The sequence below is a fragment of the Hippoglossus stenolepis genome, chromosome 15 (assembly GCF_022539355.2).
Source record: "Hippoglossus stenolepis isolate QCI-W04-F060 chromosome 15, HSTE1.2, whole genome shotgun sequence".
Taxonomy (NCBI): Eukaryota; Metazoa; Chordata; class Actinopteri; order Pleuronectiformes; family Pleuronectidae; genus Hippoglossus; species Hippoglossus stenolepis.
This window is the reverse complement of record NC_061497.1, coordinates 18,475,085-18,619,263: the sequence shown is the minus strand read 5'-3', so window position 1 is coordinate 18,619,263 and position 144,179 is coordinate 18,475,085. Positions and strand designations below refer to the sequence as shown.

The window sequence follows — 144,179 nt, the reverse complement described above, 5'->3', positions numbered from 1 at the left end:
GTGACGATTCAAACTGATTCTTAGGTGTTTAAAATGTCTACAAGGCCCATAATCTAACCTATGATAGAAGACAACTGCTGGAACTCTCCACAGACGACCATGTGTCTTGGAGTTTTCTTTCTCGACACACAGACCGGAAACAAAGTGAGGGAGGTGAGTATGACATGTATAAAAGGTTATATAAAAGGAGCTTGGAGAGAAATGCCGGGTGTTGTGCAACACTATGTCCCCTGGTTCTCCATGAAGCGCGTTCAGGTGAAAGAGCAGACGCTGATGTAAAGGAGAAGAGATCGCGACCACTGTTTGTTTTCTAATGGTGGATATGAAATCCCTGTTGTTTGATCTTTTCCCTGAGATCCATATATTACAGATATTTGGATCTGAAATCTCCACAGGTCATGAGGCCCAATGATAGTGACCTTAATAAACTTAAGAAACAGAGAGAGAGGGAGAAAAAGTAAGAGTGGTGATGAAGGAGGAAGACTATCTGTCCATCTGTTTATGAGGAGTTACTTCAAATTCACAAACTGAAACTGTGTGAATGTTACTTTATCCTCTCACAGGGTGTATCTTCCCTTTACATGTGCAGAAAAGGGCTTTTAGTTTGTCTTGTCGGTGGAAAGTTCATACATGTTAAAAGTTGAGAAACTAACTGTAATACTAACTGGGCTATTTATTCACATTTGAAGTATTACAAATTAAGAGTTGGAGAGAAAAGAGTGATTCCACAAAATCACCAAACCTTAAATACGGCGTTCCACAACTTTGGTGCCATGTTGTCTGAAAAGCCCTTGAACCACAGGTCTTTAGATGGCTGTGTGGGATATGTAATATATTGAACTTGTCAGATCAGAACATTAAACTGCTGTTTGCACATTAAAACATCATTGATAACAGTCTGCTATATCAAATAAAGAAAATAATTTTACTTTGGATGCTCAAACTTCCAGCTAAAATGTACAATACTGAACATTTTAATTGAAAAAGCACAAAACTTAGTAATAGTTTTTGATCAGATTTAATTCTGCATTTGCTGTCGTGAGTGTGAACCTTCACCTGACAGCTGCCTGACAGAAAGAGAAGCACGACAGGAGCTTTCTTGCAGTGGATGATTTAGAACTTAACTTTAAATTGAGCGTTGAATCATATTTGAAGAGACTTTTCTTTTGAAATCAGTTGGTGTGAGAGGTAAGTCATCTCGATTGTATTGAGTAGTTTGTGGATGAAGGTGGTTTCGTGTAGGTGGAGGTGGGCGCGCCATCCCAAAGTGTTCGGGGGCACGAAAGGCCATTTAAGTTACTATAACTCCCCTTGTTGTGTGACGTGCTTCCTCCGCACAACAGCAGCGCACCTTAGAACGGTGTAAATTATACGTGCCTCTCGCTGCACACACGCCTACGTATGTCTGACACTCTTCTTTACGCACGAGGGTCTCCCCCAAATCTCGCCACGTTCAACAGCGTGGATGTGCGCACGACTCCCGTCACGTCGCCCCTGAGGTTTGCAGAGATTATAGGTGGAATACTGAGTAGATATCTGGATCAATTTTTCATGTGTAAGATGTAAAAAAAAAAACTCAGTGCGGTGCAGCAAACATTTTTAGTCATTCCGAGCAGACAGCTGCTTAAAAATGACTGCAGTGATTCATCGGCCAGTTTTAACATCACGATGCTCACGATCACTTGGGTAAACAGTTGTTGGGCACGCTGGACTTTGAAGTGTCAGCTTCAGGTGTTTGCTTTCACACAAGCTTTGTCCAAAACAGCGCCGAGAGAGAAGTGGAGCTGTAACATGCAGTTTAGGAGGATTTTTATCAACTTTGAACACTCACATTATTATGATGCCTTGAAGTGCTATCCACTAAAACTGAATAAAATAGTATCACATAAAGGGAGCGACTGGGTGAGACGGCAGCACCATATTTTGAAAAATAGACTCTGAAATACCTCCCTTGCGAAATTTAACAACACACGATGAGTAAAAAATGGAATATGTGGAGGTGGAAGTTTGATTTAACTCACTGATCGATACCTCAGAGACTCCAAATGTCTTTAGAATACACATCGTTAGAGAATAATATTTTTAGCTTTAGGTTTTATTAGGCTTTTTTCGCAATTTCTCGGTGCGCGTGCACAACGAAACACGCTATTTTCATCCTTCTCGATAAAGACCCGCACAATGATTCAGGCTATACTTTTCCTCCCCTTTATAAATAGCCGTGCTCCGTGACGTGGTATACGCACGTACATGTGTAGGTGAATCTTTGAATGAGCTCTCCCTCTCCTCCTTCCTTCCTCCCTCTCTCTCTCTCCCCCTCCTCCCCCGTTCCCCTCTACTAGTTACTACGGGATCTCTATAAAAAGCCTACGGTTGATGGGAGAGCCCGGTCTGTATGGGAAGCGACTTTGGAGGAGAGGGACAACGCGCGTCTTGTGCGCGAAGACAGCGTGGCACAGATTTTGGCGCAAACAGTTTGGTGGTGGTGATGAAGGCTGAGTTTAGAGATAGGACAGACATGACTCCACAGCAGCCGTGGCCACACTGCGTGGGAACTTTGACTGAGGTAAGTTCAACTCCTGTTTCTACAAACTACATCTGTGTTATTTAATCACAATTCCTGGCGGGAGATTTGGGTAAAGTGCAGCCTATAGGAGAAGATGAGTTGGACGGTTTCATCCTCTCCAGCCTGCTTTGATTCTCATTTTCTCTCGGTGGTTGGAAGTTGCTGCAGTGTGACTCATGTTCTCTCCCATGTGGGCAGCATTCAGCCTGAGTCCTGAGGAGAATGTCTCAGAAAATACAAACTGCGGATAAAACTCGCTTTTCAAATCAGAATCTGGTTCGACCGGTTCCAATTACGCGCGACGCACACAGGCGACGTATGTCACCACGTATGACGGTTCTGATGCGTTGTGTTCACCTGCCACACTTTCACAATTAGACCTGGTTTTTTGGTGTGACTCTCGAGCGGCGCTGTCTCTGGAGACGATCCGCTGCTGCCCACATCAGATGTGCGGATTGTGCACACAGACACAGAAGCGCGCACACTCCGATGTGTCTGTGTGAGTGCACATGCAGGTTTCTGAACAAGTGTGTGCGTGTTGAGGGGGTGGCAGCTCCTCATCAAATCCTGTACATCCTCGGGAGCGCGTGGCACTGGGAGGTTTCCGGTGATAGTGAAGACATTATAGCCATCACTTTCTTCCAGTGTGTCACCACCCCTCCTCCTCCTCCCTCCCTGGCACCCCCTCCCCCCTCCGTGCACTTCCGGTCGGCGCTTCCTCTCTTCCAACGCTTCCCCCCCCTTCCTTCTTCTTCACTCTCGGCTCTGTGACGTCGCCCGGCGGTGAAGTCAGTCCTGCGTCATTCTTGCGCACTTTGCAGAGGGATACGCAGTCGCTTACTATAATCCTTTTAAAGGCATCATGGGCACGCTTGTACGCACGCGCACACTGCGGAGTATGATCCTCCGGCGTGCGTGGGTGCGTATGCGCACGATTTGAGAGGCTCGTGCACGGACAACGCGAGGGAGGAGTGCGTGGAGCGAGTCAATGAAAGACCCCTGTTCATTCACAATTCTTTGTTGAGGCTTCTGTTCTGTCTTCAACTAGACAATGTTAATTATAGGTTTGTAAAACATTGTGATATTAGACTATATCACTATCATTATATATATTTCGGGTATAGATTAAACAGCTGTTATGACATCTTCAGAAGTTGTACAAGTGTATGTAGGCAACTGGACTTCCAAGAGTCTTCTTCAGTTCAGTTCAGCCTCTTGGAGGTGAAACGTCTTCAAGAAACACAAGCAAGTCCAGTTGAATACTTGTCCAACTTCTGAAGATACCACGACTGACTGAGAATCTTCACAGACATGACAGAATATTCATCATCTTTTAGTTTCAACTTTACGTCGTGTATTTCTAGGAGCCAAATGCATAAATCTTGAGAAGCAATTGCAACTCTCTCTTCCTTTTGGAGGGTGAGAGTCCAGGTTCAGGCTCAAACTGTTTAGGATTCCGTGCGTATTGCGCTGGAGGGTCCGCATGCTCGTCAACACAGCCCACACACAGTCGAGGCGGTTTCTCCCCGGTGCCACGGAGACCGAGCCAGACCAAGCCGCTGCCCACGCGCTCTGATAAGCCAGACAGCAGAATGGGACGAGAGGCGATTGGTTCTCTCGCGAAGTGACGTCAGACGCCCTTACCCGCGGGCATGTGACTTCACGAGCACCGAGACGCGTGACTTCAGCATCTATTCGGTGTTGGAGGCAGGGACCGCAGAGGCAGCGCTCCGGTCCAGCTCCGACAGGTTCAGCTGCAGAGAGCAGGGCGATGCAATAACGAGGGATGGACGTTAAGAGTTTCAACTTATAGATTCACGATCAATGACAATGAGATGAAACACACGTCATCACCATTTGAAAGATTCTAACAACATCTGCTGCCTCAGTTTCCGCTGTTTGTCCAGTTCAGCACCGCGGACAGCTCCGAGACTCCGAGGCGCTGTGACGCTGTCCCAGCGGTGTGGTGCTGAAACGCATGAGAGGGAACCTGTTGTAGACAAACCACCAGTAACACGACCCGTCTCGCTTTAGCGAATCATTACATCTTTTAATAAAGCATATTTTAGTTGATAACACATATTTAAAAGGTGAAAACAAAGATTTTTCTCTAACCAGTTAGATGTTTGAATGGTGTTAAAGTCTTAAATCCACTGCACCATGAGTGAATGTCCCCTGTCATGTAAACGGTCAGTGAACTACTGAGCAGCACAGGTTAAAGACTCTAAAACACGGCAGTTTAAAAGTGTTGAGAAAGAGGCAAGAGAAAGCAATTAAAAAAAAATTGTTTCATGTTATATAGTTCCCAATATTCATAAAATCTTATTCGGCTATGGACTGTTTTGGGCTTCTTGAAGATGTCCATGTTAAATCATCCAAATATTCAATATATTCCCAACCTGATCAAATGACCCAATAAAAACATTTAAAAAAATGCCATTCTTCTACATTTCATGTTAAAAAATAATCAAACCAAGTTCACTGGCAGTCTCTCTCTCTCCTTCTCTCTTGTTGCTGTCTCAGTCACTCTCCTACACTCTCTCTCTCTCGCTCTCTCACACGCGCGTGCACACAAACACAAACTAGGTCAGAGTCAGGAAAACAGTGGGTGGATGACGCCTAATGCCAAACTTTCCAACAGTTTTTCAACAAATGTTTATAAAGTTTTCTAGGCTATTATATAAAAAAAAAGATATATCTGACTGAGTTTACTGCAAAGTTTTTACCTTTGACTTGACTGGCTGATCCGTAGAATATGTAAAAGTAGTTGATCATTAATTGATACGTTTCTCTGTAATATTAAGAAATATGAATATGAAGTAGTTTCTGAACTTTGCAGTTGAAATCCTCATTTGTCATCACAGTCCCTGAGAAACCATGGTTAAAATTCAATGTGTTTCCATAGCTTCAGAATAGCTTAGGACTGAAAATCGAACACGGTGATGTTTCAAGGGCCTAAGAACGTCCCTACCCCAGTTTCTACTTGTTTCACACTTAAATCCAGTGTAGAATATTGTTCATTTTGAATGGTATTCCCCTCAAGTTTTAGTTGAGGGGAATTAATGAATTATACAGGGTTGAGAATAATGATGCAGAGATGGTGCTTTAACAACTCCCAAAGCTCTAACATGGAGAAAATGAGGCAGCTGTAGTTTTCAGCATCTTACAGACTCCCTGTCTTCCCTCGACATCTATTTAGGTCACTGAGATGCCCCTGATCACGAGGAACTGTATTGATTATCATTCACGTCTTGTCAGGATTGATCCCGGTAACATTATATCTATATCCTCTCCTCTCTTTTTGTTTATTCAGGAATCCACAAAGCGGAGTGTTTGTCCTCGTTTACAATCTCTTCCCCGTCTTCCTAACTTGGCCAGAGCATCAGCACCTTGGCTTTAGACTGCTTACTGCTTATACAGTGTCACAGTACAGTAACAGTCTACAGTCATGGCTACTGAAGCCTGGCAATGCACCAGTCACCAGGCTGAAGACAACATGGACATGCAGAGACTAGGCCACGGTGATGTCTTGACCCGACAGCTGCAGTTCTCTACGTATGTTGAAGTTTTCTCTCTGTGTGTTTCTCCTGCTCCGTCTCTTCCCTCCGGCTCGGAGAGGAAACCTGTGTGGGTTTGCATTGGGGGAGTCCTACAACGTACAAGTGCGTAATATCCAAGCTCAAACCAATGAGACCTCGCAGTTTCCAGTTTCCATGCCAACTCCAGCTCGTCCTCCACCCTGCTGTCTCCATGGCAACCGTGGCTTTAGATTGTTACTCTAGCAACAGCACCATGGTAACAGTCTACAGCCATGGTCGTTAGGGACAGTTGCCATCAGGAAAGACAAAAAGAGAAAAGTTAGAGCTAATAATTAAGTTTGGATTTGATGTGTTTCCTCTCATTTAGGTCACAGTTCATTCACTCCTCGTGCACCACTGACTTTTTATGGCTGTAAGTTTCTGCCCAATTAAGCCCTTTGATAAAATACTGGAGCTCCACTTTAATTTGATTTAACATGTAGCCTTGTAATTATATGTGATATCACCAAACACACATAATGCAATCCATCTGATTCACTAGGGACTGTTTAACAATCAAGTACGCAATGACACACAAGACACATATTGTTTCACTTTCATTTTTATTAGATGTAATGAGTTTCTTCAAGGTTTGATCCTTGAGTACAGTAATAAATGCAGCGAGCGCATGCTGAACGGATGAGTCAGCCGGCCCCAACACCTGCTCCGCTCTCTGTTTGTCAGACAAGAGCAGCCTCACTTCAAAGCAGCACAGACAGGAAATCCCAGTGGGCAGCGCAGTAACCTGCAGGCAGACATAAACCACACACTGGATCCACACAGGTGGGACAACCAACATGCTCACATGCAGATATAAACACATGCAACTTGTTCACAGACACACAAAGAATAGACTCGTCCTTCATCCCCTCTTCTTCAGGCACCACTGATATCCAGAGTTATTCTGCCATCTACAGGTCAGAATTTGTCTGTGTGTAAATCAACAGTTTTTTCCGAGCTGAAACATCTTGGAGCAAAACATGCGCTTGATTCAATAAAGTCAAATAAAAAATGAAGAACATGTTCCAGTGTTTTGTGGATACGAGGGTAGATGCTTTCAATGTTCTCTGGTGTTTTCACAGTTTGTAACTGAGACACAGGGTGAAAAGAGCAGAACAAATACTCTTTGAGCGATTGCTGATTCCAGCATGAAACAGACATTGATTTTTAAATCAAATTATTTGTGGCAGCTGTCTTAACTCACAGGCATCCTGAAGAGCCCGAGTTTTTCAAAGTTAGTGATAAATACTGAAAATAAATGGAGGACTGAGCCTTTCAGTGTGTTTTCAACATTAGTCTGGAGCTGCGAGTAAAACATATACGTAAATAGAGCAAGGCTGAAATTAGAGTTTCACTGTAAACATAGAAAAATGTGTTTTAACAGCATTACTGTGCAGAATAAAGACCTTTTTAATCACCAATGTGAAAAAAACAATTAAAACAATAAACACAATTACACATCCACTCACTACTTATCACAAAGTACATTAACTGAAGATTATGGAGAGAAATGCATCTTTAGCCATCACAATTGTGCCACTTATCATTTCCTTTGTCCATTATTTCTTTATTGGCGGCACAAGAAAAGGAAAGAATGAGAAGTTGTTTATCCTCGGCCTCCCTGCACCGTAAAAGCTCATGTGCTGACAGATAAACAACAGCACATAAACTCTTACTGTTCAAGGCTGATAGGTAAAGTGTTCTGACACTGACACACACACACACACACACACACACCCACGCACACAGCCACGCACACACACACACTGCTGTCGGTCACATCACATTAAAAGGAGCATTCCTCTGATTAACCACTGTAGACGACTGCTGTTTAACATTCTTTTAGAGTTATCAGTCCTGTCATCCTGAAATTTATTTCTTCATTATGGCCCGAAATGCTCCTGAAATAAAGTTATATATATAATTATTATAAATGACGACACCTAAAACCCTTTTATATCTAATAAATATCTGTATAGGTCAGGATTGAATCCCAATACGAGTCTGAGAAAGTTTCACTTCACTGAGTATCCGTTGAGATTTTATGACTTTTATTATGGTCATTACCACAGCGGCTATTTTATTGTTATTGTTTATTAAGTTTTGAAAGTTGCAAACATTACCGTTAGTATTCCTCTACACAGCAATGGCTCCTCATGACATTATTATAATGTCTCTTCTCAGTCTTTTCAGTCTTTTCAGCCTCTAATTGCCTGAAACAAAACAAGATTGAGCAACAGCGCTCACATTTTTTGGAGCCAGGACGTGACTCTCTCTCTCCCTCTGGGTTTAATGCGGACACCACCACAGTCCTCCTCCATGGTTGTGATGACTAATATCTACCCCTGTAGTGTCAGTTAGGCACCTATGAGGACGGCCAAACCACAACTCTCCTCGCCAGGGCCCAGCCGCGGCCTCTAAAACAGTCCTGCAAAGCACACAGGCAGACAAATGACTGCGGATGACATCATAGATCAAACGGCGTTAGAAGGCCTCAGCCGCGTCCTCAGTTCACCTCAGAACCTCCTCAGTCAACATCACCATGACCTCTGGACACATTTACATCTGGTGTTAAAGTGTCACGTCTTACAAGACGCAGCCAAATTGAACAGATTGACCCGTCAGTCAGAAACACGATGATGCAGGGGATCAAATCTGTGGCTGTGTCCAGGTGACAGGACGGTCAGACATGTCAGACGTCGGAATCAGTTGGGAGGGAGAGATGAAGCGAATGCTGTGACTGGACGTGGACAACAACCACAGAAGTTTTGGCCTCAGCCAAAGTACACTTCGTCCACACAAACAGGAAATCCACAAAGCAGAAGAAAAACCAGAAGCGTGCGGGAATGCAAGCAATGGAATAAGAATTGACCAGATCACGCCCATACGGAGGAAAAAATGAAAAATACAGACCGACACCCACACACACGTGAACAACCACTGCCTGCCGTCAGGGCCGAGATATCACATGAATAATACTGTGAAGTTCCCCGTGTAGTTTCATGTTGTTCACTCACATCAATTGACTTTCCTCTGCCCTCTCTGTTCTTTAAATAGAATTTTGACTGATAACTCTAAATATACTCGCCCTGCTCCCTCTTTCATGAGTCATCACACACCTCAAACACACGTCGCTATCTAACAAGCTCTCGCGTCATGAGGTGTGTGTGTGTGTGTGTGTGTTTATCTTGTAAACTATCTGCTTAGTTTACAAAAGGAACACACACACCCTATCAGACACGCACACAAACACAGGAAGCTGAGAGGCTAAATCCCATGTGATGCTGGACGCAGGCCATACCTCTGGAAAGAATCCAGGGTGATGTTACATCACATCCATCTGCAGCAGCATACCAGTTTAACAATGCAGGCACACACACAGACACATGCAGACATGCGTAGACTTAAACTCATTGATAATCGGATCAATTCAACGTCCAGTCTTTTTACAGAGGTATGAAAACTCAGGTTAAAAATCCGAACTACACAATGGTCCCTCTTTTTTCAGCATCTTCTCTTTGTTGGGGTCAGAAAATTGTAGATAGCAATGCAGACAAAAATAGTGGAAAAGTGTGTAAATCCAGGAGTTGTGGGCCTGGTGATTAAATCTCCAGGCGTCAGCGGAGCATCTTGGAATCGGAGGTTATTCCAGTGAGAGCTGTCAGTAGTGGGAGCTGTAGTAACAAGTTGTTCAGCTTTGGCATGCTCTGGATGAGCCTGGTCCATGGGATGACCAGGCTCTTTGGAGTTTAAGTGCAAGTCTTATATAGACACACACACACAATGTCGCCCCTCCCCTCCTTCCGTCTCCCATAACAACAAACGCTCCATAATCAAAATAGAGCCCATCTGTGCCCTGACGCACCCTCCTGCCCCCAGCTCCATCCCCAGAGTGCCACTGGGGGAAGAGGGGAAAAAGTGATCCTTCGGTCGCAATGAAAACTTCAATGTGCCCTTACTCTCCCCCCTTTTTTTTATTTCAAACTGCAACAGCCAGAGAGGGAGAGTCAAAGGGAGAGTGGGAGGCAGACGGGGAGGAAGGGAGGATAACTCCACCCTCATCTGTCTCTGTCTCTCATTCCATTATTTCCCGGTTGTTGTGCAACAGGGAGAACGGATTCCTGAGGAGAGAGTCACGGCTCTGTTGTAAAACTTACTGGCAAGAGTGACCCTCTGTGTTTTTCTTTTACCGTTTCCCTCACTCACTCACTCCGTTCGTCTCTTACTTGTTATCAAAACCATGTGTACTAGTGTGTGTGTGTGAGTGTGTGTGTGCTGTGAGGTCTTGGAGGGACACAAGGACCACAGGGGAGCACAGGAGAGAACAAATATCAGGGCTGCGATGGAGAAACGAGACCACGTAGCCATGATGTGTGTGTGTGTGAGTGCGTGAGGCAGCAAAAGCTCATTAGATGTTGAAACAGGTGACATGTTATAAACATAAGACAGAGAGCAAGGGTGTGTGTTTACTAGAGAGGAACCTGATGCTGTTTTACTGTGAAAAATACATCTCAGCAAGATAATTAACCACCAACAAGAGCAGATTACTGAGATATCCAGACAAAACTATTTTGGGCCACGTCATAAATATGGCAGGCATGTGATGGGGTATGTTGTGCCCAATGCTGGTGACACACAGCGAGTGTGGGAGGGAGGAGGATGTGAAGAAGAGTTGGGAGTGAGGTAGAGGTGGGAGATGAAGGCAAAAGGGAAGGGGAGGGAGAGAGAGAGAGAGCAGGGAGAGCACACATCTGGAAACAATCGAAGGAGCGCAGTCTGACATGCACATGCTCCAGCTACAAAAGAACAACATGTCCTCGAACCCTGCGTATTGCAGCATGCTCATAAAACATAGTCAGACATCCCGATAAGTAAAACACCTAAAGAAATCATCTGGACTCAGTTTGGAAGAAACTCCTCATGTCACAGTTGTTCCTCCCACGCTCAACTATGTAACTTCTGAATGGCTGAAAATGGCTCAGTAATCATGTAATGATGTGTGAAAATTTTGTCCAACAACTGTTTTTATTGTGCTCACACGTGAAATATTAGAATCATTTTTTGTTACAGTATGATTTCATATTGTTATAAAACTGACAGCCCTACAGAAAACATTGTAAAATATTGTTACTGAAACTTATTGAATAACATTTTCCACTCTGGTTCTTCTGAAGCTTAAAAATTCTTGACATAACTTTCCAGTTATGTTGGTATGGAAGAATATTAGGGCCAGGCATGAGGGGAAAAAAGGGTTAGGGCTCCTCTAACTGGATTTGATGAACCACAGGAGTTAACTTTACTGTCAACATTTCAATTTGGCAGTTTGACTTTATTCACGAAACACAAGAAAAATCTTCTTCCTGATTTAGTTTTTTTTTTAAATCCTCAAAATGTTAAACGAAAGAAATCTACCTACTCTCATTATTTTCTAACGCTTGGCCCTGACACTCTTCTTTGTGGTTGAGTGTCCCCAGCACCTGAAAGTGTCAGTCCTCCTCTACTCTAGTGTTACTTTTGTAAGGACATTTTAGTTTCTGCGACTGAGAAGACTGTAAATAAGTTGTGTATAATATCCCTTGATTTTCCTCTAGCTCCCAGATCAATTAAACAAATTACCAGACTGACCCATGTAGCAGTCTGCTGAGGACCTCAGTAAACGTCAAACAAAACAAAGTTGGATTCTCTTACAGCCTCTGAAAACGTCCTTTCTGAAGCTGGAACAATAGGGTCTCCATGTCTGCATCCAACAATTTTAAAACTTTCCAAAATCGCCAATCCTGCAATTACACAGCAGCTGACCAGGGTCGAGGAGGTGTGAACTTCTTTCAAGGCTCGACTTTCATTTGTCACTGTTTTTGAAACCACCACGAACACATTTATCTCATCTCAATCTATTCTCCTTCACCAGACTCAGCAGGAAAAGCACGTGTAATTAACGCCACTTCTCCGAAACACAGCCATAATGAAGGTCATTAATTACACCAGTGTTGATCTATGATCCATTAAAATCCATTCCATAAATATTTTGTCTACATTGAATAGATTATAATCACATTTTAGCAATGAATTACAATAAATGATCAGTACAAGGCCATAAAGGTATCACACACAAGAAAAGACAGTCAGAAGAGATAAAATAAACAGCTGTCGTCTTATTTATTGCCTGTTACAGGACATCTTCCCTGAGAAGGACAGTAGGTATCTAAAGGTCATGATGTTGAACCCAAATTGTCCTTTGATCAATTATGTTCCCATGAGTCGTCTTATTAAATATGAAATAAACCACATTCACTGTGGATATGCAAGTGCTGCCATCTCATTCCTACATTGGAGTTTTTCTCACTGGAAACTCTTGAGAAAGTCCTGGTACGTTTGTCTGTGAGCAGAAGCAGCAGGAACAAAATGGCCACCGGGATGCGTCAGGACCTGAGGCTGCTGGAAGGAGGGGAGGAGCTCCCTGCTCATATTGTCAGGGATGACTCGGTCCTCCAGTCCAAACACATGCAGGGACGGGATCTGAAGGGGAGCGCTGTAGAACTTCTGGTGCTCCTTGCATGCGCTGGGGAAACCAGCAACGAGGACGGCGAAGCGGAAGTTGAACTCCGGCTCCAGTTTTTGCTCCTGAAGAGAACACAGCATGGCCACGAAAGCGGCTCCCTGACTGAAGCCCAGGATGCCGTCAAACGGACCCTGGACTTTCACAGCTTCTCTCACAACCGTCACACTCTCGTTGAGCCCGAGGCTTTCCTCACACTGCTGCTGAGCACTGAAGCTCCGAGCCTGGACGTCAGAAAACCACCAACCCCTGGGGTCCTCGTCACCTCCGGGGGCCGGGCCTGAACCACTCTCCTTCTCTGGAGCTTCTGAAAGGAACAAAGGTTATTGTGCTGTGTTTGAATTCAAAGAGAGGCACCACAGTTGACAAATCCATGAGCACAGTGTGTGACAGATGAATGTAATATCTCATTATGTCCTTGTTTTCATTAAAGGTCGATTAAACTAATGATTCTTTTCATCGTGGACTAATCTGCAAAGCATTTTCTTAATCAAATCAATCTTGATAAAGTCAAGAAATCATGAGAAATCCTCTACACATCCTCCTGGAGTCTTCATTCTTTCCAAAGTTCAAATTCCAAAGATTACTAATCGACAATGTTATAGTTATAGATAACCAGCTGCACCCAGACATAGACCATTACATGAACGCAGATAGGTTTTCTTTTAGTTTGACTAATCATTGCAGCTCTGGAGGCAGATGAACTTCAATTGTTCAGTCATTTAAAAAAAAATCTATCCAAATAAACTAAATACTGTCCATTTAATAATTCAAAACTTTTTCCAGCCTGAACTGTGAATGTTTGAATTATATGATTAATATGGACAAGAACACTACCATGATTTGTTTGCTCTAAATGGAAATATACTGTCCATAATTATAACATGTAAACAAAGACATGTTCTCATATTATCATTTAGTTGTTAGTAACTTTAGTGACTTTACTCCATCTAAGGATTAACTGCGTCCACCTGAAGTTGAATCTTTCCCTGACACGAACTTCTAAAGTGTGAGCTCTTGGGAACAGATGATGATGATGATGATGATGACGACGACGACGACGACCATGACGACCCACCTTCACTTCTGACCTGATGGAGACTGTGAGGCGCGCTCACATAAACCAGCTCCACGTGTTTCTTCAGCAGCTTCCGCAGAGCTCCCGTCTTCTCCCGGAACGAGCCGCCGTTCTGTCGGTAACCGTGAACACACAGGACCCGGAGAGGGGCCATGGAGAGCTTAGCCTAGTTTTAGCAGAGTTTAGCCTAGCCTAGCTTAGTCGAGCTAGCAGGAGAACGTCGGTTCCCAATGATGCGTTTAAAAAAATAATTTACAGGATAGAAAGTCGTTGTCAACTTTAACTGAGGAGTTCAAACCCACAGCGGGATGTTTGAGTGATGAGAACAACTACGTATCTTTTTTTAATTTATCACATTTAAGAAGTTTCTGCACAAGTTGGTGTGACAGCCGCTTCCGGTGCTGTACCGGAAATATTCGAAAGCGCTTCCTTTGATCCTTTTCAGAGTAAAAACATTTTCTGGTTATTACATTGTCGTTCCATAGTGAAACTCAGTGATGGAGGTCTTGTCAGTTCTTTAACTTTATTCAAAATATAGTCAATGTACTAAATGTCATAAAACACATGATGCAGAATGTTCTGCTTCAGATCCACACACTATTAGGCAGTTCCAGCTAAAACTAATGCACTTTAATACAATAAATGCTCCTTCATGAAGATTTCAATGTCCACTTTGCGATGTAACTGTTTTAAAGGGATGTTAATTTGTATTCATAACATTTTGTTCGATGTGTAAAGAGTCTGCTTTGATTTAAGAAATCAAAGGTTTGGTTTGTAACATACACAAATTAAATGTGTGGTGGGACAGTACTACGGTGCAATGAATGAGAGGGATTGGATTACAGGTAAAAAGAAAAGATTGAGGAAAAGATGTGTGAATAATGAAAATTCAAAGTAAAAAAAATTATATTTTAAGTATTGAAATTTGTACACAATTTTTTATTCAGAATATAAAAGTGTAAAATGTACACGTGTAGCAATTTTAAGGCAACGTATGCAATTAAATTTACACAAACTTGAGTGCACATATACAAGTAGGTATGCCCATCTCCAAAGCAAATACAGAGATCAATGTACCAGATGGGGTTGAGGATGTACAGAGGTCAAAGACAACACATATTGATATAATAGGCACAAATATATCTTACACTATTTAGTGTATCCTACACACGTCTAGTTTAATCACACTTTAAATATGGTAAAATGATGCATCTATTACAGGGATAATAGTCATTTTTCATCAGATGAACTTGCAGCGACTGCAGCAGATCAAAGTGTCTAAAGTTTTGACAGCCCTTCACATCAAACTTCTTCCTCGAACATCACTGGCTGCCTGCGCTGCTTTCCCTCTCCAGTAACTCTGATTAACAGCCTGTAGGCTGTATGGCTCATACTGATGATGCTGCAGCAGCCTTTACTCCAGCTACACGACAAGCTGCCAGCTTGTACTGACATTAGGCTTGAGGAGTTAAAAAACGACTGTGTCGAGCGTGAGAAACAGTATGATCTTGTCATTTTACCACATATAGAATTAGTTTTGTCAATAAATGGTGCAGCGTCTGGCAGTTGAAAGCAAAGCGATGTTCTCAGAGTCAAATCTATGACTTTGACAAGAGAAGAAACTGTGTTCTTTCTGTTCTGGTTTGAATTATTCAACACCAGACATTCTTCTTCACAGTGTCTGCTACTTCTCAAGTGACTGGTTGAGCATTTGACTGACGGAAAGTTAATGAATTCCAATTTCAATAAATTATTTGTGTGGCTATTGCACATAGACTGTATAGAAAGATGGATAACACGTCTCCACTTGCTCCCACTATCCAGAGATGAAATAAAAATATCTCGGATTTGATAGCTGCCATCTTGCACCCGTGATAAGGGGAATACACACACTTGACCATCAGTCTCAGCTGTAAACCATGTGTGGTAAGAACTACCTAAAATCGCAGAAACCATCTTTGAAAAAAACTTGTTTGACGTGTAAAAAGAACGTAGATCTGTCATGGACACCTTAGTTTAATGAGAGGTGGGAAACAATTCTTTCTTCCATCTACTCCCATTCATACAGATTTGTTTTTCTGCCTGACTGATGCTCTCCTTATGGATCCAGTGTGTGGTATATTGCACGTGGTGGGAGGCTGACCCCTAAAGACACTGGAGAAAGTCTCTTGCTGTGACAGCTCAGACGAGCTACAGTATAGGTGTGTAAACAAAGCGAAACCATGAAATCTTTGAGTGCTTAAATCTTTCATCTCTCTAAAACAAAATGCAACTTTATTTCCAGCACAGAAAAGTGAAATTGTAATTCTAGTCCACACAAACTCACTTATCACACTCCCTTTCAACTTCCGCGGCAGAACAGTTCTCCCAAAGGACCCTGACAAAAATACAGGCATTGTCTTTGATCTAGATTCTCTTTGTCGAACGCATGAAGGCATATCCCAAAATCCAAACTCTTTCTTCACAATGATACTCAGAAGTTGGCATTTAGGTAGACCTCCTATGGGTTTGGGGGTGGCCCATGGCGGTGACAGCCATTACAGCCTCAAAAGGGGAAAATTAAGAATGAAGTAAAACTTAAAAGAAATGTAAAAAGTTAAGTTGTGTTTTCCCCACATGGATGCATTATACACCTTTCTATATAATGGCTACACATCCTTTTTAATGTAATATTGTTGAGTCTATGCTACTTCTCACTCGTAAAAATTAAATAAAATAGTTCATGTAGCTCCAGGGAACACAAACTGAGATGTTTACTAAGATGTATTTTGAGAAAGTGTGTTTTCACTGTTTCTGTCTCTGGGGTCAGGGTCTTGGTCAACAACAGATTATTGGGGTTTTTTGTGGTCTCATATTTAGTCTCTGCCAACTAGATTCAGTATAGATAAATGTGTTCTTTTGCAGAGGAAATGCATGTTTTGACACACACACACACCCTCACACACACAAACTCGACTTCACATTGACTTATATTTATTTCCTGGAGACTTACTCCAACCTGAACCATAGTTACTAATTGCCTAACCCTTAGCCAAACCTAAACCTAAACCTAAACTTAACTTAAAGCTAACCCTAAAATATGTCTTCACCAAATTTACTGGTTTGCTTACAGGGACTTGCTTTTCTTCCCAAGGAAGACAAGCCGCTATAATGTGACATTGTAGACAGATTTAGGTCCCCACAACAGTAATACTTGGACACCACACACACGCACACGCACACATGCACGCCCCTAAGCCAAGGCTGCTGTTCATGTTCCCCAGCACATGTTCACGTGTTGACAGCCCCAGAGTGAGAGACCTTTGCTGGACTTGCAGACAAACTGATCCCCCAGTTTTATTTTTTAATTCCTTCCAGAACTGGCTGCTGCTGCTGCAACACACAGTATTACTGGCTGTCCCAGCCCCACACTTAAAGATTATTTCCTGTTATTAAAAATCCTGATCCTGAACACTCCTGAGCATCACAAAGTATGACAATATCATAACCTGCAGCACCACATCATCATCATCATATAAAAGAAAGTAGAATGATGCTTAGAGAGTACATACTTCTGCCAAGGGAAAATACCCATCTCTCCATGTTGAAGAAAGTGAAAAGCTGCATACAAAATGTAATGGTTCCTCCTTGGTCATAACCGACCCCTCGACAAAATTTGATCAAAATCGGTTCAGCAGTTTGTGACGGCCCTGGCCTTATGTGTTTCCCTGGCTGTGTTGTCTGTTGCAGGTGGTTTGCTGCTTTGTTTTGCCTGACTTCCTGGTTACTGGGAGGCTCCCCCTACTCTTGATTGCTGACTCACTGCACCTGCAACAGAATTAAGACCTTAAATCCGAGCTGAAGCGAAGAAGTTTGGACACTTCGGGTTTGAAGAGCGTTCTTCTAGCGAGGCTGAAACAGGCTGTCGAGGATGAAGGTGTGTCCCCGAAAAGATGCAGCTTTCAGGTGATGCGATACCTCGGAAAGTTGGAAAAGCTAAAGTGAAAAAAACGGATTCAGACGCCGACACCACCGTGGAAGAAGATGTCCTTTACAAGGAAACTGAAGAGTATTGTTGTGTTTACAGACAAATTAATGCTTGGTTGCTGTTACAGCAGTTACTCCTCCCCACCAGTAGGAGGTGAGGAGAGGCAGTGAAGAGTGAAAGAGGGAGCAGAGAGTGAGAAAATGTGCTGTACGCTGTGAGCAAGGTACAACTTATGAGGACGCCATGGCCACGCTAGTGAAGCACTTCATCCCAAAAGTGAATGTGCTAGCATGCAGACACATTCAGACGGCGTCTGCAGAGGGTTGATGAAACTGTTACACAGTATGTGGCGGATTTGAGAGCTTTGGCTGCGCCGTGTGGTTTTGGACAAGATGCTACTAGAAGAGGATCTCACGCTGGACAAAGCCCCGACCATTTCATGCCAAGTGGAGGCAGCGGCCAAAAATGCCACGCTGTTTTCTCCCACCAGCCGGTTCCGGTTGCGCCAGTACAGAAACACCATCATCTGACCGTCACAAGCAGGCAAGTGATAATCAGAATCAAGGTAACATCTGACTGCAATTGCGGAAGCTCCTGCACTGAAAGACATGGCAGCACTACGTTCCTTCTTGGGCTTGACTTCGTGGTTCAGCAAGTTCCTGTCAAACTATGTGACAGTGGTGGAACCACTGAGACAACTGCTCCTCACGAATACACAAGCTGAATTCCAGTGGACTGCTGCAGACGATAAAAGCTTCATTAAACTCAAAACGATGCTTCTGAAGAGCCCAGTGCTCTCCATCTACAACCCCAAACTGCCAACATTCATCATCACAGATGCCTCAGATTATGGGTTGGGTGCTGTCCTGACGCAGTTGCACTCAGACAATGTAGAGCGCATTGTTGCCTTCGCTACCCGCACCCTATCAGCTGCTGAGAGGAAGTACTCCACAGTAGAAAAGGAGGCACTCGCCTGTGTGTGGGCAGTTGAAAAATGGAGAACTTATGTGTGGGGACACAGATTGACACTCAGAACTGATCACAAAGCCCTCCCAACGCTACTCAGCACCAGAGGCATGAACAGAGCTGGCATGAGAGTTGCACGTTGGTCATCTAGACTGATGTGTTTCCAGTACGACATGCAGTATCGTGCAGGTAGCCAGAACATCATGGCAGACTGCCTCTCACGTGTTCCACTCAGCAACTCCTGTACTGCTGCAGATCCTGAACAGGACTTAGTCTCAGAGATAGCCGAGATTTTACCTCTACTGACTGCACTGCCGCTCGCAGATTTCAAAGCCGAATGTAAGGACTGCTCTTTACACAACTACGACAAGTCCTTCACTCAGGGTGGCCCAAGTTGAAAAAGTCACTCCCAGACGAGATACAGCCGTACTTCCTGGTACGTCATGAGCTTGCAGTTGAGTCACCGCTGGTCTTCCGTGGAAACCGCCTGGTTGTTCCCAAGTCTGTACGAAAGAGAACAATACACCTAGCTCACGAATCTCTCTACCCAGAGGGATCTCAGGAAGCACCAAGGGCTGACACAGATGAGGAAAACTGCAGCCCAACAGAGACTAACACTGTGCTTCACAGAGAGAGACAACCACCAGCTCGGACTAAAGACTGTGATGAACTAGATCTACGTCCAAGATAAGAAGACATGCAAAGGTTGCATCCTTAAAAAAAAACAAGACAACAGCAGTAACGTGAATTTGAGTAAGTTATGAATGTGAAGTTCAACAAGTATGAATCAGAGAAGGATGTAACTGATACAGATGATGGTACTGATGTTGGTCCCCAAATCTGATGCTTCTGATAGGTTCTGTACAGATTTCAGAAGAGTCAGTGCTATCACTAAGCCGGATTGTTACCCAATGCCATGGATTGTGTGGATGAGGTAAGGAGTGCAATATTTGTGACAAAGCTGGATCTTTTGAAGGGCTATTGGCAAGTACCACTGACACAAAGGGCAAAAGACATCTGTGCTTTTATTACACCTGGGGGACTGTTCATACCACATCATGCCATTTGGGTTGCGGAACACTCCAGCGCCTAATGAATAAGGTTTTGCAAGGGCTTTCTGGATGTAATGGGTATTTAGATGATGTTGTTGTGTTCAATGACTCTTGGGACGGTCATGTTCAATGTCTCAAGGCTGTGTTTGATCATCTGGTTGAGGCCAATCTGACAATTAACTTGTCAAAATGTGAGTTTGCTAAGGCCACAGTAACTTATCTGGGTAAGGTTGTGGGCCAAGGGGAAGTACGACCCGTCAGGGCCAAAGTTGAGGCTATGGAAAAGTACCCAGTGCCAACAACAAAGAAAGAGCTGGGGAGGTTTTTGGGTTTGGTTGGGTATTACTGGTGTTTTTGTCTAAGTTTTTCCTCTGTGGTGGCCCTACTGACAAACCTTCTTGGTAGAAAGGCTGTATTTGTGTGGTCTCCCCAATGTCAAGCTGCTTTTGTTGCTGTGAAAAGCCTGCTCTGTTGCTCTCCTGTGCTTGCAGCTCCAAACTTTGAGAAGTCTTTTAAAATTCAGGTGGATGCCAGTGGAGTTGGTGCCTGAGCCGTACTGTCGCAAGAAGGGGGAGGGGGCATTGACCACCCAGTCTGTTTCTTCTCACGTAAGTTAAAGCGTCACCAATTGAATTATTCAGTTGTGGAGACAGAAGCACTGGCCCTGATCTGGTCCCTACAGTTTTTTTAAGTGTATGTGGACTCTGGGTCAACACCAGTCACAGTATTCACTGACTATAATCCTCTGACTTTTCTATCTGACATGCAAAACAGCAACCAAAGGTTCTCTGTTGCAGGTGGTTTGCTGCTTTGTTTTGCCTGACTTCCTGGTTACTGGGAGGCTCCGCCTTCCCTTGATTGCTGACTCACTGCACCTGCAAGGCCGAGTATAAAGGCCAGGCTGCATTCGACTGATCTCGCTCTCTCCCTGGACAGCCGAGCTCCTGCTCCTTGGTTGTACTGTTGCTCTCTGCCATACAACACAAGCTACATACACACGGTTTTCACTACATTCCACACCTCCACCACACACTGACAACTGACTTGACATTCATACATGTTGTTATTCTGTTGATTATATTAAAATATGTTGCTTTGATTCAAGCTATCTGTGTAGACCTCCCTTAATTGTTGTGGCCTAAAATGAGCTGGTCAGAACAAGTTTTTAAGTAAACCTGCTGAAAGTCAAACCAACAAAGAAAAAAAAAAATAGCTTCCTTAGCAGAGGTAATAAATATCGACATGTCAAAATACACAATCAACCACAAACCAATGATATAAAAATACTAATTATACTAATTAGAGTCTTGTGTAATATACCTTCCTTTGACACAACTATTTCTTCATGATCACAATATCTTAATTAGTGTATAAATATAACATGAGGCCATACTGTGCGTCAAGATACTGGAAGTGGAGCAACTGAAACCAGGAGTCAACTAGAGACATAAATACTGAATCTTGGACATTTCTAAATTACTGTTTTGCATAACTTCATATGTTATCATACGTAATTTATGACTGAATAGTCTTTTAATAAGTTTACTGTGCCTGACTTAACAAATACAATTAAACAAATCAATCCTGACAAGCAGATTGGTGAAGCCTGTGATTTAGTCCATGTTGGAATGGAGGAAAAATTGCATAAACATTAAAACAATCAAAATGGGAAAATGATTCCTATTATAGATACAAAGATTGTGTGGTTAAAAAAAAAAAAATAGATTCTTTAAAGGTGTTTGTGATTTACAGGGAAAGTAGACACATCAGCCATATTTAAAGAGGTCAACTATTGTAGCTGTGAGATGCTTTTAGGTCTCCCTTCATATTTTACTGTCGTCCACATGGAGGCAGTGGTGCACCACAGGTTCAGGGTGTAGCGGACCTCCCACCTCCCTGGCTTCAAAATACCACCAGCAAGCAGAGCCTCTCTGAATATACATGGAAACAAACCAACAGCATGTCATTGCACAAACTAACGAGCAGGAGTTGAGTCATGCATAGTGTAGAAATTAGGGAAATGCAGAAAAATGCTGTGGTACTAATTAAAACCTTTCAAATGAAAAGAAACAGCAGATCCACTCCACCGTGTGTCCTCGTGAAACACGGATCATGAGGACACTCGGACAGGAAAGAGCAGAGGGGAGCAGTCGCAGTCAGAGCAGTGGAGACAGCAACAGTATTAGATCAATAAGCTGTGAATCTGTGTGCGATCTGTGTGAGGAGTGCGTGCACAGAAAGGAGGACAGAGAAGAGTATGACAAATGTCCCGTCTGCTCCAGATCCTCACCAGAGTGGCTGCTGTTAATGTAGGCCATGCACAATGTGAGCGTCCTCGTATAAAAACAGATCGATGATCCAGGAGAGCAGCTTTACGCTTATTCACCGTGTTTATCTTCAAGTCGTACATTCTGCTCACACCGTGATGGTTCCTATCAAGACAAGTGCAGTGCAAACATAAAAAAAGTGCCAGTGGGATAAAAGACGGGTTTTGTTGTTGTGTCGTAGACGGCTGACAGATGTTATCACGAGGTGGGACAGAGGTGACAGGTGAGATGGAAGAAGGTGGAGATATGTCCTATGCAAACGTCAGAGTTATTCAACGTGCGACACCATTATCATTCTTTTGTTAAATAATACAATCTGTAAACGAATCTGTCACTTCGTCTTATGCAATCATCTGTGTGTTATGAAACATTATGTCAATATTGTACACGTTTCGATCCACGTGTTTTAACGCATGAAATCACATTTTGTCAAAATGCTGGTGTCAGGGATATCGTGATGCTGCACTTCCCCATTAGGCTGATCAGACTGCTGTTTTGGCAAAATGCAAGTAAACAGATCAGTACAAAAAGGTCCATCACATGAAACTAGGGCAGCAGCAGTCACAGAGGATGTGTGTTTAAGAAGAGTCGAATGCTGCACCTTGAACGTCCTCGCCAATCTGCATCACTATCATGACCCAGCCACACAATCCTCCCTCACCTGGCGCCAGACCTCTCACCTGACACATCAGCAGCGGCTGATTGAGTCCACCCTCCCCTCCCGTGTCGGATGATCATGAGCAGGGACCACGTGCTCTACGAGAATCGGGCGACACGGGAGAGGCTTCAGATTTTGCACCAGCAGCGGTCAGACTCGAGTTGGCCGAGTTAGTCTGACCTCACAAAAATGTGCAGTAGAGATTGGGGAACACTGAGGTGCAGCCAGGCCAGGTCCACCATCTGTGGGCAGAAATGGAAAGACAGGAAAGAGAGAAAGAACAGCACAGGTTATGAAGATGTCCAGGGCGCCGACAAGCAGGAACGGGATCAGTGACAAGTGATTGGAATGAAAGTTAAGTCTGATCGACCTGGACCCAAAAAACATTCTGCGTTGGGGCCTACAAAGCTTAGACCTAACCCCTGATTCATCAGTGCATCCATGATCCATACCACTGGTCCTTTGAGGATTGCAGGAGGAGCTGGAGTCAAGCCAGCTGATATTTGATATTGGGCGAGAGGAGGGGTACATCCAGCGTATCTAAGGAACCAACACAGAGAGACAAACAACCACACAGGGACACATACACCTGCGGTAAAATTCAATTAACCTCATCCCCAATGTGCATGTCTTTGGACTGTGGGGGGAAGTGGAAGTACCCAGAAAAAACCCACACAGACACAGGGAGAACATGTTAACTCGAAAAACACCCTGGACGAACCTTCTTACTATGAGGCAACAGTAACTAACCACTGCACCACCTTACCACCCTGATCGTCACCCGGGATCTCTAACTTCAACAATGAAGCAGTTTCCTTGGTTTCCTTTGCATTGGATGTTGCTCTTAGCTAAACTGAGTCACGGTGCAATCTGCTACGAAGCCTCTTATTCGCTCCTTCAGAAGATTCTGTGAATGAGCAGGCTCACACCTTGCTCACACTAGATTATGCTTGAGTATTTTCATTTACTCGCCGACTGTTTCTTCTTAACAGCCTTGAAATCGAAGAGTTACTAATATTTATTTTCAGCACCGACTGGGTTTCTGACTGACTCATATAAGAGGAACTCCTCGTGATCTCAGCTGCTCATTTTTGCGACCGAACCATACGATGTGATTGGTTAGGCTCGTGACTCGTCATATTAACTAGTAACAGGGAGAGAGCTGGTCAAGTTAAATGATGAGTTTGAGATAAAGCTCCAAATGTGAACTATAATCAATACTTTAAATTTTATATTGATTAATTATCAAAAAGCAAATGGAGTTGCCTAACTTGTACGTTTATTTATATGCATTTCCTGAGTTTAGCTTGATGTGTAGTCTGCTTAAACAACATATAGATAATATTATTTGTTACTCTGCCAAACATTTTTTCTTCTCATTTGACTGAACATTGAGGGTCTAATATACTAAATACATTCACTTCAGTAAGATTTGGTGCAATTTTAGAGTTTCCTATGGTTTTATGCTTCTTTACACGTACTACACATACTCCACCACTGTTCTTATATTATTTCAAATCTGTTCTCTTATATGAATTATATTTGAACATGTTTTCTTTTTTTTATTAAAATGTTCATTAAATATTGTGTCGTTAATAGATGAAACCAACCAAGGTTTATATTTTCTTCATATTAACTGAATATGCAGTAAAATGCTGCTTATAAAATAATGAATCATTTTACATAAAATTAAAATACAATACTGCAAAGAGACTGTCTGATTTATCAGTTGGCCGATAAAAATCTGCACATATGAGCCATTCACCGACACATCAGTATCAACGTTTATGTTTGCTGATATGAAACATTTAATTTAGAAAATAATGGGTTTATTGTCTTTGTTCAAGTTCTATATATTTGTTTGTATTTGTGTTTTCTTTTTATTTCTAGTAATTCATGATAAATATAATGGTTAAACTGTAAAATATCAAGCCTCAATCATATTTTCTGGTAACAGGGGTTTGATAAGAACATCTTAGGAATCATTTTTGTAATATATAATGGCTGATGTATAGGTAACAGTAAGTATATTTACAGTGTCTTGTCTTTTGTCTTTTGCCATCTTTTACTCTTCACAGCCAGTGAGCGAATCACAAAAGAAAAAGGAACCATCTCAGTGTGCACATGAGCATGTGGGTATTGCAGTAAGACTTGAAAGATGTGAACCAATCCCTTAAGATAATCAGAAAAGAGAAATTGTGCTCATGACTTACAGCGTCTTTTCTCCGAAGCGGGAAGGAGAAAATCTCTGTAGTGGCAGTCAAGGTCTTTTTCATTGTAGGAATCTGTCCAACACTACTCTCTGGTGAGTATTTCAAAAATGATGCACTGATGCATCGCTGTTCAAATTCACAGTCCAATGGCTGCGGCAGAGCTCGCACAACTTCAATGGTTTGCAAGCGATCCTGATGCTTTTGGCTCCAGGCTTTCATTAAAAAATAGATCAAAGAGATCAAATTGATAAAAGTGTAGAGGGGAGGGTAAACCATGTCGCCAACAGAAATTAAATTTTATGATCAGACACATGGGAATCAAGCACTGAACATGGGATATCCCGCTCTTTACCCCCAACCCATCGTCTGCTTCGCATGCTGCTCAATTATTCAATTTTATGTTACAGATGTTTCAAGATAAAGTCATTGAAGTCCAACCACTGCATATGTTATAAATCATTAAGTCAGCAGAAAGCTCCAGCATGAGGTGGCTGAGCTTCTTGAAGACGCAGTTTTCTTTGGACACAGGCCCACGACTCTGAGAGACAAATGACCCTGAACTTCAGCAGAATAATATATTAGGGCGTTTGGGTCGTAGGGAAGTTTCATTGGTTCATAACAGGGGGGGGGCTGCAGCAGGGCGAGTGTCCGCAGGGAGGGAGAACGGACGCTGAAGATGAAGATGGAAGAGGCAGAGGGAGAGGTACTGTATCAGTGCTCTCAGGGAGACAATGGAGAAAGACGTCCATGTCTAATGTGTAGTGAAAGGTCTGCTATTTCAATCGCCTTGAGCCGATGGGAAACCTAATGGGGGTTCACAGAGGAGGCGCATACAAAGTTATATACCATACTTTCTCACATTTTCCAGGAACCTCAAAAGCTCCTGAACTCCACAGGGTTTCAACTTCAGCTGCTCGAAAATGAATTGAATTCCACTCGTCGATTCTCAGAATAAGATTACCTGTGATATTACATGTTACAGCCTCTTAACTACTTACTGAACTGCTGCGTTTTCCCCTTGATGATGAAATGATCTTTTCATGCAAACGGCCTCATTTCTTTTTAGTCCTTTTCTTTTCAGATTGTCCACTTGAGACATCTGAACAACATTGTGTTCACATGTGTTCTTTATGATGTGTCTCAAAAAAATGAATTTTCTAAACCTTTTTCAATGTTAGTTGTGATTAACTGTGGTGTTTCCTTTTAAAACCTGACGACGTGCAGATTTGTCAGCTGCACATTCATGCCGCATATCTCCTCTTATACCACATCGTAAAGCTGTTCTATTTGATTCGGATCTGGCAGCTGTGGGAGCCAGTGAAGTTTCGCTGAACTCATTATCGTGTTCATGCTGTAGGTATAGAAGATGGTAAATTGTGGCCATAAAGGGATGCACATGGTCAGCAACAACACTCTGCTGCATTCACATTATGATTTATTGTTATTAAGGGGTGCAATGTGCTCTAGGAAAACATTCCCCACACCATTACACCACCAGCACCAGCCTGGACTTATGACACACGCAGGCTGGGTCCATGGATTCTTTCTGTTGATGCCAACTATCTGCAGCCTCAGCAGGAATTAAGATTACTTCCAACCAGTCTTCAACTGTCCAGTGTTGTTGAGCCTGTGTCCACTGCAGCCTCAGATTTGTGTTACTGGCTGACAGGAGTGGAGCCTGACGAGGTCGTGGCCGGTCCGCCTCGAGGTTTTCACCTATTTCAGATAAACTCATCCCAGCACCAACGATAACACCACAGCCAAAGTCATTTAGATCACATTTTACCCCCATTCTCATGTATGTGATGGGTTTATAACAACAGGCTGCATGTGAGAGTTGCCTTGAGAAAGACCATTGGTAGCTGACAGATCACCTGCTGCATCAATTGAATTCCAAGTCTTTGCAAGATGATATTTGTGCTGTAGAAAAAAACCTGTGGACGCCAATGGCTGTGATTTGGATTATTGTCGGTGTTGCATGGTTTATTCCCAGACGGAAAAATACAGATGCGACACCAAGGCTTCACCAGGCTTTAAATGGTAAGAGCAGGATATGGGAGGAAGCTGTAGAATGCAGGTAGTCAGAGTCTTGTGTGAGTCTATTTGCTATTAAAGAGCCCAGCTGGGACCTGGTAGTTAGGCAGCGGTGGCACCAACTGTGTGATGGGTGTGGTCTCTGGACCTGCTCCATGTCAAGGCAGCTCCCACATGAGCGTGTGTTTCCTGTCGCCTCTCAGACTCTCTGTGACTGTTCTACTTTTTTCTACTAATTCATTTCAAGGATGTACCACTAGTTTTGGATAGGTGTCACATAGAGGCTGCGCTCGTTAGTTTTACTAAATGTCTTTTGTTGCAGAGAGAAGCACACACGGGCCCACTGTTGTGTCATGATGCACATGCCAATTAGGGAGAGTTAAGAAACACACCCGGGGGACAAGGCTGCTGTTGACGTTCTCCCGCGCTGATGAGAAGCCATGTGTCGATCCCTGAGGGAGGCGCAGGGAGGGAGAAAGAGAGCGCAAATATCAGACAGATAAAAAGGTACGGAGGAAGAAAGAAAGTGAGGGAGTTCCTATACTCGGGTGTAACGTGGCCCTTCCCTGTCACGGTGATTTATGAGGAACAGAAATATTATAATATTTCAGCCGCAAATCAGAGAAGGGGGAGAGAAGAGTAAGTAGGTTTAAACTGTGTGTGTGTGTGTGTGTGTGTGTGTGTGTGTGTGTGTGTGTGTGTGTGTGTGTGTGTCTGAGACAAGTCGATCAGAAGGGAAAATACATTTAAGAGCCAAAACCAGACAGCAAACTATATCTAAACAATAAGCGGACATGGCACTTAGCAAAACACATCTCCAAGCTGCACCTACACACCACTTCTGTATGCATTTGTTATTTATGTGCATACAATACACTTGCACAAATAAAGTAGTGATGCACAGCTGATTGCATGTGATGCCTCCGCTCTGCTCCTGTAAAGGTGGGAGTCGTCCTAATGGAGTTTTTGCAGCGATGACTCAACTCAGCGCTCCTTTGCATTTGTGCACAACTTATTTTATAGGTCAGATGTAGAAAGAAAAAAAATAACAGAAACTATATTTAAATGTCTTGTCGTGACTTTTCGCTCATTTGTGAATTTGAGGGCTGCAACTCTGGCAGCTCTCGACTCTCAACTCTCACATTTGCAGCTTTTGACAAGTTCATCCAGCGGAAAAGGCTTCAGGTCCAATTTGTGCTTTACATTCATCAGTGCAGTTGTGTGTACATGTGTCCACGGCTCTTAATGTGGCTTAATTCATCGTTATCATGGCTCAACATGCACAGACACAAAAGGAAGAGCGTGTGGAAAGAGTGATAACCTTGAGAGAAGGTTTCTCCGTGTGACACTCCAGGCTTTTCCTCTTTGAAGTATTGCTCTGAATCCCTTCTATCTCTCACTCTTATCACATTCATTACTGCGCCAACAAATATCTGCACCTGACACCTCAACCCCCCCCCAACGAACACACACACACACACACACAATGTACCGACCCCTTCGCTATATGGCTTTTAACACAAAACTCTCATACACATTCAGCTTCAAGCATTTCCACAATTTTGATGAACACAAAATAAAATTGATTATATTTCAAAGAGAAATATTGGTATGGGTATACACAGATGGGACTTGCCTGCTGATCTCAATTAATGAGAATAGCAAGAACTACGTGATCGATCGATCTTCCACTGGCAGGAAATCTACATTTTTTGTTGTTGTGTGTAAATAACTATAGAAATTAATCCACTCCAGCTGCTCTGGGGACTGAGAGTCAGCAACACCTTTTAACCTTCGTTTTGAAAACCTCGACGAAAAACTTCACAGAAGAAAATGTTAATATCGTGATTTCGACTCCCCCGTCAAAAGAAAAGAAAAAGTAAAGACAGACAGAATTCTCACGTTTGATGAAAAGTGGCAATGTTCAAAAGACAAATTCTCATTTACAGGTCAGTCAGTCAAACGATTCCAACAGAACTCAACAGCAAAACATCAAAACACACCGCAACTAATTGTTCTTCATTGCCAACTGTCATCAGTGATGGATAATTGGGGATGAGGAGGGGTGGGTGGGGGTTCAGGGGCCACACGTTTAGTAACAGTGGCATGCAAAGTCAAAAAGATGAGAGATGTGTGGAGTGAGATGAAATGAAAGGGGCAGAGGGGGGATTAGCTACAGCTATTAGCAGCTTCTAGAGTAATCACACTCATTAGTTGCTATCAGATTGAGTTAGATGGTTATAAAATACAAGAGAGGGAGAGAGAGAGAGAGAGAGAGAGAGAGAGAGAGAGAGAGAGAGAGACCTAGAGCACATTTCCTACTCTTTCTCTCTCTCTCTCTATTACAGAAACAGCATTTCGTAAAAATGAATAAAATAAAAATGACAGATTTATCATCACCTTCTAATTTGATCTGGCAACTTTTTAAGAAAACGACAGTGGCCGAGACGTCTCACACGAGCGCATTAACAGAAACTACAGAAACATAACCACAATGGAAGTGAGCGACAACGGGTGTGGACGATGCAAAGAGCAGATTCAGACAAAATCAGATTCTCTTTGGAGGTGAAATCAAAAGTGAGCGCACACGAAAATGTCTGCAACGCCTCAGAACACAGGATCACATGGAAAAACTGCATGTCCTGAATTTTTAATTGAGTTTGCTATGTTCTACGAATCAACATGAACACACTGTTGTTAAAGGAAATCAACAAAAGTAACCAACACAGCTGCAGTTACAGTAAATGGATGAATAAGTGATGCAGTTACTTAATTATACAGTCCCCGAAAAACGTGTTGAAATGATATTTATATTAAATAATTAATACAGGTCGGCCGATTTTTCAGAGAAATGTTCTGAATATTTAATCGACCTCAGTTACCAGACAGGATCCTAACAAGTTCTCTGCGTTTCACAAGTTACCGTTACTATCAGTTATTTTCTATTTTCAAACGGACGAGGCATGAAGACTCAACGCCCCAGTGGACTGACTGGCTGACTGACTCCCAGACGCTGGAACAGGCATGTACGATATAAAACTTGTAGCTTCTTCTATTCCATCAGACGTCGAGCTGATTCCCTTTGGAAATGAGTAAGAAGTCTGGATGTATTTTATTCATGTGACAAGGTAGATTGTCAGTGACATGATTTATATCGTTTCTGGTTCCTGTGATGACAGGAACGTGTCTCGGCTCTGAAGATAAGACGAACGATCACCGTGTCGGTCACTAGTATTTTCTGTCTCGCTCCTGTGAAGGGGGAGGAGGAGGAGGAGGAGGAGGAGGAGGAGGAGGAGGAGGATTCCAGAGACGCTGCTGCAGGAAAGTTTGAGAGCTGCCGTGCATTTTACCGTACGAGTGCCTACAATAGAGATGTTGCCGACTTGGTTTTCATGAATAATTTTCACATTATCCAACGGTGCAGAAAACCTATTGAGACAAGGAGACAGAGGCCGGGACGAGGAGAAGAAAGACGAGAAGGGAGTAAATTATAAAGAAATATGAGCGTATGGCTTTTATTTTATTTATTGTTTAAGCTACACTTTTCTTTTTCATTATTCAAGTCGCCTGCTTTGGCTTCCAATCACATGAATGAATAAAGTTGGCCTAACTGTCGCAGTTTGGCTCAATCGGTGTTGATATTGACGAGTTGCCTGAATTCATTACTGGACAGTGTTGTCAGTGATGATGACTAATTAGTGCAATAATATGTAATCAGAAGGATTTAGAGATATGTGACGTGTTTACAGCATCATTTAGATATAATAACTAACTGTAACAATACAATTCATATTGTATCACATGTACAATTCTTGTTTTGTAGACTTGATTCTGTCAGAATTACATTAAACATATGAAGATGTGAGACTTAACTTGTATTTAAAACTGCACAGATCAATATTCTTATATCAGCAATGGGAAAAATCCCAGATTAAGTATAGTTGTTGCCATCTTGCACATTTGCACATCTTGCAAGATTCTGAGCAGTGGTGATCAGGAGGTCTAAGTATTGAACCAATCACAAGTCAGTCTCAGCTGTCAATCAGGATGTTTCACCCCATTTTTTAAGCATCAAATAAAATTTGAGAAAGAGGTATTTCACGTGTAATTTTTAGTTTGGTCAATGTCCCCATCCATCAACATGGAGGAGGCAGATTTCCTAGCATCATTTCTGGATAATGGGAGCAAGTGGAGAAGCGTTGTCCATCTTTATGGTTTCCAGTCCTGGCTGTATGTGGAATTTGCACGTCTCCTCCACCTCTTTGTAAGAAATCATTTTAAAAACATCTAACTATTGGAGCTCTCTCTGGCTGAGGAGAACATAACGTCTCCAGTCCGGAGCGTTTTAATGAATAACTCCACGGCAGCTTGTGTATCACTATCAGATCTCTAATGACTTCACAACAACTATCCCATCAAATCCTATTTAAAACCCCTAAATGAAAAATAAGGATCAAAGATGGAACTAAACTCTGCTTAATACAACAAAAACAGAGCAGGGGAGATTTTAACAGCTTAGGGCAATTTAAAATTCACAAGGTGATATGTAAATTAGATTTCCTTGTTTTTGTACCAAAACATATTTGGTGCACCTCAAAAAGATTTTTAGCCAAATTGGGAAAGCAGATTTTTTCTTTTTTATTATTATTTATGTATATTTTTGTTTATCAAAAGCAGCAGTTCAGAAGTTTATTGGATTCTTCAGCTGAGACAAGATAAAAACAGAGTGTACAGTGGAAACAGAGAGGTTATCAGGGAGGTTACCATCATGTGCTTTGTTTGGTAATGCTGGCTTGTAATTTCCCTCTGGTATTTAATAAACATTATTTATATATTTCTCGACTCTTGAATCATTCATGAAGCTTATTATTGCTGAAATGTTTGACTGAAGACTATTATTGTATTGTTTTACATCTGAAAACGCTAAATATTAAGGATGAGTTACACGTTTTAAAACCATTTTTTCTGAGCCGGCGATACATCCTGTAAATATGAAGGAGAAGAGGGAATGGTGGGCGAGGCTAATGAGTGGAGGGAGATGGGAGTTTAGTGAATTATAGATATTCGCTCTGGTCAGTGATATTTATCTATCTATGCATAGAATAAACTTCTGCAGCGGCGAGAGGCGGTCTCTTGGCAAAGAAAACAATGCGCTCAGCTTCCTCTTTAATGGAGACACTGTTTTCTGTGCAGTGTGTTTACCAAGTGCTGCAGGACGGATAAAACCAATGTAGACTATTTGTCCACATAAGAGAGGACGGTGGTGATATTACGAACATAAACTCAGAGTGCGTCTGCAAGAGCTTCAACTTTGCTTCGGAAGTTGCCACAGTGCACATGCCGAGTTGCAAACATGGATCCGCAAAAGACACAGCCACTTAAACAAAGGAGTCTCTAATACTCTTGATAAAATATTAAAGTGATAAAACTATTTTCAACCAATCAGCATATCACTGAGGGATAGAATCCTTCATCACAATGTTCAGAGACACTGTAGTTTACTTGGAGTCATTCCTACGGAGAAGTCTGATGCTAGAAGTGATCATGAAGCACCGAATGTGGATGAATTTCAGAGTGTATACTTTAAAGAGAATTGGGTTTCACTACAGTCCCTGCAGCCAAGAGGAAGAAGAATTATATAAACCAAGACAACAACATAGAAGATTTGTAAAAATATGTGTATTATAATACAATGTATAAATGAAAAGTATAATTTACGGCTGAATTAGTCCCAAATAAATTCAGCATTTACTTGAGTGACAAGATAGAAAATATATGTTTTATTTAATGAAATCATATATTTGTGGCACATTCTAAAGACTAATATCTCAAATATGAATGGATGGCAAACTAATGCATTGTTGGTCTGTTATTTTTTTGGGGTCTACGTAATAAAAAAAATTTAATAAACAGCCAGCTGCACCCTGTAAATCATATTAACGTTCACTTGGAATAAGATACAATAAACTCCACCAATCCTGGAGGGAAAGCATTAGAATATAAATAGTTTTGTATCTTATATAATTGACGGCAGATGAAAATAAAACTTAGGGGCCTAGTTATCATACACAAAGCAGCACTGGGCATGACACAAGGTTCTTTGCCTCATTCATACCAACACACAGTTTTAAATGCCCATGTGTCTAAAAATGATCAGGCACATTGTTGGTGCTTTGCCATCCGGGGGGAAGTTAATGCACGATTCACCGACAAAAACCTGCTCTGGAGTCAGCGATGGTGTACATCACTGTTATATTCAGGGCAGAGTATCAACATAACAAAATGCATAATACATAGACGAGTATAAAATGTTCATGTGGGAACCAAAACTGTTTCCTCTACTAAATCCACCATTATAAGAGCAACCTGCCAAGCTGCAAGCACATCTGGACTTTAAAGGGAAAGGGAGATGACACTCTGATTGGTTTATTGCAGGTTACACCCAAAATGGGATGAAACCCATGATTACGAGACTGTGTGGATTTGAACACGCTCTGAATACACTTGCTCCACAGCTTGAGATTTGTGTTTTTAGATGAATAAAATACAGCCCACACAGTTAAAAAAAGGCAATAGCTGATATTTTGGGGGCAGCGTGAACTGGCTGTGAATGACATTAAGGTAAATTCAGTTTATGTGGTAGCTTGTTTACACATCCAGCAGATATGAACATTCATGTTTCTGTCCAGCTGATGGATTTAAGTCCAGTATAAATTCTCTTCTGACTCAGTTTTTGGTCTGAGCATAATATCTGGGATTATTTGAGCCTTTTCACATTAAACAGCTGCCTGCTAAAGGAGCGATGAGCGCGCTGACACTGAACCAAAACAGAAAAGTTGGTGCTGGACAACTAATCAATGAGCTGAAACTCTAAAACTTGGCGAAGCTGAAGGGACCCGAACATTTTGGTGATAATTCTTTGCAGCTTCCTCTCTACGAACAAACCCCTTTAAATTATTTTCCGTAGTCATTTGTTCGTTATTATATGAAAAGTATCGACTGTGGCCTCAGAGTTAATTACAGGAATAATAACTGACTTTTATAGCCCTTTAAGATTTAGCGTTTACAATGTGTACGCTGCCATTTGGCTTCCACAACCACTTAAAATCACTTATGCCTGTTTCAGTGTGCGAGCAGGGGCATGTTTATCTGTACGTGCACACCTCAAGGTGAAGGCCAGCGGGTTCTCCCACAGGGACCGACAGACGCTGTGAAGCTGCACAGTAAACACGCCACCTTGTCTCTCTCTCTCTCTACCTCCCCCTCTCTCTCGCTCTCTCTTTCTCTCTCTCTCTGTATCTCATTTCCCCAAAGCCTGTAAAACAAGATAGACAGCGATAAAATACAACAGGGAGAGAAAGATAAATGATAGGACAAGTGAAAGATATGGATTGGGGGAGATAAAATAACTCCTTCATTTTGGGTGTCTCAGAGGAATAGATGCAGTGTGTGGGCACTGCTGACGGTTTACAATCCGGCCTATAGAAACTGCTTTATATAATATATTGAACATTTCCATCGGCAGCTGCGGCGTTGTTCCCTACTGCTGTTGAGTCCAACTGAGCTGTTGAGTGACCGCTGGGGACAAAGCTGCATCCTGAGCTCTGTCTGTGCTCATGTTGTCCGACCATCTCTTTATTTTCATGCATGTTTTCATTTCCCCCTTCGCTCACGGTGAATTTGTGGTTCGTGCAATTACGATATAGCTGAAGTGGCGGGTTTCAAACAAGTATGGACATTAGCTCCTGTAAAATGATAGAAATAAGGAGGGTGAAGGAGTTTGAAAGAAGAAAGGACAGCGGCCGCAGTTAGTGAAGAGTAATCGAAGAACACAGAGTCTATTGTGAGGACAGAGTGAAATGTAGGAGGAACGCAAGTACAAATTTGCTGCGGTTAACAACACGGTGGTCGATTGGCCTCATCATTTTACCCTTCAGAAGCAAAAAGAGGAGACGGGAGAAGGGATTCTTGAGCGTGTTGGACTCTGTGCATGTGTGTGTGTGTGTGTGTGTGTGTTTGAGCACTGGTGCAAATGAAGTCGGTGGAACAGAAGTACGAGTGTATGAGAAGGGAAAGCAGAACAGGGAGCGGACCTTTCACTTGAAAAGGTCGTCCAAATAGCTCCGGTTTTGAGGCTAATCAGAGGGAGATGGCGCGGGCGCTAATCAGCTGGTCAGAAAGTCGCAAAAGGTCACGCAAAGGTTGTGGAGGTCACCGCGGCCTGGCACAGATCACCTGTCCATCATCTCTGCGGGTGACCTATCCTTGCAAAGTGAGCGAGAGAGCGAGACGGAGAGGAGTTATTAACATCGCTCCGTGTTGCACGCTATTTGCTTAGGTGAGGTCTAATGCAGCTTTTACCGAAAATAGGCAAAGCTCATCTGGTCAAGACAGAAATTAGCCTCACAAGAGCAGATAACACGGAGGGAAGCAAGTCATTTATAGCAGAGATGCAGGGGAAGCTGGGATGACGGATCGGAGGGCAAAGGGAAAAACAGGTTTGCAATTAAAGGAAAATAAAAAAGAAAGTGTGGACTCAGATTAGATGCCAGAAAAAAGGTGTGAGCCAGGAGCATTATATCATATTAACTATAAATATATATGAAACAAACTGCCTTTTAGGAGGACCAGTAGAGTGGCAGTTCTAAACCTGCCTGTTTGGAGCTACTTCAAAATAAACTGTCACTTTTTATTGTACGTGTGCTGGACGTTTTATAAACAGTCTATAACGAAAACTGTGTGTTCATTCTACCTGGTTTATCTGCAATCAAGGTTTTTTGCTATAGTCACTGTTTGCATGTGTGGCTCATGTATAAGTTTGAATGAGATACTTAACTGGTATTTTTTCACATTGCATGTCGCTATACCAGTGGTTCGTTCAAAACCAAGCTCCCAACTTTTCAAAATAAGAGCTGCTGTAGCTTATCCGACATGTTGAACTCGGTCAACAGACTGAAGGGACCCTGCCCCCCCCCCACTGACTGCAACACAGCGCTGGATTACTCAATCTTTAATAACATTGACCGTATCACATGTTCAAATCCCACCGACATCAACACTGCACCTTCCTGGGCCATTAATAATTCACATGTCAAGTGTGAAGCCGATTCTGCGAGATATGCGATTTACAGACAGGAAGACAGAAAGGTGTTTGTGGAATTAGTAGGTGGATATTTATATAAGAAATAAACTGACTAAAACTAACAAACTGCCTTTGAGGAGAATGAGATGCGAGATAAAGGAAAGCTATACGGGAGACGGATGGGTTGAGAGAACTGTTGACATTGATTGAACTCTGAAACAGGATCTCTCTGATGATACCGTACTTCATCAATACAAGGAACTGCTGCAGTTTGGGGAGCTAAAGGTCACATTTCTCTCCCAGAGAATACACTCGGCCAACTGGTGCGATCAGGGCGTCTCACTGACTCTGACATTTCCTGGTATTCACTGGCGATTTTGTTTATTTTAACCACCGGCCGGTTTTAATCATGGAATACAATCCCCAAACAATGGTTGGTCACCTGCCAGAGTTGCCGGTAAGTAGATAATAACAAACAGCGTTTGGCAGATGAGTGACTGGCTCGACAGATGGTGGGTGACCGGTGCTGACACCACAACCAGGAAAAAATGACCATACGTGGCCAGAAGATTTCACACACAGGAGTCAAACCTGTTCCGGGGATAATTTATTCGCTTTACGTGTTGCTTAACTGCAGATCTTATTTTAGTAGAAAATAGCAAACATCAGGAGGTGTGGATGTTATGAATAAATGGATGAGATGATCTGTTTGTTTTTATGTGAGAAGTATTTCTTCTTTTCACTGGCTGATGCTCAGCTGTCAGGTAACAAGGAGTTGGATGTTTAAAGAATGCCTCCAGGCATGTTTTAAGACATTTAAACAAACTCCGTTTGGAATAACAATTAGTTTCTAGAACGTCCCTTTTTAAATAAAAAATTAAGAATCAACTTCCAGACTTATTTCTTCACTGCTTTAGTGTCACATCTGCATCGTGTAAACTGCATTTTGTCTCAGGACTGACTTCAACACTCTTGTGATGTTCAACGCAGACTTTAAGGCGAGCACAGACAAACTTTTACCCTTCCGCTGAAGATTAATGTTGAAAACTTATTCTGCGTCCGATGTACATCATTCTGCAGAGTGAAGCTCCAACAGTCAAACTGATCATTAAAACAAACACATGCTCATTTGCCTGTTTGGTGCAAATTGTGCAGCAAATACCCCAAAAATGGGGAAGTGTAAATACTCAAGTCCTCCAACCTAAATGAGCATATATGTCATTTGTCTTAGTATATTTTTAAATTATGTCTCCCATAATGGGAATAAATCTACAGCCTTGTTTGTTGATTGGCATCTTTGGAACCCTGGATCATTCGAGCCAATTAAATTCAGTGCAAAATAAAATGATTACTTTACTCACATCTTATCAAGCCAAAAGTCTCTTTCTCCGAGAAATCCCCTGATGCTCCCCCTGTTATTTTTCTCAAACTTGAGAGAATTAGATGTGGGGATAAGTTTTGTCACAGTTACTTTATCTTTACCACTTATCCTGCGAGGGGCGGGAGGGAGGGGGAGCTGGAGCCAATCCTAGCTGTTGATGGCCGAGAGGTGGGGTACACTCATTAGTTATACTACACATAATTATCTCTAATTATTACGTTTTTATTGCTGATTTAATCATCTGAGATGTAAATATAAGTCGTACAAGTCATAGCTCAGACAAAATTTATGAAAATAAGAAATCTGGCCAGATCCCACACATCCATTAACAGCGTTTTCCTTTGCTATACAATTAACATACTTTTAATTCAGTGTTACAGTATCAGGACGGGACTACAGGCGAACAGTCCAGTCAGTGTGTGATGGCCCAGCCTGAATAAGAGGCATTAGAGGTTTCATTACTCAAGTAAATCTTCAAATCTGTCATCATCTTAATTTCATAAAAATATGCAGATTTATTCTAATAGGGCCCAAAGCACATTACTTTCAAGTATAAAACTGATGTATTAAGCCAAGTGCCCAGTGCTCATACAAATCACTTTCCCCTCCCCACTTGTTCACGAGGAGCTGCTGAACTTGTTAAACATTATAACCTGGACACATGAGACTTGCTCTTTTTTATGGCCTTATAATGCTGAAAATTATTCCAGAGATGTATTATAATTATGGAGCCACACAGCGTATTTCATTAGGCCTCTCATACAATCGACAAACATATTTGTCTCACTGCAGCTTGATCAGTAGAAATGTAATATGTGGATCTATGCTTCACACCGGCCCAGATTTTATACAATAATACCCCTTTCACACATTCATCAGACGCTGTGACCTGCCACTTACAATAGTTTTAAATCTAAAATGTTCAAAGAGACAACAAATCACGGCAGCTACAAAACAAACAGAGTCACGGGCTTAATGAGATTTGAGAATTGACTGCAGCACTGGAGAATTGACTGCAGCACTAGACAAAAATTTGATATATTCCTCCACTCGTGTGCGATATTTCTGGCTCAGAAAATATGAAAAAACGAGGGTCTCTTGACCTGGAGTCCAGATTAATCTTCATCAAGTGAAAACATTTCATTCTGCATCGCAAAAAAAACCAAACAGAACTCGGTTGAGCTCCGGAGCAGCAAATCTGTCAGGATGATTTTCTCTTTTTCTACGTGACAATGATGTTTTGTTGGTCGGAGGATCTTTTCACCACTCTGAGCTGATGTGGCTTTGTGATGGACTAACACAAGCCCTGCTGAAGTGTTCGGTTTTTTAAAATCTCAGAGTGGAATGAACACCCGTGACTCGCATTCAGGGGCAGATATTACTCCAGTGCCAGTTCATTCTGACTTAATAAAGATGTATTTTTACAATCCGCAACAGTGTCTTTCAAATGTAATATTCATGTATTATATTGCTGTTTGTGGAAACTTCACATCCACTGCGGACAAATCACTCTGCAGGAAGCTTATTTTGAAGATTGAATATGAAGTAAAGGCCCCCAACTGCTATTACCAACAAAGCTCAACTCTTCATATGCAGAAAAATGATTTCTGAGTCGAGAAAGGTCTGTGAGAGTGGAAGAGGAGAATTGGGATAGAGAGATTTGGGGAATCAGATGAAATACAAATGAATAGAAATAGATATTTAAAGAAAGTGAGCAACGCGGGAGGGGGAGAAAAGAAGAGAGAGTGTTGGGCTCTGACACATCTTGAACTGGGGAAGGAACGTGTCAGTCAGAGTTGACAAACATCCCACTATTCCCAGATGAACTTTAATAATCCATGTTTAATCTCTGAGCTCCAGTCAACCTCCAGGACAGGAGGACTAATCGGCCGGGGGAACTGAGGACACTTTCTGTGGACGGCTTTAAAGACAGACAGAAAAAGCACCAGGAAATCATTTTACAATAGAGATGATTTTGATAATAATGTTTTTTTTTGCATCCTGAACAATTTATTTTAAACAATTCGAAACAGTTGATTGGAAGTGAATAGATTTCCTCAGTGTAAAGGTTTGTAATCAACTTCTCTTTTGTCTTTCTTAGTTTATTGTTTTGTTTGGCAAAGACTTTTTTTCCATAATTTTGATTCAGTGCGTCGTTGCCATTAGTGTTATTACGTGAGAAGCATTTCTAGTGTTTTTACTGTATTTATATTGAGATATATCAGCAGATGTCCTGGAAAAAGTTTAACATTATTACCTCTGCCAAGGAGGTTATGTTTCATAAGGGCATCTTTTGACAATTTCATTGATTTCCCAAGGATATAATTCATGGTCTTAACAAAAAGAATATCTCACATCGGATATCTCTGAGTGGGATTGAATTTAAAGGGAATGTTTGGCCTTGGCTATCAACTATTCAATCATTAACCAAAGTGTTGGACAAACTGATGAAGGTTTGACCTGATTACGGGATCACAACAATTACTACAATTCTTCCTGAGGGGATAATATGCACCATTCAGTAGTTGCTGAACATTTCACTCACTGGATCTAACCTGAACCTCCAGGTCTTACATTAGCTGTCTGTTGGTCAACTCAGGATGAAAGAGGTTTCAGAAGCACTGACGACTTCAGCAGGAGCTTTTATTGAGGCTTGATCGTTCAACGAGAGCTGAACAGTTTAATGCTCAGCTCTCCTCCAACATGTGATGCCACCAGCTTGTGCTGACTTTGTGTTTAACCCAAATAGGCTCACGTGCACGAACGCTTCACATGACACTCAACACATGTTCATCACCATCAGCCTCATACATGTGTGAAGATGTGACATCTGTGTGTGTGGGAACATATCACCTCATGTTTTACATGACTCATGTTGCACGTTCCCTTTTTTCCAAGTTAAGAAAACTTGGGAAACCGACTACTCATGAGACTTCAAGGTGCTCGTAGGACTTGACTGCTTACCTCCTTCTGCCTATAGTCTCATCTCTTGAGCCTGTACTGTAGCCTTGGTTGCTATGGTTACTGCTGATGGGAACTGAACAGATGCGTTGTTACAGCGATGCTGAAGATGAACCACGGTGTGAAGTTGGTGAAATGTCAGCGTGCGTGACCTGTATGTGACCTGTTGGCAGGAAAAAAAGAGACATAGTGATTAAACACATTTGATGTGAGAATATGTCTTCACATTGTGACATCAGTTTACGAGACATTTTCTTCTCACTTAGACGAGGAACCATGGAGACCTCAAGGTCAAGGTCCAGGTCGACCAGTGAATATCTGCTCGATTACATGCAAACTGCGGTTAGTTTTAGCTCAGACCTGTAAGAAGACAGTGCTCTAAAGCTGCACTAATCAATGGTTTTATATTGACAATAAATCAAATTCCTGTGTGTGATGTCCAGCGGGGTCACTTTGCCACCACTCACAGGGAGTGGATAACTTATCTGCCCAAAGCCAGACAACAGAAGATGTGAGCAACTGGCTGGTGAACATAGAAGAGAATCTAGCAGCTGAAAAGCCAGATATTTTTACCTGGAGACCAATATGTGCACAGAGCAGAGTTAATATTGGCTGAGGTAACTAGAACTCTAACTGTATATAAAGATGGACGACATGTCTCCACTTCCTCCCTCTGTGCAAAAATGAAGCCCAAATATTCCACATGCGGATGCCGCCATCTTCAGATTTTTGTTTTATGTTTGAGCCAGTCTGCGCAGTCGTGATCATGTGGTGGAGCCGCAGTATCAAGGTCCTGCAGATACACACACTCAACCAATCACGAGTCAGTCTCAGCTGTCAATCACAATGTTTCACCCAAACATCATTGTGATAAGAAAAACCTCAAAGGACAGAATCCATATTTGGAAAAGAAAATTATTGGATGTACAGGCTACTTTGACTTTTGAGGGTTTTTTTGTTTTTAGGAGGCAGGATTTATGATTTATACTACAGCCAGCCACCAGGGGGTGATACAGATGTTTTGGTTTCACTTTTGGGGAGCAGTCATGTCGTCCAGCTTTATATACAATCTATGGTGACGGCTAAGCTATAAGATGACTAAGCACAGACACATGCTTTGTGTGTGTGTGTGTGTGTGTGTTTGGCCACTTATACGAGAGAAAGTTAATAAGAGATTGGAAGATTGCTTTTTGGCATTGAGGATACAGATTCTATCTGTCGAGGGGACAATTTTATCACAGGTAGTGACCACCAGTGAGAATTTCTCTGAGCCCACACACACACACACACACACACACACACACACACACACACACACACACACACACACACACACACACACACACACACACACACACACACACACACACACACACACACACACACACACACACACACACACACACACACACACACACACAGAGAGAGAGAGAGGAGGCAGACAGGAGGTATAAAACTGGACAACACAAAGACGAACCTGGCAGCAGAGAGAAAGTAGGACGCCCTCAAGATTGTTGACAAAAAATTTAAATTAGATCTGATTAGAGTTATATCTCCTCTGACCAAATCCAAATACAACGCCTCTCTGTAGAGAAAACCTCCCTGGAGACAGCTAAATATATCAACACATGACATAATCAAATGAAAAACAATTTCAGAAACACACGAAAGCTGTTATTGTTCTCATCGAAACATTAGTTTTCCATTTTGCTATGCTGTTCTGTTGTGATAAAAGACACACAGATCCACATGCAAGGTGTCAACGCTATTCGGATTTACATCATCTGTGGGTAATTGCTTTGTTAGTGAGTTCAACAAATTGAAAGTCAAATATGACAACTGGGAGAAAAACATGGGAAAGATAGTGGATGTGATACGCTGAGAGAACACAGGCCTCACTCAATCTGGAGCGAACAAATTATAGCCATAGATAAAAAGAAAAGTGTATCAGCCGTTGGACTGCAAAAAGTCAGGAGGAACTTCAGTGCTGAGCACACAACACAGAGAGTGGCAGTGACACGACCATCTGGGCACCGCGAGTGACCAAAAACTGACAAAGAAGTAGATTCCGGGAAAAACAACTTGGCCAAGACTTGTGGACACAAACAATCCTGGTAAGCCATCAAAACACTGTCAGTTCTGGAAATAGAAACTTTCACCTTTCATAACAAAAAAAGTTTGTTGACAGGAAAACAACTTACAATATAACTAACTGATGAACTAATATTAATTTGGGGAAAACTGGCAAAGAAACAATAAATACATTTGGCGTTGGTTGGAGAAATACGCACAACTTCAACACTTCAGATGACCCCTTGACTTTTTGCATACTATGCTGTGTTGTGGATTTAGTTTGAAATTGATTAAAATTGCATATCTCTAATTCAGCACTTTGTAAAACCCACATTTGGCAGCAATTACAGCTTCGGTGTCTTCTTGGGTAAATCTCTACGAGCTTTGCACACCTAGATTTGGGCCGTTTATCCCTTTCTCCCTGGCAGATCCTCTGAGGCTCAGTCAGACTGGATGATGGGGTTTTCAGGTCTCACCACAGATGTTCTCTGGGGGTTGAATCGGGGCTTTGGCCGGGTCACTCAAGGACAGTTTAGACTCTTTGCTTTGGTTCATTGTCCTGCTGAAATGTGAACCATTACCCCAGTTGCAGCTTTAGTTTTTGGGGGTATTTGGCTGCATTTTTTCTTCCCTTCACTCTGACCAGTGTCCCTGTTCCAGTAACTGACAATCAACTCCATAGCATGTTGCTGCCACCACTACGCTTCACCGTAGGATCAGTATCAGCCATGCAGGTGATGAGCAGTGCCTGGTGTTCACCGGACAAAGTGCTTGATGCTCTGCCCGAAGAATTCAACTGGTCTCATCCGATGAGAGAATCTTCATCCTCATTCTCTCAGAGTCCTAAAATCCTGTTTGGCAAACTGCAAGCAGGCTGTCATGTGCCAACAAGAAGAGTCCTGGTGGTTCCAAAACTTCTTTCATTTAACGATTAATGAGGACATTGTGCTCCTGGCAGAACTCTAAATCTTGAAATGATCTTATACCTTTGCCAGGTGTGTGCTTTAATCATTTCAGTTTGCCACAGGTAGGGCTGTGATGGTAACCGCATTACGGTGGCCGTGTGATGCCTACCGCGGGACTGAGATCATTACCGTCATCACCGCAGGGTGTACCAAGCCCGGGGCAGACACCCAGGGAGCCATGCACAGCTCCACCAAGTCCACTTACAGTGTTCATTCTGGGTCTTTTCATACATGTCTGTACTGTTTGAGTTTTTACCAGCTCCATCAGTAATTTACGGCTCGTCTCTGTGTCTCTATCATTAGCGCTGCAAACTGCACCAACCGAATGGGATGGTAAAACCTTTATGTATATTTTCAGGGTCCACTGGTCAGCAGGTGCATGGATGTGGCTGATTTGTCAAAATACTCCTGATGGTTTCTACGGCTAAGAAAAGGTCTCTGGGACTTGATTGATATTTAGTGGTTATTTTTTCCTGTTGAATAATTGGTTCATGTTTTAAATAATAGCCTCGTTAATAGACGTGGCCAGGTTCCTTACACTAGCACCAAGAAACAAAAACTTCAATGACTCACTGTCCAATTCATAATGTAAAAAAAAGAACACGTTCTGTTCCTTTCTCAAATAAGCATTCAATTAAATTCTATTACAATCCAGGCATTGATCAAATGGAAAAGGAGCCAGTCTTTGCCACTAGGTGGGAAAATGTGTCTACTGCCACTTTAATTTGCAAAGTAAATAGAAACGACAGCTATAATGTTGCCTTCAAATTGGTTCACATTGACAGTGTTCACAAGTAGAGTCCATATGGACGTCGCCCTCTTGTGGTATTCGTGACCTTGGACCTCAGAATTGTGTAAAATCTTTGCATTAGCATTTACCACGTTACCTGACTCCTCGCTTGCTAAACTTTTACCCTCAGAGGCTTTGATGCAGACAATGATAATAAGTGGTAACATTAGCACCAATGCTCCTATTGTTCTCACGGTTTAACAACTTAGATCCCAAAGCGCATCATGCACAAGGTCATGATTCTCTTTTTTCAGTTTCACATCTTTTATCCCTTCTTTACACTACAACATTACATCCAATTATTGATGTCTATTTTATATCATAACATCCTGCTGTATGTATATCTTCCTTTCAAATCATTACTTTACACCGTTAACCTCGACCAACATGCTTTTACAATGCTGTTCTCAATTTGATTGTGTTGCCACCATGGCAGAGTGAGACAGGGAGGGATCAGAAGAAGAGGAGAGAGAGAATAAATTAATTGTAGCTGACAGTAAGCTGTGGTGATTATGCAGCATGCACGCCCATAAAGCAAAAAACAAAATGAATTTAGGGCGATAAAGGAGGAAGTGGAGACTTGGACATAAAGAGGTAGAAGAATTGTAACATGGGAGGATAACTGCTTCATCAACATGGTTTTTTCCACTGTCATGCCAATAAAGCTTATCTTGAGAGAGAGGGGGAGAGAGAGAGGGGAGAGAGAGGGAGAGGGAAAGAGAGAGAGAGAGAGAGAGAGGGGAGAGAGAGAGAGAGAGAGAGAGAGAGAGAGAGAGAGAGAGAGAGAGAGAGAGAGAGAGAGAGAGAGATGCTCTGGCTCTCATCAGTCACATCTTGCTGTGGGAGGGGGATTGAAGCGGCTGCCTCGGAGCTCTTCAGTAACAGAGACAGTGGACTCACTCACTCACTCACTCACACACACACACACACACACACTCACACACACAGCCCGTTTGAGACTCTACACCTGACCTGCGTGCAGCCTGACAGACCGACAGCAGCAGGACGATGAAGACATAAGAAGGAACTTTCCTCTGCTTCTTCTTCTTTTTGGTTTTTCCAGCTGCTCTGGACATCACCCATCCTCTCTAATAAAGTCAGAACGCACGTCACTGGTTCCTGAACAACGGATGAGATGGCGGTGGGTTGAGAGAGGACAAGCTTTCTTTTTCCACCTCAAAAAAAAACTGCGGACGAGACAACTTCGCTCGCACAGATCTGCTGCTTTCATCCCTCCTCCTCTTCCTCTTCCTCTTCCAACCATCTTCACCTGATACAAACAAGACGCACCGAGGAGACCGGGGCACAGGCTGCTGCGTGCACCAGCGGTCACAGGGAATCAAACTAACACTTTTACCCGACAGCAGCATCAGCAGCAGAGGACTGGACTCGTTCTCAAGGATGCTACTCCAGCACCGACACCAGTAGACGGTCCAAACAGCCGCTGCCAACATGTTCAGCAGAGGTAAGAGAGACGCGCGTGTTTCTGCTGCTGCTGGTACGTAAAGTGTGTGCATGCGTGTTGGTGCAAATTCAGCTTTATTTCTGATGATAATTTTACACTAAATGGAGTCGCACATGATGAGGAGGATGCGCGCGCGTGTTTGTGTGTGTGTGTGTATGTGTGTGCGCGCTGCCTCCAACAACTTCTCAGCTCCGTCGGCCGGGACCGGAGAGCAGAGAATTAAATATTTATCCACTTCATGCAAAAATGATTCTTAAAATAGCGAAGCGCGCTGCCGCACTGCAGTTTGAGGACTTGACTGCACGAGGGGTGGCTGCGTGGGGCTGCCTCTGCGCGTGCGAGGGTGCGTGCGTGAGAGAGAGAGAGAAAGAGAGTGCGTGAGGATGAGGGGAAATAAGGAAGACAAAGAAAACAAAAAAGTTCACGATTTTGATATTGTCATAAAAGTTTCATCCGTTTGCGCACTTTTCCTCTGCGTGCGCATTCGTGGTTTGGGTGCTCGCGTGTGGTTAAATTGGCGTGACAGAATGAGGCGCACGGCCAAACAACAGCAGGGTGTTTTGACTTGTGTGCGCACCCACAGGAGAGGGTGGCTCTCCCACTGGGTGCAGACCAGGGAGAATAAATACAAAAAACGAACGTGCATGCGCCCAGCACCTGGATGTTTACGCTCACACGCGCAGTTTTGTGGTGAGAACATGTGGCCGTAAGGTTGTTGTTTTTTTTAAACCACGATGACCTTGCCTGTGGATGTGCTGGTGGGGAAGCTCCAAACACACACACACACACACACACACACACACACACACACACACACACACACACACACACACACACACACACACACACACACACACACACACACACACACACACACACACACACACACACACACACACACAGCCTCCTGTCTTTCTGCACTGGCACGCATGCGCACATTAACATGCACACATTAACATGCACTTGTGTAGGTCCAGTTAAACATAACTTTTGACAGATACTAGAAAGCTATGGTGTTCCATTAAAAAAAAGAAAACACAGCTTACTCAGTTGTAGTTGAAATCATGATGAATAGTATGAAACAACACCACACACACGTACTTCTATCTTAAGGCTGCTGTGCGAGCTGGTGGTGAGTTGGAAATGTATTGTTTTTAGTCACAGCTGTACAAGAACACAACATCTGGATGGTAAAGCCCCGGTCAGCTCTCTCTCGTTGGCTATTGTTGGTTTCTGGTGAAGCCGATTATTGACTGAGATTGTTGAGGCTACGACTCAAGATTATTTTGTAAACCCAAAACACTTCAGGATTATTTGGGCCAATAATCGGCACCGACTGACCTCCGGTCGGGAACCCCCCCCCGATTGTCAGAAGGTGCAAATCAGGTCCTAAATCGGCCGGATTATCCTCTAGTGTGCAGCAGCCTTTAGTGGTGAGGACACTCAATACTCTCCAGAGCCCCTGACCTGAACCATCACAACTAAACTTACCTAACCTAAACCTAATGTAATCCTAACCCTCAACTAATGTTACCTTCAAACAGCCCATTTATAATGTAAGGACCATCCAAAATGTCCACACTCATTCGTAAGTTAAAGAACGGTCCTCACAAAGATATCTGTACAAGTGAACACACACACATGCACGCGCACACACACACACACAACTGGGACATTTCAAAAAGAAGTAGCTATTTGTGAAGTAGTGACTCATCTGCCAATCCCCCCCCCCGCCCCACCCCCACCCCCACATGAAAATGTATAAATACAGAGGGGCTCCAGTGAAAGGCAGATTGTCAGGGTGCTGGTTTTTTTGTGATGAGTGTCGTGCACGGCTGAGTCCTGAGAACAAAATAGAAAAAAAACAAAAAGATTCTTTAATAGAGACGCATGGAAGATTTTCATTTGTCATTTCAACGCGGCCCTGCAACGTGGAGGAGGGAAACAACGTGCACACGTGCATGCACATCATTATGTATTAGCTCACTTGGATCGGCTCAATCGGGGCACAAGCTGGGCCACCTCCTCATTAAGGGTGGGGACCTAATGGGCTTGACAGAGGGCTGATTAGTGCCGTCACTGTATGACAGAGCCGGAGAGGAGACAAAGAGAACTCGCTGGCTGGAGGGAGACAAGCTTTAATTTTAATCTTCCTGTAATTTCAGATGGAGAGCACCGCGCCCACCCACGTACACACACACACACACACACACACACACACACACACACACACACACACACACACACACACACACACACACACACACACACACACACACACACACACACACACACACACACACACACACACACACACACACACAGCGCTGCTTTCTATACCCTCCTACAAGTACTGTATGTGACTGTCAGCAGCAATACTAAAATTCAGAGTAATTGTGCGGTCTGCCCGAGATACAAGTTATCTACGGCTGTCACCTTTACCCACACTATCTCTCTGTGGTGGGATAAAACAAAGGAGAGAGGGGGAGCGGAGAAGGAGGATAAGTGTTTCTGTGTAATGAAAACTCCCTCTCTCTTTCCCTCCTTGTCCATCTCTCCTTCTCTCTCTATCTCTCTGCTTGGCCAGTTCCTGCTGCCAGCCTCCGTCAGAGAGGAGCGAGGAGCTGGCAGGCTGATTGGCTGCTCGCTGGCTGCTTTGGGTTGCTGCCGGAGCTTTGTTTTCCAGCTTGTTTGAAGCTGGATTTGTTTCCCTTCCTTGACTTTGCCTCTGTCTCCCAACTTTTCACTTGTCTCTATTTATCTCCAGATTTTTTTACGGTCACATAAACACTGACACTGTGAAAGTAAAGTTCTGCTGTGGAGAGACGAATTGTCTTTGTGTTATTAATAGCATTCACCCCGGCTTGTGACTAAGAATTGTTTGTTATTTGTCAATCTGGCTCGTATTTAAGCGATCAATCAGTTTCAAAAATATAAGAACATTTAGAAAAAAGTTAATTATAATGGGTATTAATGGACATATAATTGGCCTATAATCAAATGATCACATTTAAGAAGCTGGAACCAGCAAACATTTTAAACATTTTAGCCTGAAATATTATAAACTTATTATCAAAAGGGCTGCAAATGAATTGAGTAACAGTTGCATCCGTACTTTCTGCATATATCAAGCAACAGACCAAACATTAATTATTCATATTTTCTTAATTATTGATGTAGAATTTTCAATAGCAACAAGCAAATTAAGGCAGGACGCTGCTCAGACATATAGGTCACACTCATTCAGTTCGGATTTGGCCCAGATTCTTTACACTTCTGTAAGAAAACATCTCAAAGCTAAAAACCTTGTCGATTGAGGGTCCGTGGTCCAACCTGTGTCAGTCTGGAGCTCCTCGAGTTTGAGAATCACTTATAAGAGTCAAATTTCTTTAGCTTATTTTATACTCAACTATCTTTTGTTTATTCCTGATTTCCTGATTGCAGTTTAGCCAAACCAAGAAAATTCCAATTGAGTTATTTTGATAGGGAAAAGAAAAGAAAAAATAAACAAACGAAAAATATGACAAGTCTCAGGGAGCTTCTGTCAAGTTATAATGACGATCTGTGGTTTTGTCTGTGATTTCAAAGCAGATTTATTCACAATGGACAACCAGAGATAATGATGTCCTCAGGAAGTGTAAGTCACACTGAATCCCAAAATATGTTTATCATGTCTCAGAGAAGGAGTTTTGACGTTCCAGTCCCTTTCACCTCACTTTACCTCCCGTCTCTCCCGTCTCTCCCTCCTCCATCCTCCCATCTGCACATTTCAAGAGGACGAGAGCAGCTGAGTTGTGCATTAGAATTGTTAATCGTTTGTTATTTGGGGACTGACGTCATGAAATATGTGTAAACACGTTAATCATTACTACTTCTTGAGTTGTGAACTCGAACACTGTCTCCTTTTCTTATCATTCTGTCCTAATATGATTTCATCCTCTCGCCGCCGCTCTGCGTTCCTCCAGCGATTCTACTGTAATCCATGAAAATTCGCCCATTTCTGAAGTGCTGAAATGTTCTGGGATATCACCTTCGGCCATGCTAATCTATAACTAACTTCAGCTCTGTACTGAAATTCACTGATCAATATCAATATGTGATGGCGAAATTGCAAGTCACTGTTCATTCAGACTGAAGCATCAACCTCGCTCGAGGGCCCCTGGCTTTCTCGGGGCCTGAATGTGAATAAAGTCTGGCCTGATTATGAAACTTTCCGGCGCCGTTACAGAGTTCCTGCTCGACTTGAGCTTAAACAAACCAGAACTCTGTCCTCATTCCATCCAAACACTTACCAACTGTATGTTTATGCAGAAGTGTTGACCAGCGTAATTCAGAGTAATAAGTAATTCATGCTAATTAGGTGGGAATTATTCATCATCTCCCAAATTGAGTTGTCAGAGGGTGGATTTCATTTCATCCGTTTGTTTTTAAACGTACACAGCCATCAGATGGCATCATGGAAAATGTCACATGCTTCCTCTCTCTGATGTGACTGTGGAGCTCACCCGTAATATAGGTGGTGAAACAATGTTATCTCCTCCTGTAGAAGCCACAAGCCTGTATGATGTTAACTGCATTTTAGGAAAAAGGACAAATACCAGACTACGCCCATCCCTCAGGTCAAAGGGAAAAGGCCAAATCATGTCGGCTACGATCGGATGATTCAGCCTTACGTTACAATGGTTTATGGGATGTGTGGTTCCTTCACTCTTAAAATAATCATGTACACGGTCTTGTACTTTTGTCATTTTCTTTTTTCCGATATTTTTTGTTGCTAAATCAAATGTTTTATTGTCAGGATTCACCTCGTTGCTGGTCGGTGTGGCTCCACGCTTGAAAATCTTTTTTAAAGGATTTTCTGAAACGTCAATGGAGAAAATTGAATACGAATTTTACAGTGTCGTTTTCTCAAAGTGGGCCCTCACTGTTACTACTGTTATTGGCACGTACGCTTCGCCTGCAGGCCGTCGTCAAGTCAACAAACAATTAGAGGTTGCTGTTGCTCTTTCTGTGTGGCTGTGTGTATACTTGTGTCTATGAAAGCCTCAGTGGATGATAATAACATATGGATTAGTGACAAAATGGTTATTCGGGTCAGGGGGCACCAAATGGGGGGTGGGGGGTGGGGGGGTAATTGAGTGCTGAGATTGATCCAAATTTCCTCTTGCAGCACTGACGTCCTGTGGCAGTGGCCAGATTTCAGAGATCAGGCAGAGAGACTCTATTTAGGGAAAGTGGTGTTTCATGCAGATTCTGTAGATGTATCATATTAGAGAACTAAATCACCCTGGGATTTGATGACCGGAATTGAATTCATATGGTAATCAATTACATCTCTAATGCAAGTCACAGCGGAGAACAGGATGAAACGCATCAGCACACACACCGCCACACACAGTGGGCGTCCGTGCGATGGCTGTGCATATCAATGACCTTTGCAGCCGCTCCCGCTGCCTGATCTCAAGGTCACTCACAGACTCCCTCTTTCTTCTGCTGCCTCTGAGCTCGCCTGCTGAATTCTATTTCATCGGCAAGTTGCACAACAATTTTTTTCTGGTCCTTGTGCAGCATTCGTTATCCATGCACTGTGTCTAAACACGTTAAAATAATCAGAGGCACTGATGTTCCACCAAGCTCCGAGCTTCAAAACCGGTGAACTCATACAAACGCAATGCAAAAAAAAAGAAAAAGGGAAAGACTTAATGAGCAGGGATCGTTTTGATGCTAAATACACAAACAGCTACAAATTATGCTGTGCAGAGAATGGCACTGCTGTGTTCTACTCCAACTTTCTTGCCACACACACTTATCCTATGTTTCGCACTTTCATATTTTTTCTCGAGGTTTTAAAGAGCAACTTAACAGAGCCTGCCGCAGCAAAGTCAATATTACTCAGCACAATTTTTACATTGTTCATTTTTCCATGCTCGCCTTTTTTCCCCCTGGTTTTGGTGTGAACAAAGTGGGAATGGTTTATGCCTCAGTTCTCTGTAATTAGACTCATACTACTTGTTAAATTGCCGCCGCAGTGAAGTCGCTGCTGAAGTCTTTGTAAATACGGCGCAGTAATTTGCTTATGAATCTCTGCGGTTCACCTGGAGAGTCGGCTGCACACACAGCAGCAGATGAGATATAACTCCCTATCAGGGGCCCTGTGGAGGCCTCTGATTGCAGGTCCACTTGGCAACACCTAGATGTGTGTGTGTGTGTGTGTGTGTGTGTGTGTGTGTGTGTGTGTGTGTGTCTCAGGAATTACTCTAAACCTCAGAGCTGGAACAGATGTTGATGCAGACATGCAGAAAGACAGCGAAGTCAGGGAGAAAGTTTGAGACGGAGACAAAAAGATGATAATAAGCTAACAGCCTAAATGGTTAGTTGGATACAGACATTGAAAATGGAGTAGACTGGAGCAGATTTCCACTGTGCCCAGGAATAGGCCGTCTGGGAACCTAATGCACCAACATCAGGTTCATATTGATGCTTTTACCTCGTTCTCAAAAAGAAACCAGCGAGGCCACTGACATCAACCTGCACACAAACGTAAACTCTCTCACACAAGCCCTTAAAGTCCCATATTTGTTCACTGTGGCTGAGGTGTTTTAAAAAAAGAGATGGCTGCATTATCGATGAGCACACACACACACACACACACACACACACACACACACACACACACACACACACACACACCATTTCTGAACACATTGACAAGCAGGGGAAAAAGAAATTCAAATCCTTTGTGTATAACTCCCGCGCAGGATATATCTCCTCTATCCCCGCTCTCCCTTCAAATCTCCTCTCCTCCCATGTCTTCTCCTCTGTAGCTGGTTCGCTCTGTACCTGTTGAATAATTGATGGCTGTTTTGGTTTCCGATAAGGCGTTTGGGGTCCACAGCTCTCAGCAGTAAGGCCTTGCTGCTTTCCTCATGGCAGATCACACGGCTCAGTCCATCCTTTCTCTCGCTCGCTCGCTCCCTCCTCCTTTCTTTTCCCAAATCTTGTTTTGCACTAATCCACACGTATCCATTCTGACATGTGCCACTCACATTCTCTGTAACATGTGTTTACTGTATTCTCGTCCTATTCCAGGTTTTGTTCCACACAAACTCTCGATATTCATCTTATTCTCGTGATTACAAACAGCCCTGCAAACATAAATAAATTGAATATGCTGGATATTACCATGGAAACAGAACTTGCATAGGCAGAAAAAAAAGTAATAAATAAATACGGCTACGGTATCTTAACATGCCTACATAAACTGGCTCAGCCCTGCAGGTTGTTACATGGGATCTGAGAGAGGATCTCAGCCAGCAGCTGGTATCTATAGGGGGTGGACAAAATACCAGAAACACTCCATGAGAAAAACCTTATCACTTAGAAGTGGTTGAGTCATCGTGGGAAACTTGATAGAGGTTGCATTTCCCAACTTCCTGTATTCTGTCCTTTAAATCCACGTTTTGTTAGCTTTACTCATTCGTTAGAGATGAGACACAGCATGTCCTAAAACACGGAATGGGGTGTGAGCAGTGGAACGTTGATCATTCCGGATGCTCAACCTGGCGACTTTTGCCAGATTGCGACACAAAGTGATCCGGCAAGGTGCCGCGTTGGCACATTCTGTGTTGGCAGGTGCAAGCTGAACATTGCTGTAGATGACTTTGTCAGATAAATTCTGAATGCAGCCGTGTCTCTGTGAAAACTGAGCAACTAAACTACTGCAGCAAAAAACGTATTTGTAAGCAATAAAACCAACTGGATTATGTTTTCTCTAAATTTATTGAGGGAATGTTGTTATAAGATGCATTTGGCGAATCACAAGTACATTCATGCTGAAGATATCAGTAATTTGTTTTGACAAAACAGCGTTCCCTACAGAATCAAGTCAATCTATGGCTGTAGATGCACATGTAGCAACATGAAGGTCACTCTCTTGTGCAGCAGATTCCGAGTGACAGGCACACACACGAAGGGCATGGGCACACGTGAATGTTCCAGGGGACCTTTCCCTTTCGTTCACTACAAATCTGTCAGAGCGAGGAGGGGAGTTAAACAGGTCTACAGCGTGGCTTTGCATGGACTTTGGATGTGAACATTCGCGTATGTGTGACTGTGCCCTAAGACATGTGGTCTAACTGCGTGGAAGGTAAAAACATTAAGTACTATATCAAAAACACGCGGGACGGTATGGCACAATAATGCTGCACACAGCTTTATAATGGAACAATGGAGCAAATCAACAAGTTATTGACCATTTATGTTGTTGTGAGAAATAAATGTGGGTTCATTGTGAAACTGTGGCGGCACAAAGTAGAATATGGCGGGAAAATACAGTCCAGAGAATTAACAGTAAACTATTGACAACATGTTCAGTTCCCGCTAAAACAGCCGACCTTGCTGTACAACATTGATTTGTAGTGACTTTTAGACTCTCACAGCACTTGGTTGAGGTTAGAGAAATACAGGGATCTGGTTTCGTGTAGGGAAAAGTTCACATTTACTTAAGATGCAATGTTCTTTTTTGTAAATTAAACAAAAAAACAATTCCCATACAACATTAACCGGAGAGCATGTGTTGCCTTAAACTAACTAAACCCAGGTGGCTGGTGTCACTTAACTCATCTACCAACCACCCTGAGACATCACTTCTGTTCATAAACGTGATTCACTCAATCAACAACTATGTTTCCCCTGAATATAATCCAGCCTGTGTTGCTGTATGTTTCCTGCTGTGACCAGGGGCAGGGCACTGCTTTCCTATCAAGGGCAATTTGAGTTTTTACAACATCCTTCGAGGGCTATAGGCCGACTATACTTCTGAATACATGCAGTATATCACTCTGATCCCTCTAATACGATGGGTGGAAAGTGCTTCTCTTTCTGCCAGGCTGCTTTTCCAGGTTTGGCTCAGCCTGTCTCAAGTCTTTGTCGCAGGACTCAGCGTTGGAAGAGAACACAGCAGCAGGTTGTCCAAAAGACAAGCTTCAGTGCACGTCTCCTCAGAATGTGAAAAAATCCTCAGGATGTGCACACAGCTTTGAACTCGTCATTGTTCTGCACCTCAGTGATTTCCTACTGTAAATTGTCAGGCACATCAGCAGGTTCCACATTAAACAGCTTAAAAAATATGTTAATTTCCTTTTGTTCACTTTTCATGTCCGCAAACCTCTCGCCAAATGCCTGAAGGATGTTCGTACGCTCATCAGAATATTCAGATGTCGGAGCAGCCTTTTGTTCTTGGAGAGTAAGAAAACACAGTGTTTAGCAACCGGTGCACAATTTGACTTTTTCGGGTTCCTGCGGCTCCACGGCAGCAACAAAACACTCCATCACAAGTTATCCCTCTGAATGAGGTTTCGGCTTCAGCTCACCACTAAACTTGCCAGTGTGACACGGCCTCTGTCAGTGTGTGGTCTTGTGAAAGCTGCTTGCTGAGCACATTAACTCCGCCAAAGAGCGTTGACTTTATCCAGGCATGTTTGTTTTTGCATCTCATCCAGTTTAGCTTTGTGTTTCCAGCTGTAACGATGCTTGACATTGGCCTGGTGAACACTATGAACGTGTCTTGACGGGGTACTTGTGTTAATACACAACAGTTTTGAATGAGTTTCCTTCGACACGACCGCAACCTTGACAGATATAAAGCTGGAGGAGATCACCCAGAAGAATGTTAATGTTACCTTCATTTACTGCTGAAAGAAAATAATTAATTGCTGTCATGATAATTGTTTTGTATTTCTGAATGGTATCTATATTGCTACTTGGTTTGAGTTTTGTCAGAACATGTGGTCAAAGAAGTTTAGGGAAAACTGTCTCTGAGATCTGATCATCTCCTCAGATCTATTTGTCTCTAGACTAAAGTTGATCTTTTGGTGGAAGAAGCCCGGCTAGCTCAGTTCGGCAGAGCATGAGACTCTTAATCTCAGGGTCGTGGGTTCGAGCCCCACGTTGGGCGATGGAGCTTTTAAGAGGAGGAATTAAGCACCGGAATGTTCATCAAAGTATTAGTTCTCCTCAAGCTTAACATGATTCCTGATGTGAGGAAACATCGGAGCATATAAATTCCACAGTTTTCATTCAGACCCATAATACACTACAGTAGCTGATCAGTCCTTCTGTTTTTGTCTTGATGCTATAGATAAGCAAAGAGCGGTAACCGCAATGAATTGGATCTCTTTCCAAAGCATGGTATGGATTTCCTTAATCTTGTGGAGAAAGAGTTATGTGACATGGTTCTGGCTTAGTTCACGGAACATGTGGTCAAAGAAGTTTACAGCAAAACTGTCTCTGAGATCTGATCATCTCCTCAGACCTAAGATGTCTTTATACTAAAGCTTTTTACTTGTCATGAAACATGTGTCTTGTAAGATTAGGTTTCTGTTTGACGGAAGAAGCCCGGCTAGCTCAGTTCGGTAGAGCATGAGACTCTTAATCTCAGGGTCGTGGGTTCGAGCCCCACGTTGGGCGATGGACATTTTTAAGAGGAGGAATTGATCTAAGGAATGCATATCCAGGAACATGATTCCTGACACAAGGAAATCAACCATGTGAATCGTGAGTTGTTGTCTATCAGATGAAAGACAGTGCAGCACCTTATCAGCAGAAGGTCGGGGTGCATGGCTCATTCCCAGTGTATTTTAATCATGGACACAATAGTTTAATGAGAAAAGAAAATTCTTCTTTTACTTCAACTAAATTGTTGTTACTGTGATCTCTATATAAACACAGCTCACATACATTTTGTGGACATCATTAATTTTTCAGGACGTGTTGGTCTCTCCATTTGCCTGATGCTTTTCTTTGACAGTTTCCACTAATAAACAGTATAAAAAAAATCTAGCAAAGTTATATTTGGATCTGCTGCTGTTTAGCTTGCCTCATTTTGCATTAAAAGTGCTCATATGAATTCCCAGACATCTTAATGAACGCTGCAGACTGACGTTCAAGCTCACGTAATCCATTCATACTGAAGCAGTGTTTGTACTTTAGTAGCTACATAGTTAAAAGGCATTTTCCATTCATTATTCATGTTGTTTTGTCTACTCCCTGCAACAAATCTCAGATGGAGCGCTTGAGTATCCAGCAATGTATTGGTGTGTTCATATGCATGTTCGGAAACTGTCTTATGATTATTTATTTTATTTGCTCCCATGGCTTGTGAGGCTCATCTCCTCTCTTCCTCTTTTATTCCCCGCTACCTCTGTATTAAAGTGTTTAGAGGCTGGATTGGCCGTAACCCAGCGTGTGGGGATTTGAAGGAGACGGGATAAAGAGGGAGAGAAAAGTTCATCAAACCCACGACAACAAGTCAATTCCCCTTGATTTACCACATCAATCCCCATCTGTCCCACCGTATTCCCATACACACGCACGCACGCACACCAAAACACTGCACATATGCACACACATAATCGCTCAAACAGACACCTGAAAACACACACACACGGACTAACACACAGGCCTCTCTCCCTCTCTCTCTCTCGCTGTACTGCAGTATAGACAGGAGCGGCAGCAGTAGCAGGTCTTACATAACAACATCACTGCATTAACGAGCCCATCTGCCTCCGACTGGTGCTTACAGTTACAGCTCTATTAAAACGATACTCTCTGAATACAAGAGGACCAAACATAAGACCACCTCAGCTGTCCTCACGCGCAGGCTGAGCGACCAGGTGACAACAGATTAATCTGCGTGGAACAGTTTCATTCTTTAAAACTTGTAACGAGTGGACACATGTTTCTGTAGCCTGCACATAAATGAAAAGGTCAATGTAGTTTTATTGCAAATATTTGACCTGAAAGCAAAACGCAAAAATGTTTCCAGAAATAATCATTCAATTAATCAATTAACTGATTAATCAATCAATACATGAAGGCTATAAAAAGCTGGATAGTTTTTAATTATTTCCATCATCTATTAATCTGCTGATTATTTTATTGATTAACTGACTAATTGTTTTATCTTAATATCTCTTAATGTCTTTTATAGTTTCCCCGAGTCTTGTTTTGCCTGATCAAGAGAGAAAAACCCAAATGTATTCAGTTTATTTTCAGAGATGAGTTTAAAAAAAAGAGTTTAACGCTTAAAGTTGAGACGCTGGAATCACAGAATATTTAGCTTTGAGAAAAAAGACACTAAAACAATAAATTGAGAGCTCCTAAAAATACTTGCTGAATAATCTAATCGACCAATTGCTGTGTTTTCTTTATGACTAAGTCATTAAAGCAAATTAAAGGCATCGCATTTGCTTCAGAGAACCCATTTTTAAAGATTTCATCAAATAAATTGATGAACACAATTATCAGCAAATTATGTAGCTTTCTTGCCGTCCTATCACTTCTGTTGTATACATCTTAATGTTCTTTAATGGGATCTGCGTTGCACAGCAGAACGCGGGTTTAATAAAGTTCATCCTGATTTATTTTTATCGATGCTGAATCCAATTCCCGGCCACATTCCTAAATTACCCACTGAACAAATAGGAACAAGCCAAAGAAGGACATCACAAGTCCGTGCCCACACAAAGGTGCACCGGCTCACCACACAAAGACACTGACGCATGAAATGGCTGAAATTAGAAGATGCTTCTTTTTCGTTCAAGTCAGCGTTTGATGCGTGCATCAGAGTCACGACAGGAAGTCAGGATGGAGTGATGTGAGAGAACAGGAGATGAGGGAAGTGTGGGAAAGTGTTGTTTGTCTGCTGCCACAGCTTGTTTGTGTGTTCAGTTTGAGTCACATGATAACACAGAGGCACTTGTGTGTGTGCGTTTGGGCACGGTGTGGATGGTGTGTATTCACTTGTGCGTTAGTGTGTGTTGTGTTGTGTGTGTGTGTCAGTCACACTTAAGCTTACATAACAATCCGATGCTCAGCTGGGGACACTGTACAGATGAATCTCATGTGTGTCCTTTTATTGGATTTGGTGCAGATGTTTTCTGGAACACAACTAAAAAAGTCATCAAACACAAAGTTTTACAGAGCTGGAAAACACGTATATTTATATATTATGTATATATTTCAGCATCACTGATGCTCTTTCCAGAATGAGTGAGTCAGAGGACATCAGATGGATTTTACATATTTAGTTTTTAGCTGTTTTTGTCCTTGCCATATTGAATTCAGTCAGGGACGGCTGTTTTTGAAGCTGGCTTTTAAAACGAATACAATGAATTAAATACTATACAGTGAATAGCACATCGTATATTGGAGAAATATGTTGGGAACAAAGCCACCTTCGACGAATCAAAGGGAAACATTTCAACCACTAAACCCATCCTGATACTCTCTGCACCATGTTCAGCAAATTAGAAAGGATTTTTGCATGATGGGCCAAAGGTACAGCCAATAATAATCCATAGTGAGTTTTCCTTTTATGTAGTGAGCTTTGATTTTGTGTCAGTTATCACTCAAATATTTGGATTGTGGCAAAGAATGAAACATCTACTTAACGGCTTGTTAACAATTGGCCGGTCGTTTGCTTTAGAGTTATGGAGAGATCATTACAGATCGAAATCATAAGAATGAGCCATTCCCGTCACCCGGCTACAGTACGTGCTTAGTGAGAGAAAATTAAATATAGTGAGCTTTAAATAAAAGTGTCAGGACGGTGTGGGCCCTGTTGATAAAGCTGCTTTATGGATGAACCGCTGTTCCATGTAAGTGGTGTTTATGGGAGACCAGTTCCAGCAGCATCTGTGTGGGATGGTGTCAGCACAGTTAATGTTGAGGGGTTAGGGTCTGTTAGAGGATGATTACTGCGACACTCGCGGTGGAACAGACTATCACAGCGGTGAAAAGGAGGAAGGGTGAGGACATCCACAGCGCTCCCTCCGAACTCCCTCTTCCCCTTCAACCAATGGTGCATTAATCTTCTTGGGCTGTCAACATGACCTGAAACTGACGACGCACACGAGTGCAGAAGAAGAGGAAGAAAAAAAAAACTCCCACTGGTGGATAACAGCTTGACTAATGGTGAGTTTAGCACCGCTGGTGAAGCTCCTAACTGAGTTGTAGCAACATCATCTTTGTGCAATTCAATTACCGATTCCAGGAAAGCGCTTACCTTAGGTGTTTTTTCGGCCCATGACTCAGTCCCACCCCGAGCCTGGCGTGCGACCTCCGTGTGAACCAGGCTGGACCGAGGTAAACCCAACTTTTAAGAGCATTTTTTATATTTTTGTTCCCCCCCCAGATGTGCAACTTAACAGATGGCACCCCAGACTCACAAATTAAAGTTGGCTCTCCCACACAACGGGAGATGTTCATGCGGTTCAGCAGGTGTGAGTCGATGAAAGGTGCATGAAGAAGCGGTGTGAAGTAAATGCTGCAACAGCGCGAGGATGTGTGAAACACGGCAAGAAGAATGAGGCGCAGGATGAGAGAGGGAGGCAGGAACAGAGACGGGCTTTTCACCTTTGCTCGTACCTGTTATTTAATGATATATGGTGACCTGGCAGATAAGCCCAACACCAGATGTAATAATACAGCGAGGCCCAAAAAGGTTGTTGTTATGATTACTACAGTGCTACTGCCTCAATGAGGATTTGGCAGCTACACGGCAGCACAGTCGTCATGAAGATGGGCGGCCTGCCCGACTGCACCAGCTGTGCCAGCACAACCAGCACTTAATCGCTCTGGGAAGGAGGAAAAGGAGGAAAGGAAGATGAGGCACAAAGCTTAAGAGAGTGAAAGAAAGAGCAGTGGAAGAAGAGCGTTGAAGGAAAACTGCAGAAATCAGGAACAAGGGAGGAGGCTGAAATCTGATGACAGGCGAAGAACTGGTGAAGGAGGACGAGGGCTCAGGAAAGAGTGATGACTTCAGGAATTACATGGCTACATCCATACTACTGCATTTTAGTTTGAAAATCCATCAACTCTGTTATGGACACACCTGGCGTCCAAACTACTCCAGAGTTTTAGAGACGCTAAAACAGAGAAGTTTGGAATCGCTGCTGTTCCCATTTTAGTTTGAAAACTTCTGGGCTGCGTTTTAGTCTGGACGGGCAGAAACAGAGATGACGTAGACGCTAACAAGCCGCTTGCTGATTGGGTCTTTTGGTCACAATATTAGCCCTCGCTGATTCGTCAGGCTATTGTCACATGGCCCTCCAAAACAGCCAGTATTAGCTTTGGCTACCAGTGTAAAACACAACATGCATAATCAATTACAAGCGTTGCTGACCCTGTTGTCTTTGCTGACAACTGCAGTTAAATTCTGCATTTTACAATGATACAACTGCTTCCATGAGTAGGAGACATGCGTGTGGTCGTGTGAAAAGTGTTTTCAGGTGCGCTGGTACGGACGGATATAGAACCAACACGCTCATGTGGACTGAGATCATTTTAGTTTGAAAATGCTGTATTCTGATGAAATGCATGAGAAAAACACAGGTGTGAGACACAAGAACAAGTGGAGCAAGGCGTGAGCTGAAGAAAAGTCTAGACAGAAGAGGGCGGGGAGGAAGGCGAGTGCAGCAGAATAGATGGGTTGAAGAGCGATGGCAGCGAGAGTGATAAGGAGGAGCGGAGAGGTGAGAGAGTGAATCGTAAAAGGATGGCGGAGACCTGCAGGTGAAGGAAAATGGCCTGCACTGTGGAGTGATGGAAAGGATGGAGGGCAAGGCGTGAAAGAGATGAAGAAGGACGGAGGAGAGGATGATGTCAAACATGTTTTAGGTCGATTTCTCAGCCGGCGATCAATACCGCCGCGATCGGTCTTGTAATAGCAGGAGCAGTATGCACTGACACAGAGAGCAGGGCAATATATTTAGCTGACAGACGTTCAGCACCTGCTAAGGCACAAACACTCAGCCTGGAGGTTTGACTGCAGTTATTATTGAACAAAACCAAATGCCACAATAAATGTCGAACTGGGGACGAATCAGCCGACATTTGAAAAAGAAACAAACATCATTAATGTGCATCTTTGTCTTTCTCCCTGCAACCTACTGACCTACCCACCTAACTATTTATCATATTCATTTAATGCCCCCCCTCCTCTCTGTCTTTCTGAATAAATGTGACTAAGACGACGCCAGGGGAAAACTCTCAGAACAAATCATCCGTCCCCAGGACAGATTTGTGCTGCTCTGCTCAAGATTTAGAGCAAACCCAGATGAGCACATTTGTCTGTATTGTAAAGACAGGTTATGATTCATCTTCACACTGAGTGACAATAAATCCGCGCTGAAGGAGTCGGAGGGGCTGGTGGTCACTGATACATGAAAATGTAACGTATTTATTTTTGAAAACATAATTGTGCAGAGTCTTTGCCAGGATAAATGACTCAAAGTGAGTCTTTGGCCGAACCTAATAATCAGCTGGTGGCCATTGATCTGAGCACGTGCAACCCAGGAAAGCTTTAGGTTCGTATTGAGCGGAATCAGCGGAGCTCACATCTATTGACTCGAAACTTGCAAAAGCTAATTTGTATGGACAACTCCCAGGAACTGCTGTCGTGTTGCAAAGACCAGTTTAGTTCATCCACATCGTACTTTATACTCTGATGAAGGGTCCTTGAGTAGAACATTTTTGTTTTCTGATTCATCTGGGACTAAATAAACTTTGGGTGCATTGTTTAGCACATAAATCCTGGTTGAAATCCCAGTTTGCAAGTGCTACACATGTAGATTGGAGTTCGGTTAATTGAAGACTCTTAATTGCCCATAGGTGCGAATGTGAGAGTGAATGGATTTCTCAGTATAGCTGCTTTCAGACATGCACTGGAATCCAGAAATATAATATAATATATACCCAAATGTCTGAGTCAGTTGCCCACGACATTCGGTGTTTTTTTTCCTGAAATCTCCCTAGAAAAAAGCTCCAGAGAATTTCCCAGTGATCCCCGGTGAGAATTCACCCCAAAAACAAGAATACAAATATCTCACGATGAAAAAACATGTTAATGACACATGTGAAGATGTCATCAAGATTTGTAACATTCAGTGTTAAGGGGCTGACGTTAGGGCCGATGTGTTGTAAACAAAAACATGTGATTTTCTGCAGCGGAACTTAAACGTCATGTTTCACCTCCTGCTCTACACAGACGCCACCTGTCGCGTGAAGGCTATGGAGATTTCCCTGTTGTTGTGAGCGCATGTGACCTAGATAATCTCCGGCTGTGTTCTAAATATGTGAAAGGCAAAGTCGGTACCAAACTGTCTGGAACATTTTCTGGAGTTTATGTCTGAAAATGGCTTATGTCGACGCTGGCAACCTGTCAGGGGCGAACCCCGCCTCTCACCCCATGATAAGGATGGATTCAAATATAGTTTTTAACTTATAATCAAAGTTCCTGCCAAACTTTCTTTAAAAATATGGACTTTATTTGTGCTATTCTTGAAAATCGCCTGTTTTACTTACACATTACGACAATGTATTTTTAAAACCCAGTGCAGCCAAGCATTTTCCTTCACTCTTGTGAAACACAGTGGTGTGGAAAAAACTGATTTATATGAACCATGACCAAATAACACCAAACATGTAATCATGCTGAGTAATGTGAAATGTGACACTAACGCAGAGCGCCATGTGTCCTGCCCACCTCTCAGGAGGTGTCTTAGTCTGGGTTTCCCTCCGCCCGCTGCTACCTGCCCCGTCTCTCCCCATCTGTCTCCTGTGCTCGTCTGCGGGACCTTACACGCTCCGTTCGCCAACACATCAAGACAGCAACATCTTCACCCAATGTCATTTCACAAATATTCCACCAGACACGTTCACGGAAGAGGTTTTTCATGTAGTCACACGTGCGTGTGGCGCTGCTGGCTGCACCTCGTGTGGGAGTTGATGCTGCTGCTAAACATGACACATTCTGTCTGGATCAGCCGGAGCAGTTGTGTCATGTGCATGTCATCAGCGTTTGTGCTAAATAGATTACATATGTTTCCACGGTGAGGCAGGATGTGGGTTGGATAAAGTATTGTGTTGTGTAAATGGCGGAGTGGGAGATGGTGCTACTTAATTCCTCCTTAATCATCATGAGATGTCGGCAGTGAAGAGGATAATAACATATAATCCACTTCTTCAGTCACCTCCACTGCTGCCAGTCGTTTGGACTGTTTTAGAAACGACACTTCAGTGAAGGTAAAGACAGTGCAGGCAGTAAAACTGGCAACACACACACTGCACCGCACCGCACACTCCAGCTCTGCCACTTCATTATTTTACTCCACCTCAGCCGGACCTTGTTTACCCGCCCACCACAGCCCGAACATGCCAACGTCTCCCTGCACATTAACCCGGGAGCCCCCTGTGGACCAGAGGTGGCGGAGCATAGGCTTACCTTTAAGAGTTAGCATGGTAATACCTTCTGGAATTGGAGTCAGTCAGCCAGGCCAGAGCAGAGTTAAGCCCTCGCTCGACTCACATCAAAGGGGATGGGCCATCCACGGCAATCTCCCAGAGAGAGAGAGAGAGAGAGAGAGAGAGAGAGAGAGAGAGAGAGAGAGAGGGCAGGGCGAGCTAGAGTTGCCGCAGAGAGGAAGGAGCCTGTCATATATTCCCTTTATCACTGGGAATTTTACGGTACAGACCTGTGATTCTGAGGGGACTTTTATGGGCTGACCAAAGATGGGCAGCTTCAATTCAAAAGTTGAGCTGTCTCATCACTTCCCAGGGTGTGTGTGTGTGTGTGTGTGTGTGTGTGTGTGTGTGTGTGTGTGCTTGTGAGTTTTGGCCCATTTGTGCCAGCCTTACCCCTTTTTTACTTTTAAGGCATATTTTATCATCCCGACAGCTTATTGTTTATAAACCCGCTTTGCGCTGGCTGATTCATGCGCAGCCGTCTCCCTCCACTCAGACCTGCATTTCTAACTGAACTCTTCTTCACGGGGGCAGAAGAAGCTCCGTTGTGTCACAGGTTGTTTCTCTTTCCTCCGAGGTCAGCTGTGTCACTTTAACGCCGGCGCCCTCGGCAAACATATCAGCACTATTACTTTTCGATGACTTGATGATGTCGTATGGATGGATTAGCAGATTTGCGTACTCGTGCTTGTTTTTATAGACATATTTACAGGATGGCGTAAGCATCGTTTGGCGTAAACACACCAGTTACATTGCATTAATTAAACACGTTCTGAGGAGATTATTCATATTATGTTTTAATTATGAAATGGTCTCACTACACGATAAGCTTCTTATCTGACTGTGAGCATCGGTTTATTTCTAAATGAGCCACTGATATCCAAACGGAAAGCGCACGTGTCCGTGGCCTGAGAGAAGCGAAGTCCGCAGACACACACAGTTCAATGAACAAATCAAACTGTATTTATATAGAACCGTTCAAACAAATCAATTCAGTTCAAAGTGGTTTACAAGCGATTGACAAAATGTAAAAAAAATTACCTCAGCTGAGGAGGTCATGTTTCAGGCTATGGTTTTATTTTTTGCTTATTTGGGAGCAGGATTTTGAAAAAGCACTGAAATGATTGGCACCAACTGGGTAAAGACGGATGTATTATGATTGAAATTTGCCTGCGGGTGCAAATATACAAACTGGAATTAAAGGCGATTAGAGGTGAAAATGTGTTTTGATTGCATGTTATGAAAAAGTCCGACCCTGTCCTGACTGAACTGCGAGGTCATTTAATCACAAGGGAGATGACGAGGAAAACAGTTCACACTCAGTGGTGCAATAACAGGTCAATGTCACTGTTCCCCTATAGAAACCATGATGCTGATAGTTTTGATGGTGACCTACATGTAACTTTAATTTAGTTGCACCTTTTGGTTTCCTACTCAACCAGTGGTGCTTGAATGGAAGCTCAGTCTAGCGTGGGGCTAATTGCTAAGTGCTTCGTGTAAGAGCATCATCATAGTAAAATATTAAATGTGCTGAAGTTTCCTCAGGATAGAGACATTCACTGTGCTGGTTTCTATTATAGAACAGGCTGAACCCCCCCAAAAAAGTGCTGCATTATTTTTAGTACGTCTCACTCCACTGCAGATCTTCTGTCTGTCTCAGTCTCTCAGACTCAGACACAGGACATGAATATTGGCCGTATTGAATGAAGTTCATTCGACTGAGCGTGTTCATTAACTGTGTCACCGTGGTATCCGGGATAAATCAATCAATTCACCTTCGTCTGTGGGGAAGCTGGAGAGGCACGGAGCCCGTCTATGAAGTGGTGCTGTGCATTATGGACAGACCAATTAAGAAACACAGACAGAACTCCAGATGAGGATGACACACTGAGGCAAAAGACTGAAATAGCGGCACAGACTTTGCATGAAGTCAGATAGATGTCATTGAACCAAGAAGAGATGGAAAAAATGATTTTAATAGATAAAACAGAAAGTGACTGAACAAAAAAGAAAAAAGATCAAATGAACGGCATTAAAGTCGAGAGTGCACTGGAGCGGAAAGTGGATTTTTCCAGTGATATAAGTTTGGTCCAATAACTATCAATCTTCCCGCAGGAAGAGAGGTGGCACAGTGAAGGGGATGCTGCTGTTTTAGAATATATAAGCACAGCTGTCGCCCACAGCTAAAGCAGAACGATTACAGCTTAACTCCGTAACATCTGCTGCTCCCAGGCCAGGGGAGAGCAGACTGCTGGAAATACCGTGGAGAGAGGAATTAAAACAAGGGTGCGCGCGGGGCAGGGGTCCTCTGCGCTGTGTCATGATGTTCATCCTATCTGTGTCACGTCTTCTTGTGATCTGTGTCGGTGTCCTGCTTTCCAGAGGCCCAAAACCCACAGGCACATTCACGCTGGTCTCTGCAGAGCGATGGGTGGAACAGAGGGAGCACGAGACAGAGGAAGACGGAGAGAGGGAGAGAGAGAGAGAGAGAGAGAGAGAGAGAGAGAGAGAGAGAGAGCAGGAGAGTGAGATTTGTAAAACACTGACAGATGGGGAGGATATTTTGCGCCAGAGCCACGAGGGTGTGAGCACAAACCTGAGAACCGACGGGACGTGAGCGTGCATGTGTGTCTGCACGTACGCGTGTCTCTGCGTGAAAATGGAGGTTTGGCCTCATTAGGAGCTTGTTTGGATAGGACACAGCTACGCTACCGTGAGAAGGAGGATCAAGAGGGAGCAAAGAGGAAGCTTGAAGTGCAGCGGGGATTGAAGTCAGATTGAAGGCTAGTTTCTGCAAAGGCTGTGAGAGGAGGGCATCAAAGAAAGGCAAGAAAAAACAAAGTTAATGGGCTCACTCGTATGTGCGGAGCCATTCGTGTCGCCATGGGTGAACAAAACCTTTTGAGTAGAAGCAGCAGAGAAAAGCAGTTGGGATCCAGGGGAAATTGTTTCATGTATAATATGCTTCCGATAATACATGTATTTAACAAGACCATGTAAGGACTTCATGTGAAAGGCACGGATAAAATAGCTTAAAGGCAATTGATCTCAAGTGTTTGAATGAACATGCTTATTATTTCAGGAGGTCTGACTCATTTTTGACTGAGAATGATGCTTGATGAGAAGCCAACGTGTCATGAACTAAAAAGGTTTCATTCCTATGAGACCACGAAGGTCCTGCCAATTACAATAACAGATTTCTTTAGTGACATTTAGTTTATATCTTTGGTATGAAAACGAGAGGCGAGGGTTCATCCTCTTGGGACCAGATATGTCCCCGAAAAAATGTGACGTAAGTCCTGGGGTTCGGTTCTAGTTATGGAATAAAGCTCGGATATGTAAACAGATTTTTCTCTGTGATTTCAACCCACAAGGAGCGTGAACAAGTTTGGTAAATACCAAGAAATCTGCCAAACAAATGCTTTACAAGAGGAAACAGAGTGAGAGGCCAATTAGATCAGTGTTGCTCTTCTGGGGATCATTAATATCAGCAACAGGCTGAAAATGTCATGTTGTGGAGCCTTATTGGACAGATAGAGGAAGTGACTGACTGGTGGAGACCTCCCTTCTTTGGCATAAGAATAAAAAACAATGTCTTGTTGAAGAGTACGAGCTGAATAATAAGTGTAATACAGTCCTATCACACACACAGGATCTTTAATGGAGCCGCTGAAGAACTGTTATACCTTTATTTCTTAAAAGGAAATTAGATGCAGAACAAAACAAAAACATATTAAAGTCAAAATGAATTTGTTGTTTTAATATTGAAGGTAAGCTTTGGCTGTGATGTTGTTGGATTACGAGGGGTCACATTTTCACACGCACACACACACATCCCAGCATGCACTGCAGCAAAACACACAGTCACACAATGTAACAGGTCTTCAGATACACAAAAGTAAAACGATTCTTTCCACGTATATCATGATGAGACTTGTATCGAGAAGAGGTCTGTCACCGACCTGTTCACTGTGAGGAAGTGGGATCAGCTCATTCCCATTAGCATGTTCGTGATGGACAATGGTAAAACGTTGCAGTGAGTCCACTAAACCATGGAGCAGTTGGACATGTGCACCTCAACATATAATTATATGCCCATTAGTATTTTTGTCTCCAAGGTAACTGAACTCTTTGGTTTTGCTGTTGGTCCCAAATGAATGAGCAAAATTAGAGAAAATCCATTTAGAAATGTTAAGATTCAAGACAGTTTTGACATACATTGATTATTGAAGAGTTAATATTGATAATAATCATATTCCGATTGTATCCTGTTTTCCATCGCCCACCGTGCACGTCCCCATACTCGTACTGTGAGAGCGGTAAGAATAAAAATTCAGGTCTAGTAATCTTTGTCACAGAGGCTAAGCAGACGGCGAATTAAAAACCACAGCGAGAGGAAAGAGAGAAAAGAGAAATTTAGAGCAGAATTGATGAGGTGTAAAAAGAAAAATGGGGCTGCGGAGGCTTTGATGTTTTCGCACAGCATCCCTGACAGCCATGGTGCAATGGGACCAAGAAGTGTTCCCATTATTTAAGCTGTGAGTGCGTATGAATGTAGAGAGTCTGTGTGTGAGACCATGTGTTTAACATGGGGGGAAACATAACCAGTGTGGAGCGTTGGTTTGTCTGGAGGCTTCTGTTGAGACCATATGTTTGCGTCTGAGCGGCTGCAGAGACACACACTGTGTAGTAGTGTACGTGTTCTTAGCATTTAATATTCACACAAACATACTGTAGCTCAGCAGTATATTTTTAATGTGCGGATTTTCTTTTTTGTTTTAACATTTGATTTTCTTCTACCTCCTCATGTCAGTCAACCTGCACACTTCCTTTTTCTAACAGCTGCTCAAAATGATAAAACAAAAGGTCTCAAATTCTTAACACGAATGTTAATTAGTAACACTTCAATATAGAAATTCAACAGAAAGTCCTGCATTTAAAACGTTGGAGTTAAAATGAAAGACGTACTTGCAGCGAAAATGTGTTTTCCCACTTCTAAATACAGAGTTAAAAGAGTAGGGGTCCCAGGGGAGTGTTGTCTTCACTAATTCATATGCCCAAGCAGCTGGATTCTTTAAACTGCAGCAGAATTAAACACCTGGTAAGTGTCTTCTCTTACTTTGTAAGGACACGGTTCCATTATCAGTGTCTCAGTCAGCACTTTCTCCCGTGTCGAGTCCGGCCGAGCTCCACCAGTCTTCAGGTTATATTTAGATCCAGGAAACAGAAGGTAAATTTGGGTCACGGTCCAGTCTGAGAGAGAGAAGCCGAATTTCTGTGAGCAGCGTGAAGGAATCGAATTAATTCAAGAAAACACCCAAGTTTCTTACTGGGACAGAAGAATGAAATCAAACTCTGACCACATACAGAGTGTCAAGGAGGACATGCTGCTGATAACAGGGAAGACATTATATAACAGTAGAGAACTGGCACTGAGTCTTTGCTAGTTTCAGACCAGTTTTTCCCTTCCAGTTCCCACAACTATACTAATTCCACAGATATTAGTCTGGATGTGGAAAGAATATTCCTCAAAACATTCATCTTATCGGCTTCACACTTGCATGTGCTGTTGGTCCACCAGATCACATGTGACTGACACAGACATTAGAATCATTTCCTCTTTCCCAATTAGTCTATACAGTTTTTGCAATGCTTTACAACAGACATGGAAACAGTTCTAAAATCAAATTGATTTGTATTGACTATAAAATCTTCATTGCAGATAAACCAGGTAGGATGAACAGAAACGTTATTAACTTCAATCTGCATTACAGACTGTTTATAAAAAGTTCAGCACACAAACAATAAAACGTGACAGTATGAGGATTCACTAACGACAAGGAACAATCCTGTATAAGACTCAGGAGCATTAACACGGGACAAGCTCACAACAAAACAGTACCGCACTGTAGTTGTTTAACAAATGCACTTGCACCCACCTGAGTTAATGATGCAACACTTCACTGTTATTTTAACATATTATCAAGATAGAAACATGTGTAAGGTGATTCATTATTTCACCAATCTGGACACATCAGTATTTGAACAGATCCGTTTCCTCTGCTGGCGTCCTCTCGCTCTACCAGACAAATCCACCACTATGACATCCGTCCGCCAAGGTGCCAGAGTACCTGGCTTTTAAAGAGGAACTCATGATTAATTAAGTACAAACCTTTTTTTAACCATGTTCCTGACACTTTTTTTCCACCGCTAAACCGGCAAAAGTGGATTTGGACACAACCTAAATACACTCGCTGCGTGCACTTTAGAGCATGAGCTTAGATCGTTTAAAAAGAGCCCAGAGTCTGCGGGGCTTATGTTCTATAATAAGGACCGAGGAGACAGAAAGTTTACCGAGACGACTCGGAGCCGTAACTGCTGCCAGAGGGGCAACGGCTGAATTAAGGGTCTGCATACTTCTGAAAATGAGAGATTTCAGTTTTTTTTCCCACATTGTAAATCTTATTGAGCTTCGATCGATGAGTCAAAAATAGCAACGCAAGAAAGTGCAGAGTGAAATAGATGAATAATTTGAACAATACTGCTTATTTCACATTGAGGTTTATTTCCAACATTTTAGAAAGAATGGGTGGTTGTTGCTGTGCCAGAAGATAGCTGCAGGACTTGAATCGCTGCCAGCAGGGTTGGTGTATGCTGTAGTGTAGGCTGCACGTACGTGTGTGTGTGTGTGTGTGTGTGTGTGTGTGTGTGTGTGTGTGTGTGTGTGTGAGCGTGTTTCCTCGTACACAGATGTTTAACTCAGCTCATCTATCTGCAGCCGACTGAATCCACCTTATGTAACCGCGTTTCATATTTCATACTCTTCTATTTCAGCCTCACCACCTGACGTTAGAGGCCTCGTAGATAGAAGATGAGGAAACGTCTGAGATGTGACAGACATGTTGGGGGCAGACAACAGACAAACACAGACCAGGTGTAACAGGCCAAATTAACCCCCGCCCAGATTAAACCTGGGTATACTTTGGCCCAGGCCAGAGTATACCCCAGGAGATAAACTGTTTTGATGTTGTTATCAGTGTTTAACTTTGAACATTTATATTGTAGCGAGGACTTGCTAGTCTTAGAAGTTGAAGTTTCAGGACGTAGTAATCTTTGATCTTTGTGGAAGTCTAATATTTTTTCAGTTTTTCTGGTTGAAGTTATAAAAGTCTATGTTTTAGAGTTTTAAGATTTAAGTCAGTTAGCTTTCTCACTTAACTTACCTGACAAAGCTGAACCCCCAATAAAATGTTGAAAAATTAAGTAATTCTTGTGTATATCACTCAACACTACTGATATCATGGGGGTATAATCTGGCCTGAGGGGTATGAATTGGCCTAGGCTAATATACCGAGTATAATAGCCAATATAGGGTATAATCTAGCCAAGGCCCCTTTAACCCCAGGTATAGTCCGGACTGGGGGTATACTATGGCCTGTTACACCGGGTCAAACAGCATTTACGGAAACTAGTCATAGTTTGCCAGGACTTTCTGAGATGCCAAAATGAGGAGATTTACCTTCTGAGCAAAACGTTTAAAATCCATTTCGGTGACTGACGGTTTACCTGATTTGACCTGACAGTAAACACCCTGCACATTTGGGGAGGTTAAAGCGAACACTTACATTTACATGCAAAAGTGATTTGTGCCGCGTCTTCAGGCGATTCCAGCCGGGAAAAAACAAGTTGCCCCGTGTGATGTCGCATCGTGCCTGTAATCCTATAAAGACACTAGCAGGAAGAGGCATAACATTCAAACCCTCAGAAAATATTGTTCAGCTGTCACATTCATCACAAGCTGATCCCATTTGCAAGGATAAACACCCCAGGAACATAATCTCACAATAATCTCTCTCAGTTTATACAACACAAATGTCCCAGTGTTTAAAGCAGGGGTGCTTTTCTGTAATGGATCAGAATGATTGGGGGGGGGGTATTTCACATGATAGTTCCCCTGCCCTAATGAAAAACAGCACTTCTCCAATACGGTGATATTGGTGTGAGATGCTTTCTCATCATCTTTTAGTCTCCGTTGCCTGAAGGTTCACATTAAATCGCTTTCCCGTATGCCTCAGACAACACAGACAACACACACACACACACAGACAACACACACACACAGACAACACACACACACACACACACACACACACACACACACACACACACACACACACACACACACACACACACACACACACACAGAGAGATGCCCTCAGACACAATCTAATCCTCCTTTATTGTCCCAATCCACATCTCCTTTCACACGGCCACTGGAGAAGGGTATTTATCCAAAAACAGGCGATGCACAAACAAGCACATTTACCCATATTCTCCCATGAGTACACACACGCACACACACACACACACCCACACCATCTCTTTTGGCCCAATTGTGTCCCGTATGAAAAGGTGCCAATTATCACAGCGGTTTTACAGGAGATTCTATCGCAATCACCGTATGCAAATTTGACACTTGTCTGTAATAAATGGCTCCCGATCCAAAAATTATTTTGCCTTGTACCTCCGCCGATTATAGTCGGATACGTGCACGCCCGCACAACCACAATCACAGGCACGCGCACACACCAGCACGTCAACACTGACGGACCCTAGGTAGCGTCAATAAAAACCTGTCCAAACTGGAAATGGTGAGACAGCTGTGGCAGCACATTACAGCACCGCAGCACAGTCATTTGTAAGTAGCCTGCAGAGACACGAGGAAACGTGTGAAGTCCACACTGACATAGAATCTGCATGTAGTGACATGACAGGAGACAAATATTCACAGATCAAAATATATCACTGAGAGTCTGTAGAAACACGGTCTTTTTTTTCACTGCTGAAAACTGGGAGGTGACAGTCAAGTTAATTTTAGTGTCACAAATTTCAATTACAAATGCTTCGTACAATAAATGTATGTTTTTTTTCCCGCTGAGCAACTAGCGCAATCAAAGTAGACAGCATCAGGGACGTCTTCCTGATTTTGAGCGGCAGTAAAATTTTAATTATCATAAGCTTTTTTTTACTGTAAGCCATCTGCTTGTGTTTATTGGAGTATTTGGATGTTCTGTTTAACGTCGTGATTGATATTTAATGAGGGAACTCCATAAAAGATAATGCCCGCTCGCCTGGATTCACCTCATCAGTGCGCTTGATGGAAACGGCGACCGTCCTCAATGCAGTGCACGTCCGCCGCACAGCTTCTCACCCGCCGTGACTCGACCAGGATGGCGTCGGTGTATTTTCCACCAAATCGCACCCTGCAGGCCAGTGACACGCGTCCTGCAGCCCGAGCATCCTCTGCGGCACTGTCAGCTCTCCTGCTCTCAAATCTGTGACATCTCAGCCACTGACCACACCAGACTGGTTCCAGTGGACGTGCGAGGACATCCGATACAGGCGTGACCTCAACCACCTGAGCCTCTTCTCGACAGCGCGGCTCAGAAGAAACCGCAACGAAATCATCAAATAAAGAAAAGGCCAAGTCCAACATCTCAAACCTTTGCTGTCACACGTAGCCTCAAGCAGTCTGACTCCGTGGTAAATAAAGACCCACATTTCAAAGAGCTGTTGAAAAAATCACAGCTATAAAACAAACTCTCTTTACATTCACCTCAGCAGACATTTACACATTCAGCTAATCCACACACAGTCAAATATATCACACACATTGATCTTATTCAGCAACAGTAACAACTGCTGTTTTCAACATGCACGGGGAGGAAAAGGTCTAATGAACAAGAACCGGAGGGTTTGCCGTAGTAAACAAGAAAACCATTGTCTGTTAGGAAAGAAAAAACAGTTCCACAAACAATATGGCTGCAGCTGTGTTTGGCAGCAGCTGAAGAGAGGGAGGTGTTACGTCTCTGGCTAAACTTTTTCACACTTCTGCCGGAAAACACTAAAATATTTAGAGCTGATAAATACTTAATCTTCATGCACTGGTTCTTTAAAAGTTTAGGTGTCACGCCATTTCGGTTAAGTTTTCCTGATTTGCAGCCACACTTCACCTCCAAAAAAAAACCTAACAACACTGACTGTAACAACAATGCACTAGAAAAAAAAAATAACAGTGCCGGCACAGGAAATGGAAATTCATGCCAACTACAAAAGTGCCTGTGTGCTAAGAATGGAACATTGAAACCAAGCACTCGTGTGCCACTGTGCAGACGTGCAAATAGACCAGGTTGTGCAAGAAATGCATCCAAAGTACTATGTGCCATTAAGCATCTAAATCAGTGGAGGGATAAAGCAGACGTTCAGGCTAAAGTCCTCAAATGATATCACATGTAAGAGATGAATCACAAGTTCATTCTGCGGTGTGGATAAGAGTCTGTTGTCCATTAAAATACTGTTACTGCTTCTGCTCTAAGTTTGTAGTAACAATATTCTGCATTATAATGAGTGAATAAAGATTTTCAGTGTCGAGCTCAGGGATGAAAAAGCACGTTTCAAACACTGGAGGAAATTCTCAGATGTCGATAATAATGATGTATCTCTCAGCACTCGTTCTGCACGAGCAGGCCTTTATATCACACAAAGATATTTTAATCTAACAAAAAATATAACCCCCAAAGTGGGCAAAGCCAAGCAGGCGGCCGGAGCTCAAGCTCAACATTCAGTGTTGCGAGTGTCGTCAAAAAGAAAGAAAACTCTGAAACTGTTTGCAGCACATGCACTCGACCTCCCGGTGCGTGTGGCGTCCAGCAGGTCAGGTTTAAGAATCCTATCCTCAGCGGTGCGTGAAGCGGAGATGCTCCCGCTCATCGACGCCGTTACATCAGACTTCTTTTATTCACCTCATGCTCAGACTCCCCGAACATTCATGAGCAAATGTTTCCCGACACGGAAGTTATATTCACGTTGTGCTTCCCTTTCATGTTCTGACCTGTCATCTCACTTCAGAGAATCGCCGCTCAGGTACACAAAGTTGTCAGAAAGCAATGTCACATCTTTTGAAGAAGGTTTAAACAAAGTGACACCGTCTGGAAAGAAGGTTTTCACTGTGGAGAGTGTTAAAGAAAGGAAGGTTGTGCCGTGCCTGGACTGTTAGAATATATCTTTAATTCTCAGTTCCGATCTGAACCAGGAAATTAAAAAATACATTTTAAAAATGCACAAAAAAAAAAGACCCAAACACGTCGGAGCTAATCCGACCCGACAGCTGTGGTCCACAGTGCGAAGCAGTTTTATTAACAGCGAGATTAGAAGCTGGAAGACACATTGTTCAAATGTACTAAAGGCAACGCTGCCATTTATCTGCATTTACCTGAATCTGGAGCCAAAACACAACACATTCAAACAACTGGAGCATAGAAATCAACAAATCCTGCACAGACCAAATGTCCAACAAAGTATTTCATGTTGTTTTGCTGTTGTTATACTTGATGTTCTCATGAACTCAAAACAATAGTTTGTGCAATTATTATTCTATTCAATTAAATTCAGCAGTTACTATACATAGCAGTGTCTTCATGGCAGATGTCATTAGTAGCGGTGCAGCCTGCAGTGTCACTGTGTGTAATTTCATCTCATCGATATCAGTCTCACAGTTTAATGTTTTCTCTATTTACTCTGTGGCAGAGCTGTTTTACAATAAGTTACAGCCAATGCACCATTTAATGGAAAATGTCCTTCTGCTGCAGCTGTTAGCGGTAACTGCGATCAGTTATCACAAATGCATCTAGAAAACACAGACATTTTTTAGAATTATATTTTTTATTTTCTGGACAGTGGGTCAGTTTTTAAATATTGCAGAGTGTAACAGAATAAGATGGAGAAGCCACAGTGAGCTGCAGTCGACAAGCTGCAGCTTCTTAACCAGATGAAAAGTATTTACACCGTGTGTGCGGCACCAGGTGGTACCTCATTAAAACAAGGTGAATGGATTTGGCCGTACAGGAAAGCATCATTTGCATTTGCTGTAGCATTTAACCACGCACTGAAATGTTACAGATTACAACTTTGAGGAAATAAATGCATTATTAGGTCACTCTACCAAAGGGTGTCACTGCTATATTGAAATTCTGTCTGGTCACGCCACTGCACAGCGGGGTTGCATTAGGACTCAGTGTAAGAGGAACACTTTCAAACCGCTCAAACAACCAGCGACACACAGAGTCCTGAGAGCCACTCGGCAGGTTTTCCCCGATACGCCACTCAATGTTTTTTGCACATCACCATTTCCTTTCAAATCTCCCTTCAAAGTCGTGTGTGTACGGATTGGCTGAAATATTTAGCAGGAGAGAAGAATGCAGCAACACATCCACAGCTGGAGAAAAAAAAAAATCAAATTTGCAACAGGGGAAGATGTCAAAGTGCCGTCATCCAGGCTTCTCTTTAACATGCTGCAGTACTCTGGAAAAAAGGACACGGCTGCTTATGCACACAAGTGGCGTGACATCAGGCCCCCCAAGTGCACCTCTCTTTGAGGCAGCACCTCAGCTCTTCCCTTTGTTGCAGTGCAGCTCAAATATTTCTAAAAAGTTCAGATGGATGGCCCAGTGGTAGCCTGGGAACTGGAACAGTTGGAGGAGACTCAAAAGGAGGCGTTCGACCAACTCTGCAGTCGGACCAGCTTGACTAAACATCAACATAAATATCGTAAAATCGACCAAAAAACGAGCAGAACCTCAAGCGATGAAGATAGAGCGCTTCTCCCCCATCGCCACATACAGTGAGACGTTATTTGATGTCTCGCACACAAGCTCTGGTGATCTCGTGTTCATGATTCAGCGCGCCAAGCAGTTGGGGGAATGTCTTCTGGATTCTACTTAACCCCAGAATGTTGATCTGCTTCCCAGCATGGCAAAACAAAATCCTCTCTGAATACAAACCCTCTGTGACAGAGCGCACAAAGCACTGTTCCATTTTGTTTACAGCGTCTCCTGCAGAGCTGGACGGCTGAACAGTGGAGAAAGCCGGAGTCTGTACACGCTGATGGGCTTTGGAAATCACACATGCTGCATGATGTTGTAAAAGTAGAGGTTTCCAGCCACAGTCGCGTCTTGTGATATAATAAAAACACGTCTTTAGTATTTGCATGCATCAGTGCTCCTGCACTAATCTCCTCTAATTCATCAACAACTTCAGTCTCAATAAGTCCTTTCATTGAATCAGGTGCAGTAACGTGTGACTCAAGACATTTCCCCCAGAGACAGAGACCACTGTGCCACATACAGAACGGGAGCCCACCCCTCTAAATGAACACTTGAAACCTCTGTCAGTATTTCAGTACAAGTGTATTCTACATTGTCTTGTGGCACAGCACGAACAGCGTGCACCCAAAATAATCCAGCATCCATTATGCACATTGTAGTTATGAGAGCGGGAGCCATAATTACTCATCAACATGACAGCAGACTGTTCCTCATGAATCATGTGTGTTTGGTAACTGGCTCTTGTCTGTCCAGGCAGACATTCACTTTCCAAACAGCCCTGGTTCACGGAGCCGACATCCGGGTCTGTGTGACGTGTTCTGTACGACTGCAGCCGTCTGCTGTTTGCTTCGATGCTTCTTTCTTTCAAACACCCACGTACTTACTCAACATGTATCTGTAAACGGTTCACGCGGCAACTTATTGCTTTGTTTGTTATTTTGCCGATTGTTATTTCACCTGCGTTCAACACTAGACGGCTGCTTCACGTTCATACTCGGTTTCTTTCAACTTGAACAGGAGTTTGACACGTGCACATACAAGCAGGATTTTGTGACATCAACACAATCTTAAGCAACATGCATAAGTGAAAGTTGTGACCTGCAGCTAAATGTTTGAAATGAATGAAGTAGGAGCAGACTTGAATCCAAGAATTAACAAAGGTAGTTTTTCATTTGGAAACACATCACATCAAAACAATAAGTGGATATTTCTTTATAAATCTTACAACACAACCACAGGGATCTTCAAAGGTCGGTTGGTGAGTTGTTTCTGAAATGATTTTTATCCTATTTGTTAATTTAATAATATTAATACTGTTAATTTTAATTCTCTTCATGCCCCGATAGTCATCAACAACAACTGATTGTAAGAAACCCGACCAGGGCTAATGGGAATGTGTGGGATGCATCAGTTGCATATTTCCAGTGCAGCCTGCTCTTGCTAGATTCCTCCTGCTTACCAACCCTAGATTTAAGTGTGTGTGTGTGTGTGTGTGTGTGTGTGTGTGTGTGTGTGTGTGTGTGTGTGTGTGTGTGTGTGTGTACCAGAGACATTCACAGAAATTCTTAACTTGAACTGGTTGATGCTGCAAAATAAGAAATCCAAGAAATGGCTCAGACTGGCTCTGCAATGTGAAGCTGGACCCAGTTCACAGTTATTGCTTTTGGTGCGATAAATCTTTCAACTACTGTACCTGCATCACTATAAAAAAAGGGAGACATGACTTTTAGGTCGACACTCGATCTCCAAGTGTTTTAATAAAATGTTAAGCGGTTGTCCTACATGTGCATTGAGGAGATGTGGAGTAGGTTACAGAGAAAATAGAATCTGTGTTTCATCTCGGGGCATGTTCCACTGGCATCCTGGTTTCATGTCTGACATTTGTCTCATGTCAACACTCAGCCTGATCCCCCTAAACAACAAACTGTCAAAAAAATGAAGTAAATAATGCTCCCTACATAATTTGTAAAATTTCTCTTTTGTGCTGAATGAAACTATTCAATAAACATCCCCCCAACGCTGCAGTCAACATGCAGGACTTGCTAAACTAGCACTTCCCGACCGCTGCGCTCCCAGCAAGGTACTGCGGTCTTTTCTCCTCGCCCCTCTGTCGCTGTCGTGCTCCACAAGGACACTGCATTTACTACTGTCAATGCTGCTGTAAGTGCTGACCTTTTTAAGTCTATTTCCATCCCGTGGATGTGTGTTTTCACTGGTTAGTGTGCACGCCTCGTTGAGCACAAACCGGGCTCCCCAATAAAGCAGAGAGATGACACAACAGTCACCTCACGCCTGTGTTCACCGTGCACTTCGTAATCTGTGGTCACATCGAGGTGGACGTTTCAAATGACTTGTGTTCACATCGGTTAGTTGTTGATTTGTCGCAAGTATCTGGTCAAATCTTTCGGTTAGTGCCGAATATGATGAGTTGATTATTCAGTTAGCAAGTTAATCTATTAAAATTGTGATAACTGATTAATAGATTCATTGATTTATTAGCTGATTTCAGCTTGTTTATGTGAGGGTTTGCTGCTTTTGTCTTATTTATAGATACATAAATTATATATCTGAGTTTCTGCTCTGTTGGTTTGAAGATGTGTTGCTCTGGGAATTTGGTGCAGACTGACCCATTTTAACAGGAAGAAAAGTCGGTGATGGTCCCCAGACAATTAATTCTACTAAGTGTGGTGATCCCCTTATCTCGCAAGATCATTTGATTTCAATTCATTTTTCATAAATACAAAATAAAAATTGAATATAGAATAAAATAGAATCAAAATAGAATAAAAAAAATTAAATATCTTAAATCATTAAAATTATTTAAATGAAAGACAAATCAATGTGTCTAGATTTACTTGTAGTTTTGAAAAAAGGCCAATTTCAACATCATTACAAGTTGAAACATACAGCAAAAACTGTACGAGTTTCAAGGACGATTGCACTTGGATGAAGTTGACGCTCTTCAGCGGAGTGCAGGTGTCAAACAAGCAGCTCCGTGTCCTTCTGCCACTTTGTAGCTTTTAGAATCGGACAAAGTAAAATTGTTCCAAAGTGTCAGTTTGTTTGATATTGAAATCAAACACACACTCTGGGAAATGTCTAGTTTTTCTACCCGGCAGTGAAACAACTAGGGTTGCAAAATTCCGGGAATATTCAAAGTTGGAAACTTTCCATGGGAATTAACGGGAATATACGGGAATTAATGGGAATAAACTGGAAACTTTGGGGTAATTTATACTAACTGTATTTACCTTGTCATATACAGACTTAATGGGAAGTAGTTCACAGGTGTTAAATGTCTCCTGTGGCTCAGCGGAAGAGAAAGCGATGCTGATGACGTCATCGACCATGATCAACCATGATCTTGGTTGTTTTAACCAAGATCATGCTGCAAGATCTAGAATTGCTAACGTTAGCCACTTGCCAGCAAGACAATTTTGTTCCTGTGGACTATAAATACAGTCACCTGTTTGCGTTGTCAATCAATAATGGATACTGCGTGCTTTCTCGGACAAGAGGACTTCGGACTTTCATTTGACGCATTTGATCATGTCGGGTTGAGAGAAAAATAAAACAATCCATTAATTCTGTCAATTTGGTTTACAATAGCTAGCTACATCCTTTTCAAAGAAACACAGCGTGTGCTGCATTCCATACATCTTTAAAATAGAGTTTTGAATGACGTTTTTATTGCTCAGCCTTTAATTTGCGGTAATTACTTTTATTTTTGATAAGTAGCCCAACTCGCGCTTTTTTGATGGACCCCAACAGCCGCGAGTAATCGAGGTGATGGTGTACTTTTGTGTGGACATACATACATCCTACTCTCACTGCTGTAAAAAGTTATCCTACTGTATACAAATAAACTTGGTATTAAAATGAACATGGCTTCAGTGTAACAAGTAGTCAATATGCTAGGTAATGACAAAGACGTTCAAAAACAACAGAAAGTCATAGGTTTACGTTTCTGGCAGACAATGTTCCCAACTAGCTGCATCCAGGTTCCAGCTGAGCTAGGCTTGCCTAGTCTTGTTTTCAACTACATTTAAGTTACCTGTTATAAGCTAACATTTGCAAAAAAAAGTGTCTCAATTTCCAAAATTCCCGAGCTTAACTTCCCATGGAAATTTTCCGGAAAGTTTCCGGAAATTTACCGGAAATTTTCCGCCCCTTTGCAACCCTAGAAACAACAGACACAAAAAAAAAACATTACCCAACTTTCCATTTCTGCCAAAGAGAAGCAGTTCCATTCATTGCAATTGAGGAGCTATTGCTACTGTGTTCAATAACTTAGCTCCAGGGTTAAATAATTCAGTGAGGCCTGTGAGGGATGTTTAAACAGCTGTTATTGATACGTGTTGCTGCTTTAGTACCAACATGAGGATAACACTTGTGGTGCAGAGGGACATGTCTCTGGATTGACAAGACATCTGGGACACACAATTTGGTCATTTTCCTAATGATTGCCTGGTTATGTGTTAAAATGGAGCAGCAGAATTTTAAAGATAAATAATGTGAGGGGGGTGAGGGGGGTCTGGGGATCCATAGTAACATGGCTGATCAGCTGACTTTACCTCTGTTGCAACCACAAGGTCAACATTTGATTTTGTGCAGTAGTTTTTTCGGTGTAAGACCCAAACTGATGTTTCCACCCTCAACTGTTTGCAGCACTTTGTTTTCTCTGCTGATTAGCAAACATAATGCAAACGTGCTAAACTGAGAAAACCGTAGTTATGCATAAATGAGTCGTAAAATCCAGGAATAAATTGGCATTATTAAATTTGCAGTTCCCTTGTCACAAACCCAATGAGCATTTTGAAATGGCTTTTTCGTCAGCTGCCTGAAATAATGTCTGTCGTGACATAAACTCAAAACATGTTCGCGATCAATTCTAGATAATAAAATATAACAGTAAACACCCCACCTGGGATTGTTTAAAGATTTAACACATCTTTAAAAAGGCAGTTTGCAAATAAGTGGACAAATAAGACAACCGAGGTTCTCTATGACGTTAGAAGTCATCGTGTCAAATACATTTTCTTACAATTTTAAGACAAAATTGTTCATTTATCAATCAAAATAATAATCAATAGACTTATCGATCATTAGTTGAACCCTTCATTCAGTTATTTTGCTGTAATTATAGTCCCAGGTCTGTTTTCCACTCTGCCTCTAATGTGGATCTGTCCATCACATGTTGTTTGCGTGTCAGTGTGTCCTCATTAACCCCTCTTTGTCACATCCCCTCTTTTATCTTCCTCTCCTCTCCTCTCTCTCATCCGTCTCTCTGGTTCCCCCCCAGCTCTCAGGTACACTCATTATGTTGCAAAGCCAGCTGATAATAAGAAGTATTTTAACAAGCTTGTGAAACGCTCCGAGTCCCAGCCCTCTCCACCGCAGCCGTCTTCACATTGTCCCCCGTCTTTGTCTCGTGTCCCAGTTTCACAGCTGAAATCAGATATCAGATGGAGTAGTGGCTGCGTCTCTGTAATGTGCATTCTCTCCTGATTGGTCCATTTGTGCAGCCGCAATTAAAACGGGACAAGGGTGTTTTTCGTCACATCTGCAGAATCGTATCATATCACGTTTTGGTTTTTATCTCATCTGAGCCACTCAACGCTGTCTGTTTGCTGTCCTGCCACCTTTCTTTTTCCATCTGATCTCATATCATCACCCTGCGCTGTTCTAGCATTTGGCTTTATCGACCCCCCTCCCTGTGGCTCCTCTATCATTCTGCTTGCTATGCTGCTCACACACACCCGTCTAATTACAGTGGAAAGAGTGAAAAAAACGACGGAACAAGAGAGAAGGAGACGCATCCCGCTCTCCGCCGCTCCGAGCCTCCTTTCTCTTGTTCTCTCCGTGCTTTCTTTCATTTCATTCTATGTTTTTCCGCTCTCAACCTCTCATCTTCCCACACGCTCAGTCAAATGCAAACACGGAGTTGTACTCTTGTGCACATATTGTCCAGATGGGCGGTGAAGCTGGAGACGTGAGGTGTTGTCATCAGCAGATTTGAGGAGCTGCTGTGTTAGAAAAATAAGAAAGAAAAAGGAAGTGATGGGAGCGTTGCTTGTGTTAGTGTGTGTGTGTGTGTGTGTAGTTCTTTCAAAATGCACCTACCCTTTGCAAACCTTCCCATGCACTCACACACACAAACACACACACATACACTGAAGTGTTCTTGAGCAACAGCTCTGGGGATCCTGTTCATTTCTGACTCTCGACTAACCTTCGTGTGCACAGGAGACATTCAAAAGTGAAGTTTCCTGCAAGAATGAATAAACTCTCTCACTTGAATCCACACAGCAACACCACACGAGTTACTTCGGCTCAGCAAATTCCCTCATTTGACAACCGGTCCAGATGTGTGTCCATGCAACCTGCTGTTATTGACTTTCGAGTTTAACAGACTGAAGCCGAGCAGCTCGATTAGCTCGACTTTTGTCTCACTTGGGAGACCTCAATTAATTTCGGCTGCTTGGCCAAGGGGCTGGTTGCCATTTGGTGATCAAATCACACTGGTGCTTTCATAACCTCTGTTCTTCTCATTGCCGCCGTTACGCTACATTTAGCGCGACCGATGGCTGTTAACGTGTGATTTGGCTTCTGCTAACAAGTCCTAACAAGGCTGGTCTTTTGGCCTTACCTGGGAGGATGACTCCTGTAAGTGAAAGCAGCCACCTGCTGGGAGAAGAACCAGTGCCAGCCAAATGAACCAACTCATTATTGGAAGATGGAATGGGAGTTTAACTTTAGCTCGTTATTTTAAAGCATTATGAAACATAATCCACTGTGAACTGTGTCTTTCTGCAGCACAAGACACAGCAAAACAGTGGCCACGAATTTTAGATCAGTTTAATAGAGTAGCTGAACATTTTGGACAGTAGATGACTTTGATTTGGTTTCTTTTAAAACCGAAATATGATTCTATAAAGATCTATTGGATCTATTTCCTGGGGACAGTTTATTGATCCGGATATGGTGCTGGTTGCCAGATGCAGTTGGTGCAGAGTTTTGTTTTCAGTCTCTGCACAATGGTACAACACACAATGGTAAACTCACATCACTGCACAGAGGTGGTGTTTATGCTAAGATGAGCTAAACATCCACTACATCCAGCCTACAGCCTATTTATAAATCAGATTAATATTGATATTAAAATATTACCTCACTATTTTAGAGAAAACGAGTAGTTGTCAAACCTAAGTTGTCATCTACAATTACTACCATTTTCCAAAATGTTGAGCTTTTCACACATCTGTTCTGTTTAATTCATGGTTTGGTTTCTTTGGCGTCAGTGGCAAGACTCTTCCATATGATGAAGACAAGTCTCCATAATGTTCTCATCATGTACAATTTTACAGTGAAGACATGTTTTCAGTTCCGGGTGTTGTAAGGGTCGGGATATATTTAAGGTTAGAGTCTCTAGGACATAAATGTAAGTCAATGAAAGTGTGTGTGTGTGTGTGTGTTTTTGGGGTAAATTCCAGACTAAAAACCAGCTTGTTAGGATGGTTAGGGTTAGGTCTCCACAAAATAAATGTCCCTCTATCCCAAAGGTGACCTATAACAACCAGTTTGTGTGTATGTGAGTGTGTGTGTCTGTGTGTGTGTATGTGCTTGTTTTTGGATTACTTTGAGGTGGCAGAAGTGCTAAAGATGAAGGTTGGGGTTGAGCTAATGGTCGTTAAAGGCCCCAGTGTTTATCTTGTCCTTGTCAACATGAAATATAATCTCTCTCTCTCTCTCTCTCTCTCTCTCTCTCTCTCTCTCTCTCTCTCTCTGTGTGTTTTTGCTGTGGGTCTCGGTCGTCTGCTCACCTCTGAAAGCTGGATTCGTGTGTAGCCACCGCGGCGGATCATTGGGAAATTTAATTACCCGTCTGAAAGCTCTTTCAATCAGACAGATTACCCACTCTGTGTTTATGTGAGTGTGCAGCAGGGTGTGTGCGTGTGTTTCCAGGCGTGTGCAGTCAGTGTGTATGCGCGTGTTTGCACTGGCTGCCCACTGAGCACCAATCCTGGGAGCCCGGAGAGGCAGCGGGCGGGGAGAGACACTTCTTTAAAAAAAGCTTTTTTTTCCTCACACAAGTGAGAGTAAGATTAATGGATGGTGTATTTGATCAATTTCCATCACGCAGAGGCAGATTTCGCACAAAGAAAATCAAAAGGAAACGGCACCTTTGATATTCTAACCCCAGACTACGTTTTATTTAATAATTGTGCAAAATACTGAGCAGCTCACAAAGGCAGCACATTCTGTACCTTTGAGAAATAAAATAGCCTGAAAGTCTTTTAAAAGTACAGCTGGTTGTAAAAATCCAACACAAATCAATTAGATGTGATGTATTGAGGTCTTAGCGATTGATTTTTATTATGTTATAGCCGTTTTAATACTCCTCCCTGGCTTTCTTTAAGCTGAGGCCTAATCCCTTCGTCATGTGGAGCGACTATATAATGTGTGTTTCTTTCTTCTCTGACCAAAGAAACATCATTCCCGTGAATAATGCTACAACACAATAAAAGGAGACTGTCCAGATACAGGAGATGGTACGATGATGACACACAGAGCACCAGAGACGGGCTGGAGGCTGGGGAGGGAGATCTACTGTTTTGTTTGCCTTCATTAGCAGAAATCTGGGGCAAGTGTATGAACAGTGTGTTCAGACGTCTCCTACACAAAACTGGCATTTAGTGGAGCAGGATGTGTGGTGGGAATGTGCACACGTCAGATGTGCCGCAGACATAAATTGTGATAAGAGATAAAACTCAAGGTGCAAAATGTAAACTTAGTGTTTGGGCTGTTTACCAGTGTCACTGACTTTTTCATCTCAAGTAAAATGTGACAGTAAGATGCTTAATTAGACATTTTGTTGTTCATTCCTTATATTTAGCATTGAGCCATCATTCCTCATCGTTTGTCATTTTATTCTCCCTAACAAAGTCTGTTTCGGTTTCAGGGTTATAAATAAATCATTAATTATCTTTGTATAGTTTAACAACAATGAGATATTAACGCCAACAACCGTTTAAAGATTCATGTGATAAATGAATAACAGTCACAATAAATAACCACAGCCGTGTGTATTTAAAGTTGCTCTGGTGTTGTTGTCAAATGAAACAAAATCAGGTAAAAATTGTCAAAACTAAAAACCTGTTTTTTTTTAATCAAACTTTTAAAAGTACAAAATTGAAGAAGACGTGCTCCTATTCTCAAACTTAAATAACAAATCAAATCAAATAATTGGTTAGCTGAAGCAGTACAATCATGTTTTTTATATTTCCCAATATTTTCACATTTTTTGCATTTATCAGAGGTGCAAACACACAGAGGGAATAATTCAGGCATCGATTCTGTTTAAAGTCCGTCTGTTGTTGTAGTTAAAATCTCAAAATCACAAGATTTCTCCGAGAAACTCTCGCAGCAAGTTTCCGTTTTATACAATTTTCTCTTTATTTCATCCTTATTTATATTGGGCACCGACTTAAATTCAGTGCGAGCCCTCATGTCCTGTATGGGAGCATCTATATTCATTCTATTTCTCCACTCAACTATTCAGACTTTTCTCTTTCCACTGTCTCACCATAAAAACACACATATCCTCGGTTTCTTTGTATTTCGCTGAAGTTTATTACCTCATTCATGGAGGCAGCAGCGGCCTCTGCTCATTGGTTGCCAGTTAATCTGAAGGCTGTTTGTTTGATTATACTGGTAACGTTTAACTGCATGATTTAACCTCCTGTCCCACGTCAGACCTTTTAATCCTTTATGAGCCACAATGTATAGCCACAAATCCACAGGGACAAGGGTCATTGGCCATTTTAAAGTCAAAGACAAACGGTGAATAGATCCCAGAGCCGTGAAGAACATGTCTGACGAACTGAATGAAGTCCAGAATAAAAGGATTTATTCTTACATGAACAAATCTGTCCTACTTACATAGTTTCCTGATGTTTGCATGGATGTTACCTTTTGTTAATTTTTACTTAGTATATAATGAAGATAACATTTTCTTTTTTGGGTTATATAAATAATATAAATTATGTATCTTATATTTTCTGTAAAAAAAAAAACACTTAAAACACTACACTAAATATATCATAATAATATTAATAATAATTAATCTGATAAAGGTTGATTACAATTTGTGATCTAAAAATAATGTGCTAAAAAGAATTCATACAAATCCAACCATCACACACTCATCAGAATTGTCTATATTTATTTAATGTTTGTTTTATCATTTATGTTTTGTTAAGTTTATTTGACTTTTAATCTTATTACTTTGGGGCTTTACATGTGGACTTCTGTATCTTTTCTTAAATCTATGTTAATATTTGGACTATTAAACTACCTTTGACTTTGAAAAGATGACAGGACAAGCTAGAAAGTGACATCATCAGTTCGTTTACCAAATGTGTTGGGTGGTGTTGACGTTTCCCATTAAGCCACGTGTGTCCCTTTTTCTTTGATTTTAAATCCTAATGATAAAACTCTTAAAATATAATTGACAGGACTGATGTTCTTAGGTGGGACGTCCATCTGATGATTGACTTATCAGTGGAGGATAAGAGCACTGAGAGCAGTTTAGGTTACGGATTGATTGATACTGAAGGAATTTCAGTGACACAATAGTTGATCAATATAGAGAATTTGCAGTTTAACAAAAGTCTCTTCTCACCTGTCGTTAACGGATTAATTGGCTAAATGACATGGATTGATGATGTGGAGGCATTAGCTGGTGTTTTGATGTAAAACTACCCTTCCAGCTACGGTAGCTGTCACTGAGTGGACAGGAAGGAGTCCAGTATTTATCCATGGTTAGACAGGACACACTGGGGGGTGTTCAAATTAGCCAGGACTTGTTCCTGTGAACCTCAGGTTGTCAACATTTAGTGCGTCCATGCGAGGGGATATGAAAGTCGTGTAACAATAGGAAAACAACTCCATGCCGTCGCTGGCTGGACGAAAGATAGTTAAAATTCAGGAACATCACATCCCTTCACAGTGTCTGACTGATCCACTGTTCGCCTGCTGCTTCGCATCCTTCTGTTGCCTTGGGCGCACACAGAAACAGTGGAGATCAAAGAGGAAGCTAATGTTCCTGCAATGTTGCAACAAGCTTTAAACAAGATTGTTCTCGTCTTCTCATTGTTAATCTATTAATAAAATACCATCGTCACGTGACAGAGTCCGAGTGAGGGCCAGAGACACATTCACACTCAAAGTACTTTGTCCGAGGAGGTTGTACGAAAATATCATACAGGACAAAAACATGGTTCCTTCCTTTATCAAACAAACAAAGAAAGAAAACATGTTTGCAAGCTAAAGACCTCGAAGTCCAGAGATTTGAGACCATTAAGCAATAAGTGGAGAAAACAGAAAATTGTACTGGAAATTTTCCAATTATTCAATATTGAAAAACATATTTTACTGGTTCGAGTAACAAGTGCTCACATTTAAGGGGAAGCAATGATAAGCAGGAGGCTCTCAAAGCTAATGAGGTTCATCGTTAATAATTTGATGCCAAATTTAGAATCTCCTCGTGTGCCCCTCTGGAGAGCTCCAAAGCTCCTGGAGGTACACTTACCCCAGTTTGGGAATAGTGGTGGGCTACTCCATGTGTGCTCCTCAGTGTAGAGGGGGTAAAAAAAAAAAAATCCTCAAAAGATCCACAGGCCTCATTTCGCAGTCTTACTCTTGTATTTTGTGCTTCCAAACAGCCAAAAGTTATTTCTAGAAAATTCATCAACTTTCAGACTTTAATTGTTGTAAAAAGTCAAACGGCCGATCGCCTGCTGAGTTACTGCTTCACTTTGGTTCCATTTCCACATAAAGGTTAAAAACATAAACTGGAAGAGAAAACTGTAGATTAGTTATAGGTTAATACCACATGCTGCCACTCACTAGAAAAAAACAGCTTGAAGGATACATGTATTACTCATTTACTAGAAAAGCTTTTCTCACTGAAAAACCAAAAGCCCATGTCCCAAAACAGACAGAATCTGTGTCTGAAATATTATTTTGCAGCGATCATCCAGTTCACTGTTAGATAACATCAAAATATCCTCTGAAGAACGACTCACTGACTTGACTGTGTGATGGTGAAACGACACAAGTGAGTAAAACCGTTGTCTACGTATTTGAAGCGAGAGCTTTAAATTAGACGACGTGGGGAACTGTTAAAAAAGGAATAATTATTATTGTTCAGAACAAGGACTGATGCATAATGCAAGAGTCAAGGCTTTGATTCTTCCAACAGCCTATATATGCCTCAACTTCCAGCTGTACAGATGTCGTCTTTGAGCCTAAACCCGTATGCAAATGTTCTTCTGGGAATTAACTGCTCTTTTCCCTGCATAAAAACACATTTATTACAGTTCAAACCTGACTTCAATTTGCCTTTATACTGGAATTAATTTCCCATAAACCTGTCTGCAGCCTGAGAGCAGCCATTCTTTCACTGAACTCTTATACAATGACACACTTGCATTGTTTACCATGATTATTTCCATATGCATATGTGATTCTCCTGTTACCATAATTAAATCTTGTACAGACGCATGTTCCCATGTCAATATATTTGCCATTGGCACCTGCCTGCAGCAGTTCTATAGTAAGAACTGTTAGAATAGTAAGTGGGGGGTGTTGAAATGGTGATCATGCTAAAACAATATGCACATATTTGTGTTTGAATGCATGGTTTTGAATGTGTGTGCTTTAACTATGCATATGGCTTCAGTGCTTTAGTCCATATGCACCGTGCACAGTGTTTGACCCACAAGTGCCAGTCTGCATATAAATCTGTGCTTGTTCCCGTTGCACATTTTCATGATGAACAGTCAGGACCAGTCATAGTTCAGCGACAGGGTTGGATTCGGAGTATAGATGAGTCACATCACTGCTGGTTCCTGTCTGTCACTCTTTGCTTCTCCAGCTCAGCTGCTGCACACTTCTGTTGTTAACTTGTGCTCTAATGCTTTGGTTTCCTAAATACATTTGTCATATCTACAAGCCTGAGTTTTATCTTGTGACCTGCTTCGCTGCTGCTCATTTTTTTATCTCTTAAATTTTTTTGAGACACTCTGGTGATCCTAGGGAGGAGGCGTTTGTTGGTCCACAACTTAGGACCAAACGGAAATATCCCTTAAACTATTGGATGGATTACCAGGAACCTTTGGGCAAACATGTATGGTCCTCAAAGGATGAACTTTAAAAGTCTTTGGTGGTCCCTATGTTTCCCCTGCAGCACCATCAGGACGTTGACCTTTTTGGTCCTTTTCTAGCTATTAGCTATGTTGTTATTAAAGTTGACATTCATGTTCACTGCTATTTGAGTCATAATAATTTTGTGTAATTCTGTGAATTTCTAACTAGAGCCCCCAGGTCATAAGGTTCTTTACTTTAGTTTATGACCAAACAAAACCTTGTCTGGTCTGTGGAGGATTTTACCAGCTTGTCCCATTCCTACCATGGACCGGTTAGAGAGGCTGCACATACTGAGAGGCTGTCCCACCACCTGCACTGCTCGCTCTTTAGTTTTCCACCAGCGTGCAATGAATACTGGGATAGTTTGAAGGATTCTTCGTTGCTCAGGAATGGAAGAACACATTAAAAGGAGCCTTTGAAATGGGACATACAGTCCTGTCGCTAAGACACAAAAAGTCTTGAGATGCAGCCTCTGAAGGACGCTGCCCTTGAACTGGGACAAAGCTAGAGTCAGACAGGAACTATGCTAACAACTAAACATTGCAGTCTCCTGTACACAGCTGATCATAGACTTCATGGGGGTTTTCACAGATTTGTCGTTGCTGTGGACTGAGATATTTAGCCGCTCTCCGGGCCCCAGGCTGTTCCCTGCTTAGACCTGTGGCGTTTGTTGTACACATGTGGAAACTGGGTGAGAATATTCAGCAGTGCCCTCACAGAACACACGTATCTTAAACCCCCACAGCGATGCACAATTATCCTGTTCTCCTTCCATCTCACTGGAGGTTGGTTGAAATTTTGTATTATGCTGTATGTGCTGTATTGACAGCTCAGTGCATCACATGTAAATGTGAACATTTTCTCAGGGCAACATGCCACCGACTTCTACTTACATGTGGAGTCATAATCTGAGATTGTGTGGTCGAGCTCATGCACACTGGGCTTTACACCCTGAAGCTGACCTACTCCACATCATGTTTAATATATGTCCCTCTCTACATCTTTCTTTTCCACCATTTGTCGCCCTTCCTCTTCTTTGTCGTCACCTTTCATCCTCCTTGCTGGACGACCATCCCCTAACCAATGCCACGCTTCATTAGGTGTTCATGAGGGTGTGCAGAGAAACATCCACTGTTCTTGCAGGCGTCGTTAGTTTTCAACCACCACCACCTAGAAAAATTCACCTTTATTTTTTCAATCTCGTGAACTCAGAATGACAGACTGATTTTCTAAAGTAATGATTTTCACCTTTGCAATACGCGTAACATTTATCAAATATGTTCCAATGCTCTAAAAAAAAAAAGGGTTCTAGTCCTAAAACCGAAGAACTAATCTGTGATGCTTAATCAGAAAGCTTCCCACAGAACAAGCAGCACATGATGTAAAAGGACATGATGTGCTTTAGCTGCATTACGGGGACTTTCCATGTTGTCAGGCAGGCTTATAATAAGCATTATCTAATATTTCATCATGCCAGTTAATCTTACTTCACTAATACCCGCATGTATCAACTATTATATATCGAAGTGTATTCAAGGCTTATGGCTTTGTCAGAGCTTTTTTTTTCCTACTTTTTTCTCTCAGCTGAACAAACAGCGCCTTTACAAACCAGTGTACGGAGCGCTGAGCGTGCGTTTGATTCCCAAATGAAGCAGGTTTCACATCTTCCTGTGTACCGGGCCTGCAGCAGCGCTGGTCAAAGCGGGAGGAAGCGAAGCAGCGAGCTTTTGATGCCATTGTGAGTGAATTTCCCCCTCACAGTTAAATGAAAGAGCCATTACACAAAACAGAGTAAAAAAGCAACATGATTACGTCCATGTGTAAAAGTAAATTCTTTTTGTTAATAAATTACAGCAGCAAATGCGGATAATTTACTTTGGCAATGTAAAGTTTTCAGATATTCTTTTCTACTTTAATCATGGTGACTTCATTTTTGTCTCTTCGTGTGTTAAAGTCGACACTTCTGAGGACTCCTCTCCTCTCAACACCTTCTACAATTTAATCCTGCTCTCGTTTCTGTCTCCACCTCACTAAAGGTAGAAAACATCCCATACTAAATCCTGTTTTCCTCTATCCTTGATAACCTCTGACCTTGGCTGAGCCAGAGAAAAGCCTTCTGGGAAATGAAACACGAAGCCAGTTATTTGATGCCTTTTTACAGATCCCTGCACACTAACATTAATAAGGGCCTAGAGACTCTCTCTCTCTCTCTCACACACACACCCACACTCGCAGTTCTAAGCACTGACCTCTACACCTGAATGACTATGAGACTGACCGTTTAGCATGAAGATGATCCTGCGACCCCCCGAGTCACACATCTACTCTTTGACATCCCCAGTCAATCGTACGTATTGATGCCAGTCTTCAGAAGATGACTTTGATAATGGAAGGCCCGTGTGAAGAAGACTTAAGGGGTGACTTCATCCCTGAGGGAGCAGTTATCCTGAGAAGGAATGGATGGCGTGTCACATTGTGCTGTGCTGGGCAGAAACACAACGGTTTCAGTAATCGCAACCCACTGACCTTTCCACTAATGCGCCCCCCCCACCCGGAATCACAACATCCAACACTCCTAAAACAGCGCAGCCCGGTAAAATTGAATGAAATGCAAAAATGAAACTGTGAAATGCAAATTGTGAAGCGCAGAAGGAAACTCTGTGAATGCTTCTTCACCACAGGGATGGCTTAGCTGCTCTAATGGAGCTCTGAGCTCCCCTGGAAAACAACGGTGGTGTGCGTCACCAGGACAAGTAATAAATTATCAACTATTATATCAGAGCGTTTCTCGGCACTGCTGGTGGACTCGTATTGGTGTTGGTGTAGGTATGTGCAGGGTGTTTATATGTACTTCCACCCCCTTTGCGGGGAGGTATGTTTTTCATAATATTTGTTTCAGGCAGAGGTGTCTCTCCATCCCCTCCTGAACTTTTCATGGTTCGGATGAAAATACCCAAATTCCCATGAAAGGGTCTAATATGAAACAAGCTTGTGTTCAGAGCTACAGGAGACGTGCAAAGAGCAGGATTTGCCAAAAAAGTCTGGTCAAGGTCGGATCTGGCATCAATTGTAATCACAGTAATTCTCATTTTGATATTTTCCAGGGTAAAGATCAACTAGTCTTGCAGCTGCTGTCGCCACTGGAAGATGGTAAACGTGCTTAATAATGATTTTTTAGAAATTTGCTTCACGCTGTCACGTGCAATAATATCATCCATTGTGATGTTTAAAATCCAGATAACTGCCTCTTTCTACTCATGCCTCTCCTGCACATATTAAGGGTTATGTTGGGATTCTATAACTCTCTCAGTCAAACTGTCATATATGGCAGCTGCATGTGCGATGTAAATTTGTCAACATATTTTCAGAGCTGACGGTCCCGGTTCAGAGCCATTTATTATGATTTATTATTTTTATTTTGAACATGAGATTCATCGATGTAAATCAGCAAAACATCACAGAGTAAAGTCCTGATTTTCTGGTTTCCAGCTGTGATACACACGAGTGAATGGTGACGTCCTCGTTAGGAAATCGCACCACGAGCACAGTTAGTCTTGAACTGACACATCTGTGTGATCATTAGAGACGTTATGTAGACTGTGGAAAGATGCACGTCCACAGCCACACTGAAGTCGGCTTTGATCATTAATATGATATCTCTTAACCTTGATTCTGCAGTCACTGAACAATACTGTACATCAATCTGCTTTGTGCTGCTGTGTTGGTTGGTTGGTGAGTTTGTCTGCAGGTTTATGCAAAAGAAGAGTGGATTTGGTGGATGGGACATGGGCCACGAAAGACCCATCACATTTAGGCGTGAATCCGGACAAATATGCGAATCTGGGAATTCTTTCCCTATTTCTGTATTCATAGTGAGTTGTGGTATTTTTTGACATTTCCACCAATTTCCCAGGAATAATTTATGGATGTTGATGAAAAAAATCAGGCATATTTAAGTGATATCTATGAGTGTGTGCAATTTGGTGGAAAACTGTCAGAGGTATGCACTCTCTATGTTTCTCAGCCAGTTACCTACAGTAAAGTACCTGTGGTTTCTAACCCTAACCCTAACAACTGACTCAGTTCTGTCCTGAAGATGAGCCATTCTTAAGTTATCCTAAATGTTTTTACTTTAATTTAAAACCTTACTTTAATTATGTCTAAGAATGAAGAGGTAAAGCCTCAGTTTCTCCATCAGTGATCTTTAAACTTCATCCTCAACTGTGCGGTGGCCTACTTTGTTAAGGTTGTTCCAATTATAAACGAATCATCGATTACCTCCCTGACATTTAGTAACGATGAGCGATATTACAGCGATGATGGTTTACAGATAGATGTGATGGATGAATGGAACGCTCGCTGTAAACAGCCACATCCATGTGTAACTGTTAGTGGTAATGGCAGCTGCTGAAGAGCCCCGCTGAAGAGACGTGATCAATACAGCAGCACTTCTTCTTCGCTGCTCTTCTCACCGACAGGTCTAACGAGGGGTGGAATGTGCACAGGTATCGATGGACCAACAGATGTCTAAGGGCACTTAAAACCACGGAGGTGGAAACGTGGCTTGTTATAAAACAGAATGTAAACATAATGTAAAAAATACATACGCATATTTCTGTCTTGGTGCAAACACAAGCTTTTAGCCTTAGATCTATACGTGGCATTTTCATTGGTCTGGCCCCTGAACCAGTCTGTCCACTGAGAGAATAAACTGATACCAGTTCTCGCCGAGTAAGTAGCGATACTGGGTGGAGGGAATATTTTGACATGTCGCAGTACCGCAGGAAAAGCACGAGTATAAATAACAAAATTAATGATGGCTGAATTCCATTTAGCTGGATGCTGGCTCAATGTCACTGTCATGGCTCAGTAGGAAGCAGGAACAGGACAGAGGCCTTGTTGATGTTGGTACTAACACCTGTGATTTTATGGCAAGGTAACGTGTCTTCTGTGGATAATGTGCATTTTAGTTTGATAGGTGTGGCACTGGAACAATGCACACTGTCGCCAAGCTGCTAGGATGGATGTAGCACGGTTAGAATCAGCACCAAATAACCGTATAAGCTGCCTTATGTTAAAAATACTGTAGTTACCAGACATATATTAACATATGGCGTGGACACTATCCTTCCGATGTGTGATCACACTTCACTAAGTGTAAAACCTTGTAATTTACACATCTCATCACAGACATTACAGCAAGTGAGCCGCCTGTTCCTCCTAAAGTGCTCATCACCCAGTACAATCGCTTTAGTACAAAACTGTGTCAATCCTGTCACAATAAAGGTAAAGCCTGCTTCAAACTAATCATTACATGAGGAAGAAATTATAGTCATCTGACAAGATTGTCCATGTCTCCATGCGTCAGATTTTCCTGAGCACACACAAACAAAGATGATTTTATCAAAGCTTATGCCGGATGAGTTTGATTCCCATCTGCCCGTCCGTCTCTCCGTTTATCTCGCTCCAATCATTTGTCGTACCGTCTTTTATTTCCCTTCTTTCCCTCTGCCCCCTTGACTTCAGCCGCCTGCCAAATAGATAATCAATAGCTCTGTTCCTCTGCATGCTAGATAATGGTTAGAGTTGCCAGTGTGTTCAACACACCTCATTAACCACTGGTCGCTGTGGTTTGGCTTTTCCAGCGTTGCCCCGGCCCCTAGTCAACACTATGACTAATGCACCTGACAGTCAAAGCAATGACACACATATTTCAGCCGCGCTGCCGCTGCACGAGAGACGACGTTCTCATCACACGGACTCACTCAGCTCAAGTCAGGAAATACACAAGCCTCTGTTTGCTCGTTTTGTATCTTTGTTTTTTTAGGCTGAAACGTCGGTAAATAAGGTCTGTGTGTGTTTTGTTGTCAAGTATAGGCACGAGCTGTGTGAAAGCCAGTCAGGCCATCTTATATCACACACACACACACACACACACACACACACACACACACACACACACACACACACACACACACACACACACACACACACACACACACACACACACACACACACACACACACACACACACAATGAAAAGAAAAATAATTACATGCATTAATGTGGGAGGCTGAATGCAAAATAAACAGTGGCGACAAAAAGAATGGAGAAACAGCGATGAATGGTAAAGATGGATGGATAAGCTGAGATAAACTGGAGACTGTTGTCAGCAGTTCTACCAGTCTCTGTGTGTGTCTGTGTGTGTGTGTGCATTATTTAACGTCATACATGTAGGGTGTTTCTGTTATCGACTGTCAGCTATGGGAGAAAAACATCCCCTCACATGTGACACCTGAACATTGTGTGCTTGCTGCTGTGAGGTTGAAAAGCTGACTCCCTATCAATAAATCAATGCATTTATTTATCTGAGCGAAGGCAGGAAGTCTTGTCTCCTTTCGCCGTGAATGTGAATCAGAAAACTTAAATAAGCTCCTCGTGGCTTATTTATACATTACATGGCACATAACAGTGCTGACAGTAAGAGAACAAACAATGCAATCAACCTGAAAACAGAGTTAGAAACACGGACAAACTAATGAGCAAGTGAAAATTATAATTACTATCCCCACGAGAGACGAGAACTTTAAAGCAGGATGTATTAGCTTTAAGCCTCGTGTCTCCAGAACATCTCTCTGTCTCGCTCTGTTTCCTGTTTCCTCTCATTGCATCTCTTAAGTTCTTCTTTTTTGTTTTTTTTCTTCCTCCACCTCCTATTCCATATCCACCTCCTCCTTCATTGGACCAAGCTCCCTTACCGGAGATTTTGATTGGCTCAGAGGCTCACAGTGCATTGCCATGCAGTTTCTGTGTCATATAAGGAGACAAGGTCTGTTTCAAAAGAGATGCACAAATGCTGCGGTGTCACTGAGTGCACGTAAAGGAAATGGAGTCATACCTGCACCGGATTCCCAAACTGATTATGTGAAGCAGAGGTGGAGCCGTTGTGCAGCAGGTCCAGTCCCATTGTTCAGCTAATTCCATTTCTTTCATGTGATAAGATGTCATATTCAGTGCGATCCCTAAACACAGCAGATATCCAGGTCAGAATGTTATTTAGTCGCTTAGATCATTTCACTATACTGTGATTCCTTGGGTGGAATTTGCCATAAAAAGTAGCAAAGTGGAACAAAAGCACATGGAGGTGTGAGATGTCTTTTTGATGATCGGTATATTTCCTCCCCCCGTAAATCCCTGTGGAGGCACAGTCGATCTCTGATTCTCCTCCAGTATTATTATTCATTATTAAACTGTCTGCAGCTGTAGCTTTGTACAGTGAAACCTTAGCAGAGAACAGTTCAGATTTTTTTTTCTCCTTTAAGAGAATTGGTTAGAGTATTACACGGTGATGGGGAAAAGCAAGAGAGGGTGGATACAAGAGCGAAGCCTGATGAGATCCCGTGGGTCCGGACAAAAATGTATAAATCAGTGTTTCCCATTAGGCATCTAGACTGTGGTAGTTCGCCATATTCTAATTGATCCCACCACAGTTCGCATAATACCATAAGGATCTCCTACTTACAAGCATGTACAAGGGGACAGTGTAATCGGGGTAAACAGACAAGCTGTAGGCGGCGTAACCACAAAGCCAAGCTAGCTGCTTCCCCTGTTTAAAGTCCTTATGCTAAGCTAAGCTAACTAGAGGCTGGCTGTTGCTTCATAATTACTAAACGTCAAACTACTCATTTAATCAGTAATATGATATACAATCATATATATTAATAAAACATTATATCAAATAAAAGTGTGCACTACACATCAGAGGTTAAACATGTAATTTTGTTGATGCAATACGCTAACATCACATGATAAACCACTGAAGGTCATTGGTTATTTATATAATGATGTGTGTATCATTGAGAAGCAGAGTTGCAGAAGTCTTAACGTTATGCAACAGTGAATGTTTTTACTGTTTTCTCATAAACAACTATTTTAGAGGATTGCAAAGCTTCTGAATTTAAAAAAAACATTTGACACTGGTTTATGCAAACTGAGTATGAAGCAAACATTACTGAACCATAATCTCATATCGCAAACTATAATCGACTATAATCAAAATTTGACCTTGACAAGTGATGGGATACACAGGCCTCATGTTATAGCGATGAGTTAAACAGTAGATCAGCTACTTGGAAAGAGAAATGTTAAATGATCAATTATTTCTCCGCCAAAGATAAATTGCTCTGTTGAATTTTTTTTTAAATTTTTACTTATCATCTATCAGCAGAGTCCTATGAGGCTTAGCCGAGCAGGTTTCACTCAGCTTCATATCAGATAGGCAACTAACAGTGCTCCTCTGAGCTGTTCTATTTCTGTACGTCACATTAACTAATCCCCTGCTCCGTGATCCTTTACATTCAACACTTCCAGCACAGTCGCTGCACAGGCTAAACCCACCGATTACAGATTAACTTTGTCGGACAAAAAGATGACAGGAGAAAGACAAGAGACATCGGCGAGAGGTGGGACGAGATGACGGGAGTGATGGAAGGAGGGGGACGCACATCAGGGTTCATGATGGAGGAAGGACTGTGATTTGGTTTTTTTATAGCAGAGGGGAAAGAGGCAGAGAGAAGGGAGGGAGGGAGGGAGGGAAAGAGAGCAAGGCTACGTCAGGAAAAGATGAATATTTCATCAAACTCTTGAAGACCTGGAACAGAGCGAGAGAGGTGAGGCGGGGAGGGGAGGGGGAATAGAGGAAAAGAGCCGGTTATATCAGATGTTCATAATTTCAATGTCAAGCATGGTGTATTTACTGAGTAGAGACTCGTTAAAGTGAACATGTTTCCACACAGAGACCCTGCAGACTTCAGGGCTACTCATTCGTCAGGATCTTCTCCAACACATAACTGCTGTTACGTTCTCCAACCTGTAACAGTTCTTACCTATGATGACCCACAGGAGCATCAGTCGCCCCAAACTGTGGCAGGAGATATGCTGCAGATAAAAAAACATCATTAAATACCGAATGAATCCTTTAATTTCTGCAACACACACGTCTCTGCGCATACTTTGAATATGTAAATAAGTCAAAGTAATAACTACATTTGCAAAAGGACTGTTAACTTCAATACATGGCCTTCTCCAGGCTTTTTGCCGTTATGGTACAGCTCATGCCTCCTGTTTACTCTGTCTGTCTAAAGCCAGAATGAATCAGCCACTTGGCAGCACAGCATCTGAATACACAACACTGACATCATCCAAAGTGGAGAAAGCATTGACTGCTGATTTAGGCCGACACCTAAGAAAGATACTGAGCAAACAAATTAATTTATTTCCGCTTCTGTTTCTAGCCACTGATATTTACTCTCCTTTTAGCTGTTCTTGGTTCCGACTCCGACTCTAAACATTATAGCTGCAAAGGCTCCACTTTTCTTGAGGGTGGGATATGACGCATGCAGGAAGAGCCAATTACATTTTGGACCAGATCTGGATAAATGGGCAGTTCCAGAATTTGTTGCCCACTTTCACACTTTTAGCACAGTGAGAAAAGGTGGAGGTGAAGGTCTGTGCATCCTTCTAGTTTTACAGCAACTCTAAGTTTTAATGGTTTAACTTAATTCAGTAAACTCGCTCGCTATAGCACCAACTGGGAATTTAGGACTTTACTCACAAAATGCATTTACAAATTTCTGTCTCTCCCAGTCCCTTCCTCCTCCTCCTCCTCCTCCTCTCTGCATTTTATATTTTCTCTGTGCTTTGTTTTCTTCCACACTCGGCTCGTACAATCAACTGCTATATTTACCTTCCCTCCCCAGCCTCTCTCTCCCTTTACCTCACTCTCTATTAGAGATGGCTGCCTCTTCTCACCTCTGCTCGGTCTTGCAAGTTTATTTTGGTCCTGTGCCTGTTAGCACAGCAACACACCGTCTTTGTCACCCTCATCCACTGCTCACTCTCTCCCTCCTTCCTTCTTACACTGGCCTAAATAATTCCCTTCCTGGTAATCTTTTATCTCCTCCTTTCTCTTTTGATCACTTTTCTCCCCTCCTGGTTGGTCAGTTTAATCTTCTTTCTCCTTCTCCTTCACTCTGTCTGTCTCTACTCCCGCGGACATTTAGGAGTTTTATTTTCAGCGGGGGGAAGCGTACGTTTTTGGCATTAGCCTCCTGTGCTATGGGGTTCATCTTCGCTGGGGTGCGAGGACTCAGCCTGAGAGGTTGCGCGGGGGTTACTGCCACTGTGGAACTATAATTACTTCGGCTGTCAGTCAAACGGCAGCACGCACGCACGCACGCACGCACGCACACACGCACACACGCACACACACACAGGAGAGTTATCCAGTGTGTACTGTGTAACTTTGTGTTAACATTTGTGCATGTATCTGCTCGAGTTTTTTAAAATATTGCCGTCTCTGTAGGGCAGTCTCGTCTGTGCTGACTCTCGTGTAACATTCTCTGGGTAACCAGAGGTCGTCCTTTGAGATTCCTGTCCGACGTGTGATTGCATCGCTTGAGGAAACCGTCAGACATCAGACCAATGCTGAGCTAATTAGGGGGTCCGGCTGATATATGGAAGAACTTTCCTATAAGGCTGCGCAGGGATAGTTACAGCGTTAAACTAAATCTCTGTAGGCCAGGGGATGTGGTATTAATGGTGTGCAGTGACTTCTTTGGGGGGTATGGAGAAATATACAATGAAAGTAAAATACTTGAACATCCAATTTTCAAGCATGTTGCATCAATGTCCTGTCACACATCAGGTTTATCATTTGTCACAGCAAAGTATTGAATTGTTAAAATGTAATTTCCACTTTGTTTGACTTGAAATAACACAATGAGAGCTGTCCCTGAATAAACCTGCAAAATGAGCCAATGACCGGTTCTGTTTCCCTCCAGCTGTGACAAGTGCCTCCATTTTTGTTGTCCACATTTCACTTAACAGCAATTGTGCTTTCCGCTGGTTATGTTTGACTTGAATGTGCCTCGTGTGGCGAAGGAGAGTTATCACAGCTTGTTGCATCGTCGTGGTCTCAGCTATTTGAGTTTAAGTCAAGTTTTTGGCCTCATAAATCTCGAAGGATCCCAATGAGTTGAGTGTATTGAGCAGCGGTGATAGCACCCGGCATTGTTTGGGGTGCGGTTAATGCAGCTAACACAGTACTGCTTGATGCTGAGAGAGGAGTGCAGTGTTAAATATTTCAGCTGATGTCCTCGCAGGCGTTGGTGAGAGGATACTGAGCGCGAGGCTATTGATGTGGTTAACAGCTGAAAGATGGATGAGGAGAGATCAAACCGAACCACAGTGGCCATAACAATAAGGCAATAACAGTTTCGAGTCTTTGTCTTTCTCACTGTAACATTATTGTTTTCATTCAAAGTGTGAGCAATGTTTGGGTCTGAGCCGGAGAGATGGAAAAACTGAGTGTCCCAGAGAGCCGTGTAGTCTGGATCCCAGCTGACTCCTGAACAGCAGTTACACCAACAGGGAGGAGCTCGACGTGGAAAAAGAAATCCTCTCGGCTGTTTTGCTCTTTTAAAACCTCCTTTCACGTGCGATTTTCTTATCTTCTTTATCCAATCTTTACATTTCTACACCGTGTTTCCTCTCCCTCTCTGTCACTGAACTGGCCACTACCAGAATATATCCCTATGCTACCTTGGGGGGGATTTAAATCCAGTAATGGGCACAAATCTGATCTATGAAGAATGAGTCTTTTCCACCTCTGCCTGCCTCTTTTCTGTCTCTGTCTCGACAACAAGGTGGATTCCGTCTCAAATACCGACGCACAAAGCCGAGAGAGGCAACAGATGTTTGCCTGGCTATTATTTCCAGCTCTCTCCGTGTCGAAATATGCTCAGTGCTCTGTTTTGATGTGTACAATGAACCTACTAGAGCTGCACCGCGGGAGGTCTGTGCAGCACTGGGAGTGGCGCGGTGGGGAAGGCAGCTTAGGAGCTTTTGGACAGTCTACACAGCTGTTCTAGACAAAACAACATGGAGCTGCACCGGTCTATAACCTGCACGCTGCCAAACACGGTGAAACATGCAGCGCTGCTTTGTCACAACACTGCAACGGTTCGAATGATATATAAAGAATAAGGAAATAAAAAACTGAATAAAACATGTCAGAATTCAAACTATTGTGTCTCAGTATCTGTTGCTGAAGTTACATTGCAGTTGTTTCACAGTTGCAAAGAGTGAAGTCGATAATGAATTATCTTTTATAATTGTGTTAAATCTGCCACTTGCTGAATGATTCACTCCGTTTCACAAGCTTTGATTCATCCGCCGCTGGATGGGTAATGACATTGTTGAGGTTTACAGAACAAAGTGCATAAACAGGTGCCAAATATTGCACCCCAGGGTGTCTCACCACCTTTACACAGCTTCCTGCTTTACATGCTTGTAAATCTATGGGCGTTTGCTTCGTTACTTCAGTCTCAGCCCCTCCACTTCCTCCCTGTTTTACATTCCTTGTCCTCTAATCTTGTGAAGTAGAGAGAAGAGCGAACGTCTCCAGGAGATTTGAGAAGCCCATAAAGTAAAGCGGCTCTCTTCCAAAGGCAGCTAAGAGGCTCAGGGGAGGACGGCAGTCGTCGTCTTCTTCCAGAACATGTGCCTCAGAGCAGTGACATGGTGTCACAGTGAGAGAGGAGCACAGAGCACATGAGGAGAAAAGAAATATGGAAAGAGATGGAGACAGACAGAGAGAGAACTTGGTCAACTTGTCATCCATAATAGATTGTCTCTTATTCATTCAGGCCCATCCCACCTTGTAGGCTGAAAACCTGCTGTGCAGTAAGAGTAAAACAAAATTATGGAATGTGAGTTCTTGACAATGTTTCTGAAGCCATTTCAACACGATATAGCACCAAATATAAATATTGAAGATATTTTAACAGTAAAATTAATTTTACAACTGTTAGTTAAAGACAGAAAATTAAGTTATTATGAAAAAACAAATTAATTTTTTTCTAAAACTTGATTTCATGGCCCAAAAGTTTGACAAAGATCCCAGATGAGGAAAGTACTGCAGCAGCGCAGTAGTTTGGAAGGAAAGTACTGCTATACCTGACTAGTTTGCAGTAATGAGAGTAACTGTAATCTGTTTTTTTTAGTGCATGTAAATGTAGTCAGTGGGTAGAAGTCAGTCCTGTCAGTGGGTGTGATTCAGTGCTCTGCGTTGTCAGTTTGAATATATACCCCAAAGTTCACCTCTTCTATTCTGTCAGGTAGTTTTCACTCAAACCGTTTTCATTCTGATTCACACCTTAACCATCAGGTGATTGCAGTAAATTCAAGCCAATGTTACAAAACTGAACTGGTATTGAGGGATTACTGACACACATACACTCAACTCAAGATGTTGACCGGATGACCAGATGCCACTCGAAGTGTTTAATCAGGATTTGGCTTATCCCCCATGAGTCGATTCATATGGGAAGGTGTGAACCCAGTAATCTCACTCAGATGCAGAACAAAACAACTGCAGCGAGGAGGTGGTCTCTATCTGGTCCTTAAAGAAACGCTGGAGTGGTTTGTTTGTGGTGGGGATGTGATCAAACTCTGACCCAACAACAAAGTGAACAGGTTTGAGCTGAGTGGCTCCTGCACCCCGGACGCAGCAGAGCATGCAGACTCGAGCAGCACGTGTGAAACAGTATAGTATTCAATCGAGTAATATATTCCAGTCATTTCCTCAAAGTGCACTCAGCATTCTGCTAGTTCTGCTTTATTGCTCCGAAAATTGCAGAGGTCCTGAACAAAAGACAACTCTGCCTTTGCTCCGTGTTAAATTGCAAAGCAGCGTCTCTCTCTCTCTCAAACACAGAAAACTCCCCTCGTGCATAATAAACATCTTCCTGGATTTACTTACTTGCTCCAGCAGCATCTGACCAATGAGCAGAGCACCTGAGTTTGCAGTGATGCGTTTTGCTTAACTTGGATTTATCTGTGCGAAAAAGAAACCAGACCATGGCAAAAAAAACAACAACACTCAAAGTTTAAGAAGTCAACAACTGGTCTGGACCAGAGCAAACAGAACCACGGGTGTGAAAACGCCCTAAAAACACGACAAACAGCGTAACCTCTGGAGACCGAGTGAGAAACAAGAGAAAACACTCTCTCTGCTCCTGCATTCACGTCAGACTTGTTCTTATCACAGAAGTGGTCGCAGGAAAGTTGCTGTTGAATTTGAAGCTGTGGGGGTGTCGCCTGGTCGATTTGTACCAAAGCAGATTGTTTTCTTTGTGGCAGTTTGGTCTAAACATTTTCAGCCCCGTTCATTTTCGCTTCCTGTGGGAGTTTAAATGAAACTCTCTTTTGTTCTTTTAGTTAGAACAATTTTCTATTGGTAATATTCCAACAATTATAACGTTGGACTTGGCAAAAAAAGTGAGCACAGCAGACATGTCGGTGATAATTCTTCATAACAGCAAAACTCTAGAAATAAAATCTTCTGTACTGGTTGCTGTTTTTTCTTCCAAGTAAGTTTGATTAACTAAACTTTGAAGAAATGGACTCCACATTTTAAAGTCTTAGCAACAGACCTCACTTGAACATCCACTGAGAGAAAGCAAAGGCGCTACTCATCTAGTTCTTCTTGGTAACACTTTATAATGGCAGATTTTCCATGCCCCTTCCAGTGTGGCCATTCAAATCAGTTGTAAACACGTCCTGGCCCACAGAGCGACACCAGCTTTGTCCTGCTCTTTGTTTCGGATGGTGTGTATATGTGCAGAGCAAGAACAGGAGGCTTGATGCACAGCAACAACAATTAAGGAAGAGAAATAGAAATTATGGTGCAAATTAGAGTTGTTATCAACTGGAATTATCCTTTAAAATGATTGTGATGCATTATTGTTAATTACAGAGTTGTTGAATGTTGTGAGGGCCCGAGGTCTAATGGGATGCGATGCAATTACCAGGTGAACACAGCAGGAGGCTTGTGCACTTGCGTGGCAGTGGGTGTGTGTGTGTGGTTGTAACCGCTGTGATGTATTTGTGAGGGCCAACCAGACAGAGAGTGAAAATGCAGTGCACTACAGGTAACAAATCCATGTGCAGTGAATACATTGAGCAGAGAAATGTTCAGAGTTAAAGAAGTGGACAAAATGGCTTCAAAATCCAATTTCCCAAACCTGCTCTACATTCAGCAGGGAGCGCTTTTTTTCTTCAATGCAGCAGAACTCAGTTATTTTTAAAAGCACATTCAGCTGGACGTCACTTTTAGTACTTTATTTTTTCTATTTCTGTCTCTCGGTACATGCGTCATACATGTAAATGGCGGAGGTCGGATGAAATACACATTCAAATATTAATATGGCGGCCGCGTATGGCGGTGTATGTGTTTTACCGTGAGTCTTTACATGCACATGGAAGAAATGATTCATGTCGGCTTCGGAATCTGTTTTTCCACGAGAATACATGTCTGATAGTTTCTGTGTCTGACTCAATGCATGTTAATAAAGGTATTTCTGGAAGTGTGTGTGTGTATATGTGTGTGTTCCCCTATTCTCAGCTCTGCAAGTGCTCATTTATGGTTTCCAAACGTTTGTTTTTTTAATCTACTTCACTTCAAAGGGGCACATGGAGAGCTGGGGGCCTTCTACCATATGGGCTCTAATTGAAGAAAGACAGATAAACAGATAAAGGGAGAGAGAGAGAGAGAAATTTGGGTTTGAGAGTGTGTGTGTCTGTGTGAGAGTATAAAGGGGTGGGGGAAGTGCTGGCATACAGTTTACCTCAGTGCAGTGGGACACTTAACCATCATGCAAAACCCTGCAGCAGAGAATAATTGTGTGTGTGTTTGTGGGGGGGTATATATGTGTGTGTTTGTCGGGGGGTATATATGTGTGTGTTTGTCTTAAGGGCTGCCAGTAGAGAGAAGTGTTTACACACACACACACACACACACACACACACACACACACACACACACACACACACACACACACACACACACACACACACACACACACACACACACACACACACACACACACACACACACACACACACACACACACACACACAAGCCCTCTGCTAGTTGGCGGGAAAATGTCAACGAGCTCTCTGTCTCTTTCCATCTCTGTCCCTCTCACAACACTCAAAACACACATGTACACAAACATCTACATCAGCTTTCGTTCTGTTCCGAGGATACAGAGCAACTGAGGCTATTGATGTGGTTAACAGCTGGAAGATGGATGAGGAGAGATCAAACCGAACCTCAGTGGCCATAACAATAAGGCAATAACAGTTTCGAGTCTTTGTTTTTCTCACTGTAACATTATTGTTTTCATTCAAAGTGTGAGCAATGTTTGGGTCTGAGCCGGAGAGATGGAAAAACTGAGTGTCCCAGAGAGCCGTGTAGTCTGGATCCCAGCTGACTCCTGAACAGCAGTTACACCAACAGGGAGGAGCTCGACGTGGAAAAAGAAATCTTCTCGGCTGTTTTGCTCTTTTAAAACCTCCTTTCACGTGCGATTTCTTATCTTCTTTATCCAATCTTTACATTTCTACACCGTGTTTCCTCTCCCTCTCTGTCACTGAACTGGCCTGTCACTGCATATATACCTTTGCTAAATTTTTGCTTAAATCCAGTAATGGGCACAAATCTGATCTAAGAATGAGTCTTTTCCACCTCTGCCTGCCTCTTTTCTGTCTCTGTCTCGACAACAAGGTGGATTCAGTCTCAAATACCGACGCACAAAGCCGAGAGAGGCAACAGATGTTTGCCTGGCTATTATTTCCAGCTCTCTCCGTGTCGAAATATGCTCAGTGCTCTGTTTTGATGTGTACAATGAACCTACTAGAGCTGCACCGCGGGAGGTCTGTGCAGCACTGGGAGTGGCGCGGTGGGGAAGGCAGCTTAGGAGCTTTTGGACAGTCTACACAGCTGTTCTAGACAAAACAACATGGAGCTGCCCCGGTCTATATTACAGGTGTGGCATTTTCTGGATTCTGAGATGCGATACGGACGTGGACGACTCTGCATCGGTGCAGAGACGGAGCATAATGGATTCATGTTTTCCGTTACGTTCATTGTTCGAGTGGTTTTCCACTCCAGCTTCAGAATCAGGACAGACGCTCATTAAAAGTTAAAAATTAAAAGCACGCACCCAGACACACACACACACTCCTGCAGACAGAAATTCTTCCGGCAGATTATGATTCAACGCTGGGTTTAAACTTCTTCCACGAACATAAATATGAATTCAGCAGGTTTTTAAAAAAAGATCAGTTCTAAGTGTGAGTGATTAGAAAACATCAGAGGAGCAGAGTCACTTGTTGACCAGCGGAGTCATGCACCTCAGTGCAGTGGTGCTGCTAAGGGGGGGTCAGGGGGGGCCACCTTGATGCAATAAAGGCTATAATCAGTTTGTCCTTTGAAGCCTTAGGCGCAGCACACAAGTCTAAAGTGAATGAATGTGAAATCAGTGTGGAGAGCACTGACCACTGTGATAGACTTACTGTCGTAGTCAGATTTTTGAATTGAAAACCTTATTCTGTAATTAGAGCACAATTCTAACAGTCTATAATACTTATAATACTATATATATATTATTATAATACTTTTTAAAGCACTTTCTAAATACAAAACAGAGTTCATATTTGTCTGACAGCAGCCAGGTGCAATAATAGAGATAATTGTGGATGTGATCCATTGAAATGTATCAAGATGCATCACTGTGCATTTGAATGGTGAGAGTAGTGAAGAAGCACACGTCTCCTGCACGCTGACAAACATGGTGAAACATGCAGCGCTGCTCTGTCACAACTCTGCAACTGTTCGACTGACAAATAGGGGATGAAGAAATAAAAGTTACATTGCAGCTGTTTCACAGTTGCAAAGAGTGAAGTCGATAATGAATTATCTTTTATAATTGTGTTAAATCTGCCACTTGCTGAATGATTCACTCCGTGTTCACAAGCTTTGATTCATCCCCGCTGGATGGGTAATGACATTGTTGAGGTTTACAGAACAAAGTGCATAAACAGGTGCCAAATATTGCACCCCAGGGTGTCTCACCACCTTTACACAGCTTCCTGCTTTACATGCTTGTAAATCTATGGGCGTTTGCTTCGTTTCTTCAGTCTCAGCCCCTCCACTTCCTCCCTGTTTTACATTCCTTGTCCTCTAATCTTGTGAAGTAGAGAGAAGAGCGAACGTCTCCAGGAGATTTGAGAAGCCCATAAAGTAAAGCGGCTCTCTTCCAAAGGCAGCTAAGAGGCTCAGGGGAGGACGGCAGTCGTCGTCTTCTTCCAGAACATGTGCCTCAGAGCAGTGACATGGTGTCACAGTGAGAGAGGAGCACAGAGCACATGAGGAGAAAAGAAATATGGAAAGAGATGGAGACAGACAGAGAGAGAACTTGGTCAACTTGTCATCCATAATAGATTGTCTCTTATTCATTCAGGCCCATCCCACCTTGTAGGCTGAAAACCTGCTGTGCAGTAATTTAGATCTCAGAAAGAGCAGCTCTGCCACTTCGAGTAAAGTTTAATTGCTTTGCACAACACACACAGCAAGATGATGATAAAATTAATGAATGTAATGAGCTGTCGTGCCGCCTTCACTTTTAAATGTCTTGACATAAGTGATACATAGACAACGACAAATATTATTTAAAATTAATATTTCGATCAATATTTCATTAAAAACGTTTTTCAACATGATATAGAACCTAATGTAAATATTGTAGATATTTTGACTTCAGCATTTTTTTACAATTCATATCACAAAGACAATTAGCTCGAATGACATTTAACCATCACAACTTGAAATGAGGAGGGAAGGATTTTCTAGTACAACAAAAGCAAAACATCAGATTTTATTATTTTTTAATAAGATCATTTAAATCACGTTAAACTGTTAGTTAAAAACAAAAAATTAAGTGATTATAAAATACATATTAAAGTTGATTAACCTTTTTTTTCTTCTAAAACTTGATTTCATGGCCTGAAAGTTTGACAAAGATCCCAGTGCAGTAGTTTGACAGGAAAATACTGGGATTACTGACTAGTTAAGTACATGTACACTTTGTTTTTCACAGTAATGAGAGTATCTAAGTTGGTTTCAACATATTTTCAGATTTCTTGGCCTCGAACTGACTTCTCAGAGTAATCTGGTTTCTGTAGTGCATGTGAATGTAGTCAGTGGGTAGAAGTCAGTCCTGTCAGTGGGTGTGATTCAGTGCTCTGCGGTGTCAGTTTGAATATATACCCCAGAGTTCACCTCTTCTATTCTGTCAGGTAGTTTTCATTCAAACCGTTTTCATTCGGATTCACACCTCAGCCATCGGGTGATTGCAGTAAAATCAAGCAAACGTTACAAAACTGAACTGGAATTGAGGGATTACTGACACACACACACAAAATACACGAATGTGCAGACACAAGTGGACCCTGTCCACAGACATTGCAACTAACTATAATTTTCGTTGTCGATTCCTGTAACAATTATTTTCTTTATTAATATTTTTTTCTAAAAGAGGTCAGAGAAGTGTGAAAAAAATACAATTTCGCTGAGGTGATAAAATGTGTTTGTTTTGACTCAGTAGCAATAAAAAAACAAATTAAGGAACAAATCCTCACATGCGAGGAGCTGAAAGCAAATGAGGTTTGGCATGTTTGCTTAGAAAATAGAGAGAATTTGCCAATTAACTAATTACCAGCTGACTAATGGATTAAGTAATAATATCCAGGTTACATATAAAAACATAATCCTCTTGTTGTAGTTTGGACAAGGGAGCAGAGGCTTTGAAATGTAATGCTGCTGCCTGGTTGAGTGTGTGACAGCAGAGTTACAGCAGCCAGCTTCCTGTCACTTTTAACTTTCCGTGTTATCACTCATTTTGAATGTCAACACAGCCGATTACATGGCACAGCTGTTGTCATTCATTTGCAATTACAGAGCAGGGATTTGATCGACATCAGTATAAAGTGGTTGCCTGAGAGTTAACGGGTATGAGACCAACCTTACATTGGATTTTTTTAGATATAAATTCAACAATTCTTCATTAAAATGTCGAAAAACAACAAGACCCATGTTATATTTTGTTGATCCCAAATTACAACAATGTTCAAACCCAGAGAAATATTCAATTCTATTCAAGGTTACAGGATATTTCACTTTGAGCGCTTTTTTTAATTCATCATATTATCTTTACCCGTCTCTTCTATAACCTCAGATGGTAAATGACGTATGACGGAGGAAAAACACGCTGCTCGCCAGTTAGTCACTCCACTGTTATTTCCTTCCACTGTTTGTATCGGTCACTAGAAATGGACCACGATCATTCAGTGCCATTTGCAACGTGAGTAAAACGTAAATACATTATCTCATCTGTGAACATGAAAACCAGATGAAATTCAACAGTTTTCCTGATGTTCAGACATAAAGAAGAACATTTTAAAACACTGAACGTGGATCAGTTTTTACTAATTCTCCTCACACACACACGCAGTCAAGATGTAAAATAAAACACAGATGAATCATCAGAATTCAGAGTCACTCTCTCACACAAGGGTCAACACGAATTCAGTCTGAGCTGGAGGAGTTTGAAGGGGGATGGGTGGGGGGGGGGGAATGAAAAGAAGGAGGAGTGGAAACAGAGTGAAGAGAGAGGGGTCAGAGGAAGGTGGTACAAAATGGGTGAGAAATTCAGAGGATTAGGTAGTCAAGCTGGACGTGGACGGACAGAGTGGGGACCGACTCGGAGATATGCATTCATAATTCATTTCCAGAAGGTGTGTGTGTGTGTGAGCGTTTCATGTTTTTGTGTGTGAGTGTGTGTTGGGGAAGGCATGCATTTGTGAAACTAGTAGTAATAGTAAAAGTTTGTAGAAGCAAAAAAATGTGTGTCTTCATGCACACGTCAACATCGGTATATAAACGTGGGTGTAACGTGTTCAGAGGTGTCACACTCCACTGTGGCGATGTGTGTTCTTTGAGTGTGCGCTTGCTCATTCATGTGCGGCTGTGAATGCAGTTTGAGGGGTGGCTCTCACACGGGTGCATCTGGAGGTGTGTTTGTGTGCGACGTGCGGCCTTGAGGAGGGAAAATCAAAAGAGCTCCGGAGTTGTGAAGAGGGCCGTTCCTCCCGCGCTAAAGAAGATCAGGGACGCTGTGAACTGCGGCTCCGCTTCTCTCTCACTCACTCACTGAGGATTAGGGAGAGAGAGGAGTCACGTCGGCTCAAGTAAAATGTTTTAGTTTGAGTCAAAATCCCACATCAGTACGATGTCTTTTGTCGGAGAAGCTTTGTCCTTGTGTCTGCATACGTGTGTGTGTGTAAAAATGAAGTTTCTTAACCTGAGTTAAGCCTCTGATGCAGCACTTCCTCTCAATATGTAGACAACTAGAGTAAAATGCAAACCCACCAACGATGAACCGTCATTTTAAAGAGTTGTTTCACACAAATCAGACAAAACATTTTCTTGTTTGCCCCTTGGGTCCATCTCTGAAACCTCTGACACCAAATCAAATCAAATTGCCTTAAGCGATGGCAACAAAGCACCAAACAAATGACACCTGAAAACCTTTATCCAGTCCCAGTGATCCTGAATAATCCTCATTTAAACGACCTTGTTATTTACCAACACAAATAGTGGAGATGAACTGAAAGATTCAATCAACTGAAGGTGAATTAAAAAGAAATCCATAGAAGCATTAGCATGTGGACACAAGGCCAGAGAAGGTAAAGCCCCGACAGTGAAAAGACACTGAAGGGAAAAAAAAGAAAATATATTAAATAGTAAAGTCGACATAAAACTGCTCTTTCTCTAAATCTATTCTGACACCACAGAGAGACTATTTAATGTATATAAAGAATTAAGTGTTTTAAATCCCTCTCTTGCTGTACAGACTTGAGTTGGATTATTTTTAGATGTGTCAGATTTCCAAAGAGAGCCACTGTACCTATTGCTATTTTTATCCATCCAGGATAAAGTGACATTTGTGAACACAACACAGAAAACCCCCACAAATTGTGGTTATCCCATCAGTGTAATCTGTGCAGGGGAGCGGGCACAAGGAGGCAAATGTTTTTACAGCTAATGAAAAACGGCTGAGCTCAATTTGGCCCGAGTCAAATTCCAGTGAAGTGGAAGCGATGGCCGACAGGCACGGTGCCCAGTTCTGGAGTGCACCCAGTGGTCACAATGAAAGGTGGGCATCACACAGAGGGGCGAGAGGCAGGGTCATCTCTCAAGTTGTCTGACGTAGACGTGGGAAACTGAACAGAGACGGTGCGGAGACGGAAAAAAAAAACCCATATGGTTCATTACCTCCACCAAGGAGGTTGTGTTTTCACCCCTGTCCGTATGTTTGTTTGGTTTTCAGCATGATTACACAAACACTATGGGACAGGTTTCCACAAAACTAGGTGGAAGGATGAGGTGTGGGTCAGGGAAGATCCCAATAAATGTTGGGGCGGATCCAGATTAGAAAATTCTTTATCCCTTTTCACAACAAAGGCAAATTTTCACCTTTTTCTGAGGAAATAATTACATGAATCTGATATTTGTCAGTGTTTGCAATGTGGTGCAGCATGATGGAAGTGAAGCAAACTGCTGGGCCTTGGTAGAAGTATGTACGTTCTTCTGAGTAAGATTTCAGTTGCTGCACAAAATGTGGTGCACGTGGATTGTCGTTTTCTCAAAGTTATAAAAAGACGTCAGATACAGCAACAAAATAGCTCAAAGTCCTTCTGTACAGTCTCGTCACAGCTAAGAAGTTAAGTAGTATAATTAGTGAGGATATATTATGTGGAAACAAAAGGACGAATGTCTGTTGTTGGGAATCTTAAATCTGAATGTTTTGATGAGTTTATAGACATCACTGGAATCCAGCTGCCGTCCAGTGTGAAGAAGCAGGCGAGAAAAAGTTTTCAGTACAGATTCTTCAATCCTAAAAGATGCTGAAACATTATTTTCCGGTGGAGATACAGATTAAATTCAGGAATGAGGACTTTCAGACGAGAGGGCGAACAGATTGCTACTCAAATTCATGAGATGGTTGAGAAGGAGACTGAACGGGAACCGCCGAGGAGCGGTGTGAAAAGACGAGAGCAGCAGGACGAGACATTTCCAGATGATTGTAACCTTCACAGAAGCCAAACAACATGACTGATGGAGGAGTTTAACCAGCAGCCTTCAGATTAGTTAGATGCCGTGACTGATCGAGGGAGTTTAACCGACGCCCTCTCCGTACTCCATCCATCTCTCTTCAGCTGATGGAGAAAAGCTGTGACACCTCCTCCTGTTCTCCGCCTCACACGTCCTTCCACCACCCCTGTCATATTTCCTGATTGATGTCTCCGCGACACTATTTCTCCGTCGTTCTACCTGAATGTATTTTCCTCCAGCGGCACGGTGGGAAATATGCCAATGAGCCAAAAGCAGGCCGAGTGGGGGGAGGTGTAACACTTTGCAACGCTGATATCATGCTAATGGTGTTGTGAGAACGGCTGAACCTCTGTCAGTTGAAAAGCTATTAGAAACAGTTTGGTCTGACTGGATTTAGATGGAGGGGGTTGATCCGGCTATTTCATCGCAGCGCAGTGTAGTGTATGTGTAGCCGTGCTCTCAAGTCATTAATCTCTTTGTTGCTGTAGGTCTCACATTTGTCAGCTGCTGGATAACTCATTTTGGAGCTAAACTGATCACATCAAGCACTGGCAGTTCTTTAGCGCTTTAAAATCATTCTCCACAGGAAGCCGGTTTAATGAGAAAACTGATGCCGATCTCCCGCTCTTGTTTTGGCCAATCAGGCTGAAAAAAAAAAAGGCCAATGCCCGCCTGCGATTGGCTCAGTCAAAGGCGAGTGTGCAGTAACAGCGTGTTATCGGATAAAGCCGCCCAGTGACAGATGATCCCTGGGACATCTCACTGCACTGAAATCTCTCACTCCACTTGTCAGTCTGGGTATTTGGATTTGTAACCCTTCATCTCGTTCGCCGGCTGCCTCCTTCCTCTTCTCCTCTGCCCTTTTTTCTCAAATCTGTGCGTTTCTGATTTACAAGTGTAATCCCTGAGCATGACGGGAATTTCTCACTCCCAGATCCTCAAAAACTAACACTTTGGGAATAACGCGCGAAAGCGCAGACACTCGTTGCTCTGAAAGATTTACGCGATAATAAGTGCTGATGTACTTTTAACAGTCTTTGTAATAGAGACAGATGGGAGGCTAAAGGAACAACAGGGAGGAGAGCGGAGGAGGGTGACAAAGGGTGATTCATACCTGCAGCGTGGAGAGCAGGGAAGGATTTAGTCACAAGTAGAGGAAGTGAGATTTCCCTTGTGTTGGGGGAATTGGACAAACAGCTATTAAGAGAAGAAGCAGCAGCTCGCCCCCATGCTGCACCGTCTCGCCCTCTTCTCACAGGCTCTTCTCTCGCCGCTCTCCGCTGAGGGTTTCTGCCAAAAATCGTTTCAGATCCGGTGATGGAGAGACACAGGAGGGCGACCGGCGCCTCAGCCACAACGGCTGTGAGCTGACCTCACACACACACACACACACACACACACACACACACACACACACACACACACACACACACACACACACACACACACACACACACACACACACACACACACACACACACACACACACACACACACTTGTAGAAACTGAGCACACATCCATACATCATCTGAGCAGACACAGATGGATGGTCAGTCAGCTGTGAAATTCCTGTGGCTGCTGTGTATTTGCTCCATCGGGGTGATACTGTACATGTGTGTTAGTGTGTGCATGCGTGTCACTTTGCACCTGCACTCATGCCTATACACACTTGTGTTGTCGTTTTGGAATAGTTTACTTCTCATTGTTTCCAGTGTGGTTTTTTAAACATTATGTTTTTTTGCTTTATGATCAGCACAGTTTACAAACACGGTTCTATTCAACACTCGCAGCTAAAAAAAAAAGGCGAATCCTTGACACCTTGACTACCTCGAATTCAGAAATAAGCTTTGTGGCATCCTTAAACCCAACAGTTTTACCTGGATCTTTCCTGGATCAAAACAATGTCAGTTATGCTACTGTGTCACTTCTGTGTGTGTGTGGGTCTCTGCTTCCTGTGTCATCGTGTGCCTGAATGCATAAGTTGTTGATACCTAAGGAGGAGGTGCCACACCTCATCATCCAAGTCTGAACGTGGCCCTTGTTTCCTGTTGACACACGTCACCCTGTCCGTCTGTGTTACCTTTACGGTCTGAGCGAGGCCGGACGAGACGGAGTGCAGGAGCAGGAGGAGCAGCAGGAGGAGCAGGAGCCCTGAACGCCTGCTCACATGTTTCCTCCACTAATAGGCAGGAGTTAAATAGGGAAATCTGTGTCCTGCATCATCTGATTATGCATGTGGAGAGTCAGTATGGGAGGGAAGGAGGGAGAGAGGGGTAGGCAAAGTTTTTCTGAGCATAATTAGAGCTTGATTAGTGTTGAGATAAGCTTAGCCTTTCAAATGACCCAATTACTGCATGCAAAGAGGGTAGAGGTTATTTTTGCATTTGCTCCTCTCTCTCTTGCTGTTTTATGTCTCTCTGTCTCCAACACACACACACACACACACACACACACACACACACACACACACACACACACACACACACACACACACACACACACACACACACACACACACACACACACACACACACACACACACACACACACACACACACACACACACACACACACACACACGTCAGAGTGGAGCGGGTGTATTTTTTTTTAATGGGCCAGCGAGTCGTGTGCTGAACAGATGTCACAGCGTTGGACCAGAGGCCGCAGCAGACAATCAGACCACTGGGAGTGTCAGGCAGTGGAGGACAGCCGCTAATTATAAAGACACCTAGATCCCCCCCCCCCCAAAAAAAAGCTTTGCAGCCGGCCATCTCACATTTGTCAAACAGGCCAGAAACCGTTTAAAGTGCCTCATGATAATAAGCATTGATTTTTCTTTCAACTTTAAGAACTTTGCTTCCCCGCTGGACAAAAGCCAGACGACACCTGAGCTCCTGAGGTTAAAGAGCCCACACTTTCTTATAATAAGCACATTAACGACGACTGATTTCCATTCTGTGCCACATAGTTACACTTCCCTCGATAAGCCAGCGATGTGCTTTCCTCTAGTCCGTCACCTGGGGCACTTTTTGGGGATTTATTTCAAAACTGCATAACTGAAAGCAAGGACAGATCTGAAAACCAAAAAGCCGCGGTGTGTTCAGGGACACATCAACATCAATTTCAGCTGTCAAAAGTCCTTGCAGTCAGTGATTATGTTTTCAGGAAACCGAAACCTAGAAGATGGATGACAAAGCACGGAGGTTGTAAAACAGGATCACATCAGCTTGAATGTGTCTTTTCTCCACACTTTCAGTTAAACAACAGATTTAGCCCAATTCAATCAAACCCTATGATGTGAGTTGTCTATTGATTGTTTGGGCTGTAAAAGAAGTTTTAAAAAGGCCATTACAACCTCCTGCAGCCAGATGCTGCATCTTTAAATGACTTGTTTTGTCGACCCAGAAGAAAGTATAATAATATTCGAGTGCACGTTTGAGGGGCTGGAAACAGTTTTTCTCTTTCAAGTTTTAAACAAACCAAACTTGCACAAACATGCCTGATTGTTTTCCATCGAGATCCACGAATCATTCTCCTAATAAACAGATGTGATGCAAAAAACGCCCTCTCTCTCAATGTTAAAGAAAGTGACCTGGATCTGCCCCACTGATCTGGATCCTCACAAAAATACCAAGGCTTCTTCCCTGACCCACATCACATCCTCCCACTAAGTCTTGTGTTAATCCGTCCGTTAGTTTCTGTGTAATCCTGCTAAACAACAGACCGAGAAACAAACAAACAAAACTGAAAACCTAACCTCCTTTGGCGGAAATAGTTTAAGAGCTTGTCCAAGATCATGTAGGGACAAATAATACAAAGTGAAAAACAGATTCCGAAGTGTATTCTCGTAGGATTGGATGTTGTTTTGGCCGTTTTTCTGTTTTTCAGGCGCCATCTGAAAGACGTTATTACAACGGCTCTGAAAACGGGATCAAAGATCAGGACGGGGATTTACTGTCACTTCTGTTTCAAGGAGACATTTGTTTCTCGTGCTCGGCCCCGTTCACACAGCGACTTGCTTGTATAAGCTGTGTTTAAGTTTTGTTTGGGGGTCAGAGGATGGAAACTTTAAATAAAAGAAACTTCCAAGTCTACAAAATAGTAATTCCTAGGCCACGGGGAATCAGCAGTGCAGAGCCTGGCAGTATTGACCTGAATTGTCTCCAGTATGAAGATGGATGTAATGGTTATGTACTTTATTACATGAGAGGGGAGGATTATATAGTGCGGCGATATTTCAGCTGTGTCTTTGAGGCAATGACGCCATTTAAATCTCTCATTAACTCTGCCAGAGATTTATCACCATTTGAATGAGCAATGGTAAATGATCTTTGGGATTATGCTAAGCTAAATCAACCACCAACAAGAGAGGAGCAGCATCTGTATAGAGCGTCTGAGCTACCCGTTGTCCCCCCCGCGCCCTTGTCTCACTTGCCGCCTCCTCGCCAATTTTTGCAAATTCCTCTCTCTCTCTCTCTCTGACACTGCTGCTTAATTAGCGTTGTGTTGTGTCTGTACGTGGGTGTACACACGTGCACCTGAATGCACCAGATGTAATACACAAGTGCGACTAAATGCTTTTCTCTCGGCCCGAGAGTTTGCATGTGTCTTGGGTGTAATCAGTTTTCAAGTGTTTATCTGACTCGCCTCACGGAAAAGTCACAGAATTAATTCGGGATTTCAGCAGAAGTCACCGTTGTTTTCCCGAGCCGAGCAGACAGACGTTTAAACACCTACCTATATAATGGTCTCCGCCTCGCTGTCATCCCCATCATCCTTTTTTTAGCTACAGCCTCGCTCGCTCTGCTCCCTGCTCCCTCCCACACCCCCATGCTGCGCCTCTCTCCCCTTGCCTCAGCTTTCATGTTTTAAGAGCTCCTCATTTCCTTTGAGTACGATATTGCCCCCCCTCGCCGGCTCCCCTCTGCCGCCCCCCCTCATGTTCCCAGCTCTGTTACTTTCTCCTTGTGTTTGCCGGAGTGAGTGGCAGGTGTCTCCCCCAAATGCCAAGCTATAAACGGGAGGCAGTTGCGACGGTGGCCTGACAAGTAGCATGTGTGTGTTTGTGTGTGTGTGTTTTCTTCTCTGGTGCCTGTGTTTTTGTGTGCACATTATGACTGGCGTGGAGGGACGGCTCTTGTAATTGAACCCTGGCCGTGCTTGTTGAAGCTTTCGGAAAATATCTGACTGGGGGAGGCTATGAGGAGAATTCAGACAAACAGCCAGCAGGAAAACTGATGCAGAGAGAGAGAGAGAGAGAGAGAGAGAGAGAGAGAGAGAGAGAGAGAGAGAGAGAGAGAGAGAGAGAGAGAGAGATTTGATTAAATAGGCAGCACTTGCTCAAATGGACAATTACTTTCAAGAAGTGAAAGCCACACACATTTACTGACCCAGAGGACAAAAGGACAGCATCAGCCTTTGTGATGAGGATCCAATCAGGCTGAAATTTAAACAGCAAAACATCTTGGACGAAATGTTGGTGCATCGATACGATTACATGATGTGGACAGAAGTATCTGGACGCTCCTCTCCATATGATATTGTGTCCTTCTGATCTGGGGATGTTCTCCACACTTTTCCAACAAGGGAATGTAAACTAAAACCAAACCGACACATCTGTCACTTTACAACCAACAACCAGACGGGTTCATTTAACACCTGTTGAGTGATCGGTCGCTCGCACACACTCAGGACGAGTATTTAGCGAGTTGTTGTTTTATCATCCGGTGCACACATCCGGTGCACACAGTGTTTAAACAGCAAATGCACTTACGCCCCAGGGTTGAATTGGGTTTTCTCCTGTTCCTGCGAGCGCGTCCGCACCATCTGCAAAGAATGCTGGAACTCCTCCAACTGTGTCAGCAACACAGCAACACACAATCGAGCACCCAATTGCCATCGCAGCGCAGTTTAGGTCTTAAGCACAGAATGTTCTCCCCAGACACCTCGATGTTGGCTCTCTGCTGAAGTTCAAGGCATCGCAAATATGAGTTTAACGCAGGCCGTGATGTTGATGAAGCACCGTAACAGAGACCACTTACTGTGACCGGTCGAACCTGCTGCGTGCTCTTCATGCACAAGCCCTCAGTCTAAATCTAATTATAAAGTCTAAACCAAATCCTGCCCGTCAAACAGTCCATTGAAGTTGTGAGGAGTGGGATAATTGTGCTCACTCCATAAGGACTAAATAACCAAACTGGTTCTCATAAAGATAGAAGCGCGCACACATGCAATTCTTCTAATGGTCAAGTAATCCATCCGTGATCCATATCACTCACTCTCTCGAGGGTCACCGGGGGACTGGAGCAGATCCCGGCTGACTTTGAGCGAGAGGCGTGGTACGTCCTGATCCAGTCACCAGCCTATCACAGGACCGACAAACAGCCTGTCACTCTCACATACACACCAACTGTCAATTTCCAGTCTCCAATGAACCTAACCCCAGTCTGCATGTCTTTGGATTGTGGGAGGAAGCCGGAGTACCCGGTGAAAACCCACACAGATACAGGGAGAACAAGCAAACTGAAAGATCCCCGCTGAACCGGGATTCAAACCAAAAACCTTCTTGCTGTGAGGCGACAGTGCAAACCACTGCAACACTATGCCGCCCTTGATCAAGTAATCAAACTTTCGAATGATGCAGAAGCAAATGTGAGACAGTAAAGCTTCAGTCCACATACAGCGCTCCATCTGTGTTCAACAGAGAGCCTGGAAAGCAAAGTTGCTAAAAATAGTTAAATCTTAAGGTGCTAGGTATCAAATGAGCTTTAAAGCATAATACTCTTCACCAGAGATTCACACCAGGCACAAATCACTTTAATGGAAACTAACCTCGATTCATTTCCTATTTAACTGCAGTACACGGGGAAATGCATCACGAAGCATCGCCGTTGAAACAGATTTTTATGTACCTTGACGTTTCTTTCTGGGAGTTGTTACAGGTTTGGGGGTTGGCCTGATGCCAGCTTGATGCCTCAGCTAATTGCTAATTTGCAATTAGTTTTCTATTTATGTATTCCAGGCTGCGCTACGGTTGCGGAGCTGCAGGCGGACGAAAGAAAATCTGCAAGAGTAAATTCAAGGATGTGCTGACTGTGAGTTCAGATGTTTGAAAACATGTTTTTAAACATCTGAAAACAAGGTATCAGGATTTTGTTGTCGATGCAGGATTGGAGATTTCCCCCTTTTTTAGAATCCCCTCATTTAAATACTTAAAACATTGAATCCCTTTTCTCCTTTGCCTCCTAACTATAAAAAGCAGACCAACACTATCAGTGAACAGAGATGACTCCGTGCTTTACAGGGCAAGTGATTAATAAAACGTTTGAACAACTAGATTCTGGTGGGAGATCTTCTGCCCCCAGTGTCAGAGCCATATGGCCGTGAGCAGCTTTTCTAGCTAATATCACCACTTCCATCGCTCAATCTGTGAACTTTAAACACCCACAGTTGTTCTGCGAGCGGAGACACTTTCTCCAACATATACATGCACAGCTAGGTACAACCATACAGTGTGTGCATATCTTATAGCACAGCAAACAACAAAAAGATAAAGGATTGGATTGGAAGGAATGAAAGGACCAACAGGGATGAAGAAGGAAAGGATGAACTGATGACAATGTTGAAAATACAAAGAGAAAAACTGAACAGAAGGCAACAAGGAACAAGAATCAATTGTAAATGCAAATTCAGCCAAGAAGCGATATCACATGTAAGTGTGAGGCAGACGTGAGCTGAGGAGAAATTGAATGGTTTAAAAAGAAATGATAATGGGACCAGTGGGATCATTGTGGAGCTTGGAACATACACGCTTTGGTGGTTTGTGGTTCATTTGAGATTTGAATAAATGAAACTGTGATCTTTTCTTCTCGTTCTTTATGAAACACTCTCTACTCACATGTGCAGCAAACACTTACTTTAGGATGTACAACGAAGAACTAAATGTCCCCGTCATGTCAGCTTCTACAATAATTATAATGCGCTAAAACGTGTAGTAAAACTTGAGGAGAAAGGTTATCGAGCCATGGTAACTCAGTCGAGTGCTATCGAGTGAGTCTCACTGAGACAAAACTACAAAAGATGCAAGAACACAGAGTCACAGATACATACGCACATGCAATGTACACACGGTTTTACACACTCTGATGCACAAAGTCGCAAATAGCAGCTTTATGGCTAATTAACAGATGCAGCAGGCGGGGGCAGAGCAGTGAATGGAGATAAAGCTGTGGAGGAAGGGAAATGTTAGCTTTCTGCAGAAAGGAGGCAGAGAAGCATGAAGCAAAGGGCAACACAGATGGACAGATAAAGCAGAGGAGGAGAGAAGAGGAGGGAAAAAACTGATAGAAATCAGTTTGATACCCCTTAGGGACTGAATATAGATACTGTATGTTACAGCTTATAATTATAACATTTGTCCATTCAAGCCTAATTAAACAGAGTTAAACGAACTGAGGACAGGGGGAACAACAAGTGAACCTGATGCCATCTTCAGCATATGCATCAATTATGGTTGAAAGCTACTTGAGTTGATCTTAAACTCATGGTTGAATGGTCCCCACTACTTTAGCTTTTAATAACCATCCCTAGCACACTTGAGATTAATGGGAATGTCATAGGCTCATTTATTAAAAGTTGACATGGCAGGAAAGAACAACAGCACAGAAAGTTTTTAGCCGTGAGTCCTGAACTACGTCGAAAGAGTTTCTCTTAATAAACAAAAGTGAATCATTTAATTGAAAACAAAAATACAACTAATAATATTAATAATGACAATAAGGAATATGGAGTATAAAGGAATTTATGTCTTTTTAAATCTTTGGTCCTAAATCAAAATACTGGACAGACGAATATTGGCCTGATGGTGGCGCTACATTGTGCGGGGTTCATTAAAGTCAACACGATACATCTTGTGGATCCATAGAGCCATGCAAAAATAATATGATGAATTACCATTTATTATAAGTTAAATATCCATGAAATTAACACAGTGTTTAAGTTTAGGATTATACAGTATTGATTTGCTGTTGGTATGAGACAGAAAATAGGCTGCCATGACGACAGCAGTTGTGTGTTTGTCTTTTCTGTTTTTTTTGTGACGAAAAGGTCAGCCCCGTCAAAGACAACAGGCACTGCTCCCGCGTCCGAGACAAAATGTCACATACTGTGTGCAGAGACGCACACAAACACACATTATGTTACCCTGCGTATATATACAGTGCCTTGCATAAGTATTCACCCCCTGACTTTTCCCATTATGTACTGTTACTAACTGGAATTCAAATAGACTTAAATAAACTTTTCCCGTTTGATCAACAAAACATGCATAGTACTTGGAGGTGCAAAATAAATTTTATTGTGACACAAACAATAATGAGAACAAAAGTTGACATCTGTTGGGTGCATAAGTATTCACCCCCTGTGTCAATACTTGGTAGAACCCCCTTTCGCTGCAATTACAGCTGCAAGTCTTTGGGGTATGTCTCTACCAGCTTTGCACATCTAGAGATGGAAAGGTTTGTCCATTCTTCTTGGCAAAAGATGAAGCTCAGTCAGATTGGATGGAGACCGTCTGTGAACCGCAATCTTCAAGTCTTGCCATAGATTCTCTATTGGATTGAGTCTGGGCTTTGACTGGGCCATTTAAGACATTAACATTCTTTAATCCAAACCATTCCTTTGTAGCTCTGGCTGTATGTTTAGGGTCATTGTCCTGCTGGAAGATGAACCTCCGCCCCAGTCTCAAGTCTTTTCAGACTGCATCAGATTTTCTTCAAGGATTTCCTGTATTTGGCTCCATCCATCTTTCCTCTATTCTGACCAGTTTCCTGTACCTGCTGAAGAGAAGCATCCCCAGCATGATGCTACCACCACCATGTTTCACTGTTGGGATGGTGTGCTCAGGGTGATGGGCAGTGTTGGGTTCGCCACATAGCGTTTTGCATTGAGGCAAAATTCAATTTTGGTCTCATCTGACCAAGCACCTTCTTCCACATGTTTGCTGTGTCTCCCACATGGCTTCTGCAAACTCCAAACGGGATTTTTATGGATCCTTTCAACAATGGCTTTCTTCTTGCCACTCTTCCATAAAGGCCAGATTTGTGGAGTAGACGACTAATAGTTGTCCTGTGGACAGATTCTCCCACCTCAGCTGTGGATCTCTGCAACTCCTCCAGGTAACCATGGGCCTCCTGGTTGCTTCTCTGATTAATTTTCTCCTTGTCCGACTCTTCAGTTTGGGTGGACGGCCTCCTCTTGGTAGGTTTGCGGTTGTGCCATATTCTTTCCATTTTCTTATGATGGATTTTATGGTGCTGAGAGATGTTCAAAGCTCTGGATATTTTTATAACCTAACCCTGCTTCATATTTCTCCACAACTTTATCCCTGACCTGTTTGGTGAGCTCCTTGGTCTTCATGATGCTGTTTGTTCAGTAATGATCTCCACAAACTCTGAGTCCGTCACAGAACAGGTGTATTTATACTGAGATTAAATTGCAGACAGGTGGACCCTATTTACTAATTATGTGACTTGCAAATGTGACTTGTGAATGCAATTGGTCGCACAGATCTTTGTTAGGGTTTCACAGTAAAGGGGTGAATACATATGCACTCAACACTTTTCAGATTTTTATTTGTAAATAATTGTGAAATCCATGTAATATTTCCCCACTTCCAAATGATGCACTATTTTGTGTTGGTCCATTACATAAACTCACGATGAAATAAATTTTAATCTGTGGTTATACCATGACAAAATGTAGAAAAGTCAAGGGGTGAATACTTATGCAAGGCACTGTATGGTGAGACAAGAGCACATAGCGGGAGAGACACGTGGACCACACGGGATAATACCCCCGTCCTCTGCTGACATCTGGGAACATGTTGTTCTTTACAGAGCAGCTGTGTCGTAGTCAACCTGACATCTGTCCATCACATCTGTCCATGTCACTGATTCTCTCACACTCACACACACACACACACACACACACACACACACACACACACACACACACACACACACACACACACACACACACACACACACACACACACACACACACACACACACACACACACACACACACAATACATTAAATAGATAAAAGATCCAGGGCAAGAGAAAAAAAAAAGCGAATAAATAACTAAGGAGTGACGAAGACAATCTAAAAAGCAAAACCTTATATCCACTTCACAGGCAGACGGCCATTCCTGCCTCAGCCTCCACCTTCTCTCCGGCTTTCTCCATTTCCCTTATTGTGGGAATTACAGGTGTGATGCGTGTTCACTTGTAAGCAGAAGTAAAATCGATTTTCTGTCGCCTTTAGAGGATAACCAAAGGATATAACACTGTGCGGTGCGATTGTGTAGGTGTGAGTGTGTGTGTGTGTCTCGTTGAGATTGGTCCAAAGGAACAGATAAATAAAAGTGTGCATACCTCTGTGACAATCATAAAACCACACAATAAAAGACACAAGACCGCACACACCCTGCTTCCAAAAAAAACTGTTTGTGCGACTGCTTTGTGTCTTTGTTTTAATATCTGTTTGTGGTGGGTGCATCTTGGTATGAAGGATTTTCAAGGTTTCTGCAAAACTTAAAAACAAAAAACGCTCCCCTGAGTTTGGATTTGTGGTTTTGAAACAACGTAGGATGAAGATAACAGTCAAGGGTACGCAAGGTTAAGGGTAAACAGTCTGGTAATGATTGAAATATATGGAAGAAGAATTGAATCCTAGAACAATACGCGAGTGTGTGTGTGCATACGTGCGTGTGTGTGTTTTTAAGAGATTTGTGTCAGCGTTGTAATTTGTCTGCACTGAACCATGCACATTGTTGTCCTTGTAAACTGAGAGCAATGAGTGTTTCATTCAAGATGCTTCTGATAACAGCAGCTCTGCTGTATGAATTCAATTAATTCTGCTTGTGTTTTTTTCTGGTTCTCTTTCCCTCCATCTCCTTCCATCACCGTTTCCTCTCCTCTCCCAGGTTACGGTGGGGTGGAGTTACTGTTAGTGCTGTGTGGCCTAGATCTGTCGCTGCCCTGCCCTCACCACTGCATCTGCTACACTTCACCTAGCACCGTCTCCTGCCAGGCCCACAACTTCCATGCCGTGCCCGAGGGCATCCCCGCCCAGAGCGAGCGGGTCTTCCTGCAGAACAACAAGATCCAGCGGCTGCTCCGCGGCCACTTCTCACCCACCACCACCATGTTGTGGCTTTACTCCAACAACATCTCCTACATACAACCCTCCACCTTCCACGGCTTCGACCGCTTGGAGGAGCTCGACCTCGGGGACAACAGGCACCTGAAGGCCATCGCTTCAGACACCTTCCAGGGCCTGGGGCGGCTCCACGCCCTGCACCTATACCACTGTGGTCTGATCAGCCTGCCACAAGGGATCTTTTCGGGCCTGAATAATCTCCAGTATCTCTACCTACAGGTACATGGATAACAGCTCCTCTTTATCTCTACTGCATAATGCATCTGCATCCACAATCGCATTATGCTGTAATCTGTCCATCAGCCTGGCTCAGCACTTACTGCCTACGAATTGGACACTGATCAAATGCTAGCCGTTATCCTGAGTGCAGGGGAAATGCCACACAGCCTCCCTCGCACTAAGAAGCCTACAGTATAATTTCTGTGGTCAACCACTACAGGACAACAGCAAAGGAATTGAAATCCAGGATTGAGTGTATGATTTCATTATTATTACAGAGTGGGTTTAGGAGGAGATTTGGTTTTACTATATGGAGAGGATCTCTTCTATTAGTATTGATTGAAAAATGAATGCTATTGAAATAGAGGAAAGGTTACATCATTGATTCTTGACGACATTCTTACATTATCTGTAACAGTTTGGTACAACTTGTTGTGAATAGATCACTGACAATCATTGGCTCCATTATTTTAACAAAGTGCTCAACTTCTGACACATCATTCATAAAGGCAAAGAAAATCATGTCTGACCTGTTTTACACTGTTTTTGTACTGGGACTCTTCATCATGCATCCACAAACCACCAATGTTTGAATTCCTTGTTGATATATTATGTGTAATTTGTAAGACAAACCTTTTCCTTTGTGTTGCAAAATGTATACTAGTATTATTTACTTGGGTACTTGTGTGATGCTTGAACTGAGCTAAAAGCTGTTGTTAGTCATTTCAGTGTTTTTTCAAAAGTATATATTATTACAATGCAGGTAATTATGCAAAATTATTCATAAAAATAATCGCAGCTTCTGTTTTTCTTTCCTCCCCCAACACCCTGGCAGGACAACCAGTTAGAGTTTCTGGAGGATGACCTGTTCATCGACCTACTGAACCTCAGTCATCTCTTCTTGCATGGCAATAAACTGTGGAGCCTTCGCCAGAACACCTTCCGTGGTCTGGGGGTCTTAGACCGTCTACTTCTCCACCAGAACCGAATCCAGTGGGTCGACCGCCAGGCTTTCCATGACCTGCGACGCCTCACCACCCTGTACCTGTTTAATAACTCCTTGACGGAGCTCTCTGGTTCCAGCATGACTCTGCTGCCGGCACTAGAGTACCTACGGCTTAATGACAACCCCTGGGAGTGTGACTGCAAGGCCCTGTCGCTGTGGGATTGGCTGCGGAGGTTCAGAGGTTCGACCTCCACTCTGATGTGTGTTTCACCACCGGAGCTGGCAGAGAAGGACCTGAAAACACTGAAGAAGGAGGAGCTGCCCAGTTGCTTGCCAAGCGAGGGTCATGGTGCCCCAGATCGGGAGATGGATCATGGAGAGTCTTTGAACCACTTGAATCGTCACAGAAACCATCATAACCACCATCAGCGGCCGTACTTGCCCCACGGGGACCAATACAGCTTGCCTTCACCTTCACCCCTGCCACGGCCGCCAAAGGGAAGCCGCAGAAACTGTACCCGCCGGGGTCGCAAGGCAAAAGGGGGTCTCAACGAGGTACAGGTACTACTGGAGGGGGATGAGAAAGACTATACTCCAGACGGGGGTAAATTTGACCTGTCTGGAACTGGACGGAGGAAGAACAAGTGCACCCTCAGGACTTCTGTCGGCCCACCAAGTGGGGTCCAGAGAGCTAATAATAGAGCAGGGTCACACCTTTCAGATTTTATTATCTGTTTCTCATCAGCCCTGCTGCTGTCGCTCAGCTCTGTGATCCTACGCTGAGAAGGGAAATGGACTCTATGATTCATTCTCCTGAAAACCCCTGCCCTGGCTCTTACAAAGGGGCATGTGTGTACAACTGCGTGTACACGTCTGTGTATAAAGAACATTATCCAATATCTACTGTCGAAGTATCCCTGAGGTTTTAGGGCAGGGATCATTATGAGTCAGGGAAAACAATTTATCCCATTGCTTTGATGATGTCACCAAGGGGAACAACAGGAAAACTTTGCATTTGCCTCAGTGGCATCGATTGTTTCACTGAGTTTATGTGCTTATAAAACTGTACAGCCACACAAAATAAGAAGCCAATGATTCATTTTAATAATGGCAGGAAACAACACACGGTTAGGATCAAAACAATTCAAGGCTTAGTCTCTATGTTTAGCCCTCTTGATACAACAGTGCTCTCCCAGCACACCCTTCATCTGTCAATCACACCGAGACAAAGACACAATCTGACGCACTTTTCACTCAACAGCAACAAAGACTCGAGAACAAAATCCTGCAAACACAATTGGCAGTAACTGAGTCATCGCATTGGCAGTAAAAACTATAATTACTATAATGTATGTCTGCTAGTAAAGTGCTTTTACTTCCATGTCTCACGGCAGGGTTGACTCACTTTAATGCACATCTGTGTTTTGGGGGTTTTAAGTACACACCACTGGATTTATAACACATCAATTTTTCAACAACTTTTAACACTGTTAATGTTAATATATATCCTTTGCATCCTATCAACTTAAAAGCCATTCAGAACTAACCAATCATTAAATGAGCCAACTTGTCACAGCGTAAATGAGTGAGTGGATGAACAAGTGAAGATTTCAGTGTTGCTGCTTTGTGTGACTGTGTGTCCACTGAAGAAATCACTAAAGCCATGCGGGTAGAATGAAGCTAGATTGCAAGAGTGCCTAATGGGAGCCAGTGGCCATTGAGGACAAACTGTGGTGAGAGACGTTCCCATTCACTCTTCGACCTCATTGGCTACAAAACCGAGGCCTCAACGAGCCCGAGCGGCCTGAAAGGTCGACTTATGCAGGCCAAGGAAAAGGCTGAGGCCCAAGCCCGGCTCACAAAACTTCAGACTCCCAGAACCTTTTATGCACTTTCCTTTGTAATGCTGTGGAGGTTAATGTAAAAACAACATATAAATATATCCTTCAAGCACAGACAATTCAATCCAAATAGAGGCAGGAGGGTTTTCAAATGCTGGGGCCTACAATCAGGGAAGAGTACAGCTGACAGCAACAATTGCAATATGTCCCCTGCAATGGTCGAATCAATGGTCTGAAACTGGGAAAACAAAAAGCAGCAAAGAAACTGTTAAAAAAGGGGACGGAATAAACTGCAACAGAACGTTTCCTGTGTGTTGAGTGCACTCCAAATCAGACGGACTTGACAATCTGTGAGCCCTGAGTGGAGAGCTGGATTTTAAGGCCGCCACGTCCGAGAGGAGCGATACTCAGAGCCCTTTCTGAGTCTTGGGATTTTTCTTTGGAAAAATAGCAGAGAAGGACAAAGGACAAAGAGGACTGTGGGTAACGGCGCCCTGAACCATAAATTGGAAGAGTTCACGCACAACCACCCGTAACAAAGCCCGATCACCCTCACAGCCTTCCTGTACCACTGAAAACCACCAACCCCTTTGAGCCCACGGCTTTCAAACCCCCGGAGCAGAGCGCCACAGATGCTGTCCATGCTTTGACTTTTAGACCCGAGCTATTTCAGAGTAACTCACCACAATGTCTCACATGCTCGGTTAAAATGTACAGACACACACCGGCCATCCAGGTACCTAAACTAGCCAGTGATGCTCAAAGTCTCCTTGTTTCTTATATCATTACGAAGTTATACATTCTATATTAAAAACGAGCCGTCCTGACCGAGCTCAAAGGCTAAAAACACAACCTGCTGACAGAAAGCACAAAAGATTATCGTTTCGGTTTGCTGGCGACCTAAAGATAACGCATTTGGACAGGAATCAGAGAGCAGGGGCCACATTTGTGTGCGCTTCCTGCGGATCCCCCGTCTTTTCATGTCTATCTATCTAAATGTTGGGGGACAAACAGAAGCCTTCTACTGGTGTCACTCTGCTGACATGCAGGATAAGCGCCCCCTACTGGTGAACTCGTTTGTGCTGCTGTGAACCCAGAGGTGATGTAAATTGTGTCTGTTTATTCTCGTGAGGATGACTTTTTTTTTGTAAAAAGAAAAAAAATTGTAAAAAAATTGTAAAAAAAAAAATGAAAGAAGAGAAACTGACTCTGTTGTGTCTCGATAGTTCCCTAAATAAATAAACAGGGAGCTGGAGGCGGAAAGTTTATTTTTTATTTAATACGATTATCATCATTAGAATTTGTTTTCATTCCGTCACTTATTTGTTGGTTTTGTTTCGCTGACTCATTCAAGATAAATGATACACTGCACTGCCGTCTCCTGCTCCTCCTCTTTTCTATCACTCTATCCACTCCTCTGTATTCCCCTCCCCCTTTTCCTCACCTCCCTTTCTCTCTGCTTACTCTCTCCTCTCTCTCCATTCTCAGCACCCACCCTCGTTGCCTCCCCACCCCACGCCTCAATCTCCTTATTCTTTTCCTCTGCACTCTTCCTTTGTGCAACCCAAATGTTTTGTATGTGGTTATCAAACAATGCCAGACTCAAAAGCTGTTTATAAATAACATTAAATGGAAAGTGTCCTCAAATGGCTGAGGTGGTCTGTGTTTGTTTGCCTGCCTTTTGTTAGCGTATAGGCACACATCTGTGGCCGTGCGCAAGTGTCTGTGTGTGGCTAATACACAGACCTCCAGAATGAGCCCTGAGGCTGAATGATAAGGCGAAGAAAGGAAAGAAAAATGGTTAAAAAGTGGGGAAAGAAGGTAATGGAATAAGTTGGTACATTCATCTGCTGCAGGGAGAGAAATATACCCGCATTTAACCAGGATATATTTTGGCCTCCTTCATGTCCTAGTTTCAGTCATACACTCAGCAGTCTCGTATTAAATATGCATCAGAACGACTGCAAGCGCAAGCACGAACACACAAACGCACAAATACGTGCTCCTGTCAGGCTGTATTAGCCGTGAGGCTGCAAGGGAGGTGTCTTGTGTTAGGTCAAGGTGAGGTCAAATAGAGCCCAAGCATGTGCTAAGTCCCCTTTGTTTTTTTGCACGGCGCACACAGTCATGTGTACGTGTTTGTGTGGCCCCGACTGTGCCTTTGTGTGTTTGTGTACTAAACGTGCGTTTCCACCGGTGCAGCGAGTGTGCCCACTGTCACGTCAGATCCAGCCTGACAGCCGGCCCGGGCAGCAGGAGAGGTGTGCCTCAGAGAGACAGTATCACTGCTCTGTTTGTAAAACAAAGCTGACAATTGGGAGGGAGGAAGACACAAAGAGAGAGAGAGAGAGAGAGAGAAAGAAAGAGTAAAGCACGAGGAAATAAAGGCAGACGGGTGGAGATATCTGCAAAAGAAATCCATGAAGTAGTTATCAGCACCGAGCAGACCAGCAGCCAGAGGAGAGGGAGTCAGAATAGTACGGGTGGCTGCTGCAGCATCAGCTCCGATGTTCAGTCAATCACGTGTGTCCCAAACAGGTCTCGGGCGGCAGTTTGCATGTGTTCATCCATCTACAGACACTCTGCAGCGACAATCAGAATTTAAATTAGAGCACAGAGCGTCTGCTTCCGTTAGATCAGGGAGATTTACAAAATGTCAGTCTGCCTCTGAGAAAGAAATCCCATTGGTAAAGGCACATTAATTATGGAGGGGCCTAAAATAAAGGTACACATATATAAGAGAACGCTGAAGTGACTCAGGAGGCTGAGGGAGCAAAGATTAGTGAATAAAGGGATAGAAGAAACAAACAAAAAGGAGCAAACTAATGAGGAAAAGAAGAAAAGCAATACAAAAAAAAGCAAGATTAAAGATGCAGCAATGAAGAGAATGATAAAGCCAGGGAGCATCTCATTAAGGAAGAAGAGGGATGAAGACAGAACAACATTAGAAAGGTAGCAAGCAGCAAAGAAAGTTCAGAAAGTTCAGAGCAAAGAAAGAAAAACACGTAGGGAGGAATTCAGGAAGGAAAGAACTGCAGGAATACGACAGATATGAGGGAAATGTTGGGGAAGAATGAATAAGAATGAATGAATGTGACGAGGGGGGAAACAAAAGGGAAAGAAGAAGGGAACGGGATAAAAATGGAAGAGTTGAGAGAAAGGCAAAAGGGAAGGAATTCAAAATATAAGAGAAAGACGACAGAAGTTAAGGACAATCACAGGAAAGCAAGAAGTTCAAGAAGGACGACATCGAGGGAGGGAAACAAGATAGAGGCGAAGAAGAAGTCTTCATCCACAGAGATGCATGTATGCAGGCTTCATGATCAAAAAGACGAACAGCTCATCCACTAGTTCAGTCCCTAAGCTGAGGATCTGAAATAGCCGCATGTGAATATTTATACACGCCTGTGTTCCTTCCGAAGGCAAAGAGGCCAGGCAAAATTGATTTCTCTGTGCGAATCCCCGTAGAGTTGAGACTCGGCAAAAGAAGCGAAGAGAGTGAAAAGAAAGAAATGAAGCGCAGGAGGAAATTCTGTGAAACAAGTGGAAACCTAAGGAGAGAAAAAAAAAAAGAGGGAAATCTTCGGCGAAATGCAAATGTACGACGTTTCCACCAAATTGATGCACAGCGCCGGCAGAATATTCCCACTGCCTGATTTTATCTTTGGCTCCCATCATCGTTCAAGCGCACGGCATCCATCATGCACCAGCTCACATGGCTCACAGTACCTCCATCAGGCTACATCAAACTCATTATGGACTGATATCTGATTCTAATTAGAGAAAAAAAAGGTCAAAATGTGAAGCAGCAACGGAGCCGGTGAGGACGTGCAGCCATGAAACCGCCGGCCTCCGCCCTGCTGGACTCCGTCTGCGTCAGATCAAAACTCACTCAGTGTTTTTACATTTCCTGACATCTTGGTCTGACCCACCAGCCTGAGAGGTTCCTTTGTTCCACATGTTATTGTCACTTGACAAGTCCGAATGCCGCAGTCTGAAAGGGTAACATGTGCAAATGAACAAAAAGGGGAACAGTCACACAGTGTGAGGCATTTTCAACCTTTTAGCTGCCGAGTCTTGCACAGGGAAGTCTGATAAGTGACATTTGAATGTGCAAATGATACCTTCATCATCTGTTTGTGAGCGTGTGTCTGTGTGTGGGTGTGTTCATATCGGTTTTAGAGTCTTGCTGCAGCTTTATTAAACGTTTCATCATCCCGGATTAATGTTTTGAGTAAGTGAAGTCTGTGTGTCAGCACTGTACACACGGGCCCGTTGTTGTCTTAGAAACAATATTTGTGTTTCTACCTACATTTTTAATGCACCGTTCCCTCAACCAAACAGTCTGCAAACAGATGTCTTGATTAATTCACACACTTCTGAGGTAAAGACAGTCGTCAGACATTATCGTCACGTTGCCGGTTCCCATCTGAGAGCAGAATAACTGACGATCCGTGAGTGAACAGGGGCAGAGCTCAGAGAGTGTTTCTAGGAGAGAAACATTATAAATGGGTATCTATACTGCATTTAAACAGGGTGTCAGCCATATGTTCACAACAGTAACATGCTGATGTTTAGTGTGTTACTAACTTTCAAGCCCAAAGTACAGCTAAGGCTTTAGGTAATATCAACTTTTAAAAGTAAAGCCGAGCATATATCAGTGACGAACCTCCGCCTCCCGTTCAACGTAAAATATTTGCATCCTGTGGCAAAGTAAATCAGGACGTGGCTTCATGTGGACTTCAACTTTGGAGAACTTTGACCAGCGAGATTCACATGTGTGTGGCCGTCCAATTCAAAGTTAAACCAGGACATGGTGAAACAACAAGTCATATGGACAGAAACCAAAGAGGTCAGGGTGGCCGAGATGCTTTTTTTCTTGCCTGTTTTGCCACAGAAAAAATTATCAGGGCAGCACGTTTCCCCTCCTGTTTGCAACAAGAAAGCAAAAGAACTTTGACAATAGCCAGACTGGAACATACAGTGTGAGCAGGTCATGACTTGATGATTAGACTGTAGAGAGTGAGCACATAAATCCTGAGCTTTGGTTTCACATCGCAGACGATTTACTCGATTTGGATTCTAACAGCATTTCTAGAATCCCACAGTGTATGTTCTAGTTCACTAATCATGAACCTTAGTGTTGAACAGATCAATACTTTGACCCGATGGTACTGCAGCAGGAGAAGTTGAGTGTTCAGCAACATTATCACAAATCATGAAGGTCTTTACATCCCAAAAAATCTCAAGACATTTCACTCAAATTCCCTGAAAGTTGACCTCAAGATGGCGCTAACGGGCAAACTGACAGACTGACTCACAATCAATTACTATACTGTGTGTGATGCCATGTACTCTTTGCTCCTCCCACTAAAAACATTCACTGAGGAGTATAAAAAAAGACTTTCGGTATTTTTTCCTACTTTTTTTCCTTTTAAAAAAAGTTGGGAACATCACCCAGCCTCACCCACTAATGGGGTCCTATCTATTATTTCTGAGAGCGCTGCTGTGCTGGGTGGTTTGAAACCATTCCTGGAGGAGACAGCATCTCACATTTAGTCCTTTACCTGTCATCTAGATGCTGTCCCAACTTATTTCACACACCACAAGTCATTTCTTTTTCATTATTGGAGTCTTTTTTCTGCAGGGAGTCGTTTAGTCTTTAAGATGCTTAAGTTCATCTCCCCTTGCATTGACTTAAAAAAGTAAGTCTTAGTTTTTGATCTCATCACAACGTCCCAACCTTTTAAACTCGCATCACTATCAATTTACTGCACTTGTCAGGTGCAGTGAAGAACCAAGTCATTTTTCTGAGGTTACTTCAGTTCCAGGGAATTTTTCCCATCTTCTCTACTCACTAAGATTGAGAAGTCTGAGGTTTTTCTTATATTTTCTTATTCATTCAATTTAAGGGTATGAGAAAGGCTGGATAGGGTTGACTACTTTAGGTCACATGGGACTAAAGAGCAGGAAGTATGAGTGTAATTTCTAAGTTTTAGAAGTGCAGGATGAAAAAAGGAGTTTTGCAAATTCTTTCTCTGAGAAATGATGCGTTTTAACCGTCATATTTCTTCCTCTTTTTAGATCGATAACTTCCTTACATTAGAAAAGAGCCGATTGATGGCACAGACTTTCAAAAATGTGACTGTAACTTCAAGTTGTATGAAATTAAATTAAATTAAAAATGAGATCGAATGAAACGGGGCAGGTAATCAGCCATTAGAGCTGTTGCAGAACACAGGATGTATTTGTCAGAAAAGAGTTAAGGAAAGTAACAAAATCCTTGATGTAATCTGCATGTGGATCAAAAAGTGTTAATCACAATTAAACCATTTAAATCCCAATAAACAAAACAGACACATACATGAAAACATAACCTGATATCACACATTCAACACAACGTACACAGACCAACTCACACAGACCAGATTCATGTAAATACAGAACAAGCACAGAGCTGATGTTTGTCGTCTACGCTCTGATCTCATCACTTTCAGCGATCTTACACCGAGCTTAGCTCAGCAGAGATGCCACCGTGGTGATAAACTTCCAACCGAAACCACATCACAGCAGATACAGAGCCCGGCGACTGATATCATGCGGCTGCCGTGTCGCTAATCCCCAAAAAGTGCACCTTCAACCAGCGCAGGGAATGGAATATTCAGTGCTCTGATACAGATAAATCTTCATCCCAAAAAAAGGATAAATTCCCCTGATAGGCCGCAGCGGGCTAAGACACATTCACTGCACATTCAGGAATTATTTACTTCGGATGAACTTATAAGAAAATCAATAACCCATCGCTTGGATCAGACGGTGATAAGCGATAGGTGATCATCAGCAGATGGAGACAAGCTTAACGTGGATGACTGCAGCCATAGCAACTGCATCAACTATAGAGGCAGTTCGGATGTGTCATTCAGAACAATAAAGGGTAAGATGTCGTATTATCCTGCTGTGCTGGGGTAAATATGAAGTCTGTGTTAATGTGACGGAAATAATCTTGGGTTCACCGTGAAGTCATACAGAGAAATAAACTGATTGTTGAAGTCAACAGTCACGTTTACATCCCGAAAACTGAAGAGACTCAAGGTTGTTCTCAGCCAATAGGAAACTGTTAAAACAACAGCAACTATATGTAGTGTTGTAAAACAAGTGTAAACCAACAAGCATCGCAGTACTCCAGCAAACACATCAGACATAACAGATGAACACTACAGCCCAACCTAAACTGGTTTATGAAGCAGTAATTAAGAAATTTAAATGGCTTTAAAAAATGTTTTACTCTAAATAAAGATGTCTCTTCATTTCCTCCTGATATCCAGAAATAAAGCCTAAAAATATCCCAGACACGAAAGCTGCTATCTTGTGCATATGCAGCCAGAGTCTGCAGAGTGGCGATTAGAGGATGGAGTCACGGTATAAAGGTTCCACTGATACAGGTATTCAACCAATCATGAGTCAATCTCAGCTGTTTCACACTATTTTAGAAAAAAATATTTAACGTGTAACTTTTTAGTTTGTCCCATTAACCAACATGAAGGAGGCTGAACCTTTATTGCTACATGTCACCAGGCGGTTATAGAGATAGAGAGCAGTCATGTCATCCATCCCACTGACGTCAAATTACCTCATGAAAGGACTGTGTATATATATAATCGACATAATAACAGATATATCCTTCATCCAGAGCACTTGACTTTCATTCATGCAAACAAACTGATGAGATTCAAGCCACAATGCAAAACACCAACCTAAACATGGCCAGCCATTAAGATTCAGTGTCCTGCTCAGAGACACTTTGACATGTGAACCTGAGGATCAAACTCTCAACCTTTCGATTAGTGGGTGATCCGCTCTACGTGCAGCAGAGATGACACGTCCTGCAAACGTTCTCATCAGAGATAACGTCAAAGAGCCACAGACACACATACACATCTGTAAGTGGCTCAAAGTGCTGGATAATATTGTATCAGTTGAAATCTACAAATAACATCAACATGCAACTCAGTTCTGGGACTAAAAACTAAACAGCCAGCAGCACTGGCAGCCATGTTGCTAAGCTCACAAACAGACTGAGCCGAGATCCCACGACGTCCACTCACGACGTGCATATTAAAACAAACAAGGGTATTTACCGTGAAAGAGCAGCAGCGAGTGACTCAGCAGAGAGTAAACATTCACGCTTGGCGACAGCAGGAAACAAAGCTTTCATCTCGATGCTAATTGCTGATATTACCAGCGTCCAGCAAGGCGAGTCGCAGCAGCAGGGAGCGGTCCTACAGAGGGTTCTTACTTTTATTCCACAAAGCAACATGATGGGGCTGCTGGCAGGTGAATCTCCTTATGAAAGGTTACTCTGGATTACTAAAGGGGCTTCAACCACACAGGCCCACAGAGGTCAGGGGGCTCCTGGCTGGGCCTAAGCCTCTGTATGAGGGGACTGTTAACATGTCTTGTTTGGACGTCACAGAGCTCCGATAAAAGATGGAAAACAACAACAAAAGGATGGAATCTTGTAGCCCAAAATTGACAAATCACAATATGCCTCAATGTGTTGAGGGCTTAACAAGGTTCGTCATCCTCTGGAGGAAAAAACTTCTAATAAAAAACTATTTATAAAAAGGGAGAAAACATAGAAACGACCACAAAGGGAAACAAAACAACCGCGAAGAGACTCCACACAACCAGGAGGGAGACATTTTGTGTCTGTGGGGGGTTTTGTCTGTGCCCACAGGCCTATTTCCTCATAATCCATACACATGTCCATGACTGCATCAGTTTGCAAAAAGCAGCAGCAACAGCAGAGCAGGACAATCATGGCTCAGCCTGTTATATTCAGCACTTCAGCTCAAAGGGTGTGTTGGATAAGTCGCAGTAAACCACGTGACTTGTCACTCCAAGAACTTCCTGCTCCAACAATTAATGTGTTTACACCGGAGGCTGATCAATTACATAACTTTCATAATGAATATCTTGATAAACTGCGAGAGGTGACAGCTTGAGTTTATTTCACCGACTGACTGAATGAAAAGTGTCGCTGTCAGTTGAGGAGTTGCAGATAATTGATGTCCTAATTCTGCCAGACAATCAAAGCACATGACAAAACAGGGCTCAGTCACAGATGTGTTCATCAAGGACGACAACATCACGCACAACCACATGCAAACACGTGAGCAGGGCGGTGGGTGTGCAACTTTATAAAGAAGCTAGTTGATATTTAACAGTGAGGAATCAGATGCATTGTTGTTTTACACCCGAGACTCACCTGGATCTGAGGTGTGACGCAGTTCTCTGTGTCGGACACGTCTCCACGTCCTCGTGCCGTCCACACGTGGAAAAATCGCGGTAACGCACGTCAGCATCCTGCGCGTTTGGATGCAGAGTCTGCTCAGTGGCGATCAGGACACGGAGCCGTGGGTGAGCATGCTCGACCAATCACGAGTCGGTCTCAGCTTTCAATAATTAAGCCCCGCCCCGTTTTTTTTACCGTGAAATAACCAAAGTCACAGGAACCAACATGTTGAGAGACAAGGACAGAAACCATCTTTGAGAAAAATGTATTATGTTGTGTATTTTATAGTTTGGTCCATGTCCCATCCACTAACATGGAGGATGTGGCTTGTGTTGCCTTTACTGACTTACTTTATATAGAGTCTATGGTCAGTACATGAAGATAATACATTTACCAAAGTAATACTGAGCAAAGCTATCAACACAGGGTCCTCAGTGAAGTTGTAAACACATAAACACTCTTATTTATTTATTTACTATATTTTGCTCTGATACTCAGTGTATTAAGTACTGATTTAGTTTTTCATCAAAAGATATTATATTAAATATAGATTCATTATAAATATTTAAAAAATGTTACTGTCTACTTGAGGCGGTATCATAAGTAAAAAAAAAATCGGGGTGATTTTTGCAGAAACCCAGCTGTAAAATTCTGTTTTTATGTAAATTATTCATTTTTTCATCCAAATGATAGATTTGTAAATAAATTGACATTTATTTCACATATACTTTGTAAACATGTCAAGGCTTTATCGTCCTTGCAGTTATTATTTATGTTTCTTCCTGGATTTCATAAAAAATATTTTAGATTTACCTTGGTGAATATTTGCATTATACCCCCAATAGGACAAGCTTATTAACAAAAGTCATGTTTCTGGTCGAATGCATAAACTCTTCTTTACCTCCCCTTTATGGACTCCAGAGGGAAATATCTGATAAATAAATAAGTATCATGAGCTGCTAAATGTTCCACCGTGTTCAGCACTTAGAGTCTCTGCTGCTCAGTGTTGACAGGTGCTCGCTGGGGTTTCACTTCCTTTCTGCTTTTCTCTGCAGGTTCTTGCAGAGCAAAATCCTTTCACATCGTAATTTGACACTGTTATTATAAAGAATATGCATCAGAGCTGTTTTATATGAAGGCAGCAATAACGAAATAAATATATGTAATAAAATGTTTTTAAGTAAAAGTATAGAAGTATTAGCATGAAAATGGACTTGAAGTATTAAAGGTATTCAATCTAAATGAAATAGTACCTGTCAGTACATTATAATTTATTGTAGAGCTGGTTTAGTTAAATTACATTTCTCAAAACTTCTCAGTCTTGCCTTGACTAGAAGTCAGACTTAATATATAACTGAAGAAACTGTTCCAGTGCATCTTAATCCAGCACTGTGACCAGGAGACCAGGGGGGGGTTGGATCGCCTGGTTGCAGAAGGCAAACGGACCATAGAGGAAAAGAATAGATTGCGTTTCATCCACTGCTCTGAAAGTCATGAATGATCATGAATATGTAGTCAGTGGACACAGGGTGATGTTCAATTTGAATCCTCTCAGTCTTGAGTGCCAGGTTCAGCACTGCGTCAGACTACTGTGACCAACTCTATCATGAACTTTGCAGATGTTACCGCTGTTGCACATCTGATACGGACACCCAGATATTCACAGATAATGCGGAGAGGGTGGAATAAACAAAGAAAGACGATATAGATTTAAATTCAAAAGCCGGTGTGGCAGCTCCAAGTATCTCCAAGTGCAAAACGCCAATTTAGATCCGGGCCGCTCAAGCCTCAGAGCACATAACACTGAGACTGTCCTTAAAGTGGAGAACGACTTTGGTCCGGCTGCGGATGATGTTCCGCTGTAATCCTCCGAGCCAGGTTTCAAATCCACTCACATAACCTCTCTCCTGTTAATTGATAAAGTGCCTCAAACACATCTCCTGGGTCAGAATGGTACGAGTTGGGGTTAGCCAGATGTTTACCCGACGTGCTCGACGCCAGCAGACTCCTGCCGCACTTCTACAGATGTTTTGGTCATGTCCCGAGCTGCATTGCTTCTGGAAATACATTTTTTAAGATGCTCTCTAGAGTATGAAAACAGTAGATCTGTCTAAATGCATTGTTTGCTGTGGCTCCAGTGGATGCTCTTATATCATGTGAATTTAATGGCCTTTTGCTCCCTGCTGGACATTTGTTCAATGGAAGGATGCTCTCCCTCCAACATATGGCCACTGGATCAGAAGGGGTCTTATATCCACCTAGAAATAATTAGATAAACCATCAGGGGTACACCAGCATCTATTTCCTTTTTAGAAGACATGGCAGCTACCAACATCATTTTATTTTCTTTGTGTCTTCCCTTGATTTATTTATCATTGTTATCATTATTTGTCTCTGCTTTTTCGCTTGTGTTTTCCCTTCTTTGTATTTATAAATGTGTTTGTATAATTTTAGTTTTATGGAAGTCTGGCCGTACAAAAATGTAATCATGGCCCACTATTTGGGGGAGGGGGTCATTCTGGGGGGAGGACAGGAACACGATTTAACTCTCCAATGTTCAAGTTGTATTACTTTGGTTTTAAATGTGAAAAATATGAATACCTTGATAAATATATAATATATCCATCCCTTCCAAGCGTTTGATGCATTAGGGATTTCATCACATCACACAGTCTGTAGTTTGGAGTCTGTTATGAGCGCCAGGTTTTACATAATCTAGATTAGACAGTGTCAGAGCAGCATGAGGAGTCGTACCGGAGAAATTACAGCTTTTCATGAGCGACACTTTAAATACCTGCACAAATATCTCTGCATGTATTCACTTTGAACAAATCATTTCAGCACTGATATGTTATTTTACAATACTAATACTTCTATTTGAAGATTCAAAATCTGTGTGTGATGTTGTAGCACGACGAGAGAACGGCTTTGATTGTGCATTATATTGTTGAGAGGGAGACGACGGAGCCTTCCTCAGGAGCAGTGTTTGATATTCTCAGGAATGCTCTCAATCTGCTTCCCTTACTAATTAAATCCTGAGCGTTTGGAAAATTAAAACCACACGGAGGGAGGAGGAGGGCGAGAGAACAATGGTTTAAGTGCAGGTGGCTGCTGCCTTCAGCTTTGTGTGTCTGTGTTATTGCACATTCTCCGTGTTCACGTAATGGCAGGGGAAACAGAAAGGGGGAGAGAGAGAGAGAGAGAGAGAGAGAGAGAGAGAGAGAGAGAGAGAGAGAGAGAGAGAGAGAGAGAGAGAGAGCAGGATTGAGAAAACAAAATAACAAACAAAAGAGCTTCTTGTCATTCTTGTCCTCATCTTCTTCCTTTCACAACCTCGCCCTGTTCATCCGACTTCTGCTGCTGATTCCCCGATCCATCAGGGTTTATTCTGTTTTTATGAGCCTGCCGAAGCCTGTGTGTGTGTGTGTGTGTGTGTGTGTGTGTGTGTGTGTGTGTGTGTGTGTGTGTGTGTGTGTGTGTGTGTGTGTGTGTGTGTGTGTGTGTGTGTGTGTGTGTGTGTGTGTGTGTGTGTGTGTGTGTGTGTGTGTTGTGTTTATCTGGTTATCCTCAATCCACAATACTCAGTGTGTCCTCAGAGACTGGGGCTGATTGTAGCATTTATGTCAATCCTCAAGACGTTAAAACTCCCGGCATCTTGTTGCCATGGTAGTTATTGACAAATACATCGGGAGGAGGGTTGCCACGGTATTCATCATCATTACAGAGAATCATTTGTGTTTGGTTGAAAGTAGTCACGGAGCTGGTGGATGTAAGCAAACAAGCAGGTGGTAATTATCACTGCATGACTCCAACATAGAGGCTTTGTACAACAATAACAATATTTCATGTGTGTGTAACATCTGCACTCACTTGTGATGTTTCTATTCCTCTGTTTGTCTGTTCAATTAAGAAAAAGTTCCACTCAGATGAAAATCTATAAGAGGTTTGACCAGGAGGGCAACACAAAACACACACAACAACACGACTAGTAGAACACACGCCTCCGCCTCAGTCTGCTTATGAAACCACTTTGAAATGCACTAGATCCAGATTTTTACTTGGATCTGCACCAAACTTCACAAACTCATACATATCAGTTATATTCTGATTATTATTCATCCAGATCCATGGATTACTCCCTGGAAAAAGAGTGAAAATGTCCCATCTCACAATGTTAAAGAAAGTGACAAATAAATTCCTACATCCGACACATTCTTCATCCCTCCACTGAAGTTCATGGAAATCTGTTCAGTGGTTTCTGCGTAAAGTTGCTTAAAAAACAAACCAGACAAACGCACAGAGATGTAATTAATGAAAACAGGTCATGGTGGTTCAGAAAAAAGTAAAAAGATTAGATTTTTAGATAATTTCTGACGAATGACTAAAGTTCACATAACAAAGTTGAACTTGGATTGAGCAGAACCTGCAGGAGGCGTCTTTGTGACCTAGGTTCTCCTGAGGGCTTGTTAGAATATGACGTGTGGAGCAGCTGTCTCCACTGCCAGAACTTTCTTTACTGTGCATGTGTGCAAAGGACTAATTGAATTAATTCTGCAAGGAAAATGTGAATTATATATATACTCTGCTGAATTGTTTTTTACTCAACTCTCGTTTCTCAGCTCCCCCTTTCCGGAGCTCATGAAAGTCTGCAGACGAGCGATGGAATTGAAATTCTGAACTGAATTGATTTCTCTCACTGGACAGAAAAGCCTGTCAGCAGATTATGTGGGAGGACAAGGAGTTGACAAGATTTGTCAGTTTTCACTCTTCCTCCCTCCCTCCCTCCCGCTCTCCAGCAGGGGAAGCCCATCACTCTTGCCAGCACAAATAAATAAGAACTTCACGCAGGAGGACGTGAGGATAAACACGTTGATTTACACGTTCTCCATTACGATCAGTTCTGCCTCTTTGTCTCTGCTCATCGTCCCCGGCCGTACTTCCTGCTCCTGCCTCCCTGCATCATTCCCTCCGTGCTTCTCATCCTCCATCACTCTGTCTGCTGTTGTCTCCTTCACCCACTCTCTAACTCTGTCACCTCTCCTTAAGTCTCACATCTCCGTCCCCCCGTCCTCTCCTGCCAGATGCCTGCTTCACATTCTAAGTGTTTATACCTCCTGCTGTTCCTCTCTTTCCTCCCACCCTCACACTCTTACCTCAGCCGCACAGTTCTTCCCCCATGTCTTTCCCTTATTTCTTCTCCTTCTCCCACTGTTTTCGGCCTCCTCCTGTGCCTCTTAGATAACTGTCTTCGCCGCTGACACTTTCATCATCGTAAGACCAATTGAAACGGAGGAGGGCGCAACACCCATCCGTGTCTCCCTGTCACTCCCCCTTCATCCCTCTGTATGGCTTCCTCCCGTCTTTTCTTCCACAGCAGCTTTCTGAGATCCATCACTTCCTCCGTCCTTGTCAAGTAAATCACCTCCTCTCTTACTCCATGAGACTTTTTCTACCGCTCTGCTGTGACTAAGTTGCTTCAATGTCTTCCCATGGTGGCTGCCATGGCTGTTATTACCTCCAGGGAGGAGGCTATGTTTTCACCTCTGTGTGTTGTTGTTTTGTATTTTAGGATTATGCAGGATTATGCAGCAACTACTGAGGGGATTTCCATGAAACTTGGTAGAAGGACGGGGCATGAGCAGAGAGAGAAACCATTACATTTTGCACCCGCCCAGATGGCAGAGACAAAATGGATGTGAGCCTAAAGTGGCCCAAATACCCACGAACAAATGTGGCAAACATGTGGTGCTTTTGGCAAAATTTAATCTAGCTCTGAACCTAAAGTGGCCCATGTGGTAAACTAATGTGGCAGCTTTGGTTGACAAGTGGTATCGCCATGGCTTACTTGTGGCCCAGATCTGGCAAACCCGATGTGGGCCAAATCTTTGCCAAAAGAATTTTGCTTTGTTTTTCATAATTTTCTGTAACATTGTGAGATGGGGCGTTTTTGGTTGAACAAATATACTTGTTTTTGTGTTTATATAAAGCATAATTAGTCTGTTTTTACTATTACCCCACTAATAACGATGGTGTATTGGAGATCATTTTGAAACATTACTCCTGAATAAATATAGTTTTAAAATATTTGTTCCCATTTCTCTGCCTGAGATTTTCTGTAAATTGGTTTGTTTTTCTCTATAAAAAGAGTTGAAATCACCAACAGTCTTTGTTGTTTTCAGGAGCTTCAGCCTGATGTCACATTTGGCCTCATTCAAGGCAACATGTTTCCACATCGCACATTCAACTTCTCCCCAATCACTTCATGCTTTGTGATCGCTGCGTGACTCTTTCAAATTTTAACAAACGAGAGGGAAAAAAACGGCACATTTGTCTTTTCATTTTCACACAATTCACAGTGAGTTCTGGCTTAAGTCTCTCTCACACACACACACGCACGCACGCACGCACGCACGCACGCACGCACGCACGCACACACATGCAGACACACACTTGGGTGACTCAGACAATGTGCTCTGGTGATACCAGATTGGGGGGTTACACAGCAGACAAATACAGCTGGCCATGCTTGTACACCCCACTAAGCCATTTGTTCTGCAAACACACGTCAATGCTCCACGAAACACAAACACGAATGTCCGCGCGTGCACGAAGATGTTCACTTTAGCACCGAGTGCTGTCGAAAGACGCCACCAAGTCACGATCGGTTACACAACAACTTTCAGTACAAT

General features: G+C 42.7%; 2 protein-coding genes, 1 long non-coding RNA gene and 2 other non-coding genes across 5 annotated transcripts; 4 read left to right on the top strand and 1 right to left on the bottom strand.

The window, feature by feature from the left end:
* Positions 1-12,273: 12,273 nt before the first annotated feature.
* ovca2 (OVCA2 serine hydrolase domain containing) lies at positions 12,274-14,195 on the bottom strand. Its single transcript, XM_035179030.2, has 2 exons — positions 13,776-14,195; positions 12,274-13,004 (listed from the first exon to the last, which is right to left on the bottom strand). Exons 1-2 carry the CDS (start codon positions 13,927-13,929, stop codon positions 12,481-12,483), a joined length of 678 nt encoding a protein of 225 aa, XP_035034921.2. The 5' UTR covers positions 13,930-14,195; the 3' UTR covers positions 12,274-12,480.
* A 194-nt stretch (positions 14,196-14,389) lies between these two features.
* Positions 14,390-20,864, top strand: LOC124854914. The gene is made up of 3 exons (XR_007034876.1): positions 14,390-19,461; positions 19,565-20,368; positions 20,558-20,864. It is a non-coding gene; the product is annotated as an uncharacterized LOC124854914 (long non-coding RNA).
* A 24,174-nt stretch (positions 20,865-45,038) lies between these two features.
* LOC118121707 (reticulon-4 receptor-like 1) lies at positions 45,039-129,846 on the top strand. The gene is made up of 3 exons (XM_035177767.2): positions 45,039-45,709; positions 124,954-125,408; positions 126,244-129,846. Exons 1-3 carry the CDS (start codon positions 45,697-45,699, stop codon positions 127,135-127,137), a joined length of 1,362 nt encoding a protein of 453 aa, XP_035033658.1. The 5' UTR covers positions 45,039-45,696; the 3' UTR covers positions 127,138-129,846.
* Positions 55,591-55,664, top strand: trnak-cuu. The gene has a single exon. It is a non-coding gene; the product is annotated as a tRNA-Lys (tRNA).
* Positions 56,103-56,176, top strand: trnak-cuu. Its single transcript has one exon. It is a non-coding gene; the product is annotated as a tRNA-Lys (tRNA).
* Positions 129,847-144,179: the final 14,333 nt, after the last annotated feature.

Bases quoted from the DNA above. Each gene is read 5' to 3' on its own strand.
- ovca2 (XM_035179030.2), bottom strand. From the start codon at position 13,929: ATGGCCCCTCTCCGGGTCCTGTGTGTTCACGGTTACCGACAGAACGGC. The intron at 13,005-13,775 runs GTGGGTCGTCAT...TGTTCCTTTCAG, and splicing joins CCATCAGGTCAGAAGTGAAG to AAGCTCCAGAGAAGGAGAGT.
- LOC118121707 (XM_035177767.2), top strand. The intron at 125,409-126,243 runs GTACATGGATAA...ACACCCTGGCAG, and splicing joins TCCAGTATCTCTACCTACAG to GACAACCAGTTAGAGTTTCT.